The sequence below is a fragment of the Procambarus clarkii genome, chromosome 38 (assembly GCF_040958095.1).
Source record: "Procambarus clarkii isolate CNS0578487 chromosome 38, FALCON_Pclarkii_2.0, whole genome shotgun sequence".
In the NCBI taxonomy this organism is placed as follows: Eukaryota; Metazoa; Arthropoda; class Malacostraca; order Decapoda; family Cambaridae; genus Procambarus; species Procambarus clarkii.
In genome coordinates, this window is record NC_091187.1 from 10,295,168 (window position 1) to 10,417,063 (window position 121,896).

At 41.8% G+C, this 121,896-nt stretch overlaps 2 protein-coding genes across 2 annotated transcripts; one reads left to right on the forward strand and one right to left on the reverse strand.

The window, feature by feature from the left end:
- Positions 1-20,274: 20,274 nt before the first annotated feature.
- gammaCOP (coat protein (coatomer) gamma) lies at positions 20,275-86,604 on the reverse strand. The gene is made up of 16 exons (XM_045764817.2): positions 86,464-86,604; positions 74,127-74,365; positions 73,846-73,965; positions 71,966-72,132; positions 69,407-69,536; positions 64,438-64,652; positions 51,016-51,247; positions 50,638-50,797; positions 48,696-48,841; positions 47,853-48,059; positions 47,534-47,709; positions 43,361-43,508; positions 30,950-31,121; positions 27,264-27,358; positions 26,474-26,711; positions 20,275-20,659 (listed from the first exon to the last, which is right to left on the reverse strand). The coding sequence occupies exons 1-16, from the start codon at positions 86,504-86,506 to the stop codon at positions 20,529-20,531; spliced, it is 2,619 nt and encodes an 872-aa protein (XP_045620773.1). The 5' UTR covers positions 86,507-86,604; the 3' UTR covers positions 20,275-20,528.
- A 537-nt stretch (positions 86,605-87,141) lies between these two features.
- Positions 87,142-121,647, forward strand: Idi (Isopentenyl-diphosphate delta isomerase). Its single transcript, XM_045764816.2, has 4 exons — positions 87,142-87,309; positions 96,964-97,056; positions 115,520-115,735; positions 120,528-121,647. The coding sequence occupies exons 2-4, from the start codon at positions 96,973-96,975 to the stop codon at positions 120,993-120,995; spliced, it is 768 nt and encodes a 255-aa protein (XP_045620772.1). The 5' UTR covers positions 87,142-87,309; positions 96,964-96,972; the 3' UTR covers positions 120,996-121,647.
- The last annotated feature ends 249 nt before the right edge of the window (positions 121,648-121,896 follow it).

Here is a 121,896-nt window from a genome sequence, read left to right on the forward strand (position 1 = left end):
AACACCCAGCTGTCTGTGTTAGAGCCCTAGTAACACCCAGCTGTCTGTGTTAGAGCCCTAGTAACACCCAGCCGTCTGTACTAGAGCCCTAGTAACACCCAGCTGTCTGTACTAGAGCCCTAGTAACACCCAGCTGTCTGTACTAGAGCCCTAGTAACACCCAGCTGTCTGTGTTAGAGCCCTAGTAACACCCAGCTGTCTGTACTAGAGCCCTAGTAACACCCAGCTGTCTGTGTTAGAGCCCTAGTAACACCCAGCTGTCTGTGTTAGAGCCCTAGTAACACCCAGCCGTCTGTACTAGAGCCCTAGTAACACCCAGCTGTCTGTACTAGAGCCCTAGTAACACCCAGCTGTCTGTACTAGAGCCCTAGTAACACCCAGCTGTCTGTGCTAGAGCCCCTAGTAACACCCAGCTGTCTGTGTTAGAGCCCTAGTAACACCCAGCTGTCTGTGCTAGAGCCCTAGTAACACCCAGCTGTCTGTACTAGAGCCCTAGTAACACCCAGCTGTCTGTGCTAGAGCCCTAGTAACACCCAGCTGTCTGTGTTAGAGCCCTAGTAACACCCAGCTGTCTGTGTTAGAGCCCTAGTAACACCCAGCTGTCTGTGCTAGAGCCCTAGTAACACCCAGCTGTCTGTGCTAGAGCCCTAGTAACACCCAGCTGTCTGTACTAGAGCCCTAGTAACACCCAGCTGTCTGTGTTAGAGCCCTAGTAACACCCAGCTGTCTGTGCTAGAGCCCTAGTAACACCCAGCTGTCTGTGTTAGAGCCCTAGTAACACCCAGCTGTCTGTACTAGAGCCCTAGTAACACCCAGCTGTCTGTACTAGAGCCCTAGTAACACCCAGCTGTCTGTGCTAGAGCCCTAGTAACACCCAGCTGTCTGTGCTAGAGCCCTAGTAACACCCAGCTGTCTGTGCTAGAGCCCTAGTAACACCCAGCTGTCTGTGCTAGAGCCCTAGTAACACCCAGCTGTCTGTACTAGAGCCCTAGTAACACCCAGCTGTCTGTGTTAGAGCCCTAGTAACACCCAGCTGTCTGTGCTAGAGCCCTAGTAACACCCAGCTGTCTGTGCTAGAGCCCTAGTAACACCCAGCTGTCTGTGTTAGAGCCCTAGTAACACCCAGCTGTCTGTGCTAGAGCCCTAGTAACACCCAGCTGTCTGTGCTAGAGCCCTAGTAACACCCAGCTGTCTGTGTTAGAGCCCTAGTAACACCCAGCTGTCTGTACTAGAGCCCTAGTAACACCCAGCTGTCTGTGCTAGAGCCCTAGTAACACCCAGCTGTCTGTGTTAGAGCCCTAGTAACACCCAGCTGTCTGTGCTAGAGCCCTAGTAACACCCAGCTGTCTGTGCTAGAGCCCTAGTAACACCCAGCTGTCTGTGCTAGAGCCCTAGTAACACCCAGCTGTCTGTACTAGAGCCCTAGTAACACCCAGCTGTCTGTACTAGAGCCCTAGTAACACCCAGCTGTCTGTGTTAGAGCCCTAGTAACACCCAGCTGTCTGTGTTAGAGCCCTAGTAACACCCAGCTGTCTGTGCTAGAGCCCTAGTAACACCCAGCTGTCTGTGTTAGAGCCCTAGTAACACCCAGCTGTCTGTACTAGAGCCCTAGTAACACCCAGCTGTCTGTACTAGAGCCCTAGTAACACCCAGCTGTCTGTGCTAGAGCCCTAGTAACACCCAGCTGTCTGTGTTAGAGCCCTAGTAACACCCAGCTGTCTGTACTAGAGCCCTAGTAACACCCAGCTGTCTGTACTAGAGCCCTAGTAACACCCAGCTGTCTGTGTTAGAGCCCTAGTAACACCCAGCTGTCTGTACTAGAGCCCTAGTAACACCCAGCTGTCTGTACTAGAGCCCTAGTAACACCCAGCTGTCTGTACTAGAGCCCTAGTAACACCCAGCTGTCTGGTCTAGAGCCCTAGTAACACCCAGCTGTCTGTACTAGAGCCCTAGTAACACCCAGCTGTCTGTGCTAGAGCCCTAGTAACACCCAGCTGTCTGTACTAGAGCCCTAGTAACACCCAGCTGTCTGTGTTAGAGCCCTAGTAACACCCAGCTGTCTGTGTTAGAGCCCTAGTAACACCCAGCTGTCTGTGCTAGAGCCCTAGTAACACCCAGCTGTCTGTGCTAGAGCCCTAGTAACACCCAGCTGTCTGTACTAGAGCCCTAGTAACACCCAGCTGTCTGGTCTAGAGCCCTAGTAACACCCAGCTGTCTGGTCTAGAGCCCTAGTAACACCCAGCTGTCTGTGCTAGAGCCCTAGTAACACCCAGCTGTCTGTGCTAGAGCCCTAGTAACACCCAGCTGTCTGTACTAGAGCCCTAGTAACACCCAGCTGTCTGGTCTAGAGCCCTAGTAACACCCAGCTGTCTGGTCTAGAGCCCTAGTAACACCCAGCTGTCTGTACTAGAGCCCTAGTAACACCCAGCTGTCTGTACTAGAGCCCTAGTAACACCCAGCTGTCTGTGCTAGAGCCCTAGTAACACCCAGCTGTCTGGTCTAGAGCCCTAGTAACACCCAGCTGTCTGTACTAGAGCCCTAGTAACACCCAGCTGTCTGTGCTAGAGCCCTAGTAACACCCAGCTGTCTGGTCTAGAGCCCTAGTAACACCCAGCTGTCTGTACTAGAGCCCTAGTAACACCCAGCTGTCTGGTCTAGAGCCCTAGTAACACCCAGCTGTCTGTGCTAGAGCCCTAGTAACACCCAGCTGTCTGGTCTAGAGCCCTAGTAACACCCAGCTGTCTGTGCTAGAGCCCTAGTAACACCCAGCTGTCTGTGCTAGAGCCCTAGTAACACCCAGCTGTCTGTACTAGAGCCCTAGTAACACCCAGCTGTCTGTGCTAGAGCCCTAGTAACACCCAGCTGTCTGGTCTAGAGCCCTAGTAACACCCAGCTGTCTGTACTAGAGCCCTAGTAACACCCAGCTGTCTGGTCTAGAGCCCTAGTAACACCCAGCTGTCTGTGCTAGAGCCCTAGTAACACCCAGCTGTCTGGTCTAGAGCCCTAGTAACACCCAGCTGTCTGTGCTAGAGCCCTAGTAACACTTTTCTTGACAGGTATAATCACTAACAACTGCACATAGCAATACTAGCATGTTACAATATTCACTAATCTAACGTAAACTTTAGATTCAGTAGAGACCTGGGGGTAAATGCTTTCCATATTTGGGAAGCTTAGTTCAGTTCAATTATTATGCACCCCATACCCGTCCTGTGGGCGGAGGAGGAAAGGGTTACAGAGGCACATACTGGGATCAGGGACTCAACCCCCGAAAAAGTGTTTATTTATCTGGGAACTTATTACCAGGCAACACAATAAACGTTGGATCACTGGATGTTTCACGCTTGGCTTAAACATATATATAGACAGCAGTCTTCGTGGTGTAGTGGTAAGACACTCGCCTGGCGTTTCGCGAGCACTTTGTCCTGGGCCCAGATCCAGGCCGGGGAGGATTTACTGGGCGTCAGTCCTTAACTGTAGCCACTGTTTACCCAACAGTAAAATGGGTACCTGATTGTTAAACAATTTGGCGGGTCGTATTCCGGGAACATAGGATTAAGGACTTGCCCGAAATGCTATGCGTGCTAGTGCAAGCTCGTGTACAGAAGGTGGCTGTACAAGAATGTAAGAACTCTTGTATATTATAAAACAAACACACACCAGTGAGTTTGGGTGGATATAAATAGCAATTTCCTTGAATGGGCCAATCAGTCTTCGATAGTTTCCTTAATTCTTATGTTCTAATGTTCTCAACTCAATCGATAATCCTGGGTTTCATTCCCAGATGAAATTGAAATAGTTGCGCACATTATCTTTCACCTAATGCCTCTGTTCACCTAGCAGTAACTAAATACAAGTACTGTACTGGGGAATTTGACGTATTGTGGGGTTGCATCCTGGGTTGAGTCAGTAGTTCGACCTAGTGTCAGCGAGTGATAAGGAAGATGGGACACTTCGAACGTGGCTATCATCCTGTAACTACTTGAGTAATTGCACACACACACACACACACACACACACACACACACACACACACACACACACACACACACACACACACACACACACACACACACACACCAGATGGGATCTCACCATGGGTACTGAAAGAGTGTGCAGAGGCACTTTGCCTGCCACTCTCCATAGTGTATAGTAAGTCACTAGAGACGGGAGACCTACCAGAAATATGGAAGACGGCGAATGTGGTCCCAATATACAAAAAGGGCGACAGACAAGAGGCACTGAACTACAGGCCAGTGTCCTTGACTTGTATACCATGCAAGGTGATGGAGAAGATCGTGAGAAAAAACCTGGTAACACATCTGGAGAGAAGGTTTGAGAGAGATTTGTCACATCGTGACAAATCGCCAACATGGATTCAGGGAGGGTAAATCTTGCCTTACAGGCTTGATAGAATTCTACGATCAGGTGACACAGATTAAGCAAGAAAGAGAGGGCTGGGCGGACTGCATTTTCTTGGATTGTCGGAAAGCCTTTGACACAGTACCGCATAAGAGGCTGGTACATAAGCTGGAGAGACAGGCAGGTGTAGCTGGTAAGGTGCTCCAGTGGATAAGGGAGTATCTAAGCAATAGGAAGCAGAGAGTTACGGTGAGGGGTGAGACCTCCGATTGGCGTGAAGTCACCAGTGGAGTCCCACAGGGCTCTGTACTCGGTCCTATCTTGTTTCTGATATATGTAAATGATCTCCCGGAGGGTATCGATTCATTTCTCTCAATGTTTGCGGACGATGCTAAAATTATGAGAAGGATTAAAACAGAAGAGGACTGTATGAGGCTTCAAGAAGACCTAGACAAGCTGAAGGAATGGTCGAACAAATGGTTGTTAGAGTTTAACCCAACCAAATGTAATGTAATGAAGATAGGTGTAGGGAGCAGGAGGCCAGATACAAGGTATCATCTGGGAGAGGAAATTCTTCAGGAGTCAGAGAAGGAAAAAGACTTGGGGGTTGATATCACGCCAGACCTGTCTCCTGCAGCACATATCAAGCGGATAACATCAGCGGCATATGCCAGGCTGGCCAACATACGAACGGCATTCAGAAACTTGTGTAAACAATCATTCAGAACTTTGTATACCACATATGTCAGGCCAATCCTGGAGTATGCAGCCCCAGCATGGAGTCCATATCTAGTCAAGGATAAGACTAAACTGGAAAAGGTTCAAAGGTTTGCCACCAGACTAGTACCCGAGCTGAGAGGTATGAGCTACGAGGAGAGACTACGGGAATTAAACCTCACTTCGCTGGAAGACAGAAGAGTTAGGGGGGACATGATCACCACATTCAAGATTCTGAAGGGGATTGATAGGGTAGATAAAGACAGTCTATTTAACACAAGGGGAACACGCACAAGGGGACACAGGTGGAAACTGAGTGCCCAAATGAGCCACAGAGATATTAGAAAGAACTTTTTTAGTGTCAGAGTGGTTGACAAATGGAATGCATTAGGAAGTGATGTGGTGGAGGCTGACTCCATACACAGTTTCAAGTGTAGATATGACAGAGCCCGATAGGCTCATGAATCTGTACACCTGTTGATTGACGGTTGAGAGGCGGGACCAAAGAGCCAGAGCTCAACCCCCGCAAACACAACTAGGTGAGTACAACTAGGTGAGTACACACACACACACACACACACACACACACACACACACACACACACACACACACACACACACACACACACACATGTTGACGCAATAAACTGTTAGGCCTACGAAGTAAGAACAGAGGACATTTGGTCAGGCAGATTTGTAAACCTCATTCTGGAGACATGTATCAACACGTCAAGCAGGCCTCAAGAATGAGGGAAAGGTATTTTCTATCAATAATGGATCTAATATTCACCAGGAAAGAAGAAGACATATTTGACATCCAGTGCCTTCCTTCCTTGGGAAAAAGTGGTCATGTCCTGTTGGAAATTAAATATACTTTGCGATATAATATAGAAAAGAATGGGGACATTGAAACAGTTGATAGACTGTTTCAAGAGAGCCTATGGGGAATGGGGAATTTAGACAATTCTTTAATGAGCTTAATTGGACAGACTTGTTGCAAGGCAGTAAATGAGATGCATGCCAAATTTTGCAAAATATATGATGAAGGCACACATTCATACCAAAACAGAAGCAGGACCAGAAAACAGGATTGGTTCAACAGAAATTGTGAGGGCCGAGAGGAAAAAAGTAAAAAAAAAAAAGTCTTTTTCTATAAATTCATTAAATGCAAACTGCATGTAAAAGATAAAATCCTGAGATTGAGAAGAGAATGAGGAACAGGGCTACAGAGAAAGAAAAAGAAATGTGTGAAATGCTAAATGAGCAGTTCCAGAGTGTGTTTGTACAAAATGAGGATTTCAGAGAGCCGTACCAAATACCAATTCCAGAGCACACTGTAGAATACATAGAGGTATCTCAAGACAAAGTGGAAAAATTACTCATGGGGGCTAGGAAGAAATAAAGCAGTTGGATCTGATGGAGTTTCACCTTGGGTGTTGCGAGAATGTGCAACTGAGCTGAGCATTTCACTCCCATTAATATTTCAGACATCCTTGTGCACAGGAATCTGAGCAGATACATAGAAAAAAGCAAACATAGTACCAATTTATAAAAAAGGTAGTCGAGAGGAACTTCCAAATTATAGACCCATATCATTAACAAGTAACAAAAACACTAGAAAAAATAGTTAAAAGCCAAATGGGATGAACACCTAGAGAATAATGACATAATGACGGACAGACAGTATGGTTTTCGAACAGGAAAATTCTGTGTAACAAATCTATTTAGCTTTTATGATAGAGCCACAGAGATACTACAGGAAAGGTGATTGGGTTGACTGTCTCTCTGGACCTAAACAAGGCTTATGTTAAGTCCCACACAAGAGACTTCTGGAACTGGAACATGCTGGAGGGGTGACAGGGAGACTTCTGACATGGATGAAATAATTTTCTGACAGATGAGGGTGATAATCAGAGACAATGTATCTGACTGGAGAAGTGTTACTAGCGGAGTACCACAGGGTTCAGTTCTTGCACCAGTAATGTTCATCGTCTACATGAACGATCTAACAGAAGGAGCATAGAATTATATGAACATGTTTGCAGATGATGCTAAGATACTGTACTGGGGAAGATAGGAGATTCAGACAATTGTAATGCCCTTCAAATTGATCTAGATAAAATCAGTGCTTGGAATGTCAAGTAGCAAATGGAATTCAATGTGAATAAATGCATGTTATGAAATGTGGAATCTGAGAAAATAGACTACACACAGCTTACAAATTATGTGGAAAGGAATTACAGAACTCTAATAAAGAACTAGACCTAGGAGTGGTTTTGGATAGTAAGCTGTCGCCAGAGGAACACACATAGAACATTGCAAGAGGAGTGTATGTGTCACTTTCCAACTTCAAACTTGTTTTTAATTACTTATACCTGTAACTCAATTTTTGTATTAATTCCATAATTTTATTGAATATTAATCTTGTCAATCTTTATTGAATTCTTAATTTTACTTGTCATCTGTATCCTACTTACCTAATTACACTGATTCTTATTTCATTATATTAACTTGTTCCCATTATATTTGCATTTTCTGCTATATGTAATATAGCAGAATATATTTGCATTTTCTGCTAGCAATATAGTTATTATATAAAGAAATATCTGTATCTAAATATAGAATATTACTCTTGTAAATCTTTATTGAATCTATTTTTACTCATTTGTATCCTTCTTGTCTAATTACAGTGATCTTTATTTTACTTTTAATTGTTTGTATTATACGTGTACAGTATTTGCATTTTTTGCTATAATTACTTTATCTAGAATTTTGTGATTGCTCCTAAGTTTTATTCTACTGAAATTAGTTTATTATAGTGTAATTTTTGTAATTTTGCAAAGTTTATTTTATTAGCCATCAATAACAACCTCCCCACTCTACCATTAACAGTAGGATTGCCACATCTAAGAACCTCTCCTATTTCTTATATACATCAATGATTTGCCAAATATTACTAACATTCTTAAACCTATATTATTTGCCGACGATACTACCTTCATTTATTCTGACCCCAACCCCCACACACTAAATAATATTGTCAATAATGAATTAAAAAAGTCCACTCATAGATGTCAACCAACAAACTTACACTAAACACAGAAAAGACTTACATTTTATTTGGTAGTAAATCATCAAATCAAATTCAACTTCAGACAATGCTAACATTACCAATAAAAATGAGGGAAGGTTCCTTGGCCTATACATAGACAAGAGACTCAACTTCAGCACCCACATACAACATGTAGCCCCCCAAAAATTCTCAAAAATGGTCGGTATACTTTCTAAAATCAGATATTATGTTCCCCACTCTGCTCTCCTCTCATTATACTATGTGCTAATCTATCCCTATCTTGCACACAGTATCTGTGCATGGGGTTCAACCACTGCAAATTATCTCAAGCCCATCATCACCCAGCAAAAATTTGCTATTCGAACAATAACAAACTCTGTCTTCAGACAACACACTGCCCCTCTGTTTAAGTCCCTTAACGTGCTAAACCACACACTCCACACATTCTCACGTGTTATCTACATGTACAAAACTTTGTTCCCAATGCTAATCTTGATCTGAAACTTTTCCTCGAGAGGTGTAATAGAACCCATGAGCACCACACCATAAATAAATATCTGTTTGATATCCCCAGTCAAACTAAATCTGTGCAAACCTTCTATGCAAATAAAAGGTCTGGGTCTTTGGAACTCGCTCCTTGACAAATAAAAAAATTGTCCAACCTATGCTCTATTCAAAAGTAAAACCAGAAAGTACCTACTTTTATCCTCATAGTTTCCTACCTTGTGCTTCAAACTCTCACTATCTTCTACAACCCACTTCCTTAATATTAGTGCCTAAGACATATTTACCAGTGTAATCACCTGTCAATTTATATTTTAGTTATTTGTTGATATAAAACCTTGCTACAATTTACCTTTTCATCTTACCTGATATATTGGATTAAGTACCTGCCCGAAACATTATGCATGTTAATGGTTTTGCAAGAATGCACAAATACCAATATTATGCAATCTCACCAACCCATTGTACCTTCTTGTGAACAAATTACTATTATTACATTATTATATGGATGTTGAGATACCAAAGAAACTGTTCATGACTTTTGAGACCAAAATTGGAATATGCAGCAGTTGCATGGTACCCAACTCTCAAAAAGCACACAAATAAACGACAAAAAGGTGCAACGGCATGCTACAAAATGGCTTCCGGAACCGAGAGCCACGAGCCTGCAACAGGCAATAACCAGTTCGGGTCAGAACAAATCCGATATGTTTACTCATAATAGACCTGCCTGACAACCAGTCAAATTACCCAAAATAGAGTAACCTCATTCATCTTTGCCAACATACAAGGATTAAAAATAAGAGCAAAAAAACAAAGTCCCATTCATAAATGGCCTCACTGAATCAAATGCAGTATTTGGAGCTTTCACAGAAACCCATACAGGAGACTTCTTGGATAGTGAGATCTGGATACCAAAATATAATCTATGCAGATATGATAGGGTAAATAGAGGAGTAGGTTTGTATATTAGAAGAGTTTGTATGCTCGTAGCTCCTTAACCTCAAGATACCTCATTTTTAGAGTTATCTCGATGATTTCAGGGCTTAACGTCCCCACGGCCCGGTCCTCGACCAGGCCTCCTTTTTGTTACACACCCCCAGCAAGCAGCTGTCTAACTTCCAGGTACCTATTTACTGCTAGGTAACAGGGGCATCAGGGTGAAAAACTTTTTGCCCATTTGTCTCCGCCTCCACCGAGGATCGAACCCAGAACCTCAGGACTACGAATCCGAAGCTCTGTCCACTCAGCTGTCAAGCGCCCTACAGGTAGTACAAACAAAAAGTTATTTTTCTAATATACAAACTGCCAGATACAACAGCTGAGGAATTTACAGAACATAAGCAAAATAGAGAAAAGCCTCAATAATTTAGCAAACCCAATACCTGCTATTATCTTCCTAGGCGACTTCAGCCTGCCTAGTCTAAGATGGAGAATAGCAAACAATAATATTGTACCAGGAAATTTATTTGGACATAACCCACCCCAGATTACAGAACTTTTATTCTGTGACATTTTCTGAACACAGAAATTTTTCATTTAATTCTGGTCTTCACAAACAATGAAGACATAATCAGGGGACATTACAATCACAAGCTCATTGAAGTGCAAACTATCAATACTCATAATAAACCTAAAACAGTGATCAAGCGAGAGGAGTTATTCAGTAAATTAAATTTTAATAATGAAAGGATAGACTGGAAGAAAATAAACAGGGAACTTACAAACATTCAATGGGAAACCTGTTCTAGGTAATGAAAATCCCACACAAGGAATAGAACAGCCGACTCCCAAAGCATGGAAAGTCAGGAAAAAGGAACAACGTAAAAAAAAAGAATGCAGAAAACACTACAAAAGGAAAGAAATAACAGCAATGCTTAAGTAGACACGACTTTCCCTACATGGAAGGAATAATTTAAACAGGGAGATTGAAGAAATTGTGCAGAGACTGAAGCACTTATATCAGATTGAAGAAATGCAGCTAGACCAGAAAACAATACAAGAGATGAAGAAAACCCCAAACTATTTCTTCACACATGTGAAATCATAATCAAAAACCACTGCTTTTGGACCTATTTGTACAAATGAATGTACATTCACAGAGAATGACAGCATGAAAGTGGAAGATTTAGACAACGTCCTCTAGACAGAAGACCACACAAAAGAACATTGTGCAAGGAGCATATGTTATGCTTTCCAATTTCAGCATCACTTTTAACCACCACACTGTGCACCGGGTTTTGGCAAAAACTTCAGAGTGTAATTGTTAAGGACATTTTTGTTGTTTTTATAAATGTTCAGGTAAAGTTAATGCCAAAATGTTAACAAACTCAACCGTTTTAATTTCAAAACACAAAGAGCGATGAAAATATTAAAATATAGCCTAATTAAAAAAAAACACATCGCAGAGAGCGTCAAGGTGCTGTGCGCAGCACGGTGGTTAAACACTGTACATGGATGGTGAACTATTAAAGAAACTGTTCACCAGTGGCATGTCATCCTAAGAAGCACTGAAAGCATTGCATGTATAAATGACCCTATAAAAATTATTCCCTTCCAAAATAAAATATTTTTAGTTAATTAACATTTAATTCAATTGTATATAGCATTTGGCATTTTGTTGGTCTCTGATATTCAAGTGGCATTTGCTGCTTGAAAATCTGTCCCTCAAATACACTACATTCCATTTACAGTAATTTCATCTGCCCTCTTACAGAATAAAATGGTATCCCACTACCAAATGTAAGATGAAAAAATTATCCTGTGTTATTCTCCTTTTTTTATAAAACCATGTAAATAAGGTTCAGATCAGATGATCAAACCGCACAACAGATGGTGAAACGACAATGTTTCAATTCGTCTTAGACCATTATCACAGCCCATCTCCTGGTTTCGGTAGTACTTATAGTAACCATGAGGACCATAGTATATACTGTATATACCGATATACAACAAAATTAGAAAGTAAGCAAGCAATTATCAAAAGAAGACACCAAACCGGGAAGGCTATATAGCATCATCAAATGCGGGAAGGCTATGTAGCATCATCAAATGTGCGAGATAATCAGAGGGCGCTAAATATCACCAAGGATGCCAATATGAGAACAGGAACGTATAAGGCGAACGATATTAAAAGTATTCGATTCACCAAGAATTCTATCGAGGGACAAGTGACCGCGGGGGACGGTCGGAAAACAAGACACACGCTCGTCCTGGAAGTCGGGACATTCAACAAGGATATGCAAAACCGTAAGACGGACAATGCAATTTGGACAATAAGGAGCAGGGCGGCGCTCCATCAAGTGACCGTGAGTTAAGCGTGTGTGGCCAATAAGCAACCTCACCAGAACCTTTCTCATCGCCAGTTACGGTGGTAGGAGGACGGCCATGAGGACACACTACTCTTAAGAGTACGCGGTTTGTTACCAGTAACAGAAGACCAAGAATCTCGCCAACAGGCAAGTATGGAGGAATGAATAACTGGGTAAAAGTCGGAATAAGGAATACCTTTACGGGAGATGGGACAAGAGCAGACAGCTTCCCTAGCGGCGGCATCCGCACGCACATTTTAAAAGAGACCCCAATATGGCTGGGAACCCAGCAAAACTCAGACTTAAATTTACTGGAAATAAGAAACAGCCAATGCTGAATCTCGACAACCACTGGATGGACCGGATTAAAGGACCCGAGAGCCATAAGGGCACTACAAGAGTCAAGGACAACTACAAAGGAAGAGTGACAATGAGAAAGCAGGAGATGAAGAGCATAGAGAATAGCATAAAGTTCCACTGTCAAGATGTTAGTCTCCGGAGGAAGGCGACACAAATAAGTGCTGTCAAGAAAAACAACAGAGTAGCCTACACCGTCCGCAGACTTAGACCCATCGGTGAAGATAGAAACGGAGTGGGAGTGCGAAGAAAAGTGCTCAAGGAACTTTCAGAACCGTAGGAACTGTAAAAGCTTTAGTGATGCGGGTTAAGGATGTACAATACTTCGGAAGGGGGACTCTCCACGGGGGCAAGGAAGGAACAACAAAAGGAGATACATTAGAAATACGAACTGAAAGAGAATCTTGTAAGCGAGATAACTGGACAGAAAGAGGGAGGTGGTGAAGAGGAACAGGAACCACAGGAGGGGGTAAAAGTTAAAGCACGACAGAGGCGAGAGGAAGGATGTAGCAAGGAAGGATGTTGAAGGATGTTGTTCATGTCTTCGCAAGATAGCGAAGACAGTAGCGATCACGGCGGTCCTGGAGAGATAGGAAACCAGCGTCAACATACAAGCTGAGAACGGGAGTCGAACGAAAGGCACCAGAGCTGAGGCGCAACCCAGTATGGTGCAAAGCATCAAGACAGCGAAGAGTAGAAGGAGAAACAGACGAGTAAGCAGGGCAACCATGATCAAGTTTAGACAGGACGAGAGAGGAATGTAAAGCGAGGAGAATGCGCCTATCTGCTCCCCAAGAAGTATGGGACAAAATCTTAAGGAGGGTAGATGCCTTAGAGCATTTAACTCGCAGGTAAGACATATGGGCCGACCAAGACAAATGAGTGTCAATGATTAACCCCAAAAGCTTAGCGGAATCCTTGTACACAAGGGGTTGACCATAAAGCGACAAAGAGGGACGAAGAACGATACGCTCCCGAGTAAAAGTCATAACACAAGTCTTAGATGTAGAGAACCGGAAGCCACGATCGATGGCCCAAGATGTCACAGTATCAATCGCAAGTTGAACCGCCGTTGAAGGAGAGGCGAATCATCTCCCCGACAGTGAAGGGTAAGATCGTCGACAGAGAGAGCGGAGAAGATGCCAGTAGGAAGAGAGGAAAGAAGACCATTGAGGGCAACCAGAAAGAGAGTAGTGCTCAGAAAACTACCTTGGGGCACACCCTCGTTTTACTGAAAAAAAGGCAGAGTAGTAACAAGTCCCACTTGAAAGGAACGACGAGCATGAAGGTCAAAAGAATGAAGTTGGGACAGAATATGATATCGCCAAGTGGTGTCGTAAGCCTTTTCCAGGTCAAAAAGGACGGCAACACGGAGGTCTTCAGAGCAAAAGCAGTACGAATATAGACCTCCAAGTTCACCCGGACATCTGTTGTGCTGCAGCACTTGTGAAAACCATATTGAGAAGGGAAGAGGAGGTGATAGTGTTCTAAGAACAGCATCAGACAAACGTTAACCATACGTTCAAAAGAGTTTGCAGACAAGTCTTAAGGGCAATAGGGCGAAAGTCCTTAGGGGATGTCCCAAGAGACACTGGTTTCCGAACAGGGAGGACAACAGGATCGAGCCAGTCCTCAGGGACTGATGAAGACTCCCAGACCCGATTATACAGACTATAAATACCGAGATGCGCACGGAGGGAGATGGCGAAGCATCTCATAATGAATGCCATCGGAGCCCGCCGCCGTAGAACCGCAGAGGGCCAGGGCAGACTGAAGTTCAGAGAGAGAGAAGGGGTCATTATAGGGAAGTCTGAGATGAGTGCAGAAATCTAAAGGATGAGATTCAAGGACAGGTTTATGAAGAAGGAAAGATTGAGGAAGATGAGGACTAGAGCTAACATCAGAAAAGTGGGAACCCATTTCGGTAGCGACCTGCAATGGACCTGCCACAAGAGAATCAATGAGGTTAAGGACCAGCGAGACATCGGGAACGAACGAACTTATCTTGCGGACACGCTTCCAGATCTGCAGCAGAGGAGTTTCGGACATAATGGTGGTAATAAGACTTCCAACATTTACGCTTAACTGTACGGATGGTCCTACGGGCCACCACACTCGCCTTCCGAAACAAAAGAAAAGAATCAGCCGTCTGTCGGCGTCGGTCTCTCTTCCAGGCTGCACGCTTACAGCAGACAGCCCGAGCACAGTCCACTTTCCACCAGGGAACGCACTTCCGTCGTCCCCGAGAGGATGAGCGAGGTATAGAGTGGAGGGCAGTGTCGAAGATGGTGTCATGAAAAAGGAGGGCGGCGCGAGGGAGAGGCAGAATGGAGAGGTCAGAGAGAGCAGCACGGAGGGTAAATAGGTTCCAGTCTGCCTTAGCAAACTGCCACCTAGGGAAGGAGAGGGGAGGGTGAAAAGAGAAACAGGTAACAAGGATGGGGAAATGGTCACTGCCATGGAAGTCATAAAGAACCTGCCACATGAAATCCAAGTAAAGAGACCGAGCAGACAGGAAAGGGTGCGAGTCCGAGAGTCCAAATGAGTGGGCTCACCAGATTTCAGAAGAGACAGAAGAAGAGAGGATGAACAGTTGGAAGACGGCCTCGGGGGTTTGTCAGAACATCACCCCAGAGAGTATGTCGACAATTGAAATCACCCAGCAGGAGCACAGGCTCCGGCAAGAAGTCCAGTAGGTGTTAAAGATCGGGAAGAGAAAGCGGGACATTTGGGGGGAGGTAAATGGAACAAACTGTGTACCATTTATGCACAAAGACATGTGCAGCAGAACATTGGAGAGGCGACGGAAAAAGTAGGGGAACGAAGGGAACATCAGAATGAATCAAGAGAGCAGGAAAGGAACGGGCCCCAGCAAAAGCCGGTGGGGGGGGGGGAGGGTGTGGAGAAAGGAATAGCCACGAAAGCAACCAGGACAAGTACCAAGCATCGGCTCCTGGAGACAGACACAAAGGGGCGAAAACTGAGAAATCGGCTATCAGTCTCCGCGGTGCAGTGGTAAGACACTCGCCTGGCGTTCCGTGAGCGCTATGTCATGGGTTCGTATCCTGGCCGGGGTGGATTTACTGGGCGCAATTCCTTAACTGTAGCCTCTGTTTAACGCAACAGTAAAATGTGTACTTGGATGAAAAAACGATTATTCGCGGCGGGGATTGTATTCCAGGGACCTGCCCGAAACGCTACGCGTACTAGTGGCTGTACAAGAATGTAACAACTCTTGTATCTCTCTCTCTCTCTCTCTCTCTCTCTCTCTCTCTCTCTCTCTCTCTCTCTCTCTCTCTCAAAAAAAAAAAAAAAAAAAAAAAAAAAATGGCGTAATATCCACGAATATTCCATTGAAGAATAGACATTGACAAGAAGAGAAAGGACAGCAACAGAGGACAATGAAGAAACAAAGGGGAAAAAGGAACACAGCATGTTAAAGAAGCGCCGGATCAGGATCAGCGAAGTCAGGGTTAGGGGGGTATGGGTAAACTGAGTAAGGATGGAGGGAAGGTAGCGGGAGGACCGACCGGAGGACTACAAGCAGGGTTCGGAGGAGAAGGGGGGGGGGGCGGCAACCTAGGGTCAGCAGCAGGAGGGGCAGAAACCAGAGAGTGCACCTCAGCAAGGGCAGCAACCGAGAGGGAAGCGGGGGCCAAAGAAACCTCCATAGCAGGAACAGGGGGAGCAACCACCAAAACGGGAAGGGATGGAGCGAGAGTGGCAGAGGTAGGGGGGCGAGGAAGAAAGCGATGTCTTCTTACCCGCCAGTGAGGAGGAAGGAGAGGAGCCAGGCTTTCGCTTCTGACTCAGACAGGCGTCCCAGCAATAATGCACTGGGCAACAGATTCAAGTGTCTCAACAGGAGAAGCAGAACGAGAGCAAACAACACGATGACTGCTGGGAGAGTGATGGACATCAGCCCGCACTGACAGGCGGCATGGAGAGCTAAGAGATGGAGGAGAAGGATGGGAAGGAGGATTGGAGAGAAACGAGGAAGATGTGGGAACCGACCTGTGAGATTTATATTTATTTAATTTATATGAATTTATATTTACGTTAATTTATATACTTCGATAGCAATTTGTATAATGATAAGTGGACTGTATTTCTGCAATAATCTCTTAATCTCACAAATCGATCCTCTACACATTAGGGGGGGTTTATATTAATTTATATATATATATGCAGCCAATCAAACTACAGTATTAACTACATACATTGAAAAGGTTCCTTATCTTATAGTACAGCAGGCCTTAGTCCAAACAGGTATAACTAGGATGTAGACACCAAATTATCCTCTTTGAGGTAGCTTCCATCACCCAGTAACTGGTGCACAAAGTCTTGCTTCCTCGTCTTGACCTGTCAAAAGGGCGCTAGCTATAAAGCCAGAATCCTATATATGACAGGTATATCAGAGAAAACACTGTACATGGAACAATGAAGACCTGGCTTAATTACCTTTAGTATGAGGCGATTTCGTGATCTAACCGGTCACCCTACCCAATGACATTAATGGCCACTAATGATAGATAAACGGGTTTCGGAAAGACACTTAACTTGAATTTGTTGACAGCGTGTGATAATGGTGCACCTTTGGTTTCCATAACACTTCGTCCAAGTAAAATTAACAGGAGCCGAATTTGCTCCCGTGAGCCTCAGGTCTAGTATAAACAATGGCTGCCCTCCCTCACCCTGACGCCTAGCTTACATTGTCCAGATGTCAATAAGTGATAGAAGGGTCACATTTACTCTACTTTAATATTGATAATTAAGTTAATTTATATGAAATGTTTTTATGATGGTAAAGTCCAAAGACTAATGTATTTAAGAATAATTCCCACCATAATAGGTGGTGAATATAATAGTATGTGGTGATGATATCCCATTTTCTTTAGACGGTAACTCCACTACAAGTTACGTTTTCTATAGGTTAACTTGTTTATACAATACAGCTACAATTATCTGTATGTATGATATATTAAATGGTGTCGGATTTTCCGACAGAAGAAGACACAGGAGACAAGACAGAGTATGTGGAAAGAATTGAAATAAGTTTATTGAGGTAAAATACACACAAAGGGATGAGGTAGCTCAAGCTATTCTCACTCTGTTCAGTACAACGTGTTAATAATATGGAAAGAAGGGGAACCCTAGACAGAGAACCATGAGGGGGGACCCTTCAGGACAGAACAAAGGAACAGAGGCGGCGGCGGTGGGTGTGTCTGGGTCTAAGGCCTGGAGATGGTTGTGAGACTGAGGAAGGTGGGAAGGACGAGGAGGAGAAGAGCGCAACACACGAGCATAAAAGCACCAGTGTATGGGGGAGACGGAAAACTTGGCGCCTCGCCTCGGGAAAAGACAAACGTTCCCGGTGCTTCAAGGTGAGGACGGCTGCCTCAAGTTTGTAATGTACACACGTGCGGGAGAAGGCAGGGTGGGCCTTAACGCAATTGAGGAAGCGAGCCTGGGGGAGAAGTGCACTCCGACTTAGAGTGACATTTGTCCCCACACAAGGGGCAGAGAGAGAGAGAGAGAGAGAGAATACTGGAGCACTGGAGGGCACCATGCCAAACCTCCAGCACTTATTACAGAGCCGAGGAGAGGGAATGTACTCCTGGAAGGAGCACCTGGTACTAGCAAGAATGACAAAGGGCAGAAGGATCCTACCATCAAAGATAATCTTCACAACCTGAAGGGGCTGACGGGGATGACCACGAGGGGGACGAGTAAATGTTTCTACCTGGAGGACAGAATGGCCCTGGGCTTTGAGGATATGCTGAATATCTTCGTGGCAGTCCTGTAGATTCCTAACACCGGTTACAACATGGGGTGGGAGGAGAATAGTGCCAACACTGGCATTCAACCGAGCGTTCTTGGAGGCCCGAATAGGGGTCACGCCAAGGCAGGATAAGGCGGCCAAGCGGGTGGCTGCATCCTGAGAAGGAGCAGGAACGACACATGAACCGAGACGGGTGGGGTTGAAAGTAACAGAGGCATCTACTGAATCAACATGAGGAAATGTGTTTGACAACATATTTTTCCCTTCCTGTGGATGGAGAAATCATCAAGTGTAGAAGCCAGAGGGAGGAGATCAAAGTATTTGGCCCACGAAGCGGGACCAAACAAGACCTGGTACGCATCATTACAGGAAGGGATCAAGCGAGTGCGGCCGTGGTGTGGACGGGACTGAGAACCCCCAAAGAGGGGTTAAAAGGCGCAGTAGTCACAATGAGAGACCGAGCCGTGCCAGGGGTTGAGGTGGTCACCACCGGGGGCTGGGGGCTTGACCCAACCACAAAGGGAGGGGAGCCGAGGCAAGTAATAAGGAGGGTCAAAGGAGGAGCAAGGTCGGGGCCCAATGCAGCAGGGGCTACAGAGACCGGTCTTCCAACACGGTCCGACTCAGGGGTTTGGTTGCCCACCCCACGAGCCTGAGAAGGTACAAGACGAACAGAATTAGACATACAAGAAGGCAGACTTTCATTCACGAATATGCCCCCACACCCACCATGGAGCCACAACTAGAGGTAGGACACCCAACAAGAGACATGTTGCCGATCTTGCCGGGGCCCCCCTAGGAGTTGGTCGTTCGTATGTGCCCCACAAATGCCACCTTAAGAACCGCGAGTCCGTCGAGAGCGGGTTCAGTGACGAAAGGAGGATTGACAATAAAAGGGTCCCCTCGCTCGAAACGTTGGGTACTACAGTTCTACGGGTGCAAGAGTAGTAAGGGAGGGGACTCGCAGCACCGCAGCATTACCAGTTCATTAAATTCAGTTATTATTTATCGATAAGAATTTATCTAGCCCTTTTTTTCTTTAATTTCATAGACTATTAGACTCATTACAATTGTACTTAATAAACATTTTGGAATAATTTAATAATCGTATAAACGTTTTTGAATGTTAGGCTTTTGTTTTGAAAGAGATGGTATAACCGAGGCTACCATTACCTAGCCAACACTCGACTTAAAGAAATTCGGTTGACTTCCAGAGGAGAGCCAACACTGCACACATTTATTTGGATTCATTATCCCCCAAATTGAAAATGCAGTCACAGTGTGCAGAGATTATTCTTAGTCACGTCTTGTTTTCTGATAAAAATGTATGGAATATTTGTGGATATAGATTTGTCACACACACACACACACACACACACACACACACACACACAGTTGTTACAGTACATTATCTTCAGAGCAAGCCAGAACTTTACAGCAAAGTTCCTGATCATTTTGCTCATAAACCAAGAATAATTCCATTAGACTAAATTAGCAAGTTAAAATAATGTTTGGTGTTACTACTTGCTATTTTATATTTTGAATTAATGTTTATATTAATATTCATACTTCAGCTTCATGAAAGATCTTAATATATTCATTGGCTTACCCAAAGCATATTTTTCACAACACTCCACTGTTGTTCACAGCCTGTGAGATCAAACATGGAACATTCAGCAGTTGTATGGTGTCCATACTTCAAGACATGCATCAATAAACTGGAAAAGATGCAAAGACATTTTACAAAATGTTAGCCAGAATGAAATAACAAAAGGTATGATGAGAGGCTAGAGTTGTTAAACATGCCAAAGATAAAAGAGAAGACAAAGAAAATATGATAGCTACATACAAAATAGAAACAGGAGCCAATAAAATTGATACATTTTTGAAACCTGCAGCTTTAAGAACAAGAGATTATAGATTCAAGCTATGGAAACAAAAGTGCTGACAAAATATTAGAAAGTCTTTTTGCAAAACATGGTCGACGGTTAGAACAAGTGAGGAGGCAGTTGATGCCGAAACCATCAGTAGTTTTAAAGTGTCACATGACAGTACTGGAAAGATTGGACACAACTAGTATAGTTCTCATCCAGTACCTATACTTGGGTAATTAAACAATCAAGTGTAATTACTCTATTAATGTTTTGCCTTTGAATGAAACAAAAATGTTAAATGTATTAATTTATTGTTCAGTGATAGTACATATTATTCCAGGGTAAGCTAAACAATACATTAAACCCTTCAGATAAATAAAATAGTCCTCTTATAAAAAAAAAAAAATCCTTTCTACCTAAATTGGGAACTTTACTAAATTGCTGGAACACGATATCAACCAAGATGTGGCAATCTTTCAAAAGCCTAAAAAATTTTTGTTATTTTCAAGGGTGACGCTATGATGCCTCCAGGTCACGTTTCCAGTAAACTAACCAACTGCAGAAGCAACAACTTCGGACACTTCGGGATCGTCCGATCGAACTGTGAGCTGCATTGTGACACCATCTGCCAGAGCCAGTTTAGCTCTCACTAGCACCTCATGTCCACCTCTGTAAGTTCCTGTAACAAAAAAATAAATAAAATAAAAGCCATTGTAAAAATTAAACTTTTAAGCACATTTCTCTGACTTACGTAATTACCAAAAAAATGCACCAAGCCTGCAAGACTTGGCACCATCTGTTACAATATGAAAAACCTGTAGATCATTTAGGATACCAGTACAAGAGCATAAATACAAGACAAGCAATGTCATAAGGTATCAGAGTGGCAGCAATTTTATCTAGATATTGAATGGGTATATTCTACATGGCGTGTGTGTGTGACCGTTTGCAGAAAACTGCCGTTCAGACAGTAACCCCCTGCAGTTCACCCCAGTTTCATGTGACAACTTCATTGTGCATGTTAATTAATTCTTAACTAACTGAAAATAAAAAAAAAAATTGAAAAATTTCAGAATGTTGTCAATTTCCATTTAAAATCAAAATTAAAAATATTAAAAAATCCTGAATTTAAAATTTTTTGCACCATCCATTGAGTACCTTAACCCTTGGGCAGTGCTGCTAACAACAGCCGACAACACCGCTGTGCGCAAGAAAAACAAAAATTAAATTTTTACTTTTTCTTCTATGATTGTTAAAATATGTTATGATCGTGGGAAAAAAAATCTTACACGACATATTTTGGCCACAGTAAGGCGAAGGTGGCGAATAAATCTAAATAGATTCAGGCGCAGACAGTACACGTCCGGGGCCGGTCTCCTCCACTCAAGCCGTCAGGCAGGAGTTGCCACAAAGATATTACTGTATTACCTAAGTAAATTGTCATCCACACTTCCGTGGAAATAACTATTCCATAAGCTATCGGTCAATAGAGCTTTGACCTCGCACGCGTGAGGTCCACGGCTTGAGTCTCCTAGAGCCCAGCTGAATGGAATATTACCCAATTATTTCAATGTCTCTGATTATTTTTTTTTGTAGTATTATTCAATAGTGTATAGTGTGATATATTTATATAATAAAATGTGTGAACCATCGCTATACTCAAAAGAATGGTGTGTGTATATTAGTGATTCAATTATTGTTCATAAACAATAAGAAAATATATTTGCTGTTATTACACTATATACATGCATTATATATAAGTATCTACATGTTTTTTCACCATAACAAACCACTAAGCTTGTATGGTGCATCGAAACGGCATAGTGGCCATCAACACACCAGCCAGCAGATGACGCTACCTCACTCACCAACATTCCTCCTCCCACCATACTGTTTGTGCTGTTATTACACTACAGTATATTTACATGTTACATACAAATACTTACATTTGTGCTCACCATAACGAACCACTAAGATGGTATGGCGAGTCCAAACAATAACAGTAGTCGCCACACAGTCGGCAGATGACACACCCTCCCTTCACAAACTCCTTGCTTGCCAACATTCCTTCTTTCAACATACTGTTTGTGCTGTTATTACACTATATACACACATTATATATATGTACAGTATCTACATGTTATGTTCACTATAATTATACAACTAAGCTGGTATGGTGTCCAAACAGCACAGTGGCCACCATACACTGCATGACACGTCACACACCACCTAGCAGACGACAGCACCTCACTCGCCAAAATGGCTCCTCAACACTTTTTTCGCTGTTATTACACTATATACACATGTTATATACAAGTGTTTACAGTTGTGTTCACCATAACGAACCACTAAGCTAGGCGAGTCCAGACAATAACAGTGGACACCTCACACAATCGGCTGACTTGCCACCTCCTTCACTCCTCGCCAAGATTCCTCATCCCACTAATACTATGCACATCGCTAATTCCAGCCCATTTTCCTGTTTTGGTAGTACTTATAGTAACGATGAGGACCATAGTATAAATATACCTACGTACAACAAAATTAGACTGTAGAAATCTGAACTGAACTGAACTGGAAAACTATTTTTTACTTGTGTTGTTTTGACAAACTAAACTGACCTATCTGAACCTCCTGAAGCCTAATACACTATCTGAGGCCTAATATAGTACACATGTGTGCTATACTAGGCCTAGAAATATTTAAGTGTTTTAGTTTTTTTATTTTAAAAATTCCTTGCTAGTCAGTATACTACTATTTAAAAGCTAAGAACTTACGAATTTTGACTATTGACGATTGTCACGATAGGTACTATCTAAACAGGAGGATGGGTTGGCTAATTCTCATCTGTCATCAATGTCGCTTTGAGGTAGACCAACACACGAACCCCTAACAAATGCAACTGGGCCACCATGACCACTGCTACACTGGTAACCATACTGGGGAAGGGGAAGCCAGGTTCAAACCAAAGGGAAGAATGCCAAAGCAGTGATATGATACCCCCCATGACAACTCCAAACCAGTTCCTGAATCCCCAGATGATTATGGAGATGCCAATATGCATCTTTGAGGTCAAGGAACACCATCCAAGCTCCAGCCTGTAATAGGAGGCAAACTTGGGCCCATGTGGTCATATAGAAGGTCAGGAAAGGAATGAAGCCATTCAGACCCAAAAGATCTGAGGTCTTTTGGAGGTCTGCTGAATCCCGCTTCAGGACTGGGAACAGCCATGCCCGAGGACAACCAATCGTAATGACCAGGTGCAGTGCCAAGAGGACTGACCCAATATACCCAACCCTAAATATAGGAAAGGGACCAATCATCTTTACCAAAGACCATAGAAAACTACCCAAAATACCCACAAATTGTAGCTCAGGAGCTGGCAAAATGGGCCAAACAACCCAAAAGGCATTGAAGGGATGAACCATGAAAGGTTCAGCATGAAACCCCTGTTCGAGTCAGACCTCTGCGATGTGATATTGCCACGTTAAGCAGAGATGACAGCTGCCTTAGGTAGTGCAACAGCCCAGGAAGTTGACCCACCCAAGGACCTACCTCGACTCAACAGGCAAGGTCCCCCACCCTAACATTCTGCCTCCGAAAGAGGACAAAACCCTAGAAAACAACACCTGGTCAATAAGACAGCAAGAACAAGCCACCACCAAACCAACCTGTGCTACAACACCCTCAGGAAAGAGAAGAGGTGAAAAGTGGGAAAGCAGCCATAAAGATAAGAGACCAAGCTGAATCTAAACAATGGGCTAGCCTGGCCTGCCAACACATGAGGTAGGCTGAATAAAACGGTGCTACTGTCTCCCGAAGGAGAGGGGCAAGCATTTTAGGCAAGGCCACCTAGGCCAAAACCACAGACTGTAATGGCCTCCACTCCTAGAGCAGACCCCATCAATGCCACATCCCCAAGGAGACACTAAGCAAGCCCTTCAGTGAGGACTCAGAAACAAGACCACCACAGCCAGTTCCAAACAAGCCCTATGGTCATCCTCAAAGAATTCCCAGAAAGCAAAGGGAGTTGTACACGTACAGAAGGTACATGGAGCTGCCACTTGCCTACATCTATGGTAAATGTCAGAGCAAACTGGCATGAGTGAAGCGGCACAAACTGTGCGCCACTCAAAAACACCAGAAAGACGGAGCTCCCCTCCTGTCAGTCAAGCAAGCGGGAAAGACAGAACCCCTGCCAAGACCCCAAGGAAAGAAGTGGGCTGCCAGGAAGAGCCCAAGACCTCAAACTGTAACCACCAAGTGGAAACGTAGTCGAACTCAGAGGCTATGTCCATCATAGAAAAGGTCAGAGCTTCACAGGAGGTACCAAAGCAAATCTGTGCAGACCACAGATGGTGCAGCATGGAAGAACAGAAATCTCTTGAAATGCGATGAATCTGTGTCACCTAAAGGGACCTAGAAACAAATCCGAGGGGAGAGAAGCCAAGCAATCCAATTTATACAGGAAAATGGGACAAGGAAAATGATCCCCCTGCAAAATAAGATCCTCTGCAAAGGGAACCAAGAAGGGCTGAAAGGCACCCAAGGGAGTTCCTTGAGCCCCCTCAACCCTGGAAGCCTGCCACCAAAGCCCCAGAGCAGAGTCCAAGTTGTCGCCCAACACCTGAGAAAGGAAGGTGTCCTCCGAGGAAAAAGGCTCGGGGCAAAGTGGTGGTTGTGAAGGAGCATAAAAAAATACCCGATGGGACTATAAGGCTCAACTACTACTGCTGCCGATCCCTTGAGAAGGCAGAACTACACCCCATGGTAAACCCCGACAAAACTCTGAAATCCTTAGACACTTCGGAGCCTGAAACAGGACAGAGGACCAGAAGCAGAGCGAACAACACCTACAGGGAAGGGGTAGTGTTATCTTGAGGTTATCTTGAGATGATTTCGGGGCTTAGCGCCCCCGCGGCCCAGTCCTCGACAAGGCCTTTTTGTTGTACACCCCCAGGAAGCAGCCCGTAGCAGCTGTCTAATTCCCAGGTACCTATTTACTACTAGGTACCTGCCATTTTACTAAATGAACAGGTGCATCATGGTGAAAACCTTTTTTGCCCATTTGTCTCCGCTTCCACTGGGTATCGAACCCGGAACCTAAGGACTACTAATTTGAAGCGCTGTCCACTCAGGTGTCAGGCGCCCAAAGAAAGGAAGAGATGATGTAGATAAGTCCAAGTGGAGATCACCACCTACAATTCCAGGTCCCAAAACACCACAAAGGGGGTAAACTCCTGGGTTTCCAGAAGATCAATAGCTACTGACTACCTGCTGATTCCAAGGATCAACGTACCTGCGGATCAGGCCTCCTGGTTGGTGGTCTGATCAACCAGGCTTTTCAATGCGGCTGCGACATACAAGTCGCAGTTTGATTGACCAGGTATTCTTTGAAGGTGCTTATCTCTTTTTGAACATGGAAAGGTTAGCCAGTTGTGCCCTGTATGTGTAAGGGCGTGTTGAAAAGTCTTGGGCCTTTGATTTTGATCGGGTACCGTCTCAGCATGCCTATTGCACCTGTGCTTTTCTGTGGGGCTGTTTTGCACATCCTGCCATACCTTCTGGTTTCAAGGGGTCTTATTTCTGTGTGCAGATTTGGAATCAGTCCTAATATTTTCCAAGTGTAGGTTATTATGTATATCTCCTTCCTGCACTCTAGGGAATACAGATTTAAAGTTATTAGGTTATCCCAATAATTTACATGTTTCATTAAGTGGATTCTAGCAGTAAAGGATCTTTGCATGCTCTCTCCAGGTCAGCAATTTCTCCAGCTTTGAATGGGGTTGTTAGTGTATAACAATATTCCAATCTAAAGAGCACTAATGTCATGAAGTATCATCACTGACATGACATCTCTTGTTTGGAAGGTTCTTGTTATCCAACCTGTCATTTCTCTTGCAGTTGTGACAGCAACTTTGTGTTTTGTGATAGTTTTTTTGTTTTTGTTTTTTGCAATTCTTGATGTATATAGATTCCAGTAGTCTGGGCGTGGTGCAGAGTGTATGGGCATGCTGTCTATGGTTGCTTCAAAGTCAAATGAGGTTAGGGCAACATCCGACTTATAGCTCGGTGGAGGTATCACATTCATAAAGACAAAATTTGGATCATTGATTTGCAACGTGTTCAGGGGTTCACTGAAAACAGAATTGTACTGTGACATCAGTATTTCACTCATTTCTTTGCTGACATCTGTGAAAGGTCCATCACTCTTGCACAAGGGTCTAATGCCAGATGTTTTTGTTCTTGATTTTGCTAGCCCGGAAAAACTAAGACGAAAGACAACCACACACAAAAATTTAAATGAACATTTAAATAAAATGATTAAGTACATTTCCTCCTGCTTTGTCACTGGCATATACTTATTATGAACAATGCTCACCATTTCCATATTTACCTATTTGAATACAAAGAGGGTTTAGAGGTTAACTGCACATCAAAGTACTGTATAACAAAGTACCTAATAATAATTCACTACTAGTAATCATCTCACCTGCAAGATATAATGTATGGGCACTCTTTCCTTCGGGAATACGGTCCGATCGGTCACAAGGATGCATGCCTAGGAATTGTGTGATTTGTGTTATTGCTTCCTCTAAAGTGCTCATGGCTGACAGAGCAAAAGTATCTTCCAACTCGTTTGATGCTCCCAATTCTTCCCAGCCAGCAGCGAAGTTGCTACGTGCAGCTCGCTGAACGTGGTCTGCTACGGTTATCTCTACATCCTCCAGCTGCAGTACACGTCAAATTAAAAAATAATTAAAACTATTTAAAAAATTATGACAATGAACAAATCTTTGTCATCTAATGTGGCACCTTGGCATTTTACCTCCTGTATGCTTTGTGTGTTTCAATTGTACATCGAAACGTTGATTACAGGAACTGTACTTGCAATGTTTAATGTTGAGCCAAGGTATATGAAGCCTCAAAAGAACAAATATATATCTTATTATTTTAAATAAGATCTTTGTTTTAAGACATGGTCTCCATATTGCTTAAGCAAGCAGGTATGAGGTGAACCCGTGATAGTAAAATCTTGTAATTTTAGTAATTATGTAATAATTTGCCAGTAACATTTTATTTAATATACTTAAAATTTCAATCCTATTGGGCAACTAGACTTAAAAAAAAAAAAAGTCATCAGCAAAGGATTACATTCAAAACATGTCTAGAATATCCTAAAGGAACATCTGTATAACATGAAACGATACATTTTATTCATGATTAAAATCCAATGAATTCAATTAAACAAAGGTTTTAATGGTCAAGAAGTTGGAACATACCGTGTAATCATCCTCGTAACCTTCATCAGTATCTGGTTCACCCGTACAAGGATCACAGTCCCGGACTTTAAACTTTAACGTTGCCGAAAAGGTACCTGTACAACATTTTTCAGTTATTTAATGCTTCTTCACATTATCAATCTTTCAAAAACATACCATAAAACTACAGGAAAAGGCAGACTTATCAGCTTATGCGAGGTCAATTTCTACATGCATTAAATTATCCAACTAATGCTTTAAACTTCACCATGAATATGCTTCTATGTTAATCGGCAACTTGTTTCCACAGATCTCTATTTATGAACCAGCCTTTTGTTCTGTTATGTATCTGTTCTGTTCTAAATTAAATGTAAATAGATAATTTCAGGTTCTAACAAGGTTGGATACTTGTAAGCCCTCATTTATATTCCCCTTGTAAATCATTTTCATGCTAATCATAAAACCTCATGATTTATGTACCATAGAAAGGTGCAGAGCAAGATTACTTAGTCTTTTCATAATGAATATTTATAATGCCTGGTATACTAATTCATCATTTTACCATGCATGCTTATGCTTTTGAGAATTCACATTAATTGTTTAGCACTGTGCCCATTATCATACTTCATAATCTAAGTTGATGGCTAACATTGTAACATGAATTACTAATGCTCTTTGACAACCAACAAATCCTGATATGCTACTGACCTTATTTCAAGCATTTCTTCAATGCCTTTATAGTTTAAAATCAATACGGATTACTCCCAAATCCTTCTCGATTTTATTTTTAATTTTCACACCTACATAAACTAATACATGGTTTTAGTTCACAAATAAACTGTGGTTCTACTAACACACAATGAGCTCTAAACACCCTCTTATGTTCTACTAAGCGCCCACAATATGGAAGGATTCCCGAGACAACTTGACTATGACGGTGTTGACTAGGCCACACACTATTAGGTGAAGGGATGACAACGTTTCGGTCCGTCCTGGACCATTCTCAAGTCGATTGTGAGAACATCGACTTGAGAATGGTCCAGGACGGACCAAAACGTTGTCGTCCCTTCACCGTCTAGTGTGTGGTCTGGTCAACATTCTCTAGCCACGTTATTGTGACTCATCGCCTGCATATGACAGTGTTAGTGCGTGGATTACCTAAACACCTCCATACTTAAGTGGCAACCCAGGCAATGCTTAAACTCTCCACTTGAATAATATTTGTGTACCTGGGATCCTTCTTTATTCTGGGTGCTCAGTAGCCTGGCTGGTAAAATTATGGTCTTCCACTTTTGTGGTCCCAGGTTCCAGGCTCCAAATGGTCCAAGTAAATGAAATACAAGACCGTTTGTTTGGGTGTAAATAGAAGCCACCTTGCATAGGCCAATAGGTCTTTTGCAGTTTCATTTGGTATGTTCTTTTTCAACATTTAGAGATTTATAAAATATATTTCTAAGCTTTAAAGTAGGATATCTTTGAACATATTTATTGTACCAGCAACCTAAAATATAATCTAGTATCAGGTCACCTGCTCGTAGGGCCATGGTTATCTCCCAAGTGATACCCATCCTCTGGGCCGAAGATTACCCTATCTACATGTATTGTCTCTTGCCTTAACTCCCATAATCTCGACAAAAATCTGGAACCCTGAATGAGTTTACTCTGCGTAACTTTTCCATACTACATTAAACCTAATTTCTTTAGGTTTACTTTTTCCCAACTTTCTCCTAATATTATTTATTTGCATTTTCATTTGCTGTCCTAGCTCTAGTTTATTTCTATGGTTGGTTCTTTAGTGCAGCAACTATTTCAAAAAGCAGTCTTCAATTACTTTCAGAAACTTATTTAACAAATTTATTGGTTCAGTTTATTTTACAAATTGTTAAGTCAATTTTCAATACTGTATAGTCATTTCATCTAGATATTTTTAACCATAAGAATCCTATTTATTCTGTGGAGGTTTTGGTGGTCATGATGACTGAACCACAACAAGAGATGGAGAAGCGGCAATGTTTCGGTCCGTCCTGGACCATTATCAAGTCAAGTCGATTTTGGCGGTCTTTATGCAACTCTTATTATTAGGAGTATACCACTGTACAGTTCAATAGTTTTAGCCTATTTTTAGATAGGTGGGGATAGTTCTAACCCCCAGACAAATAATTTTAAGTACTATATTGTTATCAGATTATTGGTCTTTCTGGTATCCAAGTACAGTACAGTATCAGTTTAAGACTATGATTAGAGTCAGTTATTCATAATAACAAAAATGTAAAATTCTCAAACAGTGCAATCTTCATTCAACAAACTATATGGGACCCACCCCAATTAGTTTGTTGGTCTCATATAGCTGGTTCCAGTGAGGGATTAACTCAAGGCCCTCCAGGAGGTCCATGAACGAAAACCAGGAAATCTAAAAATGAAAATGAACCATGGAATTTGATTTTAAATGTGCTCGGTGGCTTTCCCAGGGCACCAACTCTTTCTCCTAATGTTGCAGCCATCAACAAAAATGAAAAACCATAATCAAGTCATTAACAAAGTTACCATTCATACCTTAATATTTTCTCTGCTCTATTGACTGATTTCACCGAGCGGAATTTTGATTTCAACTTGTCGTATGAAGTACAACTACCAAGAGAACCTGTCTGTAAAATGATTTAACCACATCTAGCATGTTCCCCATGTCCTAGATTCTAAATTTCATTTTCAGAGAAAGAAGGGTTTAAATTTTTCTGCACGAAAGTTTATGCAACTGGAAATAAAAAGTAATCGTGGAGTTTTGCTGTAAATATGCTCAATGGCTTTCACAATGCCTCAATTCTTTCTTCCAATCTAATACTGATCAATGAAAACCATTAAAAAAACGTGATTGGAGCCCTATTAAGAGTTACCACTCATTCCCTCATATTTCCCATGCTCTCTGGGCCGATTTCCCAAAGTATTTTTTTTTTTTTTAGATGTATACAAGAGTTGTTACATTCTTGTACAGCTACTAGTACGCGTAGCGTTTCAGGCAGGTCCCTGGAATACGATCCCCACCGCTAAGAATCGTTGTTACAACCAAGTACACATTTTACTGTTGCGTTAAACAGAGGCTACAGTTAAGGATTTGCGCCCAGTAAATCCTCCCTGGTCAGGATACGAACCCATGACAAAGCGCTCGCGGAACGCCAGGCTAGTGTCTTACCACTACACCACGAAGACTATTTTATCCTGTGATATGATGGGCAACTTTTCCACTGGTCTAAACTATGTCCCACTATCCTAAGCAAATCTGCACATCCCCCGCTTCAGTGAACTCATTTGCAAACATTGACACCAAATTTATAATTATAACCCTACAAGTAATCGAGAAAGCTTAAAATGACTAAACATTTTTTGCATTGCTGAGAGGCAAGTGCGAGGCCTGGGGAGCCCGGAATGTTTACAGCTGGCAACGTGCGGAGAGTCCAGACTGCCTGTGTTGAATTAGTACTACAAAAACTTGTGCCCAATTATATTTTCTGTACTAAGTACTGTACAGAGTAACAAAATACTCATTAACAAATCAAAACTAATATTTTCTGGAGAGAAACAAAACTCTCAAACAGTACAGTAATTTAAATTAGTAACGAGTAGTAGTCCAGTGATTTACTCAAATTATTGAATTTATAAACTGATACAAAAATGATAAACCCAGTTTACATTCACAGCATTAAAAAACTGACCTGTAGTAGCCATGATGTCCTCAGGAATGGGAAGTAGAGTGTAACAAGAACCCAACTGGGAATACGGGAGAGAAGGACATGGCAAAGAAGCCTCCACATCCCACCCGTCGCCCTCGACCACCACACTCACCGCCTCCAGCAACTGATCATTCAGGGTGTTGGTGCAATCAAACTGGAAAATAAAAATACCACTGGTTATGCTTCATTGCCCTTTCTTAATCTTACATATGAATCCTCCAATATTTATACTATAATATTATGGTATATATATATATACTACAGTATATATTATATACTATAATATATACAGTAGTATATATTATTATAGTACTGTATATACAAAACATTTGTATATTTAACCTTAAAATTAATTTACCTTTAGTTATCTTATCTAAACCCTCCTACAATAAAAAAATGGGAAGGGAACAAAGGAAAGGAGGGAAAGGAAAGACGGGAATGAGAGAAGGGGTAAACCAGAGGAATAAATTGGTAATGGAAAGAGGGGAAATGTCAGGGATGAGAAAGAAGTAGAGGAAGAATTAAGAAAGGGTAAAGAAGGAGAAAAGGGGGGTTAATTAGGGAAAAATTTTTAACCTCTGCACTGGGCACATGTTAAATTTGACATTCCTGTGGTGTGCTGAAAATAATGTCATGAAAATGTATTTCTCGGTTAACATTGTTAATTAGCATCCAGGAAGTGCACAAATCTAAGTAAATAGTCTCTACCTTTTGAAGTTTACCTTTTGTAGTAGCCCAGAGAAGTTGCATTTTTTGTCAGTAGAAACGAGGCGAGGTGCCGCACAGGAGACACTTTGTCGATTATTTTCATTGTTTCTCACTAGTTACTTAGTTTTCATTCTAAGAACTTATAGTGATGTCCCAAAAGTGGTGGTCATTATGTGTATGTAACTTTGAAAATATATGTATGTACAAGTGTGTGTATAAATATACCCACACACAGTCCAACAGCACAAGGAGGGAGTCACACTCCCATGTTTGCTGTTTGGGGCTAAGATAATAGAGAAGATAAGAAACTTGGATGATTGTCATGCCCTTCAAGAAGACCTGGACAAAATCAGTATATGTAGCACCACGTGGCAAATAGAACTTAATGTGAATAAATGCCATGTCATGTAATGTGGAATAGGAGAACATAGACCCCACACAACCTATAAATTATGCGAGAAATCTTTAAAGAATTATGATAAAGAAGAGATCTGGGGGGGGGAGTCCTAGATAGAAAAATGTCACCCGAGGACCACAAAGAGCGTTGTGCGAGGAGCCTATGCCACGCTTTCTAACTTCAGAATTGCTTTTAAATACTTGGATGGCGAAATACTAAAGAAATTGTTAATGACTTTTGTTAGGCCAAAGCTAGAATATGCAGCGGTTGTGTGGTGCTCATATCTTAAGAAGCACATCAACAAACTGGAAAAGGTGCAAAGACACGCTATAAAGTGGCTCCCAGAACTGAAGGGCAAGAGCTACAAGGAGAGGTTAGAGGCATTAAATATGCCAAAACTAGAAGACAGAAAAAAAGGGGTGATATGATCACTACGTACAAAATAGTAACAGTAATTGATAAAATCGATAGGGAACATTTCCCGAGACCTGGAAGTTCAAGAACAAGAGGTCATAGATTTGAAATAAAGATGCCAAAGAAATATAAGAAAATTCACTTTCGCAAACAGAGTGGTAGACAGTTGGAACAAGTTAGGCGAGAAGGTGGGAGGCCAAAACCGTCAGTAGTTTCAAAGCATTATATGACAGAGTGCTGGGTAGACGGGACACCACGAGCGTGGCTCTCATCCTGTAACTACACTTAGGGAATTACACACATACAGTATGTGTAAATAGTGTAATAAAAATGCTAACAGTATGGTGGGAGGAGGAATGTTGGTGAGTGAGGTGTTGAAGGAGGGAGGTGGAGGTTGCTAGCTGCTGTGTCACAGCCAGTCTTGTTGTTTGGACTCGCCATACCAACTTAGTGGTTCGAACACATATGTAGATAGGTAATATAATGTGTGTATATAGTGTAAAAACAGCAAAAACATCATTTGATTGATCGTAGAAAATAACATATGTCACACATATGAGCCCCATAATTTTGAGTATAGCAATGTTCCACACACATTGAACTAGATAAATTCCACACTTTTGAATAATATTACAACAAAAAACCAGAGAAGAAATGAATGAGAAACAAAAATATTTGTGACGTTTTATTCGATTAACTGTCGCCCCCACGGGGTGGAGTGACCCTGAGCACTCCATCGCTCAGCGCCCATAATTTGCTCAATTTCTGAGCTCCATCCATCATGGCTATAGTATGTCCCATATAATTCGCCCCAACCCCCCTGTGATCAGAGAAGGCATTTTAACAATACAAGAAAAAATTTTTGCAAAGAATTTATTTTCGGCACACAGCGGGAATGCCATATTATGAAGCTGCACAGCACGGTGGTTAAGGGTGATATTTAACCCTTAAACTGCACAACACGTCATATGACGTGTTGGAGTACTACGCAAGATTTAAACGGCCCGCGGATACAAGGGGTTCACCTCACCTTCATTAGGGCTCTTGTAAACGGAAGTCATTAACACTTTCGCTCACCCCGCACGCCACCCCTCAATAGTGCGATATGGGACCCAGGGTGTCACGGGAGCGCGCGTAAATTCTGAAAAGTGTATACTCTTTTCAACTTTGTCACCTTAATTCTCGTCCTACGAGATTAAATTTGGTATCATTGTGTTCGCAATAGAATTCTCTACAGCACTAAATGCATATAAACTCCAAAAGCCCGGCTAATTACCCGCAGCAAACAGAGAAAGTGCGAACGAGTTACCCAGGAGCGCGCAAACGCGATAAAATGTTTTCACTATTTTCACTCTGGTCACCTCAATTTTTGTCCTAGGTCTTTTATTTTGGTCTCAATGGGTTCGCAATAGAATTCTCTAGAGGAACATTAGCATATAAAATATAAAACCTGGTCACGCTCCAACCGCCGACGAGTTGAAGACGGGTCACGCGTTAGCCGGGAGTGAGCGCTCAGACGCCTTCCAGCTACACTCCCAATTCCCTCCCTTTTCAAGCCTTTCTTTCGCAATTTTCTTCCTGGAAGGGCCTTGTTCATGATCACTATCCATCGTGGAGTAAGGGTAGATAGTTTCTAAAGCCGCAGTAAGAAATATAGCCACGGAAAATAGCCGAAATGTTCACACGTTTGAGATGCGAGGGGAGGCGACATTGGTCACAACAGTGGAGCGAAAACAATGGGCCCACGGCGTGTGCCAAGCCACCTGAGGGCCACGAGGTTCAACAAAGAAAATGGGAAGACATTGGCGCACATTTTAAAACTAGTCCCCAAAAAATTGGATAAAAACCTGATTTTTGGCGATTATTTAAAGTGGATGACGCAATGCTGCGTCATCCCCGGTATTACCGCCAGTAAACGGATGACGCAATGCTGCGTCATGCCCGGGCGAAAGTGTTAAAAAAAAAATCATGGGCCACATTCCCGGGTGTGAGGGCCTCAGTATTGAGTGAGCCACCAAGGCTGGCGCATGCAGCATGGCGTACGCAGCATGAGCTCACAGCACTGCTGTTCAGTTTGTGACCACAGCATTGTCTAAAAATGTTAAAATGACTATACATACATGCTTTTATTTAGCAATGATAGTATTACAGAAGACCCCTGACTATGATAAAAATGACCAGGATTCTGATAATAGCAGGATTGTTGTGATAATTAGCGCTGTAGTGGGAGGAGTAATCTTGGTGGGGAAGGAGGTAGCGTTATCTGCCGACTGTGTGACCACCTTTTACCGTCTGGACACACTATACCAGCTTAGTGGTTCGCTATGGTGAACAAAACATGCAGATACTTATATATAACGTCTGTATATAGTGAATAAAACCAAAAACAGTATGGTGGGAGGAGAATGGTGGCTAGTCAGGTGAGGGAGGAAGTGACAGCCAGTGGAGGGCTGCCACTGCCACTCAGCATACCAACTTAGTGGTTCGTTATGGTGAACACAAATGTAGATACTTTATATATATATAAATATACACATTATATATATAATGTGTATATATAGTGTAATAACAGCAAAAGAAGTGTGGGGAGAAGTCATTTTGGTGAGGGAGGTGGCAACATCTGCATGATTTGTCATGTTGGGTAGGGGTGGCCACTATGCTCTTTGGGCACTATACCAGCTTAGATGAACAGTTATGGTGAACAGAACATGTAGATACTTATACATAACGTCTGTATATAGTGAATAAAAGCAAAAACAGTATGGTGGGAGGAGGATGTGGACGAGTGAGGAGTCATTGAGGGAGGGAGTGGCGGTGAGAGGCTGACTGGCAGATGTGGTGGCCACACCTCGTTGCTTTTTAACTCGCAATATGAATATTTTGTTCGTTATGGTGACCAAAACATGCAGATACTTATATACAACCTGTGTATATAGTGTAATAACCTACAAAGTATTTGTTTATTATTTTATGAACACAATAATTGAATCAATAATATGCACCAGAATTTGGAGTACAGCGATGATTCACACATTTTATTACATAAATACTGTATATCACACTACACACTATTGAATAATATTACAGCAAAAAAAAAAAAACGGAGAAAAATCAATCAGACATTGAAATAATTAAGTAATTATATCTTTATGGCCACTCCTGCCTGACAGCTGGGGCTGAGCAGACCACCTCGGATTCATGCTGAGTCAGCGCCTCTGTCAGACTTCCCCACCCTATAGCAGCCAAAATATGCCACTTACTATGTTTTTATTATTTTTCCCGTGATCAGGGAACACAAATTAACAGGTTAGGAAGAATTTTTTTTTTTTTTTGTTATGCACCTGTGCCTTGTGCCTGTGCCACAAAGGCCAATTAGCCCTTAGCAACACAAAGGTTAATGGAGTGAAACAAATGATGGAAGTGCTTAGGAAAGCCAGGAAATGGCAGTGTGATGAGGCTGACAAATTTGGGTCAATAAGGCAAGACCTCTGAAACGAAGACACAGAAAAGCTGAGAAAGAACCTCGAAGCAAAACATCCAAATCTAAATGGGAATAGAAATGAAGACTTTTTTCTACAAAGTGTTAGTGACTGGAAAGCTGGTGAAATGGTACATAAAAACAAAGCAACAAAATTATTAGAGTAAGGGGGTAGTAAAGGACAAAGGGAAAGGGAACATATTCCTGAAAATTGTATATGCACTCCCAGACCTTGCTATCGGACCTCAATCATTCGTTTATTCCATCTATTCATTTGTGATCTGGCCCCAAGCACTCATCCTCTCCCCCAACAGGAGAAGCCCATATAGTTCCGCGGCCAGTCACTAAGTTGCCGGTGGGGTGACCATTTTTTGGTTTTTGTTTACCCGTGGCAATCTGCAAGTCCTTTGCACATACTATGTAGGCAGTCAGATTATTATTATTTTTTTTTTTTTTGCAGGGATATTCCTGCACGGGCCCTGGCTGGCCCACTAAGTGTTGCATGTTTCTGTTTTACTTGGGCGGAGTATAAGAATTTATGACTCGTATGGTCGCTTCAGTAAGATTTTGTCCTATGTAGATTTTGTCCTATGTGTTTAAACAACAACGGCTCTGTTGAATTCAAGTTGAAATCTTAATGGGTTTGTAACTGTGCACTGTGTTAGATATAATGTTCCAGTTGTCTGTCAGGCATTTCTCCACAATGCTGACATTTCCTCTCATCTTCCAGAACCTGTAAGCCTATTTCCCATGCACATGGGTATCCAAGCCTGATGCGATGTAAGTGTACAGTGGCGCCTCAATCAATGAGTTTAATCCATTCCGGCACCGAGCTCGTCATGTGGAAAACTTGTCTTGCGAAACAACAACAAAATTGTCATCCGAGGTGTCCAAGAACCAGCAGGAACGCTCGTTAATGGAGTGAAAACTCGTCAGTATACACACATTTTCTGCGAGTGGCTTGCTCGTTACTCTAAATGCTCGTAACTGGAGCCGCTTGTCACTCGAGGTTCCACTGTACAGTGGTACCTCGGAATGCGAGTGTCCCTGTGTGCGAGTTTTTCGGAATACGAGCAGGATTTCCTCGGAAAATGTCTCGTAATGCGAGGGTTACCTCGGGACGCGAGTTTGTTGATACGCGTACAGGCCGACCCAGCGCGTGGTGGTTCGGCGATCGTCGCCCCTCAGTTTACCATTGTCTCGCGCCCAGTGACTACCCCACATCAATTCTTCTCGCGGATTTTCAGTGTTTTGTTGGATTTTTGGTGATTTGACTATACAATTTGTTATTATATATCTCACCATGGGTCCCAAGAAAGCCAGTGGTAAGGACAAAGGCCAGAAAGCCCATGTGAGGATGACAATAGAGGAGAAACAAGAGATCATTCGGAAGCATGAGAACGGTACACGTGTTGTTGAACTTTGTAGGCAGTACAACAAAGCCACATCAACAATATGCACTATACCTAAGAAGAAAAATGAGATTACGAGTGCTAAAGTGGCAAAAGGCGTCAGAACAATAACGAAACAAAGACCACAAATACTTGAAGAAGTGGAAAAGTTGTTATCAATTTGGATACACGACAAGGAGTTAAGGGGTGATAGTGTTTCGGAGGCCATTATTTGTGAGAAAGCCAGGGTTTGGACAGATTTGTGATGAGGAAATCGAGCAGTGAGCCTCAACCAGGACCTAGTGGCACTCAGATAAAACGTCCCAGGAAGAGCACACCAGAAAGGTCCTCACTGCCTGATGTGATAATGGAAGGGGACTCCCCTTCCAAACAGTAACTCCTCTTCTCCTCCTCCTCACCATCTTCCATACGCCTACAGCATTCAACAGCAAGGTAAATAATAACTTTAACATAGTTTTGTAGGTTTGTTTAGATGAATTAGGTATAAAAATTTAGTTTGATGTGGAGTTTTTGGGGTAGTCAGGAACGGATTAATTCATTTCCCTTTATTTCTTATGGGGAAATTAGCTTCGGAATACGAGGCGTCTCCAGGAGCCAATTAAACTCTTAAACTGAGGTATGCCTGTACTTCTGTTGTTCTACTCCCCCCCCCCCTCCTTTCATCAAACTAAGTGGTTCATAGCTGGTTGAATTCTTGTACCAACCCGCAGATCCTGATATTGCAACTGCTGTGTTGTGGTCATTGTACATCTTTTGCATTGTTCTGTTTCTAATTACAGTGGGGCCTCAACTTACGATGGTAATCCGTTCCCAAAGACGGATCGTAAGTCAAAATATCTTAAGTCGAAGCGATTTTTCCCATAAGAAATAAATGGAATTGAATTAATCCGTTCCCCACCCTCCAAAATATTAACTTACAAATACATTTTATACTGAATACAATTTTGTTCTCCAATTACAATACAGTACATATGTTTATATCTTACATATGGTATATATCTTACCTTTATGGAGGACTCTTGATGGCATATGGAAGATGGTGAGGAGGGGGGAGGAGAGGTGTTACGGTTTGGATGGGGAGTCCCCTTCCATTATAACATCAGGCAGTGATGACTTTTCTGGGATACACTCTCTGGCATGTTTTGCCTACATACCACTAGGACTGTCTTGTGGCTCACTGCTTGATTATCTTACTACGAATCTGTCTAAAAACACTTGTTTTTCCCCTACATTTTAACACTTGTCTGTAATAAGACATCACATTATCATTTAAAAGGTCAATGCAACGGCCTGCTATAGCTTTATCTGGGTGAGTTTTTTCAACAAAACTTTGTAGTTCTTCCCATACTTCACACATTTTCTTAACGAGGAAGGGATATCCTCTACTGCCTCAACTCAACTATTTTCCTAGGTTGAACCTTACCACTGACTTTCTGGGACCCACGGCATGATATATAATAATCAATTTTATGTTCAAAAAGAAAAAAATCACCACAAAAATGGAATTTCTTATAGGTGTGATCGTCACTAAGCAGGCAGCTCTAGTAAACTGAGGCAGGTTAGCCCGCATGACTGACAACCACGCGCTCGGTCGACCCAAACATGTACCAACAAATATCGTTAGTCGAGTCGCATTTTTCGATCAAATTTACATCGTAACTCGAAATTGTCGTAAGTCGGGGCAATCTTAAGTCGAGGTGCCACTGTACTTTCTTAATCTGCAATAGACTCTGTGGTATGCAAATGTCTACATTTCTTCTCTTAGTTTCAAATTTTGCAGCTTTGTCTGCAAAGTCATTTCCTATTATTCCTACATGACTTGGCACCCAGTTGATAAGTACCCGACGGCCTTGACTGTCTCAAGTGTTTGCAATAATGATATTTGTGATCAGATGGATGTTATCATGTATGTGTCTTGTTGCAAGGTTTCAATGGCAGTTCTCGAATCTGTATGTATGATAACATTGTTGGTGTTCAGCAAGAGCTGCAGTGATTGACTATGTCGCTCCTGCACTCATAAGCCTATCAAAATAAGTGGAAAAAGCTTGAAGTAGCTCAAAAGAATGCATTGAGAGCTGCCCTGGGACCCCTATGTGGACCAGGCTTGAAACTAAGACTGGAAACGAGTTTGCCCTCTTTTTAAGAAAGAATATCTCAAAGAACAGCTACAATTATCAGCAAGATAATTGTTTCTCCTGATCCAGTCCCAGTACACAGGCCTTGGTGGTTGGACTTGACCAAAACAATGAAAACTCTTGGGCTGCCAGAGTAGAAGTCCTAAACAGATACAATTAAAAAATATGACTTGATAGAGATGATCAACCACACCTAAACTACACTTGTTCCCCACCGTGGGAGGAGCTTACCTTAAAAATAGTTATAGAAGGTCTTCTGATGAAAAAGGCTGCCTATGATCCAACAATCCTAAAGCACATCACAGAAAAGCAAATGAGCATTATTGCAGCAGTAGGAGCCACCCACATCTTCACAGACAGATCGGTGGACATAATATGCGAGTGCTGGTGTTGCCCTTTGACCAGACAGCGAACAGGCATACTGGAGACTAGGAGGACCAGTATCATCAACTTAAACTGAGCTATTTGCCATACAACAGGCACTCATATGTGTGATTGCACAAAACACTCAAAATGCAATCACACACTCAAGACTCAAAAGCTGCACTTCAAATATTAGGAAAAAAGCAGTAGAAAGCCAACTTTAAAACAATTACCAGCATTTTGTATCTTGGAGCTGTATCTAAAGGCAAAGGACTCAACATAACCTTAAACTGGATCCCATCCCATGTTGGAATCCCAATCAATGAGAAAGCCAATGAAACTGGTAAATTGGCAACTCTTCATCCAGTGATTCACAAAAGAATCCAACCCAACCCATTGGTACCTCCCTTTTCAATTTAATCCGTTCCCAGAGATGGTTCGAAAACCGAAAATTAAAAAAACAAATTTTCCCATAAGAAATAATGTAAATTAAATTAATCCATTCCACACCCCCCAAAATATTAACTTAAAAACACATTTAATACAGAATACTACCAACATTTTCCACACAACATTCCGGTATAAATATTAACCATAAATAAAATGTGAACATTGAACTGTACTTTACCTAGGACTCTACTTGATCAGGTTGTGGGAGTAGTTGTTCTCCCCAAGCCTGGTTGATACCTGGTTGATGGGGTTCTGGGAGTTCTTCTACTCCCCAAGCCCGGCCCGAGGCCAGGCTCGACTTGTGAGAGTTTGGTCCACCAGGCTGTTGCTTGGAGCGGCCCGCAGGGCCACGTACCCACCAGAGCCCGGCTGATCCGGAACTTCTCTTAGAAAACCGTCCAGTTTTCTCTTGAAGATGTCCACGGTTGTTCCGGCAATATTTCTTATGCTCGCTGGGAGGACGTTGAACAACCGCGGACCCCTGATGTTTATACAGTGCTCTCTGATTGTGCCTATGGCACCTCTGCTCTTCACAGGTTCAATCTTGCATTTTCTTCCATATCGTTCACTCCAGTACGTTGTTATTTTACTGTGTAGATTTGGGACCTGACCCTCCAGTATTTTCCAGGTGTATATTATTTGGTATCTCTCTCGTCTCCTTTCTAGAGAGTACATTTGGAGAGCTTTGAGACGATCCCAATAATTTAGGTGTTTTATCTCGTCTATGCGTGCCGTATATGTTCTCTATAGCCCAGCCCAAGCTTGAGAGAGCCCGGTCCAACACTTGGTGGTGTATGGGAGACGGTGAGGAAGGGTAGGGAGGGAGGAGTGGTGTTGGTGTATGGGGGAGGGTGGAGAAGGCGGCGAGTGTTTAGAAGGACTGTCCCCTGCTCGCCTTCAAGGCTTTCATATCTGCATTACTGGTTCCAGATTTTCCTTTCACACATTTCACTGCCTCGTATGTGGCAGTCAGTCAGAACCAGTCAGTTACAGTCACAACATGTCAGTCAGGCATTCACAGTCAAGACCAGTCACAGGCAGTCATGCATTCACAGCTGTGGTAGCAATTGTTGTGGTTAAGCATATACGGTCAGTCAAGCACTCACAGTTACAACCAGCCATTCACAGTTGCAACCAGTTAGTTAGTAAACAAAAAGAGTTTAATGTCAAGCGCTCAGGAAATTTGCCTCTCGATCCATCAGCTGGTAGTAAAGAAGTCCACTGTATTAATACCGTCTGGGTACCAGTGTGGGGGATGAGGAGATGGATGTAGCGGGGAGGGGTGGGATGGAGGTAACAAAGAGGGTACAGGATGGGGAGGGGGGGGGGGGGAATGGACGTAGCATGGAGGGTGCAGGATGCAGGCTTGCCTTGCCTCCCATCTCTGCACCCACCATCTCTGTCTACCATCTACCACCTGCTCGTTCTGCTGCCTGCAGGCCCACTATGCCCAGTCTGCCAACCATCTCACTACTACCCGCCTGCACACACTGACACCGGCCCGACCACTGCTGCCCGCCTATCCACCCACTTTGCCACCCCTCCCTGCTACTCGTCTATCCACTCACTCTCACTTGCCCACCTACTCGCCCTCAACGTGTTCATCCCTTACATAATTCTAGGGCTGGTGCTTCTGATTTTCTTCCCCTTCCTCCTACCATCCTTCCTGTCCTACTCACCTGCCATTCATCCAATCCCCCCCACCATCCATCCATCCCATTCCTCCCCCCCCCCCCACCATCAATCCCATTCCCCCCACCATCCATCCAGTTCCCCCCCCCCCCCCCATCATCCAACCCCCTACCATCCATCCTGATGTCCTCCCAAATACAATATTCAAGTACGATCCTAAACAAGCGGGATAAACTGATAAACTATGCACGCCTCGCCCCTTGCCCAGCAGAACTCGTCGACCCATACGTGTATCAACAAACTCTAGCACCAAGGCAAACCTCAAGTACCGAGTCGAGTTTTTCAAAGAAATTGTACTCGAGAACTGAAAAATTCGAAAACGGGCATTCGAAAACCGAGGTTCCACTGTACGTAAGAAACGCCATCACCAAAAAACTCGTTCACCTCAACTAAGCCCATCTACAACAGAGTAGCTGAAGGTTTGTCCTTTGCAATATGGTATCTTCAGGCCACCAAGTTAGTCAGGTTAAATATCCCAAAAGGAATCCACAGGGAAATAACAGTTCGTTTATATAAGCTATGTCTAGGTTACAGATGAAACTGCGAAATTGGTGAACCCAGACAGAGGGAATGCATCTTCTGCCAAACAATCATAGAAAAGCCACTACTTCACTATCTCCTGGAATGTCAAGCAACTAACGACTTGCGAAGATATTTAGAGTCCCTCAATCCTGCAGTAACCACCCTGAAGCCATCAACACTGCCACTCTCCTGGTCAAAAAAGGTGTCCAGCAGCTGAACACCCTCAAATACTATCAAGCAGTATCCTCCCTTGCAATAGCAGCCTGAAAATTTAAATGCAACCTCAGCACACAGTATACAGTATTGTATATTAGCAACAGCTCCTGCCAAGCGAATAGTCTTGAGCAACTTCGCTGGGAAGCTCGCTGCAGAAGCGAGCATGAATCGACATACAATTTCTTCACTCCACCGCAGCCGTGGTAAATAATTTTTCGTTATTTTCCCCATGATCCGATGCCTTTTTACAATATTGTTGTAATTGTTTAATTCCCCCCCCCCTCCATGCACCAGGCCACTGTATAAACAGGAGTGCAGCCCAAGGGTTAAAGATCACCTTCAAAAGATGATTGGATTTATGCTGATAAAAGCCCTTATGTTTAACAAGGCCTCTGGAGACTAAATCCCGAACTACACATGACATAAAACTCTTAGTAACACTAACACCAATTTTGATACCACAAGGTTGGATAAAACAGATTTTGTTATGTGTAATACTCACTACTTACAATCATTATAGTATATAACAGTATTTAAACAATGCAGTACTGCAATGAACAGCAGCCACTATTATCGATAACATCAACAAATAGACAAAAGACATACCTGTAGGACAATATACTTCTGGAATGTATGCTTAATACAGCGCACCATATATTCTGTTTCAGCTTCAGTAAGTTCCAAGGGCACTGAGGACTTGAAGAGTGGTCCAAGATGAGCAAACTGAGGAATGGCTGCCAGCTGCTCAGCGTACCTTGAAAACAAAATGTTTGCTACATTACCTTATTTTTTTTCAGAAAGAGTATTGAGAAGATGACTATCACAACATGGTACACCAAGGTGCATTGAATGTTAAAACAGACTGCTATAAATTCTACATTAAAGACGAAGTCGAAATTATTAATGTGCAATGTGATGGTTTCTTAATGTAGGAGTAAAATGGTGAATTTGGCTTAATCCTATAAAATAAACAATGTGATATAACTTAAGAGCAAAGTTGGCACCAGACTGGGCTTGGAAAAGAAAGAGGGAGGAAAAAGGATGTGGATGGGGAACAACGAGGCTTGAAAGCTTGATGGCCTGTTAACCTTGGGTTGGCATTGGGTATTGGTCTTGAATGTTAACCTTGGGTTGGCATTGGGTATTGGTCTTGAATGTTAACCTTGGGTTGGCATTGGGTATTGGTCTTGAATGTTAACCTTGGGTTGGCATTGGGTATTGGTCTTTAAGTTAGTGACAAGTAGTTTTCTCAGGTGAAAGGAGGCTTGTGGCGAGCTTTCTCCCTGGGAAAGAAGATTGTAGAAGTTCTTTTGTGTCCTGTGGGAAAGTGACACCTGCTGTGTTATGTGCTGTACATAAGTGTATATACTGTAGTTAATTAGTACACATGGGCATTGGTACCTGACAGCAGAGTGGACCACTTCGGATTCATAGTCCTAAGGTCTCCGATTCAATCCCCGGTGGAGGCAGAAACAAATGGGCAAAGTTTCTTTCACCCTGATGCTCCTGTTCACCTAGCAGTAAATAGATACCTGGGAGTTAGACAGCTGCTACAGGCTGCTTCCTGTATGTGTGGGAGTGTGTAACAAAAGGGAGGCCTGGTCGAGGACCGGGCCACGGGGACGCTAAGCCCTGAAATCATCTCAAGATATCAAGATGGTGATTTTTTGTTGTTGTTGTTGTTTAGCGTTATTTACCCACCATTCCAGTTGGACTATTACTACCAGTTCTTAATAACTTACCCATGACTCAGGGTTGGATCTAATAAGAAGAGGAATTAAAGCCCCATACAAAGTTTGATATGAAAAGAACCCGGTTACTGGCTAAGTGAGGCCGTAACAGTCAATTTCTGGGTGTAAGCAGGTAAGATCACATGAATCGTAGGCAGTTGAGGCCAAAATAACCCAGTTAGGGTAGTTTCCGTCGTTCTTTTGTTTGTAGGCTTTATTGTAAAAATTGGTGTGGACTGCCTTGACTGGTGGCATCACAATGCTGGTGCCGGGGTTCTTCCCAGAGATACATGATGATGTACATCCACCCTTTGAGAGATACAGTCTTGTAATCAACTCGTTCTGTAGAGACCGACATGTCGGCAATTAAACCTTCATAATCAGGTTCAGTAGTTGCATTGGTTTCTGCTAAGGCTTCTGCTCCACCTGATAGACTGGGTCTATCAGGTTTCTCAGGAGAAGCTGGTGGTTCTGTGACGGATGGTCCTAGTGGGGCTGGTGCATCAGCTATGGGTCAAGTTGGCTACTGGAGTAGGAGTAGTGGAGTCTGGTGGTTCGTGCTCAGCTGAGGTTAGGGGTCGGGGAAGCGGCGGGTGCTGATAGAATAAAGTTTCTAGTTTCTAGAAAGATACTCTTTCCATTTATGCCATAAATGCAGAATATGCCTTCCAGTAAAAAAGAAAGATGATTTAACATTTACTGACAAGAAAAATACAAGCCAACTAACTCGATATCAGTCATACATTTTCCAAATACAGTACAAAGGATATCAAACTAATCATCTTGAGGTTATCTTGAGATGATTTCGGGGTTTTTTAGTGTCCCTGCGGCCCGGTCCTCGACCAGGCCTCCACCCCCACGAAGCAGCCCGTGATAGCTGACTAACACCCAGGTACCTATTTTACTGCTAGGTAACAGGGGCATAGGGTGAAAGAAACTCTGCCCATTGTTTCTCGCCGGCGCCTAGGATCGAACCCAGGACCACAAGTCCAGCGTGCTGTCCGCTCGGCCGACCGGCTCCCCATAAGTACAGTATATTCATCAAGAAGTTATGTGCAATATTTTACTTAAAAAAAAAAAAAAAAAAAATTATTGTCAGCCCTTCTGATATTTTCGTATTTACGTTTTCTTGACATGTCTACATTAAAAAAAAAATTAAATGTAATGAAACCCCTATTTCTGGTAGATCCTTAGTAATTACCCAGTGCTTACAAGTTGCTACCGCTATGCCCAAGTATCGTATCAGGTGCCGTAACTCGTGCTGACCTACTGGCATCCACGATCGGATATATGGTTCTCTTAAAAAATGATCTGACCTTGGGGACCAGAGATTGATTCAAAACTGAAGGAGGAGGGGGGAAATATGAAAATCAGGCATATGATAGTTCCTCCCTCTCCCCCCACCCCCCTAGGCAAACATCCTTAAACCTTAATTCACCCGACTGTCTCCAGATGGTGGCCTAGGTCAATCGGGGACTAAGAACTCATGAGCCATCAGTACAGAGCCCAAAACAGCTCTACAGGGAAGAAGGGCAAGACAGGTCGGGAACAGGAAAACTACTAAAAGGACACTAGAAAAGATCATTTCATTACAATCAACACTATATATCTGGAACAGTACCCCTCAGTGTATCCACTGTGCTCATTCCTATTGGTGCCTCGGATGAACCCGTCCGCTAAAATAGAACAAAATAATAAATACGTATGTAAGGGTATTTCTACAGTAGAGGACAGCAGAGGAGCAGACCTCAATATAAGGGAGCATCAAGAGGAGAGCCAGATGCCCAAGCACATCCAGACACAGCAAGGCCATGCAACGTCCAGTAAGAAGCAAGAGGTCAACACTGACCTCCAAAAATCCTAAGTTGTGATTGTTGCCGTGGACATTTTAGCAAAGAACACTGCCAAAGCTGCAAACTTCCACTCGTCATGGTAGACTCGGGCCATGGAGCAAGGAACTCCAGACAGAGAGTACCCCACCTAAGTAGTACAGGTAGCATACAAATAGTGCTGCACTGTGGCAACAGGTCCGAGTATGGCGATACCGTACTTTATTCTGATGCTGACCAATGGTAGAATTTACCAAGTCCAAGTACTCGTTCTGAAGATCAGAAATGATAGCATAGTGGACACATGCCCCTCTCTGCACCTCATGAGATTTCATCTGGATTCTAACCTTGGTCTGAGTGGATTAACTGGGTGCCAATCCTTAACTGTTTACCCAGCAGTAATTGGGGAATGGTTATTACCAACTACTTATTCCAACAGTTATTTCCTGTAACACAACCTACCAAATGACGAGTCATGTTCCAGGAAAACTAGTAGAGCATGGCATCCATAACATATTGGAACACTTTCATATTACAGATGTACTAGAGTACTCTTCATCTGTCACAAATAAAATTATCCTCTAAAAAGCTACTATAGTACTTCTTGTAAAACATTCCCATGCTTGCTACATCACAAACTCACTCGCACATTTTCAGCCACTGGGAGCTCCAACCATCAACCTTGCAAGGATGTGCCTTCTGCACCATTAACATTAACTATTCATTAACATGGTTATATTACCATATACCATGCTCCTAAATCTTATGGATCAGACTTAAATTAAGCAACTTTCCATAAAAAATTTTTTACCATACCCTTCAAATATTGCACATGACTAAGATTACATAGTTCTCCTGGTGAAGGTAACATTTTCTTACTAGTGCAGCACCAGTATTTCACAATCATACAGCAAGGGTTACAAGACTCCTTTATGTCGCTACTTCCATATATTGTTCACCCTCTTTTTCCACTTTTCTACGCTTGTCAAGGCAATCACTGTGCCACACACATTCTTGCATCTTAACATGAGAGGCAACTTTTTACACATGTTGATATACCATTATGTACAAGTGTTTCACAAACTAAATGTCTTAACATTTGGACTGGTCACAATTCTACAAAAGGCAAATTTTACTAGGAAGGAAAGTTTCCAATAGGAACAAGGCAAAGGTAAATTAATGTCTTATGGGTACAAAGTACAAAAATATGATGAGCATACTTTTCATGTGTGGGTATAATGCGTTCTTCTGGACGAGGTGCTGGTTCCATGATACTTTGAGATTTCTTTTCTTCCTGCGGAGGAGGAGCTGTGGGAATTGTGCGAGTGTCAAATGGTCCAGAAGTGTCAGTTCGTAAGTACTGAACTAAAGCACGTTCCAAGCTTGTCAGTGCAAACTAGGAGAGGAAAAATAAACCAAATTATCAACACGTTCTCCAACCATAGGCCAATTCCCCATAAAAAAAACTTTCTTGAATAATTTCAGTATGAAAGTTCAAGGAAATAAACAACATTAACCACAATACAAAGATAGGTATACCTGTGGAGGGTTGAGGATGTACTGATTAATAAGGGCACTATCACGGGAAGCCAAGACAGCATAGTAGTAAGTTGCGCGGTCGCGCACCTCATCTTCAGTGTCCATCATGCATCGTTGCAGTAACACTAAAATATTGCACAACAAAGACTCGCACTGTGCACCAAACTTGGCAAGGACCGATACAGCTGCTGCTCGCACTGCTGCATTCTGTCCAACAAAGTACAAATATTTTACAATTTTTAAATCATTAACCCTTGCACTGCTCACCTATTTTCAGCAAAAACGTCTTGGTGCAATTGACAAGGACATATTTTTGTTATTTTTACAAATGTTCAGGTAAATTTAATGTCAAAATGTTTCCAAAGTCAACTATTTCCATTTCAAAACAAAAATAGTAATGAAAACATTAAAAAACATTAAAATATAGCCAAATTAAAAAGCAAAAAGCACAACTCTCCGAGCGCCTAAAGGCGCTTTGCGCAGTGCAGTGGTTAATCTGTTCACCCACTTTCATGTAGTGCAAAGGCAGGGAGGATGTTTGCATCCACAAAAATACAGTAATGTAGTTGGAAAAAATCAATTCATGAAAATAATAGGATTAGACAATTCAATAACATGAGAAATATAATACTGTGCATCAAGACAAAATTACTATAAATTAATTTAGGCAAATAGAAATTCTCATTATGTGGGAATTAAAATATAAAACAGGTATACTTGCTTTGGGGTACAGCAATCCAATAGATCTGGTAAGGGTACAGGATACACAAATGTTTAGAAATCCATCGTAAGAACTATACTGTATGATTGCACTATATTGTTGGGAACGAGCAAAGCACTAACCTCCAGAATGACACGATTGTAGACAAAGCGAATGTATCGGGCAGGCTGCCGAGTTCGTGGTCCTTCACGACCTAACAAGTGGATGATGCGCACAGCCAGTGTTGTGTGTTCACAATCCTCAATGAATTCACATAAATGATCCAGACCTGTAAGTTGAAAATTAATAGCAATTATTTTATGGATGTTTATACTGTAATGGATAAAATGCCCTTCACTACAATCTGCTACAGTAACTAGCTTCATAACGTGCTTAACCATCCCATCATTAACTCTCATTCTATTAAAATAATCCTATTACAGAAGTCATTATCAGCAACACCTCCCTCTGCCGACTCTTGGTAGTGAGAACATGCTTCCCTTGCCTCTTAGCTAGAGGCCATTCTCCCTCCCCCCCCCTTACTTGGTAATGAGAGGTTGCACCTCCTCTGTCACTTGGCAGCGAGGGGCCATGTAGTGCTTCGCCAATCACAAGCCCTCTTTAAGGGATATCTTGCATTCAAGCAGGATATCCCATCAAAACAGCACAGGTTTGTACTTAAATTATCTGTGAACCGAGAGTGTGAAACCGGAAGAGAGAGATGTATTATATTCCTGTATTGATGCAGACATACCCAGTCACGATCCTCACAGATTTTCCGGCACTGTGGCAAAGAAGCCGTGTAACGACTGTTAAAGGGGGTCATTTTGTATACCGATTATTATACCAGCCCATTACTATGTTCCTGCTTGAACAAATAACATTGGAGTCTGTGGCACAGTAAAGCCACAATGAGAAATGCCAGTGTCTGGTACAGGTATTTCAGTAGGCAAATGAAGGAGGGGGGAAGGGGGGGAGGGAGAAGGAGACTGTTGTTATCGCTGCAGATTAAAGACACAGTAAATGGGGGCCCATTTTACTGGCAATGGGCTTATTTCCCTCCCCTCTTTTTTTTTTACTGGCTTTTCCCAGTAAAGTAGGCTCAAAGTCAAACTGTAAGAGGCAGCAGTATTGAGCATTAACCAATTTATAAAAAAGCCAGTAAAACAAAAGACATGACCACAAACTGACAAATGCAATACAAACAAATTTGCAGCTTGTAAGCCAAGCAAAGAATGATACACAAAATGTGAAAAACTCCAAACTCGGTGGAGAACCTCAAGCCATCAAGATAGGACTACCCACCAATCCACTGGGAGATACAAAACCTCTGGAAGGGAACTGAATGAGGGACACCCCCCTCAGTAGGTAATTGGATTTGGAAATTTTAAGTATTGGATACACACAATGCTGTTGCATAATCAATCTTGGATGCATTAAAATAATAATACAAAGAGCTTTAATGTCCTAGGGAAGCCAAAAACTACTTTGTTTTACATATAAACTGCATACACAGATCTACCAGTGGTACTATTACATCCATAAATCAGCCACACAAATGATTATTGTGCCGTTGACAGACCCTGCTTGATGGGCCGGTACCTGGCTGTGATCGGGAGGTCGAAAAAGGGTAGTTACCAGTGGCCAGTTATCGATTGCAATGTGTCGCACAGTTTCATTCACTTTTTCTACATGAATCTATTTGTACTTATTAGCAATGTACTCTACTTTCAGTACAGTTTGCTTTGGTGGTAGATTTATCCTTGTTCCCCATACTTCCCTCACCTTCGTTGGCAACCAAATCTTTATCCCGAGTTCTCCAAGACTACAAAAGTCAACAACGGCCTGACTAGCCCCGTCAAATCAGTGCCTTAGCTCAGGGAAGCAAGTGTTATAAACACAGAAAATAACTTGGTTATGTGGTAAGAACTGTGATTGTGAAGAAACCACCAAGAAAAATGCCTAATTGTTGATTTTCACTGAATAAGCTTGTATAGACAAATTCATACAATCAACATTTTTCTTCCGAACTACTTAAAATATCATTTTTGCAATTTATGTAACATCACAGGAAGATCTGTTTACCTTTCTCCTTGGCTTCAGGATTATCCTCAATTATAGTGATGATTGTACTGGCAATTGCTTCTTTGTATGGAAGGCCTCCCTCACTGCGCAGCATGTCGGCCAACTGGCCCATCAGCACTGCTTGTTTCCTTGGATACTTCAAAGCCAGTGCTCGCAAAGCCTACAAAGTTACAAAACTGCCGTGACAAAACATTTTAATTACATCAAATAGATAATCCAAGAAGTACACATGGTGTTAAAATATACAGGGCAACAAATCTAAGTTTCATGGAAAGATGGGTGCTGCTTTTACAACCAAGGATGTCAAGAAGCCAACCACGATACCGTATTTACACCGCATTAGCCCATAAAATCACCACGACACTAAAATACACTCACCTCAACAACAACTATTTTAAATTCATCTGAAATGTCATTAAGGAATGAGGAGATCGACTTCATGAGGCGGTCCACAGATCCCTCGGAGCCAGTCTTGAGAAGCGTAGTGATTGCGAGAGTAGCTATGGATCGATTCACATCTTGGATCAAGTTCTCAAGGTCCAAATTGCAGGCTGTGACTGCATTAGGCTGTGTCATTGCAACTTTACTAAGGGTTCGTACTGCTGCAAATCTGGCAGAGCAAGTATTACATTAAAACAGACTGCACATTTACAGTATATATCTATCCATACCCCATTTATTAATTTTTTTTTTCCCAGAGAAAAAAAAAATTGGAAGCAATTTAGTGAGAAAATTAGCTAAAAAGCTATCTACATGGCAAAGGCATCATAGATAAATGAATAAAACATACGAAACTTACTGTAAAGAAAAAATAGAAATATACATATACTGTACAGTATACATATAAAAGAGGTACCACCTCTTGTGCAAGTGTAGGGACCCATAGCCTTGAAGAAAATAAAGAGTACTCAGAGAAGACCTTGTGGATCCTCACTGAACACTTTGATATTGTCTTCTACCACCCCCTACTCTTTTAGTATGTGTGTATGCTGTATGTAACTCACTTTATTTAAAATCTCATTACACAAAAAGGGTTACAACATTGGTTACTTTTGTTACATGCCGGGTTACTCGTCACAAGTTGTAGAGTTCCTTCAGCTCCTCAGATGGCGGGCAGGTACCATGGATGCAGTGAGCATTTCCTCTCTGGATCGCCATTCTAAGACGCTGAAAGAGGAAACTGGCGGCTCTAGGGTCTAGTTGTTTTAATTAGCTTTGAACCCAGCTCCTTCAAAAAACTAGCAGAACTTTTACCCCAGGCACCAAGCGTCTCTAAGGCAACGAGGACAAAATTGTAGGTGATCAAGATCTCTGTATTTACACGACTTGGCTGCTTCCCGGCGATTGGCAGCACCTCCTGCTTGTGCAACTCTAAAGTCAACATAGGTGTTGGCTAAAGTTGAAACGCAAGTGTAGTCCTACACCAACTGTTTACCATTCTTCCAGGGGTTCACTGTGATACCGTCTGGGAGACCGACAGGCTCATCAGAGATGCGGGGCACTAGGTAACGGGGCTCTCTCTCTCTCTCTCTACTGGACAACCGGCTGTAGTAAAGCTTCTCTTAATGATGTCATTAACCTTGCCGTGTCTTGCATGCCATCCTCCTGTCCTTTGGCAGAGAAGGCCATGCCGTCCATACCTGTCAGCCACTGCCTCGCCGCAAATACACCTGAATTCGGTGTGGATTGGGGCAGCGAGGCGGAGAGCCACAGAAATTCCAAGGGCCTGCGGTTTGAGACGCGTGCCAGTTGCTGACATTGGGGTTGCTAATAGGAAGTCACCTGCATGGAGAGCTGCTACAGCTCTAAGTCGGGCAGTGTCATGTGGTGGTGTTGCAGCTACTTGTTCGGCAATGGGGTGATCCCAGCTGGATTGCTTATGGGCTTCAGAAAATGGTGGTTGGGGTGCTGGTCCTGTGAGACACCCATTTGGTGGTCCAGTCTGTAAAGCTGGGACCTTGTACCCCTGCCCGTTGAAGTAGGTATTCAGGGAAGATTTCCTTCACAAGGTTGTCAGACGCCACTGAAGAGGACAGGAACGCTGGTACTGCAATTTGTGTTGTGCAAATGCCAAGGCCCCCCCCCCCCCCCGAATCTGACAGGAAAGGAGGCCTGTTTCCACTGAGTCGCTAAGAGAGAGGTTGAGAGAAACAATATATATATATATATATATTTATATATATATATATATATTTATATATATATATATATTTATATATATATATGTCGTACCTAATAGCCAGAACGCACTTCTCAGCCTACTATTCAAGGCCCGATTTGCCTAATAAGCTAAGTTTTCATGAATTAATGTTTTTTCGTCTACCTAACCTACCTAACCTAACCTAACCTAGCTTTTTTTGGCTACCTAACCTAACCTTACCTATAAATATAGGTTAGGTTAGGTTAGGTAGGGTTGGTTAGGTTCGGTCATATATCTTCGTTAATTTTAACTCCAATAAACAAAAATTGACCTCATACATAGAGAAAAGGGTAGCTTTATCATTTCATAAGAAAAAAATTATAGTAAATATATTAACTCAGGAAAACTTGGCTTATTAGGCAAATCGGGCCTTGAATAGTAGGCTGAGAAGTGAGTTCTGGCTACTAGGTACGACATATATATATATATATATATATATTTATATATATATATATATATATATATATATATATATATATATATATTTATATATATATTTATTTATATATATATATATATTTATATATATTTATATATATATATATATATATATATATATATATATATATATATATATATATATTTATATATATATATATATATATATATTTATATATATATATATATATATTTATATATATATATATATATATTTATATATATATATATATATATTTATATATATATATATATATATATATATATTTATATATATATATATATATATATATATTTATATATATATATATATATATATATATATATTTATATATATATATATATATTTATATATATATATATATATATATATATATATATATATTTATATATATATATATATATATATATATATATATATATATTTATATATATATATATATATATATATATATATATATATATATATATTTATATATATATATATATATATATATATATATATATATTTATATATATATATATATATATATATATATATTTATATATATATATATATATATATATATATATATATATATTTATATATATATATATATATATATATATATATATATATTTATATTATATATATATTTATATATATATATATATTTATATATATATATTTATATATATATATATATTTATATATATATATTTATATATATATATATATTTATATATATATATATATTTATATATATATATATATATATATATATATATATATTTATATATATATATATATATATTTATATATATATATATATATATATTTATATATATATATATATATATATATATATATATATATATATATATATATATATATATGTATATATATATATATATATATATATATATACATATATATGTATATATATATATATATATATATGTATATATATATATATATACATATATATGTATATATATATATATATATATGTATATATATATATATATATATGTATATATATATATATATATATATATATATATATATATATATATATATATAGTGACGATAATCTCCTTCAAGAGATTGAGCCTGCTCTTCCCTCCACAATTACGTCGTTGAAATTATATAAAACTACTATGGAAGAAATGTCCAACAACGACAACAACACCAGCTCCGGTTTGCCAGAGCGCAAAACGTTGCAGCCAGAGACACCTGTTCGGACTCAAACCGCCAAACTACCTGTTGATCGCTACCGGCTCCGCTGATTGGTCGCCGGCCGGGCTGCAACTGCACTCGCCCCCCCATACTACTTGATGTCTGGGGTCGCCACGACCTCAGACCTCAGAATGTTCAGTGCTTTCGTGGTTACCACTCCTCCCGGCTAGACGTTAGCGTGTACTGAGAGAGGTGGTAGCTTAAAGCCAATATTCCAGCACCTTCCCTTTATTTTGTGTTGCACTTCTTGTTATTTTGCCTTAACGTAACTTTTCATTGTGTCATTTAAGTATTCTTATTATTTTGATTGATTGATTTTATTATAAGAATTTGTTTGTCAATTTTTTCATGTTTTGATTTATTTAACGTAATTAAAATTTCATTGTTAAAATTTACTTGTGTTTTGTGTGTCTTCTCCTTACCTTACCACAGACGAAGTTCCAGTTTTTCTATTTTTTTTTATAACTATGTGACGAGGCCATACCCCTAGCCTTAAACAGCCGAACACCAACGCGTTACCGTCACAATATATATATATATATTATTAAATATGACCGAAAAAGTAAGATTAACAATTCTAACACGAATTTTCTCAATCTTTCGTACATTTCTTTTCGCTGTTGGAGGTAAATCAAAAATCAATTCTCCAAAATTCATTTTTATTTTGAATTTTGAATTTTAATATATATGAATTTTGGAGAATTGATTTTTGATTTACCTCCAACAGTGAAAAGAAATGTACGAAAGATTGAGAAAATTCTTGTTAGAATTGTTAATCTTACTTTTTCGGTCATATTTAATAATATGTGTCTACAGGAAAGACTGCTACCAAAATATACTAATTTATATTATATATATAATATATATATATATAATACATATTATATATATATATATATATATAATAATATATATCAATATATATTCAATAATATATATTGAATCGAGGTTGTACTGTATTGATATACAGTACTGTATATACAGTATATATACACTCACTCTGTATTTATATACAATATATATATATATATATATATATATATATATATATATATATATATATATATATATATATATATATATATATATATATATATATATATATATGTCGTACCTAATAGCCAGAACGCACTTCTCAGCCTACTATTCAAGGCCCGATTTGCCTAATAAGCCAAGTTTTCATGAATTAATGTTTTTTCGTCTACCTAACCTACCTAACCTAACCTAACCTAGCTTTTTTTGGCTACCTAACCTAACCTTACCTATAAATATAGTTTAGGTTAGGTTAGGTAGGGTTGGTTAGGTTCGGTCATATATCTACGTTAATTTTAACTCCAATAAAAAAAAATTGACCTCATACATAGAGAAAAGGGTTGCTTTGTCATTTCATAAGAAAAAAATTATAGTAAATATATTAATTCAGGAAAACTTGGCTTATTAGGCAAATCGGGCCTTGAATAGTAGGCTGAGAAGTGAGTTCTGGCTACTAGGTACGACATATATATATATATATATATATATATATATATATATATATATATATATATATATATATGCAATTGACGATCACAAAACACTGATCATTTTATGCGGAAAATCCACAGAGAAATATGAAAGGAGGTGAACGTTTCGGCTTTGTTAAAGCCTTTGTCAACACCAGACTGACTAAGGAGAAGGGAGAAGGGGAGGATATATAGGCCGACACCTGATTCCCTGCAATGATTGTGATTCTGTGTACCTTGGACAAACAGGAAAGTCCTTACAATTGCGGTTGTCACAACATGCTTATAGTATAAGAACTGCCCAAACGTCTAATGCATTGTATCTACATACGAGTTTATGCGATCACAATATTAACTGGAATGGGGCAAAAACCATTACCAATTGTGGGGATTTCGTGGAACGGAATTTGATTGAGTCTGCTCTAATCAGTCAGTGTCCAAATCTTCTTAATGTTAGTACTGGAATGTACAAACTTGATCCATTTTTAAGTTATAATATTGCACAACAGTTTAAGAAACAACTCTGATAGAGAGGCTTACAATGTCTCATTATAATTGTATATTCATATATTGTGTGTTCATGAGGCTTTTCTTTAATCTTTCATCCTTATTCTCTGACCGCTTAATCCTCTTTGACCATTCTAAGCTAAGCTATACCTTTTTTGGTTAATTACACCTGACCAACCCTAGGGATGGGTTGGTCAGGTGTCGGCCTATATATCCTCCCCTTCTCCCTTCTCCTTAGTCAGTCTGGTGTTGACAAAGGCTTTAACAAAGCCGAAACGTTCACCTCCTTTCATATTTCTCTGTGGATTTTCCGCATATATGTATATATATATATATATATATACATATATATATACATATATATATATATATATATATATACATATATATATACATATATATATATATATATACATATATATACATATATATATATATATATATATATATATATATATATATATGTCGTACCTAGTAGCCAGAACTCACTTTTTGGCCTACTATTCAAGGCCCGATTTGCCTAATAAGCCAAGTTTTCATGAATTAATGCTTTTTCGACTACCTAACCTATGTAACCTAACCTAACTTTTCCGGCTACCTAACCTAACCTAACCTATAAAGATATGTTAGGTTAGGTTAGGTGGGGTTGGTTAGGTTCGGTCATATATCTGCGTTAATTTTAACTCCAATAAAAAAAAATTGACCTCATACATAATGAAATGGGTAGCTTTATCATTTCATAAGAAAAAAATTAGAAAAAATATATTAATTCAGGAAAACTTGGCTTATTAGGCAAATCGGGCCTTGAATAGTAGGCCAAAAAGTGAGTTCTGGCTACTAGGTACGACAATATATATATATATATATATATATATATATATATATATATATATATATATATATATATATATATATATATATATATATATATATATATATATATATATATATATATATATATATATATATATTGTATATAAATACAGAGTGAGTGAGTGTATATCTACTGTATATACAGTACTGTATATCAATACAGTACAACCTCGATTCAACGTACCCCGATTCAACGAATCTCCTGCTAGTTCGCACACTTTTCAGGCCGGATTTACTCACCCGGTTCGGCGAACAATGGTTCACCGAAGCGGGGGATGTTCAGATTTGCTTACGACGTCGAGACAGAGTTCACAGACTGGTGGAAAACTTTCCCATTCTATCACAGATTACAATTATTAATTCCTTCATATGACAAGTTCGATCACACAAGTGGACCACACAAGTGGACCACAAGCTTACGATGTTGGGACAGAGTTCAGAGTGGTGGAAAACTTTCATTCTATCGCAGATTACAATTAATAATTCCTTCATAAGACAAGTTGGATCAAACAAGTGGACCACACAACAAGTGAATCATATGAACCAAACACCAGCCAGAATGGTCCACAAGAAGTGGACCATTCTGGACCCAGCATGAGAACAGCCGTACCCAGCACGAGCACAGTTGTACTCAGCACTGGTACAACAGCCGTACCCAGCACAAGAACAGTTGTACCCAGTACTGGTACAATAGCAGCCAGCACCAGCTCAGAAGCAGCTGAAGTCACAGCAGCAGCGAGCACCAGCAAAGCTGATGCAAACATCTAAAAACATCATGTGCAGCGTGAACAGTTAGAACAAGTGTTAAATTTAAGTGTGTACACAGTGTTAAAATTAAAGTTGCAGTACTGTAATTTTAGTGTACAATAGTTTTCATAAACTGTATTGTAGTACTCAACATACAGCAGAACTACTATTAATCAACACAGTGCTAACGGCAAAATGCACTGCAGTACGTATTTAATGTAGAGCATTCACAACTTCACGAAACTTCAAGATGGACATGACTTCAACAATAAGGTAAATTTATGAATTACAGTATTTTTTTAGTAGAGAAGTAATATATAGGTAGAGTATGTAATATGATAATGCATTTTTATTGTGTACAAGAAAAAAAAAAGTGACACAAACGCCTCCTGAAAGTCACCTCTTGCAACGAATCCAACGCTCCAACGAACTGGGGTTGGTCCCATATAGTACGTTGAATCGAGGTTGTACTGTATATACAGTATTGTATATACAGTACAATATGTACTGTATATACATTGGAACCTCAGTTGACTAATGCCCCCCTACGAATTTTTCGGTTTACAAGCTCAATTTCTTTGTAAAATTCGACTCGGTATATGAGTTTGGCTTTGCTTAGCGAGTTTGTTGATGCACACATAGGTGGCCCAAGTATGTGGTTCCTGATAGCAAGGGCGAGGCGCGCTTCATTTTACCAGTGTCTACTGCCTAGTGATGATCACGCTTGAATATTGTATTTGGAAGGACAACAGGATGGATGATGAGGGGACTAAATAGATGGGTGGATGGTGAGGGCGGGGATGGAACTGGATGGATGGATGGTGGGGCAGGGATGGAACTGGATAGACGGATGGTGGGGCGGGGATGGAACTGGGTGGAAGGATGGTGGGTCGGGGGGGGGGGGGGGTTGGATGAACTGGATGGAAGGATGGTGGGGGGGGGGGTGAACTGGATGGAAGGATGGTGGGGGGGGGGTGAACTGGATGGATGGATGGTGGAGGGGATGGAACTGGATGGATGGCAGGCGAGTGGGATGGGGAGGATGGTATCTTCTTGAGGTTATTTTGAGATGATTTCGGGGCTTTAGTGTCCCCGCGGCCCGGTCCTCCACCCCCAGGAAGCAGCCCGTGACAGCTGACTAACACCCAGGTACCTATTTTACTGCTAGGTAACAGGGGCATAGGGTGAAAGAAACACTGCTCATTGTTTCTCGCCGGCGCCTGGGATCGAACCCAGGACCACAGGATCACAAGTCCAGCGTGCTGTCCGCTCGGCTGACCGGCTCCTCTACCGGCTGGTAGGGGGATGGGGGGGGGGCGGGGGCGGGGAAAGAAAATCTTTCCGAAACACCAGCCCTAGAGTCATGTAAGGAAAACACACATGGAGGGCAAGTGGGTAATTACCAAAGTGTAATTACCAAAGTGTAGTTACAGGATGAGAGCCACGCTCGTGGTGTCCCGTCTACCCAGCACTCTTTGTCATATAATGCTTTGAAACTATTGACGGTCTTGGCCTCCACCACCTTCTCACCTAACTTGTTCCAACCGCCTCCCACTCTGTTAAAGTGAATTTTCTTATATTTCTTCGGCATCTGTGTTTAGTTAATTTAAATCTACGACCTCTTGTTCTTGAAGTTCTAGGTCTCAGGAAAACTTACCTATCAATTTTATAAATTCCTGTTACTATTTTGTACATAGTGATCATATCACCTATTTTCCTTCTGTCTTCTAGTTTTGGCATATTTAATGCCTCTAACCTCTCCTCGTAGCTCTTGTCCTTCAGTTCTGGGAGCCACTTAGTAGCATGTCTTTGCACCTTTTCCAGTTTGTTGATGTGCTTCTTTAGATATGGGCACCATACAACTGGTGCATATTCCAGCTTTGGTCTAACAAAAGTCTTAAACAATTTCTTTAATATTTTGCCATCCATGTATTTAAAAGCAATTCTAAAGTTAGAAAGTGTAGCATAGGCCCTCCCCCCTCACACAATGTTCTTAATGAGATCCTCAGGTGATAGTTTTCTATCTAGAACCACCCCTAGATCTCCTTTATCAGTCTTCTTTAAAGATTTCTCACATAATTTATAGGTTGTGTGGGGTCTGCTCTATTCCACATTCCATAACATGGCATTTATTTACATTAAATTCCATTTGCCAAGTGGTGCACAATTGACTTGAGAATGGTCCAGGACGGACAGATACGTCGTCGTCCCTTCACCTTCTAGTGTGTGGTCTGGTCAACATACTTCAGCCACGTTATTGTGACTCATCGCCTGCATCTTAAATGTACATTTAATATTTAACATGACAATCACACTTTCCCAAGGGAGAAAGGTACTGGATGTCAAATATCTTTTCTTTCCTGGTGAATACTAGATCAAGTACTGACAGTACATCCCCTTCCCTCATTCTTGTGGCCTGCTTGACGTGTTGATATAAGAATGTCTTCAGAATGAAGTTTACAAATCTGCATGTCCAAAAGTCCCCCGTTCTTGCGTCATAGGCCTCCCAGTCTATTACTTTAAAGTTTAAGTCCCTCAGTATCAACAGTCGTGATTTATATATCTGCTTGTACTATAATTTCTCTCATGATCACTAAGACACCCTTTGATTTGTCATCCAGTTCTTCCTTTGTCTATGTGTTGCTTGCTGGTGGGCTGTAGGCATTTACAATTATCAGTTTATCATCCTGATTCCAGACCTGCAATGCCATTATGTCAACTTTGAGGATTTTTAAGTATTAACTCTCTTACCTTCAGGTGTTCTTTCACCAGCACAGCCACTCTTTCCCTCCCTTCCCAGTTGTCCTGTCATATCTCCAAACTGAGTAGCCCCTTGGGAATAAGACTTCATTTAAAATATTTCCTTCAAGTTTTGTCTGATAATGCGACAATATCTGGGACCTTACGCTGAATTATATCTTGCAACTGTAATGTTTTTGATCTAACTCCATCTATGTTGGTGTATACAATTTCCAGGAACATGTTCGCTTTCCCTTTGCTCTTTACTTCCCCTTCCACTAATGATTTTGTTGCCTTGTTTTTATGTACCATTTCATTAGCTTTCCAGTCCCTGACACTTTGTAGAAAAAAGAATTTGTCTTCTTCATTTCTATTTCCATTTAGACGTTTTGCTTCAATGGCAGGCGGGTGGGAAGGTGTCTGTGTGCAGGCAGGCAGTAGTGAGATAGTTGGCAGACTGGGTGTGCAGGCAGCAGAACAAGTGTGTCGCAGAAGATAGCCAAGGATGTGGGTGGCATGGCGGGCACAGAGCGGGTGGGTAGCAGGGCAGTCAGGAGAGAGTAGATGGGCAGATGAGTAGCAGGACTGTTGGTCAGAGTGGGTTGGTGGGTAGCAGTGGGCAGGCAGGTAGTGGTGTAAGATGGCGAGCTTCCGACTAGGACTAATGCAAGAGCTGGTCACCCCCGGACCCTCTCAATGACCCCGCTGCCCCTTCTCGCACACCAGACCCTTCCCTCTACCTCCATCCCCCCCATACCTGCACCCTCCTCGCTACCTCCATCCCCCCCATTCCTGCACCCTCCTCGCTACCTCCATCCCCCCCCATTCCTGCACCCTCCTCGCTACCTCCATCCACCCCCCCCCCCCGCAATCCTGCACCCTAATCGCTACCTCCATCCCCCCCTATCCTGCATTCTCCTCGCTACCTCCATTCCCACCCATATCCTGCACCCTCCCCGCTATGTCCATTCCCCCCCATCCTGTACCCTCCTTGCTACCTCCATCCCCCCCGTCATGCACCCTCCTTGCTACATCCATCTCATCCCCCCACACTGGTCCCCAGACGGTATTAATATGGTGGGCTTCTTTGCTACTAGTTGATGGATCGGGAGGCAGACAGTGAATGACATTAACCCTCAAACCGCTAGGGGCCCAAATGGAATTCACACCCCCTGGCGCAACAAAAAAAAAAAATCCAAAAAATTCTTTCGTCTTATAGAAGTGTTCATTTTTGTTCCCTGGTCACGGAAAAAATAACAAAAAAATCGTAGGTGGCATATTTTAGCCGAAATAGGGTAGGGAAGTGTGGCAAAAAAGGGGCGTTGGCGGAGCCTTCGCCAGACGAGGTCTGCTCCGCCCGAGCTGTCAGACAGCAGTTGCAACAAATATATTATTACCTAATTATTTCAATGTCTCTGATTTTTTCTTAATTTTTTGCAGTAATATTATTCCATACAGTGAATTGTGGTACATTTATATTATAAAATGTGTGAACCATCGCTGTACTCAAAATTATGGTGTGCATATTAGTGATTCAATTATTATGTTCATAAAGCAATAAACAAATAGTTTTGCTGTTGTTACACTATATACACAGGTTATATATAAGTATTTGCATGTTTTGTACACCATAACGAACTACTAAGTTGGTCTTGTGAGTCAAAAAGCAACGAGGAGTGATCGCCAAACACCAGCGAGCCACTCACTGCCACTCCCTCCCTCAACACCACCTCACTCACCCTCATTCACCTCCCACAATACTCTTTCTGTATTTATTCACTATACACAGACGTTATATATACGTATTTACATGTTTTGTTCACCATAACTGTACATCTAAGCTTGTATGGTGAGTGAAGGCCATAAGACGTAGCTACTCACACAGTCAGCTGATCGGCGGCCGCCCTCAAGGCCAGACGCACTAATATTTGTCCTCCAACAATATTGTTTGTGGTGTTATTACGCTATATACACACATTATATATAAGTATCTACCTGTTTTATTCACCATACCTGAACAAATAAGATGGTATGGTGCCCAAAGACCATAGTGGCCACCAGTAAACACCATGCCAAGTCGTGCAGACGACGCTCCTCCCTCACCAAAATGGCGGTTCCCAACCTTCTACTCTCGCTGTTATCACTCTATACACACGTTATATATAAGTATCTACATTTGTGTTCACCATAGCAAACCACTAAGCTGGTATGGTGAGTGCAGTCAATAAATGGTGGCCACACACAGTATGGTGAGTGCAGTCAATAAATGGTGGCCACACACAGTCAGAAGATGACGCCACAACCCTCCCTCCACAGCCTTACTCCTCCCTCCATGGAGCACAGCGCTAAATATCACCACAATCCTGCTATTATCAGTATCCTGGTCAGTTTTATCACAGTCAGGGGGCTTCAGTAATACTATCACTGCTAAATAATAGCAGTATCATTTATATTATGGTATTTGTAGGCGATGCTGTGGTCACAAGCTGAACAGTGGTGCTGTGAGCTCGTGCTGCGTGCGCCAGCCTTGGTGGCTTGCTCAATACTGACGCTGTAACACCCAAGAATGTTGGCCTGGATTTTTTTTCTAGGTGGCATCTGGCAACTATTGGTCGTGGCTGTACTATAGCTGCCCCTATCCCAGGCGGGGCGTTTAAATTATAGCGCTAGACACGAAATCATATATAAATGATGTGCGCGGTTTCGGTTTTGTCACTGATATCATTTATATATGATATGCGCGGTTTGAGGGTTAAACTCTTATTGCTTACTAACCGATTGGTTGCAACTATGAAAGCCTGATTGAGTTACTGATTGAATGCCTGATTGACTGTGAATGCATGACTGACCATAAATGCTTAACCACAACTGTGAATGCTTGACTGACTTTGGTTATGACTCCCTGTGACTGGTCTTTATGGTGAATGCTTGACTGACATTTTGTGACTTATGTGACAGCCTGTAAGAACCAGAGGCAGTGAAATGTGTGAAAGGATAATCTAGGACCAGTGCTGCAGATATGAATGTGCTTATGGTGAGCAGGAGTTCGCATGTGCTTGCGTAACTGTTTCATGAATCTGGCCCCTGGTTGGGCCACTTAATGACCTGGGTCACCATCTGGTGGCAGTCAGATTAAAGACCCTAGGGGGTATTAACCCAGCTGTAACAATAATTTGCCTCTATTACCTCAGGGTTCATAATTTTCTTCAAGCACGCACTTCTTTTGTTTTATCTATTTCCCTCCCCCCCCTTGAAATCACTAATAAAATGTGGGGAACCAAGTCATACAGGTCAATTACAATCAAATGCATTCAAACAAAATTTATGCACGTCTAAGAATACTGCATTATAAAAATTCTGAGCATTTTTATGTAGCGAAAAATAAAAACGAAGGAAGACGAAAGAATATGAGAATAAAATTGAGAAAAATTTGTTCGGACGTATACTGTAATTGGCAAAATGTTTAATAAATTTATATTAAATTTAATTTAGTTCAATACACCTAAAGATTTATATTTTAATACACTTAAATTAATTTCAATGTTTTCTAACTTCAAAAGGGGTGGTGTATTTACCTGAGAGTAGGTTTAGGACTGGACAAAAAGAGCTGCAGAACGGAGATAGCAGGAGCCAAGTCCCGTGCCGAGGATTTTCTGAGAGTAACAATGGCATTGGCCGCTTCATATATTACCATCTCTGCTTTATGCCTCAACATGGACTCCAGAAAGTCAAACAACCGCGAATCTGCTCCAACCTCGTCTTCCTCGATAAGACGAGCTACAATACGAATCTGAAAGAAGTTAGGATATAAAGCACAGTACTGTACAAATTATTACTCCTAAGCCTCAAACAATAAAAGCTTCAGATTCACACTACATAATGATTACATCAGAACAGGATTCAGAAGCAGCTAACAACAAAGGACAGTTGCTTACCACCAAACAGTGACCTCTACTTACGTTTAACCACTTAACTGCGCCAACTAAGTATTCTCGGTCGGCGGGACACTGCGCCAACCGAGAAAACTTTGATTTTTCGGTACCAATTCTAAATGTGTACGAGGTTGGTTGTGTATGAAATGGACTCTTAGGACCTCCAGTGAGAGGCAGCCATCTTGGAAAAAATTCCCAGAATGCCCTAGGGCTACTGGCTGGGTTAGTACTGAATGAGCAACCATGGGTGGCGCACGCGCCTGTGGCTCCCAAACACCTGTCCGATGCGGTGTTGAAAGATAACGCTCTGTTAGTGAAATTCAAACCTTATTGTTTGAAGAACATAAGGGTCATAATATTGGTGAACTTAGGGGCAATAAGGACATAACACAAAGGTAGGATGCAAGTGATACAGCACCTATGAGGACGATACAGCGAGCGTATCCAGTTGTAGCTCCGAGCGTCACCCTTGCAATCCTATGCTATCTCCAATTTATTTAGATGATACATCGATGAATTCACTTTCTGCGTTCAGTGATGATGCATCTGATACAATTAGCATAGATGAACAGTGTTAGCGGCTTCCATGGTGGTGTTTTCCATAGATATTTTCAATACCTGAATCTCTTCCTGACTGACGGACACTCTTTGAGGCAAGCTGAATCTCTTCCTGTGCGAGACCATACAAAGCGATGTTTTCAAGACTACCTTACAAATTGATCTTTTCCTATAATCTTTTCAATACTACCTTATGCTTTACAAGCTTGGCTACATACAACCTACAAGTACTAAAGCCAAGGCTGTATGTGAGTGCGTTATTTGCAAGCACACAGAATGAAGAAACGGAGCGAAAATTTATCTGTACCTGGTGCACGGAGAGCGAAGTCGCGCTGTGTACCATGGACTACTTCGTTGATTATTACTCACTTCCGAAGTACTGAGTGTGTAATACAGTGTGTTACTGTGTAAATAGTGTGTGAAATTGTACATATTGTAATTTTAGTGACTTTTTAACAGGTAATATTGCGACAATAAACATTTATTGTGGACACATTACTGACATGCATCACAGTTCCATGGAACATTATGAACGTTCTACTGTATACATATTGTAAAGGACACAAATATGCATCATATACGATAAAAAAAAAAAAAAACGGCATTGGAAATACATAAAACAATTAATTGAAAATATATTTCTGGCAACACCCGGTGCTTGAATGGCCTGCGCAACCATGTCTGGGCGATTCACGCACGGGCGACCAGGCCCTGATGACGTCACAGTGCAACTTGTCCACATCCCCACAGCGAAAGTAAGTGGAATTTGGTATTTATTTCTACATAGACATGTTCAGGGAAGAGAATTTATCATTTTACGAAAAAAAAAAAAATTGGGGGGGAGGGGGGGGGGGGACACTTTCATGCGCATCGGGGGAATTTCACAATAAACTTGGTGCAGTGGTTAATAGCAACAGTTATGACCAAGGTTAAATATAGTTGGACATGCTGTACACCTCCTTAAACTATTAAATGACTGCTATTTAAATTTTTAATGTACATAATTTTTTGTTACAAATCAAATGAAAAAAATCATACTGTATATGGCAATTGGAGAGTATGACACCAGCCTAATCAGTTCAGAAAGATACGTTGAGGTCATGTCTTAATTGTAAATGTACCTCTTACTATATTTTTCCCCTACAGCAGTATTTAAATTTATGCATACCTATATTCAAATGTCATTATATACAAGTGTATTGTATTATTATGTTATATTTCATCATATTGTTGAGCGAGTGTAACTGCTCGTTTGGACTGTTGTGCAGCCGACCGCTGACACTACCACCTCCCCTTGCCAGTGTCTCCCGACAGAACAGCCAACCTGTGAGCTGGTTATTAGTTTGTGATGCATGTATACATACGAACACATCCATATATAAAATGTGTGTTTATTTTGTGCATTTGAACATCTGTGTATGTTCCCCAAGTATTATAATGTATTTAAGTGCTGTATTTTGTTTTCTTTGTTACCCAAGTGTGGGGTGGGGTTATATTAATGTACAAAATTGGTATTGTTAGTTGACCTGTGATGAACTGCCAGGAGCAATCTCACTGGTCTGTTAGGTTTAGTAGGGGGTTACACACACAGTGTGTGCTTTCCGAGTAATATTTTAGTAGAGATATTTATCTTTATTATCTTGAGATTATCTTGAGATGATTTCGGGGCTTTTTAGTGTCCCCGCGGCCCGGTCCTTGACCAGGCCTCCACCCCCAGGAAGCAGCCTGTGACAGCTGACTAACACCCAGGTACCTATTTTACTGCTAGGTAAAGGGGCATAGGGTGAAAAACTCTGCCTGTTGTTTCTCGCCGGCACCTGGGATCGAACCCATGACCACAGGATCACAAGTACAGTATGCTGTCCGCTCGGCCGACCGGCTCCCCGGTCAGTTTGTATACCGTACAGTATATCTATTGTTTTCTTACTAGTAAGGCAAGAAGGGGATTATTGTGTGGATCAGAGTTGATAAGTGTTATTACTACATTTTCAAATTATAATTCCTGTGGTGAAGTGACATTGTTATATCCATTTGGGGACTCATTTTCATGCCTGTGTGGACTAACTCTGGAGAGGAGATCCAGGACTTAGTCAAATTTCATGTCGTGTCGTGTCAATTTTAACTGTTAAAAGAAGATTCCCGACTGCCAGATTTTCATTCATTATGGACCGATTTTTGAGAAGAGTTTTTCAACTTTTGCCATTCAAACTAAGTCCAGTTGGGACTTTGTTTTTTCTGAAGGCAAAGTGATAGTTCACTGACGTATTGATGTTCATGCCAAGACATTACCCCTCCCCTTCCCCACTCAGGTTATATAACGTCACCACCCACATTGTCTACAACTTAGCAGCCAGTCCATGCTGTCTAGTGTACCCATGTTATTAGGTTATCTTTGTTTAGTGATATCTAGCTGCTGTGACTTGTGCCTTGTGTTAACTTATGTGATTCACTATCTTGTTGTGGTTACGTAAATATTGTGTAAATAGGCTGTGCTATGTAGATAAGTTCACCCCAGTAAACTGGTGGGTTTTACTTAAGACTTTCACTCAACCTTAGACATTTTGAACTTGCATATTTGAAGACAGGAGGTTCACCGAGTTATGAGGGAAAGTTCAACTCCACAAACCTTGCTAGGGAGCATGATATAACATGGATCCATGTAAGGGTTAATGTAGCTCAACAGTTACATATTTCAAGCTCTTCATTGTAGCAGTTACAAGCAGGGCTGTGGAATCTGAACCAATTCTTGGGCTACTGGAGCTCAAGTCTCCAAAATGAACCAGCTGACTCCAACCTCTATTCTATTCTGTATGCTAGATACTAACTTTTTTTTCAATTTTAGGAATAATTTTGTAAATTTTTACTTTTTTAATGTCCTGTTAATTTGTATCGAGCCGTCTTACCACATGGGTCCGATGGGCACTTGCTTGGGGGCCCCATGAGCTTAGGGTCCCCACGAGCATAAGACATGTTCATTATGGAAGCGAATGTTAAAATATCTAGGTCTTGTTGCAAGCACACTTATATAATATAATCTTGTTAAAACGGCCCAGACTTCATAGCCTTTCGATAAAAAAAATAACCACAAAGTTTAAATTGTCTAAGTTTTATCTCTTGTTTATAAATTAAGTTTACCAAATGATTAATTTCTTTAAAAAAAAAAAGAAAAAAGCCCCAATGGCATAGCTATAGCCTACAGACCTAAACTAACAGGTTAGGGCTTTAAAAAGTAGTCTGATGATTCAGTCTGGCAGTGATGAAATCTCCTATCAAAATAGGAAATAAATAATCAGTACATTATTTCCTATAATGATATCTAAATTGAGGAATCAAAGGTACCATAAATTGAGGTACAGAGGTACTGTACCATAGATTGAGAAGTCAGAGTCGGAGGCGAAGGTTTTATGTAGACTCACTACAGCCCAGGTTACAAGGCAAAGATATGTCCATCCTTCTAAGCTCTAGAGGACTAGAGGTGTAGATGGGTGTTATGGGAACGTGTTGTATCGTTTTGTCATGGAGTAGCAAGATGGTAAACTAACCCTACAATGTCCAAGATGAATGCAAAATGCGTACAAAACCAGTTGATAAATAATGTACAAATGGCATGGCTAAGATTGTAACAATGAAAGTTTCTCCTACAAAGTGAAGGGCAAAGAATAAAGCCATTTATTCATTATTAAATAAAGCAGACTACTACAAATAAGATTCAAAGCCTTCCTTGAATCAAGGAGTGCCATAGTGGACCTGCTGGCCCATAACTAAGTGGGCTTCATTTAAATCAACCTCCTCCTCCATTAACCTAACAAATGTACTTTTGGAACTTTTTAAACCACCACAATAACTATCTGGTAGCCCATCCACAACACTATTCCCAAGCCAGTACACTTCTCTATATCCCTCCTAAATATTAATCCCTCTAGCTTGAATCTAGTGTTGTGCATTCCAATTTAAATTAATTTTCACTTAACTTTACCAAGGAAAAACTTCACCAGTATCAACTAAATTCTACAAATTCACACTACTACATTTAAAATATTGCAATAAAACTTACCAGCAAGCAGATGGCATAAGGAGAACGAAGACCAGAAGAAGTTAGTTTTGTCACCATCTTCGTAACAGCAAGTTTATCCGACTTGCGGATCTGGTGCAACACTCCGAGGGCATGAAACTGAACCATCACACTGGAATATAATTTATGTATTTATCCACCCCATCCTTCTGAAATATTATAGTAACTATTTGGTCAAAAGTATAAACATGTAGTGAATGACTATTGAAAAGGTCACATTTTTTACTTTTAATTTTATATAGTGCAGAAAAATAAAAACCAAGCTTAACCACTGCACTTCGCAGAGTGGCTTAAGGCACCTGATCAGGGGCGCACAGAATGCCACGTGGTATTTTCAGGTATAGGGAGCAATTCAAAACTCCCGTGGCTACACGGGGGTTTCACATCCAGTAAACAGCTGCCATTTTGAAAAGAAATCAACAGCATCCGTACAGGTTGTGAGAGCCTTAGTACTGAGAGAGTGACCAAGGCTGGCACATGCAGGAGCAGTTCACAGCACCGCTGTGCAGCTAGGGGGGGTAGGGCCACAGCACCGCTGTGCAGCTAGGGGGGGGTAGGGCCACAGCACCGCTGTGCAGCTAGGGGGGGGGGGGAGGGCCACAGCACCACTTAGTAATGATGAATAAAATAGGTAACTAATTATTTTGCAGTCATGGATGATTATGACTGTAATAAAAGACTATGTACAACATTCAGATATCAGTGAACACTGTTAGTTATGATATTCACAACATGAGGTAGAGAGAGCACCCAGCCATTGTTTCCTGCACCTATGCATCATGAAACAACCACACATTTCTTCACAATATAACCCTGTGGAAATATTCATATGCCGGACTTTTGTGACAGAAATATGGTAATAACAGCAGTTTTGTATCCAGTCATAGCAAGATGAGTAGAATTTGAAGGCACTGTCATGCATCACGTGACTGCTAGCATTGTCTGCTCGTATGTGTGGCTTCATGTGTGTTTTAATTTCATTACCATACCCACCAGAACTGCTTATTAGTTTGTTATGGTCCACACAAATGTAGATAACGTCATGATACGAGGCAACGTAGCCCAGGCTTCTCCAATATGAGAGTTGTTCCTGGGCTCTCTCCACGACTGAGGACTTCTTGATTTTGAGGCGATTTCAGGGCTTAGTGCCCCCGCGGCCCGGTCCTCGACCAGGCCTCCACTCCCAGGAAGCAGCCCCGTGACAGCTGACCAACACCCAGGTACCTATTTACTGCTAGGTAACAGGGGCATAGGGTGAAAGAAACTCTGCCCAATGTTTCTTGCCGGCGCCTGGGATCGAACCCAAGACCACAGGATCACAAGTCCAGCGTGCTGTCCGCTAGGCCGACCGGCTCCCTAGGACTAATATTACAGTACTATGTGAGGATGTATAAACTGTGGAGGCAGATATGACAATGGGGTGATAGCCAACAAAATGAGGTCATTAGGAATAACAGGTAAAGCCGGGCAATGGATATTAAATTTTCTATCAAACAAAATGCAGAGTGACAGTTAAGTCACTTAATCATAGTCTCTAGTCCAAGTACAGTGAAAATCTCTCTACCTCAGGACAGTCCATGCACCACTGCTTTTCCTTATTCTCTTATCAAATATAGACAAAAACACAAGTCACAGTTTCAAGTCACCTTCTGCAGATGACAAATCAGCATGAAGATCTTTATAAGACATTGAAAAACTATAAACCAATGTTCTTAAAGCTTTTGATTTGGCAACAGAAAACAACATGTTTCAAACATATAAATCAACCTGTCCTCCTACAAACAACGTCGCTTTTCACTCGTATGCTTTACACAAGTCAAAAAAATTATCCTACTAGAAAATGGAAGCGGCTCGTGAAAGTGACGTATTGTTCCATTTTCTGTTTTGGGTCCTCTGGTAGGTTAGGAGAGGACACTAAATTGACAATTTTCTTGACATTTAGAAACCTTAAGGCTGGATAAATTCAAGTTACTTAGGTATGGTAAAAAATGAAGATCTTCAACAAAGTGCAGAGTACAAAATCAAATCTGCCCATAGTAGAAAAGCACCTTCTAAAGGATATGGGAATAATGTCTGACGACTTAAGTTTTAGGGAGCACAACCAAGCAAATATAACTGATAGAATAGATTATGAGAACCTTTAAATAATGGGATCCCATCACAATGCTCATCATATTCAAATCACTAGTGCTGCACAATCCAGGTACAGGTGCATACCACCCATACTTCCTCATTGCAATTCCCATCCCACAATATTTACACAAGCTGCTGTTCCGAACAAAAATTAACTTCCACTCCACTTACTGTAACTTCACAAATAGTGTTATATACATGTCTTGATAATACAGTATTGTCAACTTCATATATAATGCTGATGTACCTAGAATCTAATTACTGTATATTCAAGGGGAAACCTTTAGCAAATCTTCAGGTGATAAGAGATTACTGCTGGAAGACAGTAAAGTGTCTGCTAAAAGTTTCCAAGAAGGCCACCTCATCAAGTAAAAGCTAAGCACTCAGGATAGAAACAAATATACATACCAGTCAGAGCTAAGTGCTTCCTGCACTTCAGAGACCCAGCGTTTGACAACATCTGGTGAATCCTTCATGATATGCCGGCAAGATACTAGAGCAGCGCTGCTAACACCGGGTGCACGATCAACGATGGCCTGCTTCATGTACCTCTCGATAGCCTGCATCATGGTGGCCTGCAAAATTTAAAAAAAGGCACCTGCTATGAAAGGTCAGCCCATCCTCCTGCTTAGGCAGTATTTATAGTAACGATGAGGACCATTGTGCATATATTGAAGTAAAAGGCAATTAGAAAGTAGAAATTAGTACTATTGAATTTGGACAATACAAGTTTTAGTATTGATGCTGCAATGAGCCTAACCTAACCTTCCTATGCCTAATACACATTATCTGAGGCCAGTACATGTGTGCTATACTAGGCCTAGGAATATTTAAGTTTGGTTTTTAGCTTTATTTTTCAGACTATAAAGAGAATAGTACTTTTTTTCAGGGATATTCCTGTGATGGCCTGTGATGGCCCTAAGTCTCTGGCTGGCCCACTAAGTCTTACATGTTTCTTGTTTCCATTTTACTTAGTGTATGAGTGCTGTATTTATGACTTACATTCACTTCAGTAAGATTACACTCTGTGTTTAACAACAACTTCTGCTCTGTTGAATCTTAGAAACCAAATAATATTTAAACTAACTGTGCACTGTGTTAGACAATGTTCTGGTGGTATGTTAGGCATTTTTCCAGAGCTGACATTTCCTCTCATCTGAATAGTACCAAATTCTACCATCCAATTGTCCATTACGTCTATGTATGTATGATGGTCTTCAGTTACAGAATGAACTATCTAAACAGGAGGAAGAGTTGGAAAGGTTTATAGAAAAAACAGTATTCTGAAGAATAAAAGGTAAAGACTGGAATCACAATTATCTAAATTCCTGCTTTTTCTGGATTCTCCGATTATCCAGATATATTTGGCCCTCTATCCCTATTAATTAACCGGATGGATGTTTGATCAATGGATGTAATGTACATCCCCCATTAACTGGAAAGTCTCTGTACTGTCCAACATACAACAAACATATCCTTACCTAACAGAAATAAGCTTAACCCAGGTATGTGCCTCCCCTAATGCCATTTGCATACAATTATTTAACCCACTCACCCAACCCTTTCTTTCATACATCATTGCATCTTTCAAGCTGTCCCCTCACCCAACCCTTTGTCAAATTGAACCCTTCCAGAACCTAGTTCCTGCTGAGCAAAAAAATGACACGATTGGATTATCTGTATGATCCAATTACACTTTTTGCAACCAAGAGTACAAGAAGGAAGGCAGGAACTATCAGGGAAAAGCACCAAGGCATTACGACTATATTGCACTGGGAAGGGATCAGGATAAAGATTTGGGATGGGACGGGGAAAAGGAATGGTGCCCAACTACTTGGACATACAGGGATTGAACGCCGACCTGCATGAAGTGAGACCGTCGCCCTACCAGCCTGTGCAAGTCGTTGGGCCAGGAGTACAAGAACTACCCACTGATATTGGAGAATGTGTGTAAACAGTTGGGATCAATCATTGTTATTTGTTGGACATATTGCTCACATTCAAGTAATTCATTTTAAAGGATTTTAAACTTTGCTATCAGGAGTTACAATACCAAGTAACAATAAGGGATCTATCTTGCATCACCACACAGCACGTAAATCCATAAAGTTTTGTGCCAATACATGACAGCATTCTCTCAATTAAAAAAAAAAAGTAAATAAAAAAAAATTAAGTGGAACAATGTTATTAGGTGGTATCTCCCAAAGAATAAAGTAAAACCACAGTAAAAACTCTAGAAATTAAGAATGAAACCACCCAATTTTTATTAGTGATTAAATTATACGTACATCTGTGATCCTGCACAGTGCTCTAATTGCTGGGGCCCTGTACTGGTCCTCTCGCCCAGTCATATCTTTCGTTAGGGAAGATGTTACAATGATTGTGTCTTCTGCTACAGTGCACAGTTCCTGGAATTATAATGATCAGAATGAAACCGACATGTGTACGTAAAGAATTAAAGCAATGTAAACTAGCTGTAATACAATGTTACATTGGCATATCAAGCCATGGTACACCACTATCCAACAATACAGTACAACTACACTTCAATTACTAGACGGTGCCCAACCTTAATCCCTAGATATACAAGCCGTCGAAGAACCAAGTCATTGCTCTGGAACAACTTGGTCATTGCAAAGAAGGCATCGGTAGCTTCTTTGGTGGCAAGGCTCTCTCCTTGGTTGAGGAGATAGAGAATCTTGGTGAGGACATGGGTGCTGCGCTTCACATTAACTGGAGTCTCGTTGAAAACCCGAGCCTCTTGTAATACTGAAGTCTTGTCCATGCTGTGGTATGGATTCCCACCACCTGAAACGCATATAATATATAGTGATGAAACACCAAATAAGTATAAAGTCCTGCCATAAAAATACAGAGAGGGGGAATGGTAATTGTTCATACATGGATTAATTAGGTTTAATATTCAAGTTGCTGTTGAAGGGAGGAGGAAGGATGGATGAATGAATGCAGGGGGAATGAGAGTTTATTAAGGAAAAAATGAGGGAGTAAGAGAAATTGGTAGTTGTTGGAGGACAAGAGGGAGTAAGAATAGGTATTTATAAAGCCAAGAGGGAGAAGTTATTACTGGTGGAGAGGAAAGAATAAGTTAATGATGGGTGAGGAAGAGGGAGGAGGAAGTGAGCCGTTACCAATAGGAGAAAACGGAATTAGAAAAGATTATGAGTGTGCTGCAGTAACTCACGAGGAAGGAAAGGAGTTATGAGGAATTCATTTTCTGAGTGAAAATGCTTTTTACACTTTCACTCAATCCCTAGACTATTAAAGCTGTGATTTACTCAAGGCCAGGAGTGCTAATTATTGAATGAGGAGAAGTCTACACCACGAGCCTTACTTGGGAATCACGACATAACAGGGACAAAGAACTAGAACCCAAAAGCAGTCAAGGGTTTCAACCAAACCCAGCCCAGTGGTTAAATCACCACACACAGGTGAACTTGAGATTAACCAGCAGCTGCTAGTGTTCTTGCCTGGAACGTTGATGCTAGTGGAGCGCAAATCTATCAACTGTCAGCTACGAGCAAACTCTAGAAGAGAGAGGATGTTGTCTTGGGATCCAATACCAGTCCCTCCCACAAGATCAACTGCTGGCACCGAGACTAGAAACTTTATAAGGAGTATACAATGTGCCAAAACATTGAGAAATAGATAAAGAGCTTGCAGAAAAAAAAATGGCCTAAAGAAGCCAGTCATGGAAGAGGGGGCAGAACAGTGATCTGCCAAAAGAAGAACAGTGACCTGCTTGTGAAGAACCACACAAGTAGTCTGGTAAAGGTCTTTGAAGTGAAGTTGAACACTAAAGTCAAGAGCCCAAGGTGGTAATTGGCATGTTCAACTTGGGAAACCCAGTCAATTTCTGTACTGCGGATGGACTCAGGCATGCCAATAGGCATCCTGCAAGTCCAGGGAAATGAACCAAGCATGATTGTCCTCCATCTGCAAACTATGAGCACAGTTGTCAATTGGCATCTTTGACAAGGAATGCTAGTCGCAAACAAATCTAAAATGTCTAGGCTTGGTAGACTCTTTGTACATTACTGATACCGAGTCGAGATGAAAATCCACAAGTGGCAAGTTGAATCGCATCCCAGTCCAACATGTCACAGATGATGCAGAGTAAATAGGAGTGTGGAGATTTGAAGCTCAAAGTGAGATTGGGGGGATAAAGTAAATCACCAACCTAGAAGCCCTCCACCCCTGAAGCTACACTTTAGGATGGGAAAAATGATCACCAAGGCCCCTCCCCACCTTCAGGAAACCCCCCCCCCCCCCAAAAAAAAAAAAAAAAAAAAAAAGGTCATAGAAGGATGAGGAGCATAACCCAAATCCAACCCTGCAGACCATGGGTGAATGTATCTTCTAACACAAATAAAGGAACATAGAGGAAGGATCAGGCACCGAGTACCCCCCTATGATTGCCACAAAAGAGCCAGACATTGCACTAACTTCAGCTCCCGAGCCAAAGCCGCCTGCTCACCTCTAAACAGTCATTGCAGAACCCTAAGAAGTGAAGCAGGCTCAGAGGATGGATGACAAGAGGATGAAGCACAAGGTCAAAATCAAATTCGCCAGAGGCAGCCAGTGTCTGCATCTGCTTGAAATAAAGTGCACACACCAATAAATAGCCAACTGCAAAGGAGGCTAGGTCAAATAGTGGTCAGATAGAAATGTCACAATTCCGGGAGTAAAAGACCCTAAACTCACTGGAGGCAGCAGGTGCCTCCAGTACACTACCTGTATGGTCACTGGTGCCTGAGAAAATGGTGTTAGGAAACTGCCTGTGTCTAGTGCGTTCCTGCATCTCCCTGAGGTACCCACCTGTAATCCTCCAAACTTTGGTACATCACCAATAATAAATAATAGAAGCAACAGTAAAGGAAGCCAGAAACTTCAGCAGTCAGAAAAGCACAGGCATTAGACTGGGAAGTCAGAAAGGAACTGGCATCAAAGCCAAAACTGGTACAAAACACAGTTGATCAAGGTAAATCCTTCATAATTTTCGGTTGTAAAGAAAAGGAGATGACATCTAGGTCAGAGAGAGCCACAGAAGAAATGATAGTAGATAAAGTTGTTGGGCTAGTGGAAGGTCTTACAACCAAAGATAATGTTTTTGACTACAGGAGAATTGGAAGGTATGAAAAAATAAAAGATTGGCCCTTGAGGATCACCCTAAACAGAGTTAAACTGATGAAGTATTCAGGATTATTAGGAAATTATAAGTGATGAGGAAGGAAAAAGTATGGTAATTGAGACTGTCTGCCTTTGAAAGATCTCGATGCTAAAACTGAACCTCGTTGAAACAAAACATCTTAATGAGAGCAGGAACAAAGAAGAAATCAATTCTTTTTTCCTATAATGGTGATAGGAGTAGGAAAGCCTGTCAAATGGTACAAAAATGGCAAACAAAATCACTAAAAAAAGAGGAAGTAAAGAACAAGTGGAGAGGGAACATGTTCGTGAAAATTGTATATACAGTACTAACATAGATAGAGCGAGATAAAATACTGGAGCTAAATGATATAATACGATGCCAGACATTGTTGCACTAATGAAGACGAAACTCTAAGGTGATTTTTTAAACGAAATCGTATTCCCAAGGGGTTACTCAGTTTGGAGACAGGACAGAAAAATTAAGAAAGGTGGAGGTGATGCCGTGCAGGTGAAAGAACACTGAAAGGTTAATGAAATAATGTTTCCCAATCCACAAGAAGTTAACATAACAGCACTGGAGATTTGTGGTGATGATAAACTGATAATCATAAATGCCCATAGTCCACCGGTACACAACTGTGAGAATATGGTCTCAAGATTATCCCACAGCCGACTTGAATGGCTCATTGCAGTGCACAGTGCACCGATTTCGTGCACAAGCCCTATCTCTGTTATTCCTGAATAGTAAACTGCCATGTTGGGTATCTCCAGGATACCCACTTAACCAGGAATACGTTTATAATACGGAGGCCGCCGTATGTCCAGGCAGGAAGTAGATACAGGGAAGTAAGCATACTTGCTACAGGGTCAGAGAGTACACAGGAGGTGCCAGGCGTGAGAGGGAGAGGGGACGCCAGATCAGGCGACAGATCTGACCTCTGGGGTCAGCCTCAACCGGTGCGATGGAGAATAACAACGGTGACGTGTTCATGACGTCACCTCTGCTACTGATCAGGGAATGATCAATATGATTGGTTCCCGCTCTTTTGCTGTAATGTCATTGGTCAAATTGTAATCCCTTGCGTGTGTCCCACGAGATGCCCTACAGCCGCTGGCAAGAGCAGTCACGCGAGAGAGCCCGTGCATAGAGGACGTGTCCTGTTCTGTCTATCGGCCAATAGACAGAAGAACACTGTCTATTCCTCACCGTCAAGTTAAACTCAGCGTCTTTTTAATATACCAACGCTCGCCCGGAATCGCGATCGTGACTATATTGTTCAGAGGCCTAGTGATAAATCACCAGAGCGAAAGACTGGTATCGGGTAACCCCTGGTGACACAGATCATCTGTGAGTGACCTAGAGTGAACTAAGGCAGTGCCACCACCTAAGTAATCTGTGTGTGACTTTTACCAGTGTAGCTGCATGGAACCATATAACCTGCAGCCGCCACTGTCCAGAGTGTGTAGCTAGTACCTCGGTACCTCGAGCCACAAGCCGCCAGCTGCCGTGCCTCACACTACATGACGTCACCACCTTACTCACCGCCAGTGCCATCTTTTGTGGGAAAGCCTGTCGTCAATGGTCTCACGTCATAACGAGGAAACCAGCTATCAGGCCACCTACGAGTTCTTGCATAAATGTGCCCGAGTGAGTGAATGACTAAGAGAGGTAGCCTACCTGTAAGTACAAGATCTTGTCATTGTTTTATTGTGTCTGTCTGTGTTGATCTGAGGTATCAACCACAGTTCTCACCTTCTCATACCTGACACAGGTATAGGTGAAGATGCCCCGACGTTGTATGCGTGTTTATCTGTGTGGTATCACGACATTACACTCGTCTGTGAAAGTGAGCTTCACATACACCACACATTTAGTATTGTGTGATATTATTATTGTGCATGTTATTGCCTGTCCCATTGACAGTGCCATTGTTGAGTTATTGCACATCATTACCTGAGTATCCGGTTGGAACTCTTGCAATCCCTTTGCATACCGGCAGTAAGGTTTGCCGTGTTAATGATTGGCTGTCAACTGTGTTAAGTTAGGTGTTTCGCCATGAGTGGATCCAAATCGATTAGCCAAACGTCAAGAGTCTTGCTAATGCAACCATAGCCTTTCTGACGCCAATCTAAAGTAAATCAAGCACCCTTTGTATTAGTGGTTAAGTTAGTAAATAAACTACTGTTAAGCTTTATGCGGTGTTTCCGTTGAACCACTTCTGAATACTGCCAACTATTTACTCAAGCCTTCAGCTCCAGGTGTCTTCAACACCGAGTTGCCTATATTCACTACTCTATAAATGCGATGAGGACCCTAGGAGTCCCTTAAAGTGTTTCAATCATTGAGGAGATTCCAACGATCAACGTGGACCAGGACCAGGTGAGGCTAGTCTGAGAAGAGACCCTCAAGGACTAACTCGACCTTGCTCCCGGGCCCTGTACGGTTGCTCTCGTATTTTCTCTGCTGATTCCAACAGCTTCGTGAAGCATCTGCCACATATACATTTGCGACGTACGCAATGCAGTCGGGAAAGCAAAATAGAAAACCCCACAGCAACACACAGATGGAGGAGGAGCTGGACAAACGAGAGGGCCTCATAATCATGAGATTTTATAATAAGAGCAGATAAAGATCATGACTGCTAGTACTCGGTGACCAACTTGAAATCTATAAACTGGGAAGCCTACACTGCAAGAATGGAGAACTTTTGGACTGGTAATTTTCCCTAGCTGTTGCATTTTCAAGGCAAGGCAAAAAACCAAAGGGGGCTTTATAAATTTACCCATTAAAGAATTAAAAAATTATAGCTAGAAAACAATGTACAGTACAATATACAAAGGGTATCACCTCTGATGCAAGTGTAGGGACCCATAGCCTCGGAGAAGAAAAAGAGTATTCAGAGAAGACCTTGTGGATCCTCACTGAACAGTACATCCTCTGTACAATATATGATATAATATTTATACAAAAATTTTTTTTTGGTGAAGATCTTCAATAAAGGTACATCACCATAAAGTATGCATCAGTTACGTGGGTAACTTAAATTAATAGGTAATTACACTAGGGTAATTACAGTACAGGCATACCTCAGTTTAAGAGTTTAATTGGTTCCTGGAGACGCCTCGTATTCCGAAAACTCGCATTCCGAAGCTAATTTCCCCATAAGAAATAAAGGGAAATGAATTAATCCGTTCCTGACTACCCCAAAAACCCCACATCAAACTAAATTTTTATACCTAATTCATCTAAATAAACCTACAAAACTATGTTCAAGTTATTACTTACCTTGCTGTTGAATGCTGTAGGCGTATGGAAGATGGTGAGGAGGTGGGAGGAAGAGAGGAGTTACTGTTTGGAAGGGGAGTCCCCTTCCATTATCACATCAGGCAGTGAGGACTTCACTGGTATGCACACACTGGCACATTTTGCCTGCATACCACTAGGACTTGCTTGTTTTACTAAGAATTTGTCTAATGACACTTGTTTTTCCCTACATTTTAACACTTGTCTGTAGTAAGACATCACATTATCATTTAAAAGGTCAATGCAACGGCCTGCTACAGCTTTATCTGGGCGAGTTTTTTCAACAAAACTTTGCAGTTCTTCCCATACTTCACACATTTTCTTAATCAAGAAGGGACATCCTCTACTGCCTCTACTCACAGCTATTTTCTTAGGTTGAACCTTACCAATGGCTTTCTTGAGACCCATGGCAAGATATATAATGACAACTTTTATGCTCAAATGGCCAAAAAAAAACGATAAAAAACTGTAAATCCTTGTGAAGAATTCAGGTGGGATAGTCACTGGACACGAGACACTGGTAAACTGAGGCGCGATCGCCATGCCACCACGCGCCAGTCGGCCTGTACACGTATCAACAAACTCGCGTCCCGAGGTAACCCTCGCCTTCCGAGACATATTTTTGGAGTAAATCCTGCTCGTCTTCCGAAAAACTCGCATACAGGGACACTCGCATTCCGAGGTACCACTGTACCTGTTTTTGCAGAAAAACCACACGTGAAGAATTAGAGAATGCTGAACGCGATTTTGGCTCAATTCGCCTTCATCAGAGCAAGATAGTCACTATCTTGCTCAGCAATCTAATTCTTCACATGTGATTTTCCAAATACATACTTGGATCAGTGTTTTTGTGATCAGTGTTGTTTACCTGTTTTTATATAAATTTCCTGGTGTACATATAAAAAAAAAATCCTTTCTATATCTTAAAACCTTTAAACCAAGTTCTAGAAAAAATTTCATTCTAATATTTATAGTTTGGCAATAGGGAGGTGAAAATTTGTTTGAAAGTGTCATATTCTGATAATTAAATTTCAAATAAACAATTTGTAATACAGTTCTTGTTAATACAAATCACCCTAATCAACAAAAGTTCTTGAAACTATGCATAACATCAATGGTTCAGTAAATGGTGAAACCATAACATCAATGGTTCATAGGCATTAGTAAATAGTTGGTGATGCACCTGATATGGTGTCAATTTTTGTAGTGCACAGGAAAGCAACGAAAGCTTTCAAATTTGTTTTCCCAATGTTACAAACGATTGCAAGAGATCTCGTCTTTAATGACAGCCTGGCCCCAGGCTGGACTTGGGCCAGGCTGGACCTGGGCCAGGCTGGACCAAGCTTTCTAGCTTTCTTTTGGTAGGATGATTCAAGAATCATCTCCCAACACTCAAAAACCAGGAAAACTCCAAACAACTCTACAAGCAAACAAAATTTGCAAAACTAGCTAGACCCTGTCAGCTGAATGCTGCCATCAGGCTGCCCAGAGCTTGTTTCATCGTAAGTTTCATCGGAGCTTGTTTCATCGTAAGTTTCATCGGAGCTTGTTTCATCGTAAGTTTCATCGGAGCTTGTTTCATTAAGTTCTTTCGCTGATGTATTGCCTAGAACAATGCAGTAAAGTACCTTTGTCATATTTTGCAAGGCAAGTTCCAACCATCTTAGGATTTGTCCGGTGGGGAAATTTTTGGCTAGTGTATTGTTCCATTGTAGTACAGTGGCACCTCTACTTACGATAATTTCGAGTTACGATACAAATTTGATCGGAAAACGCGACTCGACTTACAATAGCGTCATCAACTAGCGATATCTGTTGATACACGTTCGGGTCGACCGAGCGCATGGTTCCCGGTCACGTGGGTCGACCGACCTACCTCAGTTTACTAGAGCCGCCCGCTTCGTGACAATCACGCTTATAAGAAATTAATTTTTTTGGTGATTTTTTTTTTGCTTTTTGAACATAAAACTGATTATTATATATCACGCCATGGGTCCCGAAAAAGTCAGTGGTAAGGTTCAACATATGAAAACACATGTGAGGATGACCATAGAGGCAGTACAGAATATCCCTTCGTCAAAAATTAAGAAAATGTGTGCAGCATGGGAAGAACTGTAAACTTCTGCTGAAACGACTCGCCCAAATCAAGCTGCAGTAAGCCGTTGCCTTAACCTTTTCAATGACACTTTGATGAATGACTACAGACAAATGTTAAAACGAAGGGAAAAACAAGTGTCGCTAGACAAATTTTTAGGGAGACAAACTAGCAGTGAACCACAACCCGATCCTAGTGGTATGCAGGAAAAACGTAGGAGAGTGTGTACCTCAGAGAAATCATCACTGCCTGATGTTATAATGGAAGGGGACTCCCAAATAGTAACACCTCTCCTCCTTTCTCACCATCTTTCATACGCCAACAAGAGTCATCAGTAAAGGTAAGTAATAACTTGTATATACTTTTGTAGTAAAGATTTGGGTGAATTAGGTAAAAAATTTACTTTGAAGGTAATTTTTGGGGGAGTCAGGATTAATTAATTTTCCTTTATTTCTTAAGGGAAAAATCATTTTGACTTAAGATACGTCTCTGGGAACGGATTACCATCGTAAATGAAGGCCCCACTGTATAAACTTTACGAGCACATTCGTCAAGTTTTGTTGTGTAGACTTAGCTTTTTGTGCTCCAAACTGAACAAGTTCGGAGCACATTTTAGTCGACTTTTCCACTAAAATGGGGATTTGGTTTGAAAGATTAAACGGAATACGAAACCTGAATAAACTGAAGTACAGTACTGTACTTTATTGTTAAATACAAGAAAATGGGTTACTGTGATTTCTGCTCAACGAGAAACTAATAAATTAGAGTTCACGTGGTTGACTGTTCCATGTCTACCACCACTTAGGGTTACTTGGTTCAGTCGTTAGGTTACAAAACAAAATGGGGCAATCTATACTCATAACAAATTTCATTAAAACAATGCATTACACTATCAAAACGTGTACATTAAAAAAAATTATTGGAGTACTTGTACAGTGTACTGTAAGATCCTCCCCTAATCATGTACAGTAAATTTCTGTTAACGGCATGCGGAAATGCTGTATGAATGTTGGTTGTGTAACAAAAATATTACAAATTTGTTAATTATTCTTTCTCAGTTAAGAAAATTCAGCTAATTTGAATGTTCGGTTAACTTTTAGTGAGGGTGGGGTGGGCCCTCCCATATGATTTGGATTAACACGCCTAGATTAGACATTAACGACATTGATGTTTGGGAGAACATGTATATCAAAGTTTGAGTAGAGTGAATAGTAAACTTAATGGAACTAAGGAAAGACCAACATATTACAGACCCAAGCAGAAAAATGGCACACGCAGTTTAATATTATGAAGTGTATAGTCCTAGACTTGGGGGAATGACATCAACTAAATGAATGATTCAAATTTGGACAAGAGTTATGAAGAAACTTTGTAGTAACGATTGGTAGCAACCCTGACAGCTGATTATGATTCGGGCATCTGACAGCTGAGTAGACAGCGCTTTGGATTCATAGTCCTGAGGTTCCGGGTTCGATCCCCGGTAGAGGTGGAGACAAATGGGCAAAATGTGTCTTTCACCCTGATGCCCCTGTTACCTAGCAGTAAATAGGTACCTGGGAGTTAGACAGCTGCTACGGGCTGCTTCCTGGGGGGTAAGTAACAAAAAAAAAAGGCCTGGTTGAGTACCGGGCCGCGGGGACGCTAAGCCCCGAAATCATCTCGGGATAACCCAAAACCTAGGGATAAGCATATAAAATGTGTGTGTGTGTATAAGCATAAGCCACGGTAATAAATGAACAAATATCCTCCAATTACATATGAGGCCTAATAAGGCTTTTAGAGTTTGCCGTCCAATTCTGGTCACTATTACAGAGTGGACATCAATTCCCTCAGGAAAATCCAATGTATGGTGACCAGACTGATCCCAGGTGTTCAGGATCATTTCATATGGGAAAAGATTAAGGGAGCGCTGTCTACATACAGTATCATAAAAGCACAAGTGAGGGAAGACATGATCAAGATTTTTAAACTATCAGGCCAGGTCAGAACCCATAACAATAGATATAGGCTGGAAAAAATTTGATTCAGGATGGCTATTGAGAAGTACTGGTTTAGAAACAGGATGGTAGACTAGAATACATTGCCAACCAACACCATAGTGGCAAATGTTATAGCCATATATAAAAGTAGGATCAACAGATACATGGACAGCAGTTGCATTTAGATGGGGTTGCCAAGAATAAGTATCCAACAGGCACACGGCATTGACTCCTACTACCAATTTTATTTCAATCTTAGAAGTCTCTTACACACTTCTGGTTGCCGATGCCTATATTGATATGTGGTGAAATTGGTTTGTTAGGCTAAGCAATGCATAATTTGAATACGTATCAATAGGAAGCTGCACTAATACATGATAGCAGCAAGATATCATAAGGAAGAGTCCCGGTAGTACAGCCAGGTTCGTTCTCGATTTTGACAAAATTGAGAACTCCAGGTTCAAATCCAGGGTGGGACGGAAATGGTTCCTATCGCCTAGTACCCCTGTCCACATAGCAGTAGATACCCAGACGTTAGCCAGCTTGTTGTGGGGTTGCATCCTGGAGAGGGTCAGTATTCAACCCCAGGGGGAGGGGGGGTTGAATACTGACCCTCTCCAGGAGGGGTCAGTATTCAGTATTCGTGGGTCTTCAATACTGTATAACAATATAAGCCTAACATGTATATATACACTAGTAGCCTATCCCCCGACAAAATGAATTATGAATTAATCATAGCTTTACTACAACGTAGAATTTGGCCCAGATATTACACATCACCAAATACATGACAAAAATACAAGACCTATGATACTGTGACATCTTGTAGAGTACTGTATTCTCTTCAGCAAGTTCTGCTCATTATGGAAATAAACTATAAGTACCTATATAAAGTACAAGTACCTAATAAACTACAAGTATGGGAGCCGGTCGGCCAAGTGGACAGCACGCTGGACTTGTGATCCTATGGTCCCGGGTTCGATCCCGGGCGCCGGCGAGAAACAATGGGCAGAGTTTCTTTCACCCTATGCCCCTGTTACCTAGCAGTAAAATAGGTACCTGGGTGTTAGTCAGTTGTCACGGGCTGCTTCCTGGGGGTGGAGGCCTGGTCGAGGACCGGGCCGCGGGGACACTAAGCCCCGAAATCATCTCAAGATGACCTAACCTACCCTGACCAAGTTGTACTTAATGGCCTCAGAAAAACTAAGTTGGTGGCAAGGGCATTTAGTGCCTGATAAACACAAATACCCAATAGCAAGACATTTTAATAACTATTCGGAGTACTGTTTTTACTAACTTAAGGTCACAATAGCCGATATGAAAACTATTGAAAAACAATATTGACAATTATCCTGAAATAATCACTTACCCATGATCAACATTGGCAATACTGTAGCAGCTACCGAAGCCGAGAAGTGCAACCAACGCGAGCAGTACACACGAGCTACTGAAGCCCCGGGAAGTGACTAACACAAGTAGTACTGTAGCAGCTACTGAAGCCACGAAAAGTGATCAACACGAGCAGTACTGTAGCGCTACTAAAGCCCCGGGAAGTGACCAACACGAGCAGTACTGTAACAGCTACTGAAGCCCCGGGAAGTGACCGACACGAACAGTACTGTAGCAGCTTTCTTGCCGGGGAGAATTTACTGGGCGCAAATCCTTAACTGTAGCCTCAATTTAATGCAACAGTAAAATGTGTACTTGGTTGTAACAACGATTCTTCGCGGTGGAGATCGTATTCCAGGGACCTGCCCGAAACGCTACGCGTACTAGTGGCTGTACAAGAATGTAACTCTTGTATATATCTAAAAAAAAAATACTGAAGCCCCGGGAAGTGACCGACACGAGCAGTACTGTAGCAGCTACCGAAGCTCCGGGAAGTGACCGACACGAGCAGTACTGTAGCAGCTACCGAAGCTCCGGGAAGTGACCGACACGAGCATTACTGTAGCAGCTACTGAAGCCCCGGAAAGTGACTGACACGAACAGTACTGTAGCAGCGACCGAAGCTCCGGGAAGTGACCGACACGAACAGTACTGTAGCAGCTACTGAAGCCCCGGGAAGTGACTGACACGAACAGTACTGTAGCAGCTACCGAAGCACCGGGAAGTGACCGACACGAACAGTACTGTAGCAGCTACCGAAGCACCGGGAAGTGACCGACACGAACAGTACTGTAGCAGCTACTGAAGCCCCAGGAAGTGACCGACACGAATAGTAGTGTAGCAGCTACTGAAGCCAGAGGGAAGTGACAGGTCACCAGCCCTGCCGGCAACACCCCCTCAGGCTTCACTCATCTCATCTAACACTCATCCCTCACATTCATTATCATACTCTCTGCTCTAAGCTACATACCATCCTCCTCATCCTTCTTCATCTGCTTGAAGGAACCGATCATAGTTGCAGTGGTCTCTCCTCCGGCCTCAGCTGACAGTGGTTTGTTATGGCCACGTCGACCTCGGACTAGGTCGATGGTTCTTTTGCCAAAAATTAAATATCATTCATATAAACATTTATATGTCAGATTATTTAATTTTTAATATTAGTAAAACCTCATAAATGATAATTTGATATATACTTATTACCACTCTCCCCGATAATGTTGTAATTACAATTACGAGGAAAATTAAATTCTAGCAGATGCCAATGTACACTTTTCTATAATCTATTTTTTGTCCATCTTTGTATTTAATTCTAGACATATGTATTGAGCAAAACAAAAAGGTATTTCTGTCATCATTGTTCAAGGTAAACCTGTAGTGTTTAACAGTAAGAGGCGTGTCTCTTATGTAGCCTTCAAGACGGTATTGTGAACGATAAGATGCGGGAAGATATTGACAAATACTTATTATTACCAATTATCAATAAATAAAATCATACCTAAATGTGTTTATGATGAATTATCTAGTTCAATACAATTTATACAACACATTTTAAACGTTTATCTCATCAACATATTTAAAAAACATTTAACGGAAGTAGTATGTCTCGAAACGATGTATTTTGACAATTATATTAATGTTTATGAATTTTGTGAGAAATGGTGTTGAAGGCCGCCAGCAGGAACAGATGATGAGATACCAGCTGTTGGGCGGTAATGTTGTGTACCTGGGCTGTACCGTGCTGTACCGCCACACCTGCCACCCCTTACACACCTGCCACCCCTCGCCCCGGACCTGGCTCCCCAGTCCTCACTCTTAGGTAAGCATCTGCACCGTTATATGTAATGTCCTCCACACACACGTGTACCACTCACGCCTGTACCATACAGGACCTCTATGCTGTGTACCACAACCCTGAACCATACATGCTGTTACACATGTGTACCACTCACGCCTGTACCATACAGGACCTCCATGCTGTTACACACGTGTACCAGTGTCACGCCTGTACCATACAGGACCTCCATGCTGTCACACAAGTGTACCACTCACGCCTGTACCATACAGGACCTCCATGACCTCCATGCTGTCACACATGTCCCAATATACAAGATAATATTGTTATATCCAATATATATATACAAGATAATATGCGAACAAGCCTGAATGGTCCCCAGGACATATGCAACTGAAAACTCACACCCCAGAAGTGACTCGAACCCATACTCCCAGAAGCAACGCAACTGGTATGTACAAGACGCCTTAATCCACTTGACCATCACGACCGGACATAATGAGGTGATAGCCGAGGCTATATGAACCACCCCACCGCCGGCACTCGGTGCCGGCGGTGGTAATATTGTTATATCCAATATATATATATATATATATATATATATATATATATATAAGATAATATTGTTATATCCAATATATATATATATATATATATATATATATATATATATATATATATATATATATATATATATATATATATATATATATATATATATATATATATATATATATATATATATATATATATATATATATATATATATATATATATATATATATATATATATATATATATATATATATATATATAATCTCCAATATATATTGTAGTCCCAATATACAAGAAGGGTGATAGGCAAGAGGCACTGAACTACAGGCCAGTGTCCCTAACTTGAATTCCATGCAAGATGATGGAAAAGATTGTGCGTCATCCAAAACAATGCCATGCGACTTATATGTAGCGCAATGCGTTTCACTCCTATCCTCGGACTTTACGGGGAAACGGGCCTCACAAGCCTAGCCACCAGACGAGACATAATGTGTGGCAACTATTTGTCACTCTGTACCACTGCTCACCAGACACACCCATACAGATCAAAAATCAACCCAACAGTTAACCCACATAACCCCCGCTTCCCAACCAATCACTCACAACCTTTCCTCACACGGGCTACAAATAACCTCAATATAGACCTCTCTCTACTCCAAAACTCGGAAACCCAACTTGCTGTTCCCCCTATTCCACCCTGGCTTTATACAACTCCTAATACAGCAATACAACTCGAAGACAACATTCCAAAGTTTGCACCAAAATCAGCCATGGCCTCAGTCTTTCTCTCAACAATGGAAAATTGCTACCCAAATACCACAGCAATTTATACAGATGGATCTCGCATCATCATGAACAACGTCCCCTCGGTCACTAGCGCTGTATGGATACCGGAATACCATCTCGAGCAGGGATGGCGATTACCAAACCAACTATCTGTTTTCACAGCTGAATTATATGCCTTATATCAAGCTCTCCAAATAATCACTACACTACCAATCGGGACATATACAATCTGCAGTGACTCCAAGAGTGCGATTCAAGCAATTATGTACTCTTCAAAAACGTGCAAGGAGTTTGTTTACCCATGTCTTCAACTTCATGAACATCGATTGACGGTTATGATACCTCTATCCAATGGGTCCCAGCGCATTGTGGTATTCTCCATAATGAACTTGTAGACCAACTAGCCAAAGCAATGCACAACACGCCTCACATTACCCATCATCCAATTCCTCATGTTGCACGTAAAGGAGCCTTCAAAAATACCATCACTCAAGATTTTGCGACGAAATGGAAAACGTCATGCTCACCTTTGTACTATGGGTCCATTAAAAAGAAATGGGAAACTTGGAAACATGTCAGATATAAAAGCAGAGAAATTGATATAGCGATGACCAGATTAAGGGTGGGACACACCACACTAGCAGCACACAGCTCTAAGTACAGAACAGACATCAACGAACTCTGCATCCATTGTCAGGTGCCTGAAACAGTCGAACACTATCTCCTTCACTGCTTCCGACATTATAGTGCCAGAGTAAATTTCAAACAAGTACTTATCTCACTTAAAATACCCTTTACCATCGAGCATATATTAGGAGGCGGTGACCACTCGTTACAAGAAAAATACCAAATACTCAAAGCACTGGCTAAATATTTCCAATCGACCAACAAATTGGGTCACATCTGCTCCGTGCCACATTTATACCTGGCGCCACCAACAGCTAAACACAGAAAACAACTGCCTCGTCGCAACACCAAGGATCAGCTGACGCCATAAACACAACACACCGTCCTACGGTGCGGCGAGTCACCCTCTAACATACACCTCTGTTTTAGTCGCCGCTCCTCTGTCTACACCACAACGCAACAAGCACTTTTGAAACTCTTATCATCTTCAACATAAACGCCTCTACCAACATCTGTACTGGTGCAGTCATCGGGAGGACAAACCCTTCATGCAAACTGCACCTACTATCAAGAAGAAGAAGAGAAGAGATTGTGCGAAAAAAGCTAGTGGAATATCTAGAGCAAAAGAACTTTGTAACACAACATCAACATGGGTTCAAAGATGGCAAATCATGCCTAACAGGATTAATTGAGTTCTATGACCAGGCAACAAAAATCAGGCAAGAGAGAGAGGGCTGGGCAGACTGCATATTTCTGGACTGCTAGAAAGCTTTTGACACAGTACCACATAAGAGACTAGTGCACAAACTGGAGATGCAGACAGGAGTGAAAGGGAAGGTACTCCACTGGATAAGAGAGTACCTAAGCAACAGGACACAGCGAGTCACCACGAGAGGTAAGGTCTCTGAGTGGCGGGGAGTCACCAGTGGAGTCCCACAGGGATCAGTCCTTGGACCTATACTGTTTCTGATATACGTAAATGATCTTCCAGAAGGAATTGACTCGTTCCTCTCGATGTTTGCTGACGACGCGAAAATTATGAGGAGGATCAGGACAGAGGAGGATAGTATGAGGCTACAAGATGACCTAGACAAACTGAAGGAATGGTCCAACAAATGGCTACTAAAGTTCAACCCAAGTAAATGTAAGGTAATGAAACTAGGAGGAGGAACTAGGAGGCCAGTCACTGGATACCGAATGGGAGATGAAGTCCTTCACGAAACGGACAGAGAGAAAGATCTGGGAGTTGATATCACACCAAATCTGTCTCCTGAAGCCCACATCAAAAGAATAACATCAGTGGCCTATGTGAGGCTGTTAACATCAGAACTGCTTTCAGAAACCTGTGTAAGGAATCCTTCAGAACCTTGTATACCACATATGTAAGGCCTATCATGGAGTATGCAGCCCCAGCATGGAGTCCGTACCTAGTCAAGCACAAGACGAAGCTGGAAAAAGTTCAGAAGTATGCCACTAGGTTAGTCCCAAAACTAAGAGGCATGAGTTATGAGGACAGACTATGTGAACTGCACCTCACGTCACTGGAAGACAGAAGAGCTAGGGGAGACATGATCACCACATACAAAATTCTCAGGGGAATTGACAGGGTGGACAAGGATGGATTATTTAACACGGGTGGCACATGCACAAGGGGACACAGGTGGAAGCCGAGTACCCAAATGAGCCACAGACACATTAGAAAGAACTTTTTCAGTGTCAGAGCAGTTAGTAAATGGAATGCACTAGGAAGTGATGTGGTGGAGGCTGACTCCATTCACAGTTTCAAATGTAGATATGACAGCCCAGTAGGCTCAGGAATCTGTACATCAGTTGATTGACGGTTGAGAGGCGGGACCAAAGAGCCAGAGCTCAACCCCTGCAAACACAACTAGGTGAGTACAACTAGGTGAGTACATCTGTACCACTCAGGCCTGTACCATACAGTACCGCCATGCAGTCACATTAAAATAAATATGATCTACCAGTTGGTATACAGAATTATATGAACATGTTTGCTGATGATGCTAAGATAATAGGAAGGGTAAGAAACTTAGAAGATTGTCATGCCCTTCAAGATGACCTGGACAAAATAAGTATATGGAGCACCACTTGGCAAATGGAATTTAATGTTAATAAATCTCTGGCAACCCTTTGCTCATTCCCAGTCAAGATTACCCCCTCATGTGAGTAACATATTAACCCTCCTGATTACTATTAAGTGGTCATTTTCTGCACAAACCATGGTCAATATACATATCAATAAACCCAAGGATGCAAATATTGTTTAACACCTTGCATCCTGTGCTGCTGCTCACGGGCCCCACCTCACTTGTGGGCCCCTAGTACAGTATTACACTGTACTGTACTATAGAAGGTCATAAATCACTGTCGCTCTTATTTCGATTAGGGTAGCCTTCGCCTGGTTGCCTTGTGCTCAAACCACTGGCCCCCAAACTGTTGCTCAAACTGGGCTGATCTCCACAGGATTGCCCGAGGCTCGAACTCACTCTTAGGCCCCCCCCCCCCTTAATTCTGTTTACTGTTAATCTGATAGGGCCAGCTCACTTGGGACTTTCACCCGAGGTTGCTCAGAGTGTAACTAGTCAGTTACATCCGTCGACTCTTCAAAAACCAGTGACATCCTCTTGGTGCACTTAGCTCGGCATTTTTCCTTATGCCTTAACTTCTTGAAGCAGAGTTGTTCTTCCTGGCGATGAAGACCTCACGGACATCGCATTGAAAAATGAGGGCTGTGATCAGAGGCAATGTATCGGACTGGAGAAATGTCACAAGTGGAGTACCACAGGGTTCAGTTCTTGCACCAGTGATGTTTATTGTCTACATAAATGATCTACCAGTTGGTATACAGAATTATATGAACATGTTTGCTGATGATGCTAAGATAATAGGAAGGATAAGAAACTTAGATGATTGTCATGCCCTTCAAGAACACCTGGACAAAATAAGTACATGGAGCGCCACTTGGCAAATGGAATTTAACGTGAATAAATGCCATGTTATGGAATGTGGAATTGGAGAACATAGACCCCACACGACCTATAAATTATGTGAGAAATCTTTATATATTATGTGAGAAGCTATATATAAGTACAGTATCTACTGTACATTCGTGTTCACCATAACGAACCACTAAGTTGGTATGCTGAGTGGCAGTGGCAGCCAGAGGCAGCCCGCCACTGGCTGCCACTCCCTCACCTCACCTGACTTGCCACAATTCTCCACCCACCATACTGTTTTTGCTTTTATATACAGACATTATATATAAGTATTTACATGTTTTGTTCACCATAACTGTACATCTAAGCTTGTATGGTGAATAAAGGCACAAAGACGTAGGACCTCACACAGTCAACTGGCTGCCGCCCTCAAGGCCAGACGCACTAATATTTCTCCTCCAACAATACTGTTTGTGGTGTTATTATGCTATATACACATTATATATAAATATCTACCCGTTTTATTCACCATACTTGTACAAGTAAACTGGTATGGTGCCCAAAGACCATCGTGGTCACCAGTAAACAACGTAAGTCGTGCAGACGACGCCACCGCCAAAATGGCGGCTCCCAACCTACTCTTCTTGCTATTTATACTGTGATGGGAAAGTGTTGGAGTATACATGTTCGGCAGTCCTCCAATGGCAGGTGTCAAAGCCTGGTCACACTTAAAACAAAAATATAGACTGCTTGCCTGTTGTCTGTGGTAAGTGAGAGGGAGGAACTCGTAAAACACAAAGTATGAACAATGAAACTTTAATATATTTACTTTAAACATAAATGAAAATAAAGACAAATCTCGGGGGAATGAAAAATACAATTAAATGACAAAGATAAATGCAAAGACAAAGTGAGACACAATAATATAAAGGTGAAATGTTAAAATGGTGCTGAGAATATTGGCTATGGCTGAAACCTCCCTCGTATACGAGCCAATGAGCTAGTATGCCAGAAAGAGATGTCAACTCTAAGAGCACAAAGAATATTCTGAAGTTGATAGCTGGTCAGGCTCAGACGTCGACTCAGGTAGAGGGTGCGGTGTGCAGGTGTGCGGTTGGTGAGTCGCCAATCAGGAGCAGGCAAGCTGGTGAAGGGTAGTTAGCTGGTTTGATGACGAGCCGGCGTGTGGAGGGTGTGTGGAGTGGAGGGATCTTGGGTACGTTTTGCCTCCTGGCCAAGCGTTTTGTGCTACTAGTGACGTATCTTGAATGTAGCATCTTATACTTGTATATTTGGCGTAACTTGAAGTAAGGAAGAGCAGGCTCAATCTCTCTTGAAAGAGATTATCGTCACAATACCCTCTATACACACGTTATATATAAGTATCTACATTTGTATTCACCATAGCAAACCACTAAGCTTACCGGTATGGTGAGTGCAGTCAATAAAAGGTGGCCACACACAGTCAGAAGACAACGCCACCACCCTCCTCTCTCCCACAGCATTACTCCTCCCTCCATGCAGCACAGCGCTAAATATCACCACAATCCTGCTATTATTAGAACCCTGGTCAGTTTTATCATAGTCAGGGGTCTTCTGTAATAATATCATCGCAACATAATAGCATGAACAAATATATTATGGTATTTTTAGGCAATGCTGTGGTCACAAGCTGAACAGCAGTGCTGTGAGCTCATGCTGCGTGCGTCAGGCTTGGTAGCTCACTCAATACTGAGGCCCCTAACACCCAGGAATTTGGCACACAATTTTTTTTAAAAAGGCGTCTGTTTACAAGTCCTGATGAAGGTGTGGTGAACCCCGTGTATCCGCGGGCCATTTAAATCTTGCGTAGTACTCCAAAGCATCATATGATGCGATGCGCAATTTAAGGGTTAAACTCTTAAACCAAGGTACCACTGTACTGTATCTCTATGTACGGGAATCTTAGCAGATGTATAGAAAAAGGCTAACAGTTCCTATCTACAAAAGTGGTAGCAGAGAAGATCCTCTTAATTATAGACCTGTCTTGTTGACCAACATAGTAGTCAAAACACTGAAAAAAAAATTATTAAAAATAAATGGGAGAGAAATCACATGGAGAGAAATGATACATCAGTATAGTTTTCCATTGGGAAAATGCTATGTAACAAATCTACTTAGTCTCTATTAGAGCCACAGGAATTTTACAGTAAAGAAAATGGTTGGTTGACTGCATGTATCTGGATAAAAGGCTTTTGACAGAATCCCCCACAAAACGTTCTGGAAACTGTAACATACTGGAGTAGTGACAGGAAGACTATTGACTTGGTTGAAAAAAATTTGAAAGAAAAAAAAAAAAGAGGACAGTAATCAGAAGCAATGTATCAAACTGGAATTTGTTTAAGAATGGAGTAATACAGTACTTCATCCACTCCACTCCATAATTTCCAGAACTAAAACAAAATAATTTCCCGAACTAAAAAATAAGAGCTGCAAGAAGAGATTAGTCTTAAATGTATTAAAGCTAGAAGATAGTGATCATATCACTTGTTTTTCTTCTATGTACAAAATAGTAACAGGGATCTACAAAACTAACAAAGAATTATTCTTCAAAATTTCAACTTTAGGAACAAGGTGACATAAGTTCATACTACGGAAAGAATGCTGCAGAAAAAGCACTAAAAAGTTCACTTTTGCAAACAGTGGTAAATGGATGGACCTAGTTAAATTAAGAGAAAAGGTGGTGGAGGCCTAAACTATCAGCACTGTAGTTTCAAAATGTCACATGACAAAGAGCACTGTAAAGACTGGACATCAGCATAGCTCTCATCCTGTAACTACGCTTGGGTAGTTAGTACAGTTGTAGGCATCCATCAGTCTCGGGAGACCATGGCGCTGTGCTCTGGTTGTCGGTCTGGAGTGGCCTCTCCAGGGCATAAAACCAGGGTAGGTTGATACGGGAAAGAAGCTGTTACCCATGCAGCAGGTTCCATCCCCCCTCTCTCCATGGTGCTGAAAGTCTCCAATGTACATGTGCATCAAAAGTTTATATTCTTGCAGACAAGCATCACCAGATAACTTAGTAGGTAATTATAAGTCTTGATAGTTATGAACAGTGGATTGCACCTTGGGTTGGTATTTCCTGGCTCTTGGCTATGTAAAGGTTAACTTTATAAAAAATGGCCTTAACATATGTGATATGACCAGCGCAACGGATCAGCCAGGAGAAAGTAGGAATTTGCAGCACTGTAATTTATGCACTTTGCTGGGCAAGATAGTTTTATTTTAGTGTGCACAAGGAAATAACTGATTTTTTCTATTCTGGTGTAATGTTGCACCTGATTTACAAATATTTTTTGTGGGAAAATAAAAAAAAACATTTTTGTATTGTTTTTTATCATTCATTTATTGAAAGCAATTTTCAGGTGGAGAACATATGATTTTGTTTGGGATGGACTAAAAAAAATTCTTGTCCACCAAAAAAAAAAATACTGGCCATATATAGTACTCGTTATAAAGTAGCAGTGGAAAGAAAAGGAATCTGTATCATTACCAAGTGGAATTTGTAGAAATGAAGTAAAGGCTGAAAAGTACTGTATATTTTAATTGTTTTAATTGAAATGCCTAAACTAATAATGGGGCACATGTAATGAGTAGGGGTTCGGAAGGGGTCACCAAAAGTAGTGCCAAGTGATCTTGGTTATCTTGAGGTTATCTTGAGATGATTTTGGGGCTTTTAGTGTCCCCGCGGCCCGGTCCTCGACCAGGCCTCCACCCCTAGGAAGCAGCCCGTGACAGCTGACTAACTCCCAGGTACCTATTTACTGCTAGGTAACAGGGGCATTCAGGGTGAAAGAAACTTTGCCCATTTGTTTCTGCCTCGTGCGGGAATCGAACCCGCGCCACAGAATTACGAGTCCTGCGCGCTATCCACCAGGCTACGAGGCCCCTCGTATCATATTGTAGTGATCACTACAAACCTAATCTAATAAAATAATTGACATTTGTGCAAGATGTGTGATGTAAATGTTATATTCTATTTGTATGCAGAGATCTTTCTGGGGCGAGCCCCTGAAGCTGTACACAGAGATGATTCCCATCTACCAGGTTGCATCATCTATAGGGTTCTTATGCATACCTGGGGACCACAGTCTGAACCTGGCCCCCCTCAGAGGCTCAGGAAGCAGTGACATTTCACCACCTTACTGGGTGAGGCTAGTCAAAGCCTTGCTCCCTTACAAAGCATTTAGAGAGCGAGTCATAAGAAACTACTGCAGGTTCGAGACCAAAGCCTCGCAGTCCACTTAATGAACTCCTCGGCTATAAAAACAAAGAATCAAATCTCCTGAAACTAGCATGAGTTCATTCACCCCATCTTGTCCATTTGTTTGGATGCAGGGGGGTTGGGGGTAAGGAGCATACCCCCCCCCCTCCATGGGTCTGAGCTGTCAGTTCTTAGGCTAATGTGGTCAATGTCACTGGACTACTGTAGTAGTTCCCGGGTCACTCCTCTGTTGTGAGGTGACCAATTTTATTCCTAGTTTTACCTAGTGGTCCTTAATTTCTGTCACTCATTTGTTTTCTTATACCCATACTTTCTAGTGGAGGTTTCCCAGTTTCATGGTTAAACTGTCAGAATTATCCCCTTTTTTTAATATTTTTGTTTTAGTAATTGTTTGCTATTATACACTAAATATAGTGTAACATTTGTAATTATTTTCATATCTATATATTTTTGTCTTTCTTTATGTATTCATTAAATACTTCATTTCAGATTTTGATTATGGCACTGACTCGAAAATTTGGACAATCTATTCTGCATGCGAGGAGGCGCCTACTGCACACAACAGTAAATGGATTAGTCAAAGTTAGTGAAAATTAATGTTTTCTGGTGCTTTTGAAAGTTTAAAGACTCGTGTATTCTTCAGCATATCAGTGATGAATTCAGTGCAGTATATCATATAGGCAGCAGTTCAGTTTTGGTCACTGTACTTAAGAATGGACATACAGTATTCACTTGGATGCGATCAGCAAAGGATGACAAAGTTAATACTGTATAAGTAAATAGTAACTTTTCAAATGAAGAGATTGAGAAAAGCTTAATTTACATTCCCTCAAAAATCAAAGGGTGACATGAGTGAATGAAAGGGGGGATATTAAAAAGGTGCTACATATACTGTACTGTATAGTATACCAGAAAATACAAAATTAAATGTCTAGGAAAGACCTTGGTAAATATTTGTTTGGAAAACATTTGCATTGTTGACTTGTGGAACAGATTACTGGGTAATGTAATATATCTTCTCTTCTGCATCTTTAATTCTTGTAATCAAATTTTGAAAAATTAGGAAGAATACTCTACTGTACTTGCCTGTTGAATGATTCAAAGGAGTAGTAACCCAACAGCCCAGTCTCTGACCAGCCTCCTGGTTGCTGGTCTGATCAACCAGGCTGTTTGATGCAGCTGCTCGCAGCCTGAGGGATGAGTCACAGCCTGGCTGATCAGGAATCCTTTGAAGGTGCTTATTGAGTTCTCTTTTGAACACTGCAAGTGGTTGGCCAGTTATCCCCGTATGTGTAGGGGAAGAGTGTTGAAAAGTCTTGGGCCTTTGATGTTAATAGCATTCTCTTTCAGCATGCCTATTGCATCTCTGCTTTTCATTGATGCAGGGTATTTTGCATACTCTGCCATGCCATCTGGTCTTCTGTTGTTATTTCTGTGTGTATATTTGGAACCAGTCCTCTTAATATTTTTCAAGTGTAATTTATTGTGTGTCTCCCACCTGCACTCTAGAAAAAGATTTAAAAATTTTAGGCAGTCCCATTTATTTAGATGTTTTATAGAGTAGATTCTAGTGGTAAAGGATCTTTGCATGCTCTCCAGGTCAGCAATTTCTCCAGCTTTGAATGGGGGTTGTTAGTGTGCAACAATATTCCACTCTAGAGAGCACTAATGTCATGAAGTATAATCATTGGCGTGGCATCTCTCATTTGGAAGGTTCTTGTTATCCAACCTGTCATTTCTCTTGCAGTTGTGATGGCAACTTTGTTGTATTATTTAAAAGTAACGTCTTCAGACATTATTACTTCTGAATCTTTTAGTGCTTTTTCTTTCAATAGTAGTGTGGTTTGACTGTTTTACATATGATTTCTGCTGTGATGTTTGTGTTTTCCATAGTGCAGTAATTGGAATTTATCCTCATTAAACATCATGTTGACCAAACCACACACTAGAAAGTGACGAGATGACGACGTTTCGGTCTGTCCTGGACCATTATCAAGTTGATTGTGTTATTTAAAATAACATTAAACAACATGTTATTTTCTGTGGCCCAGTGAAAGGCTTGATTAACATAAGAGTGGAGGTTTGCTGTGTTCTTTATGTTGTCTACTCTTGTGGGATATTTGGGGCTTGATTCTAATTATTTAAATATTAATGTAGTAAATTAAATTACGAAGGACCACCCGCTTTTAAAGTAAAGAGGGGAAACTGAGAATTTCTGATCATTAGATAATTCCTAGATGAAACCACTGACTATGGATAAAACTAGAAAGTATGATCATAATAATAATTAATGGGCTGTATTATTAAATGAAACAAACCTCAAACACCTACATTGGGGGGTTATTACTGGAGGTAAGTACGTCCAGGAATTAGTGTGGTTCGTTCACTAATTCAATTAATAATAATCTAATCCTCTAAAATAATATTGAAACTGATATCATTACCAAAGGGAAGAACATAGATTATGAGCATAGTAATGAGTTACAGTAAACCACACATTAATCCTAAAGAATTCTGCACAAAATAAATTGCAATAGAATGGCAAAAGGAAATAAATCTTAGCTTAATGAAGATTCCTTTAGAAGGCCATAGAAGTCCTCTTATTCTCCAGACTCGGTACACTGATGAGTGGAACGGGTTAACATGGGGGAAGGCAGCATGAGGAATTCTTCTCTCGTGCTGCAAGATAAATAATTTTCAGTAGCAACTGATTTAACTACTAAATTTATATTCAAGAATATTAAGATTTACAGGTGACAAATTTTAATCGCCTGTTATTAGGTGTTATCGCGCGTCTTAACGGACAATCACCCTGCTACTATCAAACTTCTACCTGATGCATCACATAAAAGAATACTTAGCTGTGGGCACTGTATAAGTATTAAGATTGCCGTGTTTCGCATCTCAGGCTCCGGCTAGGCCTATCCTGAATAGTGATGCGTTCCGCTGGCTGGTCACGTATCGGCAGGAACCAAGTCAAAAGGCTCCTTATTTGACACCAGCACTAGCTGAAGATACTATCTGCAAGGTTATTCACGCCTCACAGTGGCGACTTTCATCTGAGGATGGATAACACCTGCCCTATTTGCTGGGCAATGGCGTCTTCTTATGAGTACGGTAACGCAGGTCTGCCTCTCTTCGGCTCTACACGTGTACTGAGGATGGCGTCCCTCTACCCACGCCGAGCCCGCGTTCATAAAACAAATTATTGTCTCGAACATTAATATTTCTCGCATTTGCGCTTGAAACGTTAAAGACTGGACGGGTTTATTATTTAGAGGAACAAAATATTGTTATTTACCAATTTAAGAATAGTAAATATATAAGGGAGAGGAATTAATGTCTCCCCATGGCATTCATTGGTGACGTTAACTCTATCGCGAGATAGACGCTATGATTCTAACGCTCTATTCGGCTTTTAGTTAGAGATCAATTCGTCTGCAATTAGTTGTCTTACAGAATGCTTTAATTATGGAGAATCGAATTTAATTCTCACACAAATTGGATATAATGTGTTTACTGTAAGGAAATCTGACGCAATACTGGCGTCAGGTGACGTGAGAATTCTAGCCTACTGCACAGATGAAATTATTAGTACATGAGAATTCTACGTGTTGTTAATTTTACTTACTACAATAATTAGTATGGTTAGTAATAAGTAATGAGAATACAACAATGTTGTATTTGGTGTTGGAAATATCCAACAACTCTCATGAAAATTCTACAGTCATCTGCAGAGGATGATACAGTACTAGAGTTTGTATCCTTGTCTGTCTGATATGAGGATGAGGGAAAATGCCGGGTCAAGAACAGTACCTTGGGGAACTGAGCTTTTCACAGTGGATTATTCAGATTTTACTTTGTTGAGTATTACACTCTGGGCTCTGTTTGTTAGGAAGTTAAAGATACATCTCCCTACTTTGCCAGTAATTCTTTTTGTGTGTAATAACACCATGGCAAGTAGTCCACTACGGGCTCACAATAACCAGTGCTACTCGAAACTTCATGTTAAATCGGCATTTTGTGTCTTCCATGGCATCTAAGGTCATTCTAGCAATTGAGAGGCAAGAGTGCCCTGTTCTAAATCAATGTTGCCCAGGGTTATGTAGACACTAATTCCATGTGTTTTGTGATCTTATTTCTTAGCATTCTTTCAAAGATTTTTGTGTGTGATGTTAGAGCTATTGGTCTCTAATTTTTTGCCTATGCCTTACTACATCCTGTGTGAAGTGGCACAATCTCTGCCGTTTTAAGTATGTCGGGGGATAACACCATTATCTAAGCTCTATCTCAAAAGATGTTCAGAGCCTGTGATAGTAGCTTTTTGCTGTTCTTGATGAACATAGAATTCCAGGAGTCTGGGTCTGGCATGGGCAACCTGTCTACAGCTACTTCAAAGTCCAGTTGGGTTAAGGTAACATCTGATATATGATTTGTTGGTGGTGTCACATTCGTAAAGAATTTGTTTGGGTCTTTGATCTGCAATGTGTTCAAGGGTTCACTGAAAATAGAATCGTACTCTAACCAGTATTTCACTTATTCAGTTGCTGTCTTTTTTTTTATATAGATATATATACAATAGTTCTTACATTCTTGTACAGCCACTAGTACGCATAGCGTTTCGGGCAAGTCCTTAATCCTATGGTCCCTGGAATGTGACCCCCACGAAGAATTGTTTTTACACCCAAGTACTGTACCCATTTTACTGTTGAGTTAAACAGAGGCTACAGTTAAGGATTTGCGCCCAGTAAATCCTCCCCGGCCAGGATACAAACCCATGACAAAGCGCTCGCGGAACGCCAGGCGAGTCTTTTTCACTACACCACGGAGACTGGATCTGTGAAGGTTCCATCACTCTTGCACAAAAGTGTGATCAAATGGTCAAATGAGAACATTTGACCATTTTGCCTGTTTGTAATTCATTGCCCTATCATATTCTATAGTCAAAATGAAAAAATACATAAATGGTGGTGCCAGTGGTGAGGATTTGTAGGCTGCGCAGCTATAAAATGTGACAAACCAGTAGTACACCCAAAAATAAATTCTTGGCAAAAAATTTTTTTGTTTTCATTACAAAATTGTTAAAACTTCTCTACCGACCAAATATGGTGGGGGAAAAAATGCTCAAATGGGCTTAGTTTTTGCCGCATGGTGTCCAGAAAGTTGGGTGGGACGTGACAGATGGGTGGTCGCCCATGGTGGAGACTCCCGAAGGTGGACGCGAGCCAGATTCAACAAGCGCAAGTTGCCACAAATAATTTTTACATAAATTTTTTCCTGCACAATTAGAAATGCATTTCTTTTATTTTTAGCTTATCCTATATATGTTGAACGTGTTTACAATATTCATACATTAGTACTGTTCAAAGAAACTATTACCTGTGTCATAAATGTGTCCACAAACATTTTTAACCCTTTAACTGCGCGGCCTATAAACATGGTACCCCTCCAGTGCGCAAGAAATAAAACCTCAGGAAAAAATTCTTTTTTTGTTCTGAAAGTGTCAAAAACCCTTCCCTGTATGTGGGTATAGCAATGGAATTTCGAAATTGTACTTACTTTGGCAACTATGGGGTCCAAAAGGTGGGGCGTGACGTCATCATTCCCCGTGCGCCCGTGCAGTATGCTCCCAGGGCCGGCAGGGCACGCGAGTTGCCGCGAATATATTTTTGCACAGTTCCACATACAATTTATTATATTTTACGTGCTGAACTGATGTATGGTGAACACGTACACCATATTATGGCAGTAGAACATTCGTACTGTCCATAGACACTGTGTTACATGCATCACAAAATGGTACACTTATCCTGCACTTATTTCTAATATATCACACAAATATATTTATATGTACACTATATATACACACTGTACAGTATCACTTACTGTATACACACACTATACGCACACTCGGTACTCCGCGAGTGTGTAATATGCTGCAAAACAGCCAACGGGGCAGAGTGGCACCTTGCACTCCACGCAGCAGGTGCTGATGCATTTACGCTTTTGTGGTCTGCGTGTGGTGTTTCTGCAGACTATGCATGCACGTTTACCCTTCTCCCGTGATGCTGTGCCTGGCATATACTCCAGCATGTGTACCCCGAAGTTCTCATTACCCCGCAGTCTGTCTGGAGCTGCGTGTGGCATTGTTGCTTGCACCCCGCTGGGTACTACAGAGCCCTCCTTGCCATGCTTTACCAGCAGCTGTGACACAATGCTGGCACTGAAGGTACGTATAGATGGTTTCCTGCCGGACTTCACCTGGTACATATTGTAGCAGTTGAGCACTACAGCATCCATGAGGTGGAAGAACTTTTTCGTCCACTGACCTGCGCACGCACTCCACACCACCAAGCATCATGTCACACTTATCGACAAGGCGCATGTTCACATTATAGTCTATGACACAGTCCGGCTTGTACATGGGGTTGTGTCTGAAAATGAACCTTGCCAGTGTCCAACATGGCACTGGTGTGAATCGTTGTCAGCATATTCACTTCGCGTCTGTCCTTCCACCGCACTGACAGCATATTTTCACACTTGCGCAGCTGGCACTCGCCCACAACTATACCTATACTGAACACTGGCATTTCCTTCCTGATGAGCTTCACAGTGCCACATACGCCGGTGTTGTGGGCGAGGAGGTATCTGGTCAACAGGGAGGTGTAATAGTTGTCGGTGAACAGTATATGACCCTTGTTCAGCAACGATTCCATCAGGGTTTTTACGACACTGCCGGAGAACCCGTGTTCATCTTGAGCTGGTATGTCACCATCTGTACCGAAATACAAGATCATGTCCAGGACGATACCAGTCTCACAATCACACAGCACGAAAAACTTGAGGCCAAAACAGTGCCGCTTGGAAGGGATGTACTGCTTGAATGCCAGTCTGCCCTTGAACAATACAAGTGACTCGTCGATAATGACATTCTGTCCAGGTACAAAATAATCCCTGAACTTCCCTCTCAGGTCGCTGAATACCTTGCGTACCTTCCACAGTCTGTTGTCTGTCCTCGTTTGCATTGTTTTCGAAATGCAGGCACCTCAGAATCAACAGAAACCTATCCCGTGACATATACGGGTTGAAGATGGGCGATGGAACAAGGCTCTTTGTTCCAATAGTCATGGACGACAGCTTTCTCGGAGTGTTTCATCATCATACATAGAGCGAGAAACACGTACATCTCGTCGATTGTCGTATCCTTCCATTGCGTGAGGCAGGTAATATGCCGCCGTCTATGAGGGTATGGGCGTACAGTATGTGTTTGTCTCGGTCACAAGATGCGCCATGAAGACATTGTCGAAATATGCCTGGAAATATTCCGTGTCCGCCATATCATCACCGGTATATGGGAATAAAGCTGTAACACCAACGTCGGTACCATTAAACGTTGGTATTTTGGGGACAAATGTGGCGCAATCCTCCCACACAAATACACCAGGGGCTTGGTGTTGGCGCCAACACCACTACGGGCATCAAAACCACGGCTACGTCGTCTGCTGCTGCTGGAGCTGCGTGAGGGTATGCTTGGCACTGAGGTAGATTCTCGTACCATAGCTCTACCACGAACACCTGATGTTGAGGGGCCCACTGTCGTTATGCTGGGAGACATGCTGCCGCCTGCTTCTACGTGTTGCTGAGGCAGCAAAATCCCGCCTGGTACCACCCCCACTGCTAGTACTGGGGTCGTCCACACTACTCGTATCGGAGCCAATGTCGCTGAACCCCGAGAAAGCTTCATCACATGTACTGTCACTGAATAATGAACTAGCATCTGGGGACGTGCATGATGGTGGTGGTGATAACGGTGTTGACCCAGGGCGGCGAGACAGGCCGGGCGAGTAACGTGAACGTACACGCTTGCCACATCATCCACTTCTGTTTCCCCCTCACTCGTATCGGACCTCCGTGTCAGATCTTTCTCTGGATCATAGTCCAGGTCATTATCCATAACACCGTCGTTGTACAATATATCGCGAATTTCCTCCTCAGAGTTTTTCCATGACCGCGGGTTGCCATGGAACGGGAGCTCGTTGACGATGCATCACACGTGGTTGTTGCTTGGGAACTGGGGCTCCCCACGGCCGCGGGGCATGCTGGGATTTTTTTTCAAGATGGCGGACGATCACTGGGGCCCCCAGCCATCCATTCCATACCCGCGTCACCGCACGCCAATTTTAAATTGGACATGAAAAATACAAACACCGGGAGGCATTTGGTGTTGCGCACCAGAAGCCTGGACCTGCAGGCGCATTGCGCAGTTAAAGGGTTAATATTTTCAATATTACATGTTCAATTATTTACATTTACAACATATTTATGCACTGTACATCATCAGACTATATACAACACTATAAACACACTTGGTACTGTGCGAATGTGCGTTAGTCACTAAAGCCGTCGACGGTTCACAAAGGAACTTTACGCTCAGCGCACCAAGTGCAGACAGATTTTTGCTTTCCGTCCTCACATTGTGTGCTTGCAAGCAACGCAGGCACGTTAACCCTTGTCACATGTTCCTGTACTTGGCATGTAACAAAGCTTGTGTATGGTAAGGTAATCTTTACACTTGAGTTTATCAGGAACTGTTAGGCATTGTTGCTGTCACCCTACGTGTCACACCACTACCCTCCAACCCATATTTCCCTAACAGTAGTGACACTAGAGCAACACTGAGTGTATGGATTGGTGGTCCCCTGACAGATTTTGCAAGATACATGTTAAAACAGTTCAACACTGTAAAGTTACCAAGGTGGAAATGCAATTTCATGGCCGTTTCATAAATTTTCTCACATTCAACACCAACCATCATGTCAAATTATCTTCTAAATGCACATTTACATTGTGGTCAGGTTTATATAATTTCACCTTTGTTGCAAAGTTCACTTTGCCACTGTCCAACATTGCACCTATGTGAATAGTTGTCAACATATTCACCTCATGTCTGTTCTTCCAGTGCACAGATAACATGTCACACTTTCTCAGCTGGAAATACCAATAGCCACTGCAATACAAATGCCAAACACTTGCATTTCCCACATGTGTGTCTTGACAGTGCCACATATGCCAGTGTTATGGTCAAGGAGGAATCTGCTCAGCAAGGAGGGTGGGTATAGTAATTGTCTGTGTAAAGGATATGCCCCTTGTTCAGCAATGGTTTTAAAAGTTTTCGTGACGGCCAGAGAACCCACGTGGATCTTGAGCTGGTATGTCAACATCTGTGCCAGAATATATCATCATATCCATGATCATCCAGCTTCACAGTCACATAACATAAAAACTTTAGTCCGAACCTGTCACTTTGATGGGATGCACTGCTTGAACACTAGTCATCCCTTGAAGAGAACTACATAGCAATTTGTCAATAGCAACAATCTTTCCTGGTGCACAAATCACGGAACCTTCCTCTCAATTCGCTGAATATTTTCCGCACCTTCCACCTTGTCATGTCTGTCTTCATTATCATTGTTCTCAAAATGTAGGTACCTGAGCAGCAGCAGGAACCTATCACATGACATGTATATGCTGAACAAAGGGGTAGGAACAGGACTATCTTTGTTCCAATAGTCCTGGATCGCGTGTTTTGTTGCACGTATCATCATTATGCACAATGCTGAAAACATACATTTCCTCAATAGTTGTCTTTCCAACATATCATTCGAGGGGAAGGTAAAATTCCAGATACAGTTAGTTGCACAGCATATGGATTTGTCTCTGCAACAAGATGCTGCATAAATGGCTCATCAAAATTTGTAGTCTGACTCGTGTGTTTTCACCTCTGGCCTGGTCATGTGCTATTTGAGCCTACTTCGTCTCCTGACTGTTCTTTCCATCCTTTCTTCTGCTTAGTTTACGGTATCCTCTTTGATCCAGAGTTGTTTCTTTAGGGCTTTCTTTTTGGTTTCTCTAACTGCCTGTTGTTTGATGGATGAGTTTTTTGCTCTCCTTTGGAGGCAAAGGAGAGCAAGGGAGCCATCAGCAGAGTTCCACTGCAGCTGGCTCCTTTTTTGGTGAAGAATGAGTTGGTTGGCTTCCAATGGGATCTGTTGGTTGATGTTGCTTGGTTGGTTCAGCCAAGGGTGCATCATGTGTTGTCCATTGGTGGCTCCTTGCCGCTACCTTCATGCCAACAGTTCTGCATTGGATTCCTAATGGGTCGATCCAGGAGGACAATACAGGTTCAAAGCCTTTCAGGAACTGAATCCTGGGTGAAGCTGTACCCATATCATGCTCATACAGGTAGAGAAGATATGAAAACTCACTCCCTCTACACAAGGCCCTCCTCAGAGGAAACCAGAACCACATAGTCAAGAGAGTCCCAAGGGCCCATATCAGAGTTTGTCCAAGCCCTGGAAGCTACACTCGTGGGCCCTTTGACCCTAAATCTGCGCCCACTGGCTGGGATAGAAAAATGGAGTCCAAAGGAGAACTTCAAAGGAAGGTAATGGGAAGACTAAACCACGCACCAGAAAATGAGACGACGACGTTTCGGTCCATCCTGGACCATTATCAAGTCAATTGTGATGGGAGCGAGGGAGGTACGGGCATAAGGGAAGGAAAGAGAGAGGTGAGTAGGAAATTCTTTCCAGAACCTGACAGGAAGACTTCTAACATGGATGAACAATTTTCTAACTGACAGACAGATGAGGGTGGTAATCAGAGACAATGTATCTGACTGGAGGAGTGTTACTAACGGAGTACCACAGGGTTCAGTTCTTGCACCAGTAATGTTTGTCTACATAAACGATCTACCAGACGAAATACAGAATTATTTGAACCCGTTTTCAGATAATGCTAACATACTGGGGAAGATAGGAGGTGCAGATAATTGTAATGCCCTTCAAATCAATCTTAGATAAAATAAGTGCTTGGAGCATAAAGTGACAAGTGGAATTCAATGTGAATACAGTGGTACCTCGGAATGCGATTGTCCCTGTATGCGAGGTTTTCGGAAGGCGAGGTGTATTTACTCCAAAAATTTGTCTCGGAAGGCGATGGTTACTTCGGGAGGCGAGTTTGGACGCGAGTTTGTTGATACGCGTACAGCCGACCTAGCGCGTTCGTCGCCCCTCCGCCCCGCCGCCCCTCAGTTTATTATTGTCTCGCGCTCAGTGACTACCCCCACATCAATTCTTCTCGCGGATTTTCAGTGTTTTGTTGGATTTTTGGTGATTTGTCTTTACAATTTGTTATTATATATCTCACCATGGGTCCCAAGAAAGCCAGTGGTAAGGATAAAGGCCAGAAAGCTCATGTGAGGATGACAATAGAGGAGAAACAAGAGATCATTCGGAAGCATGAGAACGGTACACGTGTTGTTGAACTTTGTAGGCAGTACAACAAAGCCACATCAGCAATATGCACTATACTTAAGAAGAAAAATAAGATTATGGGTGCTAAAGTCGCAAAAGGAGTAAGAACATTAACGGCACAAAGACCACAAATACTTGAAGTGGAAAAGTTGTTATTAATTTGGATACACGACAAGGAGTTGAGGGGTGATAGTGTTTCGGAGGCCATTATTTGTGAGAAAGCCAGGGTGTTGCACGAAGACCTTCTAAAGAATACCCCTGCAACGAGTGATGCAGATAAGAAAGAGTTTAAGGCAAGCAGGGGCTGGTTTGAAAAATTTAGAAAGAGAAGTGGTATCCATAGTGTTACAAGGCATGGGGTTATGTGATGTGATTATGGAAGGGGACTCCCCTTCCAAACAGTAACTCCTCTCCTCCTCCCCCCTCCTCACCATCTTCCATACGCCTACAGCACTCGACAGCAAGGTAAGTAATAACTGGAACACAGTTTTGTAGGTTTATTTAGATGAATTAGGTAAATTAGGTATAAAAATTTAGTTTGATGTGGGGGTTTTGGGGTAGTCAGGAACGGATTAATTCATTTCCCTTTATTTCTTATGGGGAAATTAACTTCGGAATGCGAGTTTTCGGAAGGCGAGGCGTCTCCAGGAACGGATTAAACTCTTATTCTGAGGTATGCCTGTAAATGCATTGTTATGGAATGTGGAATTGGAAAAAAGAGACCCCACACAACTTGCAAATTATGTGGAAAGGAATTGCAGAACTTTAATAATGAACGAGACCTGGGGGGTGGTTTTGGAAAAGATGCAGCAGCATGCTACAAAATAGCTTCCGGACCTGAAAAACAAGAATTATGAGGAGAGACTACAGACACTAAACTTGTCAAAACTAGAAGATAGAAGAAAGAGGCGATATGATCACCACGTACAAAATTCTAACAGGAATCGACCAAATTGACAAAGAGGAATACCTGAAACCAGCAACATCACAAACAATAGGACACAGATTCAAGCTAAGGAAACAGATGCCAAAAAATCATTTAGAAAGTTTTCTTTTGCAAACAGTGGTAAACAATTGGAATAAGTTAAGTGGTGGAGGCCAAAACCGTCAGTAGTTTCAAAGCGTTATATGACAGAGTATAGGGAAAACGGGACACCACGAGGGTAGCTCTCATCCTGTAACTACACTTAGGGGATTACCAGTAGATTAACTGTTGAGAAGCGGGACCAAAGAGCCGAACCTCAACCTCTACAAGCACAACTAGGCGAGTTCACCACTTAGCTGAACAGAACACTGGAGCCAGCATGGAAGAGCACCACTCCAGTAATCACTACATCAGCACCTAGAACTATGCACTCAAACTCAAGCAGGCAGTGAGGTAACACTCCCCTCCCCCCAAAGATTTGGGGAGGTGGGGCTAAAGAACTCTCTCTAGTTTAAAGGGAATTTGAGTTTGTTTACATAGTTAGGGAGTTCTTTAGGCGAGTTTCAAGGCTTTGGTCTCTTTGAATCTAGTAGTAGTTTTTGACTCGCTGACTTTCTGGTTGTCTTTCCTATGGGGGTAGCAAATACAAATGTCACTGCTCCCTGTACCTCTGTGAGGGATGGAGTTCTGGCTCCAGTCCCTGATAGGCCTAAAGAACTCCACAGCCTATGTGATCGAGTAAATAGTAACCATCTCGGTGTGTAGTTTCTGGAAGGTGGCTGAAGGGGGCTGCCTGGTCTCGGCCGGTGGCTGAGTGGACAGAACACTGGACGCGTGATCATGTGGTCCCGGGTTCAATCCCGGACACCGGCGAGAAACGATGGGCAGAGTTTTTCACCCTGATGCCCCTGTTACCTAGCAGTAAATAGGTACCTGGGAGTTGGTCAGCTGTTACAGGCTGCTTCCTGGGGGTGGAGGCCTGGTCGAGGACCGGGCTGCGGGAACACTAAAGCCCCAAAGTCATCTCAACATAACCTCAAGATAAGAAGCCACAAGGGGGTCCCTCTTCCCCCCCGCATCCCCAGAAAAAACTTTTGAGGCACCCCTGGACACCCCCTTTGATAGTCAAACAACTTCCAGCAGAGTTCAGAGGTAAACAAATGGGCAGCAAATAGATCAGATCACACATCATGGATGCCCAGTGGCAAATCCTTCTTCCTAAGCTGACTTGGTCTCTCAATTCAGTGCTAGTACGGTGGTACCTCAGCTTACGAATTTAATCTGTTCCCAGAGATGGTTCATAAGCCGAAACTTCATAAACTGAAGCGAATTTTCCCTAAGAAATAATGAAAATTGAATTAATCCGTTCCAGACTCCCAAAAAAATTAACTTCAAAGTAAATTTTCTACCCAATTCACACAAATCTTTAGTACTAAAGTATGTACAAGTTATTACTTACCTTTACTGTTGACTCCTATTGGCGTATGGAAGACGGGTTGGAGAGGGGGAAGGAGAGGTGTTAGTGTTTGGAAGGGAAGTCCCCTTCCATTATGACGTCAAGCAGTGATGACTTCTCTGGTGTACACTCTCTGGTACGTTTTGCCTGCATACCAGTAGGACCTGCTTGTGGCTCACTGCTTGGTTTTTCTCACCAAAAAAAACCCTGTCTAGCAACACTTGTTTTTCCCCTACATTTTAACATTTGTCTCAAGTGAGACATCATATTGTCATTAAAAAGGTTAACACAATGGCCTGCGACAGCTTGATGGGTGACACTTTTTAGCAAAACTTTGCAATTCTTCTCATACTGCATACATTTTCTTAATAAATGAGGAAGACATCCTCTACTCTACATCAACATCTTTATACCATTTTCATGTTTACGAAGGATCTCGTTTTTTTCTCTATAGTCATTCTCAGATGTGTTTTCTTGGCTTGAACTTTACCACTGGCTTTCTTGGGACCCCCGGCGAGATATATAATATCAAATTTTATGTTCAAATAGCCAAAAATCCAAAAAAACTATAATTCTTTACAAAGAATTAAAGCGCGATAGTCACTAGGCGGGAGGCACTGATAAACTGAGGCGCGATCGCCGTGCCACCACGGCTAGGTCGACCCATACACATATTGACAAAGTCGTTTCCCGAGGCAAAGTTCGTAAACTGATTCAACTTTTCCAAAGAAATTGGGCTCATAGCCCGAAAAGTTTGTAAATAGGGGCATTTGTAAGCCGAGTTGTCACTGTCACTTTTTCCTCCTCTTGGTTCATGGTTGCCCCCTTAGGTTGCAGGGATGGGGAGCTTCATGTTCTTCTCCAGAGGTGTGGGTTCTGTTCTTTCATCCCTGGTGGCCAATTTAATCATATGCAGCCTTCTTCTTTTCTGGCAAAGCATGAGTTGTTCTGATTTTTGTGGTCCTTGTTCCAAGCCGTGTATACCTCTGGTTCTCTGCAATGTCATTAAAGTTTACCAGTCTGCAGTCTAACCTCAGGTCCATAATGTTCGCAAGTTGGCAGCTTTGGCTATTATTTACACAAATGTCATGGGCTGATATTTGGGCTTGCAGGTTTGGGTGGCTCAGTATTTGGTTAGTGTTCCTGGTCCTAGTGGAGCTTGTTACCTTGAGCTGGGTTCTGGCCCGGCACTTTTCTTTGACATTGTAGCTGCAACCACTCCTCCTCCCTGGCAAGTCCCCATTTTCTTTTTCTCTGTGGCTTCAGGGAGCCACCATGGGCTCCCCCAGAAAACCAGCACCGATTGTAATGAAATGTCTTTCTGGTAGTCCCAGTAGCTCCCCGACTCCCTCTTCCCCTCTACAAGGTGCTTTGGTTAATGGTCAGTCAGCTCTGGACTGACCCAGTGCTGATCCAGAAATGGAAGCTCTGGAATGCCACCTTTTGGTGGCTTTGTGCACTAGGAAAATCAAGAGAAGTTTTGAGTGAACCATTTTGGTTTTGAGCAAATCATTTGTCAAGTCTGGTGTTTTGGTGCTTCATTTCTGTGGACCATAGAGTTGTCTGTATTAATTCATCCCCTTTCTAGATGCTTTGTGTGAATAATCATAATAATTTCCCAACATTCACCTCAGCAAGGTCTCTGGTGAGCCAATAGGATGCATGTGACTGATGCGACTCAGTAGTGGGACTCGGTAATTTCGGCGAGTTAGCTTCAGAGATCCCCTGAGACTGCCAGAAAGAGGCGTTTCATTATTTTCAACTTCAATTTTTTGTATGTATATATGTAATCGAATAATATATTAAAAGAATTGAGCAATATACTTTGAGCCCAGGATTATGCATTTTATAAGCGAGTGGCAATTCAGTGCCATTTTATAGTTAAGGCATAGTTTATAATGTTTATTCTGGCAGGTGTTGTGTGTGCTTATTCTCGCCTTTATTTTTGACTGCCATGTACTGTACTATATACATACCAGGGGGTCAGCCTCTACATCAAAGACACACTCATCTGTACTGAGCTGCTAAACACCTCAAATGATATGGTGGAAGTGCTGATAGTCAAAATAGAGATCCTAAATGTAGTTGTCCTTGTATATAAGTCACCGGAGACAAACCCTCAGCAGTTTAAAGACCAACTAATGAAAATAGAACACTGCTTGGAAAACCTCACAAATCCAGCTCTGAACATCATCCTGCTTGGGGACTTCAACCTATGGCACCTGAAATGGAAGCACCTGGCTAATACCAATAGTAATATCAGAAAGAATACCAGGAATTTGCATGTTCCTAAATGAACAGGCACATGCAAATGACCTGCTACGGATGTGCGATAGGTTTGCCTTAAACCAGCAAATAGTAGAACGAACTAGGAAGGAGAACACGCTGGACCTCATTTTCACTAATAATGATGAATTGATTGGGAACATAATGATTACAAATACCTGTTACTCAGATCACAACTTAATTGAAGTTCTGACAACCATGGGGAATGGACCTTCAAAACCAGTCCAGATTCCCGGTGGAGGAGATTTCAGCAAATTCAACTTCAATAATAAACAGATAAACTGGGAGCAAATAAACCAGGACTTCACAGAAATAAACTGGGAAGAACAGCTAGAAAATGCAAACCTGAACCAGTGCCTGGAAAAAATAAGCTCGGTAGCACTAGAAATATGTTCAAACTGCATACCCCTAAGAAAAAAAGAGAAAGAGATGCAGATTGGAACGGGAACTTCGTTCCCTATATAGGCGAAGAAAACGAATCACGGAACAACTTGAGTCACACCCTATCTCAAGAACGGCGAAGGTGGTTAGGTAGAGAAATAGAAACAATTGAACTCAAGCTACAAGAATCATACAAAACCCAGGAGAGGCAAAGAGAGCAAAAGGCCATCAGTGAAATAGAGATAAATCCGAAATATTTTTTCGCCTATGCAAAATAAAGATCAAAAACCACATCTAGTATCAGGCCCCTGCGAAAAGGAGATGGAACTTTCACCGATGACAACAAAGAAATTAGCGAGTTACTGAGGAAGCAGTACGACTGTTTTCAGTGAGCCATTAAACGCACTAAAGATTGATAACCCAAATTAATTTTTCATGGATATGATACCAACATCAAATCATATATCAAACGTCGCCCTATCCCCACTAGATTTTGAAGAAGCCATAAACAGTATGCCTATGCACTCTGCACCAGGCCCGGATTCTTGGAACTCCATATTCATCAAGAACTGTAAAAAACCACTATCGCAGGCCCTTCACATTTTGTGGAGACAAAGCTTAGATACTGGCGTTATCCCTGACATACTAAAAACAGCAGAGATAGCACCACTCCATAATGGAGGAAATAAGGCAGAGGCAAAAAATTACAGACCGATAGCACTAACATCGCACATCATAAAAAATTTTGAGAAGTGCTAAGAAGTAAGATCACAAAATACATGGAATCACAGCATCTCCATAACCCCGGACAACATGGTTTCAGAACAGGGCGCTCTTGCCTGTCGCAGTTGCTGGACCACTATGATATGGCATTAGATGCTATGGAAGACAAACAAAACGCTGATGTAATTTACACAGATTTCGCAAAAGCTTTTGATAAATGTGACCATGGTGTTATTGCACATAAAATGCGTTCAAATGGAATTACCGGGAAAATAGGCAGATGGATCTACAATTTTCTGACTAACAGAACCCAATGTGTAATAGTCAACAAAATAAAATCCAGCCCATCAACTGTGAAGAGCTCAGTCCCCCAGGGTACTGTGCTTGCTCCAGTACTTTTTCTCACACTCATATCGGACATGGACAAGAACACAACCTATAGCACTGTATCATCCTTTGCAGATGACACTAGGATTTTCATGAGAGTTGGCAACATAGAGGACACGGCAAACCTCCAATCAGATGTAGATCAGGTCTTTCTATGGGCTACAGAAAATAATATGGTGTTTAACAAGGATAAGTTCCAGCTCATGCGCTACGGAAAAATTGAAAATATAAAAACGGAAACCACGTACAAAACTCGGGCAAATCATAACATAGAACGAAAAGGCAATGTAAAGGATCTGGGTGTACTCATGTCGGAAGACCTTACCTTTAAAGAACACAATAAAGTAGCTGTCACAACTGCAAGAAAAATGACAGGTTGGATAACAAGAACTTTTCACACTAGAGATGCTATACCGATGATGAAACTTTTCAAAACGCTTGTGCTGTCTAGAGTGGAGTACTGCAGCACAATGACAGCCCCTTTCAAAGCTGGAGAAATTGCTGACCTGGAGAGCGTGCAGAGATCCTTTACTGCTAGAATCCACTCAGTAAAACATCTAAATTACTGGGACCGACTAAAGAGCCTAAATCTGTACTCCCTTGAGCACAGGCGGAAGAGATACATAATAATTTACACATGGAAAATAATTGAGGGGCTGGTCCCAAACCTGCACACAGAAATAACATCACATGAGACCAGAAGACATGGCAGGATGTGCAGAATACCCCCGTTGAAAAGCAGAGGTGCAACAGGTACTCTGAGAGAGAACTCTTATCAACATCAGAGGCCCGAGACTGTTCAACACACTTCCACTACACATAAGGGGCATAACTGGCCGACCTCTCACAGTGTTCAAGAGAGAACTGGATAAGCACCTCCAAAGGATACCTGATCAACCGGGCTGTGACTCATACGTCAGGCTGCGAGCAGCCACGTCTAACAGCCTGGTTGATCAGCCAGCAACCAGGAGGCCTGGTCGACGACCGGGCCACGTGGACGCTAAGCCCCGGAAGCACCTCAAGGTAACCTCAAGGAAAGGTACCAGTATATATACAGTATGTATATTACACAAGGCAAATTATCTTGTTTCAAACTCATGACCTGGAGATCACTAGGTTGTCACACTGACTACTCTGCATGCAATTCTACAGAAGAATTGGAACCTATAGATAAACAGTTCTAAAGATTTTGTCAAGGGTTGGTAAACTATCTCTGCTTCTGACCAGTTTTATCCAATCTCTGGGAGTATTCATATCTTAGAGTAACAACAATCACATTTTCTACAAGTTCCAATTCTGTGTGGTCACTGGCAGTGTGTTCAATATAACAAACTGCTGATCACCAGGTTACTTTTTTTTTTTTTTTTTTTTTTTCTCAAAAGATTGTGATTTCACTGTTTGTGTTCTCATCTAAATGTGCTATGCTTGAGGTACTGTATTTTTGTATTTTGTATAGGCATCTAAATTTCAGTCTTTAAATTTCAGAAATTATGCTTATCCTCCTCATTGCATATAGTTGATTTTTTATTTGATCATTGATTTTTGTAACGCTTGCCATTTATTGTTTTTCAGCAAACGAATTATGCAGAAGATATTGACCCACAGCAATTTGCTCTTCTTGATGAGCCGTGTATCTTGGTGGATGAGAATGACACAAATATTGGCTCGGCTTCCAAACGCGACTGTCATTTGATGCAGAATGGAACAAGTCTTCTTCATCGAGCCTTTAGTGTCTTCCTGTTTAATTCTTCTGGTGAACTTCTGGTACATCGTCGCTCTGATGCAAAGGTTATTGTTTTAGAGTGAATATTTTTGTAATTGGTTAGATATTCCAAAAGAGAAACCTCTTAGTTTTTCACTTTTTAATTTGATTTGCAATGCCTATGCACCTATCTGGAGAGTCTTCAAGTACTGTCTCAAAATATGTAAGACACTTGTATGGTGTTGGAAGGAAGATCCCTATTGTTAGTGGACTATGTAGGACCCTGGTGACATATTTTACAATAGGATTAAGAGTGATTGATGAGGGCGATCTTGAGATGATTGCTGAAAATTAATAAGAAATGTTGCCTCAAGATTTGTATACATATGCCCTGGTTGCAAATGGTATCATAGAAAATGTTGAAATACTATACTGTAGATAAAACCGGAAGAGATGACACCTGTCATCGAAGAAAAGAGAAACTCCTAGGCAGCCTACAAAGCCTGCCCAAGTCAGCGCAACTTACAGATCCTTCGGGCTATCCGCTGCAAAGTGCAGCAGAGTGCCAGGCGATGTGCCAACAACTATTGGCTCCAGCTCTGCTCCCAGATACAGGCTGCAGCGGATACAGGCAATGTAAGGGGAATGTATGACGGCATCAAGCAGGCCCTCGGCCCAATCCAGAGGAAGACCGCTACTCTGAAATCTGCCACTGGCGAGGTGATTCAGGACCAGAGACTGCAGCTGAAGCGCTGGGTCGAGCACTACTCTGAGCTACACGCCAGGGACAATGTGGTTACCGAAGACGCCCTGAGTGCCATTGTCTGCCTGTGTTAATGGAGCTCGACAGCGAACCGACCCTCGAAGAACTCAGCGATGCCCTAGACTCCCTTGCTTCTGGCAAAGATGGCATTCCTGCTGAGACCTTGAAGTGCTGCAGAGGTAGCCTGCTCATGGAGCTGCATGAAGTTCTCTGCCTCTGCTGGGAAGGAGGAGAGGTGCCACAGGACATGAGGGATGCCAACATCGTCATGCTGTATAAGAATAAAGGTGACAGGGGCAACTGCAACTACCGTGGAATCTCCCTCTTCAGTATTGTCGGAAAGCTGTTTACTCGAGTCGCATTGAAGAGGCTCCAAGTACTTGCAGAGAGAGTCTATCCAGAATCACAATGCGGATTCGGAGCTGACAGGTCCACCATCGACATGGTCTTTTCCCTCGGACAACTGCAGGAGAAATGCAGGGAACAGAAGCAGCCACTCTTTGTAGCCTTCATAGATCTGACGAAGGCCTTCGACCTCGTCAGCAGGGATGGCCTGTTCAAGATCCTCCCCAAGATCGGATGCCCACCCAGGCTCCTCAGCATCATCAGATCTTTCCATGAGAACATGAGGAGCACCATGGTCTTTGATGGCCTAACATCAGACGCCTTTGACATCCGAAGTGGAGTAAAAATCAACCAGGTATCAACCAGGGCTGCGTACTGGTTCCAACCCTATTCGGGATTTTCTTCGCAGTTATGCTGCAGCACGCCTTCGGATCTGTCACGGAAGACATTTACCTCCGGACCAGGTCAGATGGAAAGCTCTTTAACCTCGCCAGGCTGAGAGCCAAGACGAAGGTTCGGCTGAGGTGTCTGTGCGACTTCCTTTTTGCCGATGACGCAGCAGTCACTGCCCACTCAGCCGAAGACCTCCAACAGCTTATGACCCGCTTCAGTGAGGCCTCTCAAGCTTTCGGACTCGCCATCAGCCTGAAGAAAACACAAGTCACGGAACAAGGAGAGGACTCCCCACCTGACATCGGCATCTTCGATTCCAAACTGGAAGTCGTTCACGACTTCGTGTACCTGGGCTCCACAATCTGTCTCCCTCTCTCTTGATATGGAGTTAAACGCATCGGTAAGGCATCTACTACCATGTCCAGACTGACAAAGAGAGTATGGGCCAACAATAGGCTGACTGAGTATACTAAGATTCAGGTTTACAGAGCCTGTGTCCTGAGCACTCTCCTTTATGGGAGCGAGTCTTGGACACTCCGCACCCATCAGGAAAGACGGCTGAATGCCTACCACATGCGCTGCCTTCAATACATCTTGCGCATTACCTGGCAGGACAAGGTGACAAACAACAACGTCTTGGGGAGAGCAAGAATCACCAGCATGTACACAATGCTGAAACAGAGACGAATGCGCTGGCTCGGGCACATTGTGCGAATGGGCGACGGCAGGATCCCCAAGGATCTCCTGTACGGAAAGCTGATGCAGGGAAAGCGTCCAACAGGCAAGCCCCAGCTATGGTACAAAGACCTATGCAAGAGGGACCTGAAAGCCATGGACGTCAATCTTGTTATATGGGAGACACTGGCTGCAGACCATTCAGCCTGGGGGCAGTCTGTTCAAAGAGGTCTCTCCAAGTTCGAGGAGTCACTTGCCAAGGAATCGGAGGCAAAGAGACAGAAGGAAAGCCGGTAGCCAGGAAGACGGACCAGAATCGGACTTCGTTTGTGCTCGGTGTGGGATGGACTGCCACTCTTGGATTGGCCTCATCAGTCACACTAGACGCTGCACCAGGATTGACAACTAGGGCGCAACTCCATAGTCTCCCAAGACTGAAGGATACCTACTACTAGATAAAACCATTTTTTTCTGGGGAAGCCCCCCCACCCCCCACCCCACCCCACCCCACCCCACCCCTGTGGCTCCCTGAAGCAATCTGAGATTGCTCCATGGAAATGTGTTGCACAAGATGTGGGCATTCTGTTTAGCCTACCGGGAAGCTGAGCCAAACCTTGGCCCGTTCTCCACCACCACCACCATCCCGCAACCTCACAGAGGTGCAGACAATTCGTTACCACACCAGAAAAGCATCCAGAAAGCTTTACAGATGACTAAAAGGTTAACAAATACAGAAACCTCGACACCACCAAATAATTCTCACAGAGCAAGAAAAACATTCAAAATTACTGTAGCTCAAAACTTTGTACAAAATGCCACCACCAGGTGGCCTGGCTTCCACATGCAGCCATCTTTCTTAATCAGTCCTTTCACTGGTGTCGTCAGGACATTAGTGTTCCACTGGAGTTTTGGGACAATCATCTTCACAACTGCCTTTTCCCCCACCCTGCTCCATGCCTTCTCCTTGGGAGGAGACATTTTTCTCAAAGGTGTTGGACAAGGACCAAGGCTCTGCCGCTGAGCCTTTACAGGTTTATGGGGCTGAGAAGGAGCCTGAGGAGTCTACTGGTCTCTTCAGACCTTGAACCTGGTTTCCTCTCTGGAGGGTCCTTTCCTTCAGGGAGATAACTTTTCATATCCTATGAATGTGATCATTCAGCTGCTTCCCTTCAGGTTCGGTTCCAGGTCCCATTTGGTGCCTCAGAATAATTGTATTTCTAGAGGTTTTCATGCCAGTAAGAGTGTCAGCTAGCTAGGGATCTAGTTCTTTCCCAGCTTGCCAGGTTCAGATTCCTGGTGAATTGGCAGAAGTCCGAGTTGGTTGCAGACAATGAGTCTCAATAATGTGGCTGAAGATATGATGGCCAAACCACACATCAGAAAATGAAGAAACAATGATGGTTTCAGTTTGCTGTCCTGGACCACTATACAGCTTGATAAGGGTCCAGGATGGACTGAAATGTTAGTTTCTTCACTTTCTGATGTGTGGTCCTTCTGGCTCCATGGTGGCCTGTCCAGCCTTGGTTTCCAGCGCTGCTTGCTCAGTGTCCGAACCCGATCATTTTTCCGTGGCTCTGCCTCTTCCAGAGCATCAGTCCAGCAACATACTTCCCTGGTTTGAACTACTACTACACTCTTCACGTCTGAAGTTTCTGATGCAGGTTTGTTTCCATCTGTATGGCATTCAGGTGGATGAAATAGTGTCCCACTTTCGGGTTACCTCAAAATAGCAGTATGAGGTTTCTTGGTAGCCATTTCGTCACTTCCTATCTCTTGGACATTGTTTTAACCGAGATTAAAGTCTTGTAATTACCCAAGTGTAGTTACAGGATGAGAGCTACGCTCGTGGTGTCCCGTCTTCCCAGCACTCTTTGTCATATAACACTTTGAAACTACTGACGGTCTTGGCCTCCACCACCTTCTCACCTAAATTGTTCCAACCGTCTACCACTCTGTTTGCGAAAGTGAATTTTCTTATATTTCTTTGGCATCTGTGTTTAGCTAATTTAAATCTATGACCTCTTGTTCTTAAAGTTCCAGGTCTCGGGAAATCTTCCCTATCGATTTTATCAATTCCTGTTACTATTTTGCATGTAGTGATCATATCATCTCTTTTTCTTCTGTCTTCTAGTTTTGGCATATTTAATTCCTCGAACCTCTCCTCGTAGCTCTTGCCCTTCTGTTCTGGGAGCCACTTAGTAGCGTGTCTTTGCACCTTTTCCAGTTTGTTGATGTGCTTCTTAAGATATGGGCACCACACAACCGCTGCATATTCTAGCTTTGGCCTAACAAAAGTCGTGAACAATTTCTTTAGTATATCGTCTTCCATGTATTTAAAAGCAATTCTGAAGTTAGAAAGCGTGGCATAGGCTCCTCGCACAACGTTCTTTATGTGGTCCTCAGGTGATAGTTTTCTATCTAGAACCACCCCTAGATATCTTTCTTTGTCAGAATTCTTTAAAGATTTCTCACATAATATATCCGTTATCTTGGATACATTTCTTTCATAATGGTTTTTTAATTTGAAACACAATTAATGCACCCTAATTAGCCAAAATATTTTGCCATTTTAAATTCATAAGTTGGTTTTTGTCATTTATTTATTTTAGTGAAATGGCCTTGAGAAAAGTTGTTCTTTGACAGTTTAAAAACATTATTATAGTAAGCGTATGCAGATCTAATTTAGTTTTTTCCTTTCACAGATAACATTTCCAGGTCATTACACAAACACTTGCTGCTCTCACCCACTTCACATTCCACAAGAAACTATCGAAGAAGACGCCTGGGGTATCAGAAATGCTGCTCAGAGACGCTTAGAATTTGAGCTGGGAGTTCCTCCAGAGCAAGCAATGCCACAAGACTTTACCTATCTTACTAGGATTCATTATGCAAGTCCATCAGATGGAGTGTGGGGAGAACATGAGATGGACTACATTTTGTTTCTAAGAGGAGACGTTTCCGTTAATCCAAATGAGAATGAAGTGCAAGATGTGAGATACGTGAAGCGAGAGAACTTCGATACATTTTTATATGGACTGAGGGAGAGTAAAATTCCCATTACCCCGTGGTTTTATCTTATTGCACAGAAGTTCCTCCCATTGTGGTGGAATAATTTGGATAACCTTGACAAGTTCACGGATCATCACCAAATACATCGTATGCTAGATTAACATTTTAATGGTTATTTCTAGAAGCATTTTCATATAGAAACTAAGGTAGCAACCATAAAACTGGCCTTAATATTCATTATGTGGGCTAGCTATTGTATGTCAGCCCATCTCCTGTTTTGGTAGTACTTACAGTAACGATGAGGATCATAGTATATATACCGACGTACAACAAAATTAGAAAGTAGAAATCTGAACTATTGAGTTGGACAAACCGGGAAAACTATTTTTACTTGTGTTGCTTTGACAAACTGAACTAACCTTACCTTCCTAGGCCTAATACACGATATACTAGGCCTAGGAATATTTAAGTTTATTTTTAGCTTCATTTATTTTAAAAGAATTCCATACTAGTCAGTATACTACTATCTAAAAGCTAAGTACGTACGCATTCTTGACTATTGATGACCATCACAATAGGTATTATCTAAACAGGAGGATGGGTTGTGTATTGTCATGTGAAAAGTTATATCCCAGGTGATTAGATTAAGAATAAAAAAAAACTCCAGGATATTTTATTTATATTTTGACCGATAGTACTTTAGTTGCTTTAATAGCTGACATGCAAACTAGAAGCACTACTTTGTAACCATGTAATGAACAAATCCATTTTATACTAAACCTTTCAATAAATACATAATGTGCTGTTATCCAATACATTTGTCTAATTTAGACTGCAAGATCAACATAGTTGGGTCATAGTTTCATTTTGCACACAATGCACTTCAGTGGTCCTGCTCTGACGATGAAAAACCAGGTAAAAAAAGTCATGCAATTCTTACATTATCTACTTTACCAATATGAAGCTACTTTGCATAAGAGAAGAATAACATGATATGGGAAACTGCAGCAAAATGCCTGTAAGTTAATGCGACATGATTCCCTTATATACAACCAAACTCGC

Bases quoted from the DNA above. Each gene is read 5' to 3' on its own strand.
- gammaCOP (XM_045764817.2), bottom strand. From the start codon at position 86,506: ATGATCGGTTCCTTCAAGCAGATGAAGAAGGATGAGGAGGATG. The intron at 64,653-69,406 runs GTAAGTTTTATT...AACTTCTTTCAG, and splicing joins CTTATGCCATCTGCTTGCTG to ATTCGTATTGTAGCTCGTCT. The intron at 51,248-64,437 runs GTAAATACACCA...TTGCTCTGCCAG, and splicing joins AGTCCTAAACCTACTCTCAG to ATTTGCAGCAGTACGAACCC.
- Idi (XM_045764816.2), top strand. From the start codon at position 96,973: ATGGCACTGACTCGAAAATTTGGACAATCTATTCTGCATGCGAGGAGG. The intron at 97,057-115,519 runs GTTAGTGAAAAT...ATTGTTTTTCAG, and splicing joins CAGTAAATGGATTAGTCAAA to CAAACGAATTATGCAGAAGA. The intron at 115,736-120,527 runs GTTATTGTTTTA...TTCCTTTCACAG, and splicing joins ATCGTCGCTCTGATGCAAAG to ATAACATTTCCAGGTCATTA.